This window comes from Procambarus clarkii, chromosome 36 (genome assembly GCF_040958095.1).
Source record: "Procambarus clarkii isolate CNS0578487 chromosome 36, FALCON_Pclarkii_2.0, whole genome shotgun sequence".
NCBI classification, from domain to species: Eukaryota; Metazoa; Arthropoda; class Malacostraca; order Decapoda; family Cambaridae; genus Procambarus; species Procambarus clarkii.
In genome coordinates, this window is record NC_091185.1 from 23145930 (window position 1) to 23290108 (window position 144179).

A 144179-nucleotide genomic window follows, 5' to 3' on the forward strand; every position below is an offset into this window, starting at 1 on the left:
AGAGCTAGTGCTGTGTCCATCTGGCTATTTCCAATTTTTCAGATTAGTTCAACATCATCAATCCTACCAAACCAGACCTAACCTAAACAATCCTAACACAGCATTAGGTAAATTCACCCAAATTATCCCAATTTGCGTCAATTCCGCTAAATTTATCCTTATTATATCAAACCAAACCCCCCCCCCATTCTACTAAATGTACCTATGCACATCACATCCAGAGCATGAGTCGACTGTCAGAGCTATTAGTGTATTTTTCCATCTTCCATTCAACCCTGGATTACAACTAATTTTGCTAATATAATATTACTAGAAGTGTGTTGTTACTATGTATTTCCTCATATTACCACAACTCAACCACCATGAACCACCATTTTGGATATGAACCTAACTGCCCTGTGCCTAGCCTGCACAGCCCTGTGCCTAGCCCTGTGCCTAGCCTGCACAGGGCATGGAGCTTTGTTGAATATTGTATCTATTTTCTTAGAAAAGTGAAGTTTTGGATATAAACCTAACCGCACTGTATTCACCTAGTTGTGTTTGCGGGGGTTGAGCTTTGCTCTTTCGGCCCGCCTCTCAACTGTCAATCAACTGTTTGCTAACTACTTTTTTCCCCACACCACACACACACACACACCCCGGGAAGCAGTCCGTAACAGCTGACTAACTCCTAGGTACCTATTTACTGCTAGGTAACAGGGGCATTCAGGGTGAAAGAAACTTTGCCCATTTGTTTCTGCCTCGTGCGGGAATCGAACCCGAGCCACAGAATTATGAGTCCTGCGTGATATCCACCAGGCTACGAGGCCCCTGTACTGTGCCTAACCTCCTTGGATCTGTGTTTGAAAATTGTATCCATACACATAGAAAAGTGATGTTTTAGGATATAAACCAACTACCATCGCCTGTTAAACTTGGATTTATGTTCAATATTGCAGCTATATTGTTGGGTAAGTGTTATGTTTTTACACATCAACTCAACAACTCTGCATCTAACCTCCCTTTATCTAACTTCAAATTTATTGTATTTATCGGAGGGAAGTGTTGTTTATGTATCAACCCAACCGCCCAGCACCTAACCTCCCTTTATCCATCTTCAAATTTATTTATGGTAAGAAAGTGGTTTTGTGTTTTTGGCTTCAACCCAACTGCCTTGGACCTAACCTCTGATACATGGATCTTGTTACAATATTGCATCATATTCTTAGTCACTTTTTTTCACATCAATACAACCATCCCCAACATAACCTCTATTACTTGGGTGTTAATAGAAAATGTGTTAATAATGGGAATTTTCTCTACATCAGTTTGACTTAACCATCCTTAACCTAACCTTATATACCTGGATCTAAACTCCATTTTACAACATATTTTTTTCGGAAAGGGCTATGATTCACTAATACTATACAATTACCATAACTCAATTTTCCTTATCATAACCGATAATTAGGGGTTTGGAACCCCCCTTACCTCGAAATTATACTATATATTTAAGGTAGGAATATATTTTCATATATTAACCAACATATTCATAATTCACCCCTATAATTTTTAATTAACCTTATAATATAATTTCGAGGCAAGGGGGGTTTAAGCCCCGTAGTTATGGGTTACGATAAGGAAAATTGGGTTATGGTAATTGTATAGTTTTAGTGAGTCATATCCCTTTAGAAAAAACATGTTGTAAAATGGAGTTTAGATCCAGGTAAATACGGTTAGGTTAAAGATTTTTAAGTCGAACTGATATACAGAAATTTCCCATTATTAACACATTTTCCATTAACACCCAAGTAATAGAGGTTAGGTTGGGGATGGTTGTATTGATGTGAAAAAAACGTGGCTAAGAATATGATGTAATATTGTACCAAGATCTATGTATCAGAGGTTAGGTCCAGGGCGGTTGGGTTGATGCCAAAAAAAAAAAAACTTTCTTCCCATAAATAAATTTGAAGATGGATAAAGAGAGGTTAGGTGCAGGGTCGTTGGGTTGATGCATTAACAACACTTCTCTCCCATAAATACAATAAATTTGAAGTTAGATAAAGGGAGGTTAGGTGCAGAGTGGTTGAGTTGATGTGTAAAAACATCAACACTTACCTAATAGTATAGCTGCAATATTGAACATAAAACCAAGTTTAATAGACAAAGGGGAGTTGAGTTCATATCCTAAAACATCACTTTTCTATGAATATGGATACAATTTTCAAACACAGATCCAAACAAGTTAGGCACAGTGCGGTTAGGTTCGTATCCAAAACTTTACTTTTCTAAGAATATAGATACAATATTCAACAAAGCTCCAAGACCTCTGCAGGTTAGGCATGGGGTAGTTAGGTTCATATCCAAAACATATCACTTCTCTGAGTATATGTTGTATCAGAGGTTAGGTTCAAGGTGGTTAAGTTGTGGTAATATAAGGAAAATACATAGTAACAACACACTTCTAATAATAATATATTTGCAAATTTAGTTGTAATCCAGGGTGGAATGGAAGAGGGAAGTAGACACTAATAGCTCTAATAGTCGACTTGTGCTCTGGATGTGATGTGCATAGGAACATTTAGTAGAATGGTGAGGGGGGTTTGGTTTGATGTAATTAGGATAAATTTAACGGAATTGACGCAAATTGGGATAATTTGGGTGAATTTACCTAATTCTGTGTTAGGATGAGGTTATCTTAAGATGATTTCGGGACTTCATCCCCGCGGCCCGATCCTCGACCAGGCTTTCCACCCCCCCCCCCCCCCCCCCCCAGGAAGCAGCCCGTAGCAGCTGTCTAACTCTCTCTTCCTCCACCGGGGATCGAACCCCAGAACCTCATGACATCGAATCCGAAGCGCTGTCTACCCAGCAGTCAGGCGCCCCAAATTAGGTTAGGTTAGGTCTGGTTTGGTAGGATTGATGATGGTAAACTAATCCGGAAATTGGAAATAGCTAGATGGACACAGCACTAGCTCTATGAAATGGTCTTCGGAATGGGGGATGTTGTGCAAAGACTACATGTTGGAAATTGGAACTTTAGAAGGAATAGGTGAAACTGGTAAAAATATGCTTCGACTTAGCTATGATACAATACATTTTGGGTATATTTGGTAGAAATTATCTTAAATTAAGTTAAATTTAGGTGGGACAGCATAAATTTCACCAACTTTTATTCATATATAGCATTGAATATGCTAGGTCAGGTTAGGTAAGGTTGTGAATGGAAGGATGGAATAGGTGAAAAACTTGGGTAAAATGGGCTTTGGCTTTGCTATGATACAAAACATTTTGAGTATATTTGTGGAAATTATCTTAAATTAAGTTAAATTTAGGTGAAACAGTATAAATTTCACCAACTTTTATTCAAATATAGCATTGAATATGCTAGGTCAGGTTAGGTAAGGTTGTGTATGATAGGATGAAATAAGGGAAAACTTGCGTAAAATGGGCTTTAGCTGTACTATGATACATAACATTTGGGTATATTTGGTGGGAATTTGCTTAAATTAGGTTGGAAGAGCATAAATTTCGCCCACTTTAATCAAATCTAGCTTTGGATATACTAGGTCTGGTTAGGTAAGGTGGTGTAGGGTAGGTTGGAATAGGTGAAAATGTGGGCATAAATGGACATTGACTGTGCTCTGTTACAAATTATTTGGGTATTATTGGTGGAAACTGAATTAAATTAGGTTGAATTTAGGCGGAATAGCTTAAATTTACTTTAAGCTATTTAAACTTTAATCAAATCTAGCTTCGGATCTGCTAGGTCAGGTTAGGTGAGGTTGTGTAGGGTAGGATATATCATATCTTAGGGGTAATGAACTAGCATGTTCATGATATATTGTAAATTTACCTATTTGGGGGGTTCGATCTATAGCTAACTTATATAACATATGGACAGAGGTGACATAGGGATGTATGTGAGAATATGGGATGCTTATATTTAGTTTGTTTTGCTTTTGCTAGGATGAATTTAGATAAATTTACTATAGAATAAGTATATTTTTGATGGATTTAGATGAATTCAGGTTCTAATCGGTTGCATTTTTGATAGGATATAGTAAATTTGCTTAAATTATCATAGAAATTACTGACTTCACCTAACCTCACCTGCCGTAACATAACTAAGACTAGAACAAACAAATCTGTTGGATGGTTTACCTAAATATATATAGGTGACATTATTGAAGAGGATCTAACAAGGGGGTATTATTAAGGCATTAAAAACAATGGACATATGTTCGATGAATAGTCTAGCACTGATAATGTCGAAACATTAAATGAAAATGTATGTGTTTTTATATTGAGCTCATAGGATGTCAGACGCATCATTCATTCATGCGAAATTCTGACTTTTAGGGGAGTTGGTCAAACTCAGCATATTATAATGTGTCCTAAACAAACCTCGAAAAATATCATGCAAATTGTGTATTGTTTGGCCTAGTTGGCTGTGATTGTACTTTTATAGATCGCTAAATTAATATTCTTGTGCAAGTTGTGTATTAATTTGTGTAGATTATGTATTTTGCATACCTTGTATGATGACTGCAATTATGTATTGATTATATTCCCACAAATTGTGTGTATTGTTTGTGCAAGTTGTGTATTAATTGTACATGTTTTGTATGTATATTTGTGGAATTGTGTAGTTGTGTATTTAATATATATGAACTAGTTATATATTGTTCATATTTGGACTAGTTGTGTATTGATTTTTTTTTGTTCAAGTTATTTATTAATTGTGTATATGTTGTAATAGTATTTGTGTATTTGTGCTGGTTGTGTATTTACACATTTGGGCTAGTTATGTATTGTACGTATTTGTGCTGAATGTGTATTTATGCAGGTGGTATAATAATTATGAAAAGATGTATAATAATTGTGCAAGTTGTGTATCAATTGCGCATGTTGTGTAATTGTTTATGGACGAATTGTGTATTTACACATATTGTGTATAGATTGTCTTTTTTCAAGTTATGTCATTATACAGCAAGTTTGCTTGTATTAATTGTGTAAAGATGTTTAATAATTACACAATTTGTGTAATAATTATCTATGTTTTATAATTGTTTTGTGAAAATAGCGCATTTATTCAAGTGGCATTTTTAATTTGCAGAAGTTGAACTGGTGCAACTGTATTTTTGTGCACAAATTGTGTATTTATGTAAGATCTGTATATGCAGTCTGGAAAAATAGATCCTTATGCACTAGTGTGAAAGTGTATTTTGGTTTACGAGACAAAGTGTGGGTATTTTTGTGAAAATTATGTTTATGGAATTGAGTAATTTTAGTGGAAGTTCTTTTTGCTTGTATGGAATATATGAAATTTGTTATAGTTATGCAAATACCATACTTTGTATAAATGTTGTTTTTTGAATGTATATGCAATATTTGTGTAAATGGCATATTTTTTGTGCAACTGACATATGTTGAATGTAAATGTCATATTTTGTCTATAAATGGCATATTTTGCGTGTAAACAATATATTTTGTATGTGAATAATATATTTTGTACATAAATGTCATATCTGGTGTGTGAATGTTGTATTTTCTGTGTAAATGGAAAATTTGTGTGGAATTGCTTTGTGCATAAATGCCATATTGAGTGTAAATGTGTATGTGTTTTATTCTGCATGTTTTTGATTTTGTGTACTTTTAATGTAAGTACGAGTGTTGCATTTTGTATGTATGATGTTAATTAATATATATTTTTGTGCTGCTTAACACAACCTTAATTTTTTATGAATAATCACAAATGTATTTATTTCAATAAGACATATACACCCTGGTTTATCCTTTTGAATAGTATGTAGGTGGGAATTTAATAATATTTTGGACTTGCTTGAATAATATGGTTACTTTGCTGATTGGTATGCATTAATATAAATTAACAGTACAAATAATTAAGATTACTCAGGGTGAATGGGCTGTGAGGTTACTGAAATCTTGTTCTTAATACATTTTAGGGGTTCATGTGGCATAAATTAAATCTGGTTAATGGGGCAGTGGTAGCAAAAGCAGGCTATTCTCTATGAATATATGGGTTGTGGAGCATGTATAGGTACGGTTTAGAAACTAGTTAGCTGATTTGTGTAGCAAGATTGGGATTTTCGAGGTTTAAGAATGATTAACCTATGAATATACTGGCTAGGATCCAACAGTGTTGCAAGATTGATGAATTTCAGTTCGACATTTGGACAGCTATTTGATAGATGTGAGGAGAGCTGAGCACATGTACTAGGACAGTTGACCTGCCAGATGTACGATTCTACATAAATTGCAGTACGACATTTGGGTCGCTATTTTTGTTTTTGATGAAGTTAGGTTAGGTGAGGGATGGATAATTTTGCCTTTTTTGGAATAATATCATTTAATAAATACTACATAGATAAGTAGCATGCTAGGGCCTCATTGTGCATCTTTGTGACGTCACACATAGTTGAAAGTCGGGTTGGTGTTTGGCCTTGACACCTATCTGCTAATGGAAGACCATATTTTATCCCTGTACTGGGGGGGGGGGCAGCTTTTGTGACGTTGCTAAAACAACAACAACAACAATGGGTCTTATTACTTTGATGCATTTTGGTTTATTAAAGGTTAGGTTAGGTTAGGGTTGTTTGATAGGGCTTATGAATTGAATATCCTAAAAATATGAGCAATGATACACTGAGCTAAGATATGGGCGATACAACGCATTATGGTGACGCATGTGATAGCACTTACAGGGAACAGTAGAGAAAGGAATGAGCTAATGAAAGGCTGGGTCCAGCCTTGAAACCGCTTGTAACGTCATGTTTAAAAGCAACGTACCCTATGGGTGGATCAAACCGCATTAGGGATTAGAATATCAGAATGAAGATAGCTGCAGAAGGTCTATTTTAAAACATACGAGGCGGCTTTTACTCATTATAGTTCATATATGGGGGGTTGTTTCATACGAATGGGCTATGGTGGATTTTCATCTTATTTGCCCCGTGCTCGATAAGAGTTCCTTGAAGAATTGAGAAAGCTTAAATTTCATTCTCTAGACAGGCGAAGAAGAATTGATAGATAGAGGTGTGAGTGAATGGACATGACAAAGGAGGATATTAATAGCCTATTAAAAGTATCAACACGAGACAGAACACGAAACAATGGGCATTAATTGGATAAGTTTTAAATTTAGGAAAAGACCTGGGTAAATACTGGTTTGGTAATAGGGATGAACGCTGAGATACATGTTAGTTCAAGCTCTGTGTTGCTTCCCATTATTTCATACGAATGGGAGATAATGGATTCCATTCATTCCCAAGCCCAATAAACAATCCTTGACCAAACACTATAAATATTCAGCTCCCAGATAAGTAATGGCAACAAATAGGTCCTTTTTAATATTAATGGTGTGTTATAATTATTATTATTATTGAAAGAGGATATTAATAGGGAATAGACCTACCTGTAGTTCATCTAATAGCGCTAGTTGATGTTTTGGTTAACATTGATTGGAAGTAAATTGGAGATCCTGCAAAAGGCCTTCTGGAATTTCATATCTTATGTTAAATATGCAATCTAAGCTAGAAAATTTTCTTTGAAAATGGGAAACAGCATGGAAATACATCAGCATTAAGGAAAAACAGCCATTATGTCTGAAAATGAATGCACCTGTGCCGGTCGCCGAGGTAACGGAAAACACCTGGGCCATAGACAGGCATTTTAATCCCCTTGAGCAAAATGGCAGGACTTAGAAGGATAGCAATCACTCGCCAGGGTAATGAAAAATACATGGGCCATAGACCGGCTTTTTAATCCCCCTAAACGAAATGTTAAGACCTGGAGACGAGCAATCACTAGCCGGAGTAATGAAAAATGCACGACTCGTAGACCGTGCGTCAAATGTTTCACCGGGGTAACAAAAAAGGCCCGTCTCGTAGACCGTGCATCAATGGCTCACCGAGTTAACGAAAAAGACACGACTCATAAACTGTGGCTCAGTGGCTCAACGGGGTAACGAAAAAGACATGACTCATAGACTATGCTCTGGAAAAAGCAAAACACACGGTCTATGAGACATATTCCCCTACTCAGGTGCCCGTAAACCAGGTGCCCGAATACCCGGTGCTCGTATTCCAGGTGTCCGTATACCCGGTGCCTGAATATCCGGTGCCCATGTATACCCAATGTCCGTATACCTGGTGCTCGAAAACCAGGTGTGCATACACCTGGTGCCCGAATACCCAGTGTCCGTATACCCAGTGTCCGTATACCCAGTATCATATACCTAGTGCTCGTATACTCGTTGTCCATATTCCCGGTGCAAAAATACCCGGTGCCCTTATTCTCGGTGTCCGTATTCCCAGTGCCCGAATGCCCGTATACCCAGTTTCCATATACCTGGTGCCCCAAATACCCGATGCCCGTATACCCAGTGTCAGTATACTCGGTGCCCATATATACCCGTTACCTGTATACCAGGTGCTTTCATACTCGGTGCCCATATACCCGGTGCCCGTATACCCGGTGCCCGAATACCCAGTGACCGTATTCAAAGCAAAACTCACAAACTCACAACACAACTCTCTTGTGTTGTCCCGTCCTGAGTACTGCTCAGAACTCACTTCCCCCCCTTTCAGAGCAGGAGAGATTGCTGAAATAGAGGGAATACAGAGAACATATACCGCACGCATAGAAGAGATAAAGCACCTAAATTATTCGGATCGTCTCAAAGCTCTTCAAATGTACTCAGTAGAAAGGAGACGAAAGAGATACCAAATAATATACACAAGGAAAATACTGTGGGGCCAGGTCCTAAATCAACACAGTAAAGTAACAAAGTACTGGAGTGAACGATATGGAAGAAAATGCATAATAGAACCAATAAAGAGCAGGGCGTTCCATAGGCACGATCACAGAACACTGTATACGCATCAGAGGTCCCCGGTTGTTCAACGTCCTACCAGCGACTATCAGAATTATTGCCGGAACAACCGTGGACATCTTCAAGAGAAAACTAGACTGTTTTTTCCAAGGAGTGCCGGACCAACTTGGCTGTGGCGGGTAAGTGGGCCTGCCGGCCGCTCCAAATAACAACCTGGTGCACCAAACTATCATAAGTCAAGCCTGGCTTTGGGCCGGGCTTGACTTATGCCCATTTACCCAGTGCCGGTATACCCGGCCCGTATACCTTGTGGCGGTATAACCATTGCCCATATACCTAGTGCCCTTATTCCTGGTGGAAGTATACCATGAGCTCGTATACCTAGTGGCTGTATACATGGTGCCCATTTATCCGGTTCTCGGATACCTGATGCCTGTATACCTGGTGCCCCGTATACCCGGTGCTAATTTACCCATTGCCCGTATACCTGGTGCCCATATATCTGGTTCTCGTATACCTGATGTCTGTAAACCTGGTAACTGTATACCCGGTGCTTGTATACCAGGTGCCCCTAATACCTTGTACCAATATACCTGGTGCCCATAAACCAGGTGCCAGAATACCTGGTGCCCAAATACCCGGTGCCAGTATACCCGGTGTTCATATACCTGGTGCCCATATACCCAGTACTTCAATACCTGGTGCCTGTATACCCAGAGCACGTATATCCTGTTGCCATATATATGCCCAGAACCGTATACCCGGTGCTTGAATACCCGGTGCTCATATACCCAGTGTCTGTATACCCAGTGGCGTGCCCGTATATCCAGTGCCTCTATACCTACTGCCCGTACACCTATTTTTTTTTTGTTGCAGAGTTATTCCTGCACGGGCTATAAGCTTCTGGCTGGCCCACTAAGTGTTGCTTGTTTGTTTTACTTGGTCGAAGTATGAGTATTTATGACTCGTATGGTCGCTTCAGTAAGATTTTGCCATATGTGTTTAACAACTTCTTGTGCTCTGTTGAATCTAAGTTGAAATCTTAATGGGTTTGTAACTCTGCACTGTGTTAGACAATGTTCCAGTGGTCTGTCGGGCATTTCTCCACAGCGCTGAAATTTCCTCTCATCTTCCGGAACCTGTAAGCCTATTTCCCATGCACATGGGTATCCAAGCCTGATGCGATGTAAGTGTACTTCTGTTTTCTACTGCTCCCTTTCATCAAACTAAATGGTTCGTAGTTGGTTGAATTCTTGTACGAACCCACAGATCCTGATGTTGCAACTGCTGTGTTGTGGTTATTGTATATCTTTTGCATTACTCTATTTCTAATTACATTCTTAATCTGTGATAGACTCTGTGGTATGTAAATGTCTACATTTCTTCTCTTAGTTGCAAGTTTTGCCACTTCGTCTGCAATGTCATTTCCTATTATTCCCACAATACTTGGCACCCAGTTGTTAAGTACCCGACGGCCTTGTTGTTTGAGTGTTTGCATTAATGATATGACATTTGTGATCAGATGGATGTTATAACATATGTGTTCTTGTTACAAGGTTTCAATGGCGGTTCTCGAATCTGTATGTATGATAACATGTTGTCGATGTTCAGCAAGAGCATGTTCCAAAGCCTTTTGAATGGCTAGCATCTCTGTTTGTAAAGTCGAACACCCGTTTGAGTCTCCAACTATTTACAGAGCACACCTAGTGCTCGCATACCCTTTGCCTGTATTCCCGATGCTTGTTTACCCAGTGTGTGTATACCCAGTGTGAGCATACTCAGTGCCTGTACACCCAGTGCCATTATACCCGGTGGCCATATATCCAATGCCCATATACCCAGTGCCCGTATACACGTACCCGTATATCCAGTGCCCCTAATACCCGGTGCCCATATGTCTGGTACTCGTATACCCGAGGCCCGCATTCCTAATGCCAGTATACCTGGTGCCTGCATATACCTAGGGCGCAAATACCCGGTGCTCGTATACCTGGTGCCCATATACCAAGTGCCCGTATACCCAGTGCCCGAATACCCGGTGCTCGTATACCCAGTGCCAGTATACCTGGTGCCCATATACCTGGTGCCCAAATACCTTGTGCCCCTATACCCCCCAAGGCCTCCTGGACCCGTCTATAAATGTCATGGTGTTCTGTCAATGACCTTGTGCGGTCTTGTCACAGTTCTTGATGAAGAAAAGTAATTTTTGAATATGGATCCAAAATCTTTATTTGGCTTAAAGAAGTTTTTGACTAAATTCACAATAAAAAAATGGTCTCAGCAAGGGATGTCAGTAGGTGAGGGAGTGTTGTGATCACAACAAGAGATGTCAGCAGGTGAGGGAGTGTTGTGATCACAACAAGAGATGTCAGCAGGTGAGGGACACTTGTGATCACAACAAGGGATGTCAGCAGATGAAGGAGTGTTGTGATCACAACAAGAGATGACAGCAGGTGAAGGAGTGTTGTGATCACAACACGGGATATCAGCAGGTGAGGGAGTGTTGTGATCACAACAAGAGATGATAGCAGGTGAAGGAATGTTGTGATCACAACACGGGATATCAGCAGGTGAAGGAGTGTTGTGATCACAACAAGAGATGATAGCAGGTGAAGGAATGTTGTGATCACAACACGGGATATCAGCAGGTGAAGGAGTGTTTTCATCACAACCAAGGATGTCAGCAGGGATGGCGGTTTTATGAACAATAACACTATAAATGGGCATTTTATGTGATGCGTTTTTGTATTGATATAATAAACGTTTTTTTGTGATCTATTAAATGAATGTAGACAATATGATTTTTTGTAATATATATGGATTATTGTCAAAGTTTTGTTTGTATTCAACCTTCTTGAATGTATAATGGAATAGTGGAATGCTGTTATACTGGTATGCTGTTATACTGGTATACTGTTATTTTGGTATACGGTTATGCTGGTAAACTGTTATACTGTTATACTAGTATACTGTTATTCTGGTTTACTGTTATACTGGTATACTGTCATACTGGTATATTGGTATACTTTTATACTGGTACAATGTTTTACTAGTACAATATTTTTCTGGTATGTTATACTAGTATAGTGTTATACTGGTATACTGTTATACTTGTATACAGTTATAATGGTATAATGTTATACTGTTACATATATATATATATATATATATATATATATATATATATATATATATATATATATATATATATATATATATATATATATATATATATATATATATATATATATATATATATATATATTTTAGGGGTACACCCCCACTGGTTTAATTAAAGGGACCCACATCCTCGAAGAAGAAAATAAATAGTGTTCAGAGAAGACCTTGTGGATTGTCACTGAATACTTTAATCTTTTCCTCTCCTACCACCAGTATTATTTTCTTTTTATTTGATTTTATTGCAATGCTACAGTTTACAGAAAACACACACTTATATAACAATGTACCAATCAGTGTTCGAAGACCTCGTCCAGTTCCTCGGGGGTCGGGTGCGTACCCAAGATACAGCACGCATTTCCCCTCTGAACAGCGACACTGAGGCGCTGGAACATAAAACTGGCCGCTCTTGGGTCTCTAGTCTTCCCAATGAGTTCCTCGCCCAGCTCCTTCAGGAACTTAAGTGCACATTTACCCCAGGCGCCCAGAGTCTCAGAGCCTATCGGCACGAACCTGTGATAACGTTCTAAGTCTTTGTACTTGTCTTGTAAGTCGTATATCACAAAGAAAAACAATGGAGACCCTTCAACAAAGAATAGGAAGTAAATATTTTAAAAACATAATTATTCAGGGGAGTCTCTCTCTCTCTCTCTCTTACAACTGAGCCAAGAAAAAATTAAATAAAGACAACAACTCATAACTTAACTAAATATTCTCTAGGATGCCTAAAATTGACCACATGTGTCTAATCTAGCTTTGTGGCTTGCATAATGTACCTACAGTATATAAAACTAAACTCTTATTCATTTTTTTTATTAAGTAAATATTATAATAATATTATTATTTAATACTTAAAAAAAAAAGAAATAGCGAGTATAGTTATATACTGGTTGAAATTTTATTTTCATATAATGTGTGTGTGTGTGTGTGTGGTTGTGCTTTGGGACGAATTAGCATAGGCTCTTTGGCCCCGTACAAATTCCTGAGCCTAATGGGTTCTATCATATATACATATGAAACGGTGTATGGAGTTTGCCTGCACCTCATCACTGCGTAAAATATTCTGTATGTTAGGTACTCTGACACTTTTCTTTCTACACTAAAGTTTTCTAAAGCCTCACCAAACATTGACCAACAAAACGATTCCTTTCAATCCTCAATAAGTATAGAAAAAAATATCAATTTTTAACAGATGGAACGTATTTGGCAGTGATGTTGTGGAAGCAGATTCCATACACAGTTTCAAATTTAGATATGATAGAGCCCAATAAGGCTCAAAAATTTGCACAGGGCTAAAAAGCCTAAGCTCAATCCTCCCCAAGCACAACTAGATGAGCACCCACATTTTTGCAAGCCACAAAGATACACTAGACACATATGGCCAGTTTTAGGCATTTTAAAAAATGTTAAGTTATGAGTTATTGTCATTATTATGTTTTTTCTTAACTCAGTTGTAAGAGAGAGAGAGAGAGAGAGAGAAAGAGAGAGAGATACCCCAGATAAGAGATTTCATAAAATTTGAGAGTTGAAAGGAATCGTTTTGTTGGTAAAGTTTGGTGAGGCTTTGGAAAACTTGAGTGTAGAAAGAAAAGTGCCAGAGTACATAACAGACGGAATAATTTATGCAGTGATGAGATTGAGGCAGAATCCATACGCAGTTTCAAATGTAGATATGATTGATTCCATTAGGCTCAGGAATTTGCACGGGGCCGAGGAGCCTATGCTAATTCGTCCCCAAGCACAACCACACACACACACACATATGAAAATAAAATTTCAACCAGTATATATTTAACTATTCTCTCTATTTTTTTGTAAGTATTAAATAATAATATTCTTATATTATTTACTTAATTAAAAAAAGAACGAATAAGAGTTTAGTTTTATATATACTGTATACAGTTTCGAAGGCCACAGAGCTAGATTAGACACGTGTCGCCCATTGAGTTGTTGTCATAATTAAATATTTTCTTGACTCAGTTGTAAGAGAGAGATATCCCAGATAAGAGATTTAGATGAGCCACAGAGACATTAGAAAGAACTTTTTCAGTGACAGAGTAGTTAGTAAATAGAATGCATTAGGCAGAGATGTGGTGGAGGCTGACTCCATACACAGTTTAAAATGTAGATATGATAGAGCCCAGCAGGCCCAGGAAACTGTATGCCAGTTGATTGAGAGTTGAGAGGCGAGACCAAAGAGCCAAGACTCAAACCCCGCAAGCACAAATAGGTGAGTACACACTCATTGGATGCAAATACAATTTCAACTAGTATACATAATGTAACTACACTCTCTATTTCTTTTTTTTAGTAATTATTAAATAATAATATTATTTTATAAAAAGAATAAGAGTTTAGTTTTATATGTACTGTATACAGTTATGCAGACCACAAAGCTAGATTAGACACGTGTGACTAATTTTCGGCATCCTACAGAATATTAAGTTAGGAGTTGTTGTCATTATTATATTTTTTCTTTACTCAGTTATAAGAGAGAAATACCCCTGATAAGAAATTTTATGAAATCTGAGGGTTGAAAGAAATTGTGTTGTTGGTGTTAGAGGAATGGTCGATACTTTTTCCAATACTCCTCTAAACTGAAGATATTATAAATTCTCCCCTTTACCACCTATTCCATAGACATTGATGAGCATGCTACAACTTTCTTCACTTTGTCTTCAATTATTCCTCTGAAGAATTTCTCATGATGGGTAGAATTTTTCATGATTATTTTAGTTGTTTTGGATGAAGAAACCATGACTATTGTCTTGTAGTTCCTGCCTCGTCTTGTATATTAACATCTATATCAAATGCCTTAAATATGTGTGGTGAAAATAAAATCTGGCTCTTCCCTTCTAGTAATTGATATGGTGAAATCTTCATATCATCCCATTCTATTACAATATTTGAAATTTGGTATATGAGTTTGATAAATGATGGGATCAATTGGGGTAGTGAATGACCAAAAATGGATGTCAGCATGGATGCTATACAAGTTTCCAAGGATGGCATTCTTCCATTTACTTTTACTGTATTAATTCTAAATACTAATGAAGAAGCTACACTCACTAATTGCTGAAATTTTACCTGGTCAATAGGAAAATAAGATCCATGTAAGTACCAAATTAAAATATATTGTAAATGAGGTAAAACAACCTTACGAGGTTGTTGTTTGCGTTTATGGATAGTATTAAATTTTACTGTTCATAATCAATATTAAAAGAATTTATTGGAATAACATATACTATAGTATTTTTTATTATATCTAAATTAGTAGACGAATTTAAAAGTCTATTGGAATAAACATAAATAGACATTTTTTTTAATACACTCATCACATAAGTGATGAGATTCGATTGACACATCTACAAGTCTTCTTAATGTCTAAAAATCAAGATAAAAAACCACATCTAGTATCGGGCCCCTGCGAAAGGGAGATGGAACTTTCACCGATGACAACAAAGAAATGAGCGAGCTACTGAGGACGCAGTACGACTCTGTTTTCAGTGAGCCATTAAACACACTAAAGATTGATAACCCAAATGAATTTTTCATGGATACGATACCAACATCAAATCATATATCAGACGTCACCCTATCCCGACTGGATTTTGAAGAAGCCATAAACAGTATGCCTATGCACTCTGCACAGGGCCCGGATTCTTGGAACTCCATATTCATAAAGAACTGTAAAAAACCACTATCGCAGGCCCTCCACATTCTGTGGAGACAAAGCCTAGATACTGGCGTTATTCCTGATATACTAAAAACAGCAGAGATAGCACCACTTCATAAAGGAGGAAATAAGGCAGAGGCAAAAAATTACAGACCGATAGCGCTAACATCGCACATCATAAAAATTTTTGAGAGAGTGCTAAGAAGTAAAATCACAAAATACATGGAATCACAGCAACTCCATAACCCCGGACAACATGGTTTCAGAACAGGGCGCTCTTGCCTGTCGCAGTTGCTGGACCACTATGATATGGCATTAGATGCTATGGAAGACAAACATAACGCGGATGTAATTTACACAGATTTCGCAAAAGCTTTTGATAAATGTGACCATGGTGTTATTGCACATAAAATGCGTTCAAAAGGAATTACCGGAAAAATAGGCAGATGGATCTACAATTTCCTGACCAACAGAACCCAATGTGTAATAGTCAACAAAATAAAATCCAGCCCATCAACCGTGAAGAGCTCAGTCCCCCAGGGTACTGTGCTTGCTCCAGTACTTTTTCTCATCCTCATTTCGGACATAGACAAGAACACAACCTATAGCACTGTATCATCCTTTGCAGATGACACTAGGATCTTCATGAGGGTAGGCAACATAGAGGACACGGCGAACCTCCAGTCAGATGTAGATCAGGTCTTTCTATGGGCTACAGAAAATAATATGGTGTTTAACGAAGATAAGTTCCAGCTCATGCGCTATGGAAAAAATGAAATATAAAAACGGAAACCACGTACAAAACTCAGGCAAATCATAACATAGAACGAAAAGGCAATGTAAAGGATCTGGGTGTACTCTTGTCGGAAGACCTTACCTTTAAAGAACACAATAAAGTAGCCGTCACAACTGCAAGAAAAATGACAGGTTGGATAACAAGAACTTTTCACACTAGAGATGCTATACCGATGATGATACTTTTCAAAACGCTTGTGCTCTATAGAGTGGAGTACTGCTGCACAATGACAGCACCTTTCAAAGCTGGAGAAATTACTGACCTGGAGAGCGTGCAGAGATCCTTTACTGCTAGAATCCACTCAGTAAAACATCTAAACTATTGGGACCGACTAAAGAGTCTAAAACTGTACTCCCTTGAGCGCAGGCGGGAGAGGTACATAATAATTTACACGTGGAAAATATTAGAGGGGCTGGTCCCAAACCTGCACACAGAAATAACATCACATGAGACCAGAAGACATGGCAGGATGTGCAGAATACCCCCGTTAAAAAACAGAGGTACAACTGGTACTCTGAGAGAGAACTCTATCAACATCAGAGGTCCGAGACTGTTCAACACGCTTCCACTACACATAAGGGGCATAACTGGCCGACCCCTCACAGTGTTCAAGAGAGAACTGGATAAGCACCTCCAAAGGATACCTGATCAACCAGGCTGTGACTCGTACGTCAGGCTGCAAGCAGCCGCGTCCAACAGCCTGGTTGATCAGTCCGGCAACCAGGAGGCCTGGTCGACGACCGGGCCGCGGGGACGCTAAGCCCCGGAAGCACCTCAAGGTAACCTAAAGGTATGTTAGAATTTGGAGGAGGTGTAGTGGTTTATTTGACTGATGACATTTGTAACAGCTTGCTACTTTCTTAGTTCTTTCTAGTTGACGCCATTTTTCTACTCTTTGGTATGTAGATAAAGTCGGGTAGATCGTGTTTAGAAAGCAAAGTGTCAGAGTAGTTAACAGATGGGATGCAATGTAGGCCGTGATATGGTGGAAGCATCACATCCATCCACAGTTTCAGATCTAATCCAACACAAAATAAAATTAGAAAAGGTTCAGAGGGATGCCACCAGGCATCCCTCTGAACCCCCAAACCTCATCCCATCCCCCGAGCTGAGGGGATGACCTATGAGGAGAAGTTATAAGTTGTTGTCATTATTATATTTTTTCTGGTCTCAGTTGTAAGAGAGAAATAACCCAGATAAAAAATTACATGAAATCTCAAGAGTTGAAAGGAATCCTGCTGTTGGTCAATGTTTGGTGAATCTTTGAAAAACTTGAGTGTAGAAGGAAAAGTGTCAGAGTACCTAACACATGGAATGTGATGACGTGGAGGCAGACTCCATAAGCCGTTTTAAATGTAGATATGATAGAGCCCAATTGGCACAGGAATCTGTACACCAGTTCATTGATAGTTAAGATGCTGGAGCTTATGAGCCTAAGCTCAGTCCCCTTCCCCAAGCACAACTAGATGAGTGTATATACACATATTGGATGCAAATAAAAATTCAACCAGTATATATGAAACTATATTCTCTATTTGTTTTCTTTTTTTAGAAAGTATTAAATAACAGTAATATTATTTTATTTACTTACTAAAACAAAAAAAGAAATAATAAGAGTTTAGTTTTATATTTACTGTATACAGTCAACCAGACCACAGAGTTAGATTAGACACGTTTGGAAAATTTTAAGCATCCTAAGGAATCATATTATATGATAAACTCCTTGAAAATTTCTTTAAAAACTTATAATGACAAAAAAAATCAGCTGTGTTATGCCAAAAATTACATGGCACGAGAACTTCAAGAAATTGATCTAATTTATTAGTTGCTGTCATTATTAATTTTTTTCTTGATTCAGTTGTAAGAGATAAATACATTAGAATAGAGATTTCATGAAATCTGAAGGCTGAAAGGAATCATGCTCTTTGTCAATGTTTGGTGAATCTTTGGAAAACTTGAGTGTAGAAAGAAAAGTGTCAAAGCTGCAAGTCCTAAATTAATATTCTCTAAGATGCCTTAAATTGTCCACACGTGTCTAATCAGACTTTGGGGCCTGGTTGACTGTATTACAGTATATATAAAACTAAACTCTTATTCTTTCTTTTTTATATAAAATAATAATAATAATATATACTTACTAAAAAAAGAAATTAATGAGTATAGTTTGATATATAATGGTTGATTTTTTTTATTATCCATTGTGTATGTGTGTGTGTGTGCACTCACATAGTTGAACTCACCTAGTTGTGCTTGGGGGGATTGAGCTTCGGCTCTTTAATCCCACCTCTCAACAGTCAATGAACTGGTGCGCAAATTCCTGAGCCTAATGGTCTATATCATATCTACATTGGGAACCGAGACATGATCACTTCTTTATAAAATTCTCTGGAAATAAAAAACTGGAAGGAACTAAAAATGTTCCTTGTTGTTACAAATTCCACCAGTCTAATAACCCATTACACCTCCAAATTCCAACATCATAGCAAATCGATAGACTCTTATTTTATTGCTTGAAATCTTTATATCTTTCATCTTGGCATCCATTTGTGGAAATTCCCTTAAACACTTGATTCTATCATTCATGAAACTCCTGTAACAAATTCCACATAATGGAAGAGAATGGGGGATAATATGGTGCTTTTACCATATCAGTTACTTGGAAGGAAACTAAAAGATATTTTCACCATATAAGTTATTTAAGTCGTCATGTTGTTCTGTATGGAACTACAAGACTATAGTCCTTTGGTACAACTTCTCAAATGAACTACATGGGTCTAATTTAACTTTCCGGTTTCTATATAAAAAATACAAAAAACATATATGTTCGGGAATAGAATATTCACATATTTTATACTTATTGTATTAGTTATTTTATGTCTGTTCATTACGATAACATCTATTATGAATATGTATAACAAAATACCATATATGGAATCATTTGCCGTTGGAATGACTGATGGTAAAATGAAATATGTTATGGGTTCACTACATGCCATAGCTGGTTCCCTTGCGGTAATTCTGGCAACTTTGGCAATTTTCACAACAATTAACACAAATAAAAGTATAAAAAGTGAAGAAAGAGAACAAGTGAATTTCGAAGCACCATAAAAAAGGTAGGAATTTTCCAAATATTAAATTAACTGGATGAGAATATATTTAATAATTGGGCTAATAAAAGACCATACTGTGTGAACAAGGTGCTTGGTTAAAAATATAATAATGAAAACAATTTTTAACCTAATATTCTCTAGAATGCCTAAAATTGTCCACACGTGTCTAATCTAGCTTTGCTGCCCAGTTGACTGTATACAGTATATATAAAGCTAAAATTCTTATTCTCTCTTTTTTTTAAGTAAATAAAATAATATTAATATTATATATTTACCAAAAAAAAAGAAATATAGTGTCTCACCTAGTTGTATTTGGGGGGGGGGGGGGATTGAGATTCGAGCTCTTTGGTCCCGCATCTGAACTATTAATGAACTGGTGTATAGATTCCTGAGTCAATTGGTTTCTATCATATCTACATTTGAAACTGCGTAAGGAGTCTGCCTCTTCATCATCTTTACCTAATGTATTCCATCTGTTAGGTACGCTGACACTTTTCTTTCAACACTTCAGTTTTCCGAAGATTCACCAAACATTGGCCAACAACACGATTCCTTTCCACCCTTAGATTTCAAGAAATCTTTTATCTGGTGAATTTTTTTCTTACAACTGAGTCAAGAAAAAAATAGTAATAACAACAACTCCCAACTTAAAATTATATTCTCTGGGATGCCTAAAATTTTCCACGCGTGTCTAATCAAGCTCTGCGGCCTGGGTGACTGTATACAGTATATATATATACTACACTCTTATTCTTTCTTTTTTTGCTTTAGTAAATAAAATAATATTACTGTTATTTAATACTTACTAAGAAAACAAAAACAAATTGAGATTATAGTTTCATATATACACACTGGTTAAATTTTTATTTTCGTCGAATGTGTGTGTGTGTGTGTGTACTCACCAGTTGTGCTTGGAGTGGAGGATTAAGCTTAGGTTCTTTGGTCCTGCCTCTTAACTGTCAATAAACTGGTGTGTAGATTCCTGAGCCCATTGGACTCTATCATATCTACATTTGAAACTGTGTAGGGAGTCTGCCTCCACTGCCCAATGCATTCCGTCTGTTAGGTACTTATCATTTATATTTTTTCTTGACTCAGTTGTAAGAGATAAATACCCCAAAAAAAAGATTTCATGAAATCTGAGGGTTGAAAGAAATCGTGTTGTTGGTTAATGTTTGGTGAATCTTTGTAAAACACTGCAATAGAAAATATATTTTCATTAAGATGAGACTTGGGGTAATAATGTACAATATAAAGAGAGCCGGGAGATTTTAGACTGGCCTCTTTATCATTAATATTGTTCGTTCTTTTTTTATTTACTAACTGATGAGGATCCCAATTACCCTGCAGAACTTTACATTTAAGCTGAGAAGATGGTATCACTAATATGGGTTCTAAGAGTAAAAAGAGAATTGAGGACCAATGATAAGCTACAACTAAGCCACTGTCAGGAAGTCTAAAGATATTAATCATGTGGGGTGAATTAATAACAGGTTGTATTTTAGGTTTGAGCATTGTAGTTGCAATCCAACCTGGATTGGTAATCATTCAGAAAAGGCAGAGACCGAAGTTGGAATAACCCAGTTGCACGGTAAATCAGGGGTGAAAAATGAAAATGACACTATACCTTTCTTTTGCTTCTCGATATCATAACCTAAGAGCAAGAGACCAGGTAGTTGACATAGTAGACTTCTTCCTCCATCATAATCATTATTATTAATGAGTGATTTATATATCTGTCTGCAGTATTTGAGGAAATTAGTAACTGAAAAAAAAATCTTGGTGTCGTGTAGTGGGAGGTGGTAATAATAATCATCCTTATTATTGTCCAGGGTATTATTACACCAAGACCAACTTTCATAGGAAAAAGGCATGTTAGTAAAAGCACATTCTTTTAAGTAATTTTCTTGTTTGACATTTAAACATTCCTTAAATTTTGAAGGATATATTTTTTGTAATAGTTTAGTGTAAAAACTGGGTCATTATCGAAGATCAAATAATGTTGCAGACCGACGAAAAAAAATAACGCAACCATAATTGTGGGTAATATAATTAAAAAAGGAAGGGGATGACCATTTTAATTTGCTACTGCATTATGGAAATGTGTGGGCAAGAATTTACATAGACATAACAAAATGTTAATAGTCAAATTCGCTTTTATTTCACCGGTATCAGTTGTAAATTGAACTTTTAATTTAGACGACTGCTTATTTTTTCTTAGTAAACCTGCTTTCACATATGAATTTACATCATATAAATTTATTGGTTGTGGTTTATTTTTATTATTATTATTATTTTCTATTATATATAAATTTGCATGTTTCACACTTGCCTCACTATACAATTTTTTAATTAAAATACTCACGCAAGCAGTAATATTTGTCATATCTTGATTAAAAGTTAAGGAATAGGATGGAGGAAAAATATAGAAGTTTGTATTAGTTATATTTATTAAATCAGGTATAGTTTGCCCAGATATATACTGCATATTAATGGTTTTTAAATATATATAATGGGAAAACAGCTTTTAATGAAACTGGGTTTTAGGCTATAAATCTCAAAAGGATAGAGTATCTTAGGCTAAAATCTAAAATTTACTGATATCACGTTCAACTTTTTTATGTGGAAGATTTTTCCATGTAATCTTAAAGTTGATTATATATTTACTTCCTCACATAATGTCAAAGTAAAAAAAATATATGTGTCGTCAACCCCTAGTAATTTTTCCTTAATTTTATATACAAATCGCTAGTTTTATATATATTTGTAATGTTTTATATACCACAGTATATAAAATCCCCGGACCTTTTATATCCCTGAGAAAATAAAATTAAAATGACCATATGGGAGGGCCAAAAAATTAGTGGAGTAAACCTTATCTAATATTGGGAGATGTTTATAGATAACAACTATTTCATCAGATAAAGAATCCTCAGAAAGATTGAGTAGAAGGTATTGTTCATAACACGGGACATGATCACTGCTTTATAAAATTATCAGATGGATTGAAACCCATCCTACTTTCTGGAAAGAACTAAAAATGTCGCATTCTACCAGTCTAATAAACCACGACACCTCCTCCAAATGCCAATATTAAGAAGATTCACTGGTGAATTGATTGACTCTTATTAAATTGCTTGGAAATGTGTATATATTACGGCCCTACTGGGACGCAACCGGGTTCTTCTCTGATGGTAGTAGAGTTTGGGAATCCGGCCCCAAGTTAGTAGAGGCTTTCAAGGGGTGTGTTCCATAATACAAGTAAAATTAAAGGGGGGAGGAATACAAATATTCCAATTTTCTGATATATTTTCCACCACCATATATATAAATAAATAACAGTCACACGCAGGGATTATTACTACACAAAAATATATACAGTTGCGTCTTCCTCCGAGGACACTGGATGCTCAACGGTGTTCACTCTAGGGTAGCCCTGGTTCCTTCTTCCGTGGCCCACGATGAATCCACGCTGACTACCCCGAATCTACCCTGACCACAGGCCAGCCAAATCACAATCCCACTGGGTGCTTTGTCGTGGAGGCCTTCTACCACAATCCAGCCTGTAGCTGGCAGGTACCGATCAGCTCCGCTGTATAGGCCACTCCACGACCGATACTTAGGGTTGCGAGCCCTAGCCAGGAACCTCGTGTGACTCGCTGGTCACTCTCCACATACAGCACCCCAGTGGATGGTCTCTTCCACCAGCGAACCCCGGATAAGGCGATTCCCGACACTGCCACGCCTCAGGCAGGCTATTACTCTCAACAGAGTTCGTCCAGGGGTGACTCACAGCTTCTTCAAAGCAGACTGATGAAGAGACCTTGGTTGCCTTGGGTAGACTGATCCATCGTCCAACACAGCAGTCCCAGGTCGACTCTGCAAGCAGACACGTCATCAGTACTGGGGATACTACCTGGGGCCACTAGGAAACATCACTTACTAGCTTAGACAGAAACGTCCACCTCTTCGCTCCATAGATGGCGTTCACTGTCCAAGCGCCACCTCACCAGAGGTCAGCAGCGGCTACATCACGAGCTGACTAGGACAGGAATCCAACACTTATTGCTGGCCTATCCTGTCACCACTAGATGGCGTCGTCCATTTGGAGTTGGTTTCGGGAGCGGACTCACAGATGGCGTTGTCGTCACTGCTCCATGCTCCGACGCTGGACTCGGGTCCGTAACAGTATATCTTCCACGTTGACATCCATTTGTGGAAATCCACTTACACAATTGATTCCATCGTTCATGAAACTCCTGTAACAAATTTCACATATTGTAAGAGAAGGGGGATAATATGAAGATTGTATCATATCAGTTACTTTTAAAATAAACTACATGTGTATAATTTAACTTTGCGGCTTGGTAAAACTAAACTCTCTGTTTCTTTTTATTTTAGTAAGTATATAATAATACTATTATTAATTATTACTATTATTATGTTTTATTATTATTATTATTACTATTATATACCTATTAAAAAATTGAGAGTCCAGTTATGTATATACTAGTTGAATCTTCATTTTCATTCAAGGTAAATTACACATGTATAATCTAATTATGCGGTCTGGTTGAGTGTATATTTTAAAGTAAACACTATTCTATTTTTATAATTATATTTATATTAATAATATAATTATTATATACTTACTAAAAAATGATAGAATTTGGTTTTATCTTATTAAATGTTTATAGTGTGTATACATAGGAAAGGTGACTTAGCAGGGTGTAGGTGGCATCAGCGTCATCAGAGATATAACTACTGATGACCTATAGGGTCAAGATTATGTATAAAGAGTCCAGGAACGTTTTGTTCCTTGAAGCTGAATCCAGTTTTTATTTTTTTGGTGGGGGTTCTCCTACTGTTTGTGATTCTCCTCCTCCTCCTCCTCCTACTGTTTATGGTTCTCCTCCTCGAATTGTTTGTGATTCTCCTCCTCCTCCAACTGTTTGTGATTCTCCTCCTCCTCCAACTGTTTGTGGTTCTCCTTCTCCTCCTCCTCCTTCTACTGTTTGTGAAGTTTTTACCTTTTTGGTCGGGGGTTCACCTCTTTCTTCTCCTCCTTGTCCTCCTACTGCTTAGGGTTCTCCTCCTGCAATTTCTAATTCTCCTCCTACTCCTTTACCTGCATCTTGTAATGCTCTTCCTCCTCCTTCTCCAGTGTCTTGTAATTCTACTCCTTCTGCATCTTGTAATTCTTCTTCTCCTCCTCCTTCTCCATAGTCTTGTAATTCTTCTGCTCCTCCTTCCCCTGCGTCTTGTAACTCTACTCCTTCTCCTGCGTTGTGTAATTCCCCTCCAACTCCTCCTGCGTCTTGTAATTCGTCTCCAACTCCTTCTCCTGCATCTTGTAATTCTCCTCCTCCTCCTTTTCCTACATCTTGAAATTCTTCTCCCACTCCTCCTATGTTTTGTAATTCTTCTCCGACTCCTCCTGCGTTTTGTAATTCTCCTCCTCCATGTGATTCTTTTGTTTGTTCTTCTTTCTCGACTTCCACATTAGTGTTAAATTTAATGCTAGCAAATGTGTCAGAGGAATTAATATTCTTAGCCAACATTTTACATTCCACCTCATTATTACTGTCTTGGAGTTCAAGTTTCATAACCACAAATGGGGGTAGTGAATTTTCTTTCATTGGGAAATTATCCATAAAAAATCCACAATGAAATATATCTTGACTTGCAGCATGGGTACATGATATTACCAATTGGTTCATGTAAAATCGTTTTCCTTCATTTTATAATTTTATACGTGATGCTTCTAAATTGTTCTTTAATTTGAAGTCTTCAATTTCATTTAGATCTGTATAAATATCAGGTATGAAATTTTGGAAATTCCATGGAAATATTAATATAATTGGATTTTTTGTATAATATCTCCTATCAATATTAGAATTTTTACATAGTTTTATGTACGTAATATGCAGGATAATCATTGATGTATTTGTGGATTTTATCATAATAACTAAGGAATTTATTAAAAGGTTGAATTAGTGTCTTGTCAGCTTCGGCAGTATTTTTAGGATTATACGAAATGGGTGGTTTGGGAACAATAAAGAGACCTTTATAAATTTTTATATCTTCGATAACTGGCGAGAATAATGATTCTACAAGTTTGGATTTCATTTTGGATTTTTGAAGTCTAGACGAATATGTTTGACAAACGAATTCTTTTGTTTCTTGGGCATATTCTTATGTTTCCTAAGGTAGTTCAGAGAAATCTGCTTGACAGATGGAGGATTGGAATATTTCTTGATGTAATTCATGAGATAGTTCGACGGATTCCATTTGACTGATGACGTGAGGAACGTCAGAGGACTCATTTTCACTTGTTTGTAATTCTCCTCCTTCATCTCCGACGTTTTGTAATTCTCCTCATACCCTTTCTCCTGCATCTGGTAATTCTCCTCTGTCTTGTAATTGTCCTCCTACCCCATCTCCAGTATCTTGTAATTGTCCTCCTACTCCTGCTGCGTCTTGTAATTCTCATCTTACTCCTTCTCCTGCGTCTTGTAATTCTCCTCCTACTCCTTCTCCTGCATCTTGTAATTGTCGTCCTCTGTGTGATTCTCGTGCTGTTTCTTCTTCCCTGATTTCCACATTAATGTTAAATTTAATGCTTGCAAATGTGTCTGAGGAATTATTTTTCTTAGCCAACATTTTACATTCCACCTCATTATTACCGTCTTGGAGTTCAAGTTTCATAATAACAAATGGGGGCGAGGAATTCTCTTTAATCAGAAACTGATTCATATAAAATCCCTGAAGATGTATATGATAACTTGTTGCATGGGTACATGAAATCCATAACTTGTTCATGTCAAATATTTTTCCTTGTTTATATAATTTTATAAAATTGTTGTTTAATTTGTTGTCTTGTATTTCACTTAGATCTGTATAAATGTCAGGTGTAAAATCAGAAATATTCCACGGAAATATTAAAATAATTGGATTTTTTGTATAATATCCCATATCAGAATTAAAAATTGTCCTAACTTTATTTATGTAAAATGAATCTTTTTTATGAAAATATTTGTGGGCTTCATTATAATTCGAAAGAAAGTCATTAGAGGGTTGTATTAATGTCTTGTCAGTTTCGGTGATATTTTTAGGATTATACGAAAATGGTGGTTTGGGAGTAATGAAGAGACCTTTATAAGTATTTTTATCTTCAATAAATGGGGTGAATAGTAATTTTAAAATGGATTGCTTGATGACGGATTGTAATGTTTGCTGGATTATGCATTGTAGTACCTCTTGAGGTACTTTAGAGGACTCTGTTTGACTGATGACTAACTGGAATGTTTGATCGATGATGGATTGTGATATTTCTTGTGGTACTACAAGTTCTTCATAGAGCTCTGCTTGATTGATGAGTGATTGACTGATGATGGATTGTAATGTCCCTCGAGAGAATTCAGAGAAACCTGTTTGATTGATGGGGGAATGTAATGTTTCTTGCGGTATTTCTAAAGAATCTGTTTGTAATGTTTCAAGAGGTACTTCAGAGGAAACTGTTTTTTCTTCTTCCTCGACCTCCACATTAATGTTAAATTTAATGCTAGTAAATGTATCTAATGAATTAACGTTCTTAGCCTCTATTTTGCATTCTACCTCATTATTACCTTCTTGAATTTCAAGTTTCATTACCACAAATGGCGGTAATGAATTGGATTCATCTTTCGTTGGCAAATCATATTTGTAAAATCCTTGAACAAATATATCCTGACTGGCCGCATGGGAACATGATATCCACAGTCTGTTCCATTAAATTGGCTACGTTCCACTTTGTGATTTTGTACGTACTGCTTCTATATGGTTCTTTAATTGGACATCTTCTATTTCATTTGAATCAGTATAAACATCAGGTAGTTGTTAAGAGACAGAAAAGATTATTGAAAATATCGAGAAGAATAACTATTTATGAGAATATTGAGGATGATACTGGTGGTATCATCCTCAATATGGGGTGGTGATGTTGGTAGCGATGGTAGTGGGTCAGAACGAATGGAAACGGGAATATACACCAACTGATCAAAGGGAAATCACCAGTTCCCTGCACGAGAACGACCAGGAGAACCAAACCCCAAGCGCATATGGTCTGATGTGACTCAGCGATACTTAGACAAGTTTTTTATGACTATGTCGACTTTGAAGGGAGGTCAAATAATAGAATCAAAGACAAATAAAAACAAGAGAAGTAAACAATTAAGAGTTAATCAGAAGCAAATTCCTTCAATATTATTATTATTCTTAACCCACCAGAATAAAAATCAAAAGTTTGGCTCCAAAAAGTTATAACCTATTTTTTATTAAACACTTTTTTTTCTTTTTTTTATTAATTTTTACAGTATACTATATTTTCGGTAATATATACCATGTCTTTTTCAAGAACAGTTTGAGGGTTATGAAGATATGAAATAAAATCAATGAATTGAGCAGCATTTTCCTGGTTAACCAGTTTTTCAAATTTCGAAGGTGTGGTAACATCACTGAAACCTAATATTTGATGAGCTCGGTATGGTGACTGACTTATTAATTGACGCATTTGTGATGCTGTCAGATATACTCGACCAATAAATATACGATTGAGTTGTAAATCTTCAGACCTAATCCACATCGTATGCACGCGATGAGTCACAATAACGTGGCTGAATTATGTTGACCAGACCACACACTAGAAGTTGAAGGGACGACGACGTTTCGGTCCGTCCTGGACCATTCTCAAGTCCCTGACTTGAGAATGGTCCAGGACGGACCGAAACGTCGTCGTCCCTTCAACTTCTAGTGTGTGGTCTGGTCAACTCCACATCGTATAATCCAAATTAGGGGTTACCATATTACCTAGGGCAAAACTAGCCGAAGCCTGACCAATATCACCTAGTTTCTGCTGAAATTCGTGATAATATCTATTAATACTTGTATCACCCATAAGGTAGTGTCCTAATATATATTGAGAGGAACATGATAAGCACTGTTTATTATATTTTTCAATAATAGCAATATTACTACCTAATTTAGATTTGAATTCTTTTATATATATATATATGATAAACTTATACAATATGAATCATATACCAGCAGAAACTCATGCAGGTCCTTGTTTCCTGTTCCATAATTTTTTGGATTGTACAAGTCTAGGAAATGCGTATTGACATTTTGCCGTTTCTGTTCCTCGAGTAATTTTAAAATATCCGTAGTTGTAGCTATCCATCAGATTTATTATTATTATTATTATTGAAAAATATTAAAATTTTACCTCCGTCTCCACTGCTGGTGTCATCTAAGTCTCTCGTTCGACATTGGGGGACCTCCAAAATTTATAAGAATTTCACAACAAGATGAAGATATTTTCTATTTCCAAGAAAATGAGTTGAACATGAAAGAATGTATTTATAAATACAATAAAATTTAAAGTAGCTAAAAATAATTAAAAAAAGTAACAATGCATAATAATACATTTGACACTAACAAGTTAAAAAAAAAAGAAAAACAAGAGGACGCATATCGTGTAAACACAGATGGTCATATGGAAAACGAAAAAAACAACCTTAATAAAGATGTTTATATTGATGATTATGATTTAGAGGAAAGAACACGCTTAGCTAGAGTAAAAAGACGTTTACAGTATATTGAAGAGTGTCTAGGTAAAAGTAACATTATCAAAGCTGAGCCAATCACAGCTCTAATATATTCCCATGAAAGTGCCCAATTTATTATAAATAAAGTTTATCATAACTGGATTAGGTTTATGGGACATGTGGCTCAGCAACTTACATCTAGAACCATTGAAAATTTATTTGGAGTTGCTGATCAATTTTTGTTTTATTTTTGGTTTGAAAATAAAAAAAAATCAAGATCACCCCCAGTAAATTATCTCTTTGTCGCTTTTGAGGAGAGTAGAATGGAAGTAAATACTGAAATTTTGAATTTGGCATTAGAGAGTAATCGATATCAAAGTGGAAAACTCCTCCATCCTCAAGATTGTGAGTATATTAATCTTTACTTTGAACATATTTCTAATAATGTGTATATTGTTTATTCATTAAATGAATTACAAAGCATTTATAAAACAATTATAGGTGATGACAAAAATTCATTAAACTAGAATAATGACCGGCCTCTGGTAAGTGGCTTAAATGCCTACGTCTGGTTATGCCTGGAGCAGATAAACGATATAAAGTGTTAGGTTCATATCGTATATTATATAACACATTTGTAAATGTGTCTAATGGAGAAATGTTCAACACTAGTCTACAAGGAATGAGAATGTCAGCTCTTAATATCTGTGTTATTATCGTCCATGCTATGATTCATTTAAAATGCTTACTCAAGAAAAATATACTGGCCACCGAGAAAATGCGACACTCTAACAAACATTTAATTGAGGAAGTAATAAAACATATACTATCAACATTATTTGGTCATCCGATGTTACCTATTGTTATCTTGTTAGACAATTAAGTAAATAAATTATTTAAAATAAAAAAATAAATTTAAACATATTAAAATACAATGTCGTGGAATATGAGTACAAATCAACTTTTGTCATATTTTCCTTCTAATATAACTACTACTAATGATGCTTTTAATGATACTACTACTACTACTAAACAACGACGATAATAATAGTAATAATTATTTTACTAGTAAAAAGAGCTTAGATACTGAAGATTTTTCTCAAGATATGTTTTTTTTTTTTAAATATGTACGATATCTTAATGAGGAAAAGAGGGCACCTGTTCTTTTCATTTTTGATTTTGATAATTCATTAGCTGTATATGATGAACAACAACATTTGCAATTGAATTTGTCAGATAGTTTTCCTTCAGTGTACACACGCCCATTCTTATATGAAATGTTAGATTATATGAAAGCCACCAACAAACATAACATTCTTATTTTATGGTCGGCAGGTAAACGATCATATATCCAAAATGTTTTAACACTATTGAAGATGTGTCAATATTTTACTCATATTCTAACGTATTATGACTGTGTAATACAAATATTTTGTCAATAAATACCCTAAATATTCAGATATGAGAGCAATACTGATAGATAATTGGGGTGTTTATAATGCTTTAGGAAGAAAAAAAAATAGTTATGAGACAGAGACAAATGATGATGATGGAACAGTCCAACAGCAATATAGTCGCCTGATATCTATCAAACCTTATACAATACGTGATGTGGTGAAAGAATTTGGAGCATTCAATATACCCCCTCATCAAATAAAAAATATAGATACTTTTATTCTCTCTAAAGGTTTAAATGGAAAAATAGCTGATAATAGTAGTAGCAAAAGAACAGAACCCACGCCTCTGGGAAAGTTAGCCCAGTGTCTGTCTTATGGTGACAGCTCTCTTATCCTTAATGTGTTTCTGTGAAAAAGAAATCTTTGGGACAGTAACATCGATTATCGAAAACAAAGAAAAGATACAATATGACTACTTTGTCATTTCATGTGAAAACGATCAGTTACTATTAATAAATTAATAAGAAGCAGAAAATTCTCATGTAAACAGTAGACAATGTCGTCCTCTCACATGGGTATAAATTTCATCACTATGAGAATAAAATTATCTGTATTTTGATATTATGTCTTCATATTTCTATAATACTTATTAACAACTTTCATCCTCTTCACTTTCGTCCATTGGTATATTATGTATGAGTTGTTCTATCAACTCAAGCTGATTATATAACATTAATTCTTTTTCGCGCATAGTGTCGATATTTGAAAAGTTAACTCTTTCCCATAATTCATTTTAACTTTCCTTAGTTTTTCTATAAATTTCTTCAATGTTGTTTTTAAAGACCTCTTGAAAATTTTTAAGTTGCCGTTGAAAATGTTCATGTAACTGTTGCATACAAAATTTATTATTATTATCTATTTGGGTCAAATTAGTTTGAAAGGTATTTTGAATTTCATATATTTTAGAATTAGCGATAGTGTTCATATTTACACAACTTTTAATGAGTTCATTCATGCGTTTACATAACAGATAAGAAAGGTAAATCACTTGGGCAAAGATTGAATTCGGTGTATGAAGATGACTACGTTCAAGGGCAGATAGAAACCGTTCAAAAAATTTATATACACTAAAAATTCTGTTCATGAGATTGGGTCCATCCATATTTTCGTTTTCAAATTCCTTGATCACACAAAATATAAGGTTAGTTAAAAAATCATTAATGAGGGATGAACCAACTATTCGGTCGATATTATTGGTATTTTTAAAGAATTATTTTAATTCTTGAATATTTTCCTTCGGTTCAAATTGTTTTATCTCTCTTTTCCCATCTTCTTGTATTGCTAAGTTAAATATGGTGTAACATATTATCAGAGGAAATGGGTTTAGAGTCTCTGAACTATTTTCATAGTGAAATTTTATTTTGGTGTGTGTAAAGAGTGTCTTTAGAATAGATTTTTCAATATCTAAATAGATTTGGAAAGGTTTTTTATACTGTTTATTTTTTAAGGCACTGCTAAGATTATTAACATCATTGGGGGATGTTGTAGTCATTTTTTGTTTTAATTTATTATAATTTAAACCATTTCTGCCAAATAATTATTGATAGATGATATAGTATTTTGGTTAATATTCCCTAGGGAATTTTCAACAATAAAGTTTGTGCTGGTACCTCGAGTTATTATATTTGGTAAATATGTAATTGTATTCTTTAAACAAACATTTCATTACAACATCTGTTTTCAAGAATAACGAATCCTATTTGAGGCGTATAAACAACGTTAGGAAGGGTGGTTTCTAACATTCTTATACTTTTCCTATTGGAATCATCGGTGGGAATATCAATATATGAACTTTTTCAGGTTTCATATTTATATAGAATATTTTACTAGGATAAATGTCCATTGCAATATCGAGAATGGAAAAATTATTAACGTTGTTTATCACATCCATATTTAGATCGTTATTAAATGTAGTAAAATACTGTTTCAAATTATCAATATTTTAAGTTAAACGGGTTTGATACGTTTTGACCATGGGTTTCTCGGTTGCAATATGAGTCAGATAAGAAAATTATCTTTAAAATCACCGAGGTAGTCAAAGAGAGCAATAGCCATAGCTAAATAGTCATGGATCCTTTGTGTTAATAAAAGATCATAACACAACAATCGATTATTCCTCAATTGTAAGAGATGCTGGGATTGAACTAGCTGATCATTCTCAATGCTCATAATATTGTTATTAACAAAAGTTACAAAAACGCAATGAGGATGATGACAGCGATTGATGTGATATATATAATAATAATATTATTATTAAATATATTATCATATTATTAATATTAATAATATTATCATATAAATGATAATATATAATAATATTATAAATATAATAATATTATCATATTATATACATATATATAATTAACAAAAATATAATATAGTTTAGATTTAAATATACACTTAACCAGACTGCAGAGTTAGATTAGACATGTGTAATACACCTTGAATGAAAATAAAGCTTCAACCAGTATATATAAAACAGAACTCTATTTCTTTTGTATAGCATGTATATAACAATAATAATAAAAATATTACATTATTATTATTATATATATATATATATATATATATATATATATATATATATATATATATATATTTATATATATATATATATATATATATATATATATATATATATATATATATATATATATATATATATATATATATATATATATATTAGTATATTTTGGTATCAGTGTTTCCTGTAGACATATATTATTAAATAGGACCGAAAAAGTAAGATTAATAATTCTAACACGAATTTTCTCTATCTTTCGTACATTTCTTTTCACTGTTGGTGGTAATTCAAAAATCAATTCTCCAAAATTCATTTTTATTTCTAGTCTGACGCGACACTTGAGCGCGTTTCGTAAAACTTATTACATTTTCAAAGACTTTAGTTTACACATACACAACTGAATAGAACTTACACATCTCCGATTTGTTTATATCTACAATTGAGTGAGGTGGATGGGGTGAGGTGGCATTAATAGGGTATTAATTTCATCAACACAAGACAGAACACAAAACAATGGGTATTGAATGGAAGTGATTGTAGAAAGCCTATTGGTCCATATTTCTTGATGCTTCTATATTGGAGCGGAGTCTTGAGGTGGGTAGAATATAGTTGTGCATTAATTGGCTGTTGATTGCTGGTGTTGACTTTTTAATGTGTTGTGCCTCACAAACGTCAAGCCGCCTGCTATCGCTGTATCTATCGATGATTTCTGTGTTGTTTACTAGGATTTCTCTGGCGATTGTTTGGTTGTGGGAAGAGATTATATGTTCCTTAATGGAGCCCTGTTGCTTATGCATCGTTAAACGCCTAGAAAGAGATGTTGTTGTCTTGCCTATATACTGGGTTTTTTGGAGCTTACAGTCCCCAAGAAGGCATTTGAAGGCATAGACGACGTTGGTCTCTTTTAAAGCGTTCTGCTTTGTGTCTGGAGAGTTTCTCATGAGTAGGCTGGCCGTTTTTCTGGTTTTATAGTAAATCGTAAGTTGTATCCTCTGATTTTTGTCTGTAGGGATAACGTTTCTATTAACAATATCTTTCAGGACCCTTTCCTCCGTTTTATGAGCTGTGGAAAAGAAGTTTCTGTAAAATAGTCTAATAGGGGGTATAGGTGTTGTGTTGGTTGTCTCTTCAGAGGTTGCATGGCGTTTCACTTTCCTTCTTATGATATCTTCAACGAAACCATTGGAGAAGCCGTTGTTGACTAGGACCTGCCTTACCCTACAGAGTTCTTCGTCGACTTGCTTCCATTCTGAGCTGTGGCTGAGAGCATGGTCGACATATGTGTTAACAACACTCCTCTTGTACCTATCTGGGCAGTCGCTTTTGGCATTTAGGCACATTCCTATGTTCGTTTCCTTAGTGTAGACTGCAGTGTGGAAACCTCCGCTCTTTTCCATGACTGTTACATCTAGAAAGGGCAGCTTCCCATCCTTTTCCATCTCGTAAGTGAAACGCAGCATGGAACTCTCATCAAATGCCTCCTTCAACTCCTGCAGATGTCTGACATCAGGTACCTGTGTAAAAATGTCGTCAACATACCTGCAGTATATGGCCGGTTTCATGTTCATGTCGACTAAGACTTTTTGCTCGATGGTACCCATGTAGAAGTTTGCAAACAGGACACCTAGGGGAGAACCCATGGCGACCCCATCTACTTGCTTATACATGTGCCCATCCGGGCTCAAGAAGGGTGCCTCTTTAATACAAGCTTGGAGTAGTTTCCTTAGAATAGTTTCTGGTATGTCAAGAGGAGTACAGGCTGGATCACGATACACTCTGTCGGCTATCATCCCGATTGTCTCGTCCACAGGTACGTTGGTGAACAGTGATTCTACGTCCAACGAGGCTCTTATCCCTGTGGCCCGTGTGCCCCGCAGTAAGTCAACAAATTCCTTTGGAGACTTTAGGCTGAAGGCGCAAGGGACATAAGGAGTCAGCAGGCGGTTGAGTCGCCTCGCCAGTCTGTACGTGGGTGTGGGTATCTGGCTAATGATTGGCCGAAGTAGGTTTCCAGGCTTGTGTGTCTTGACATTTCCATACGACACACAAGCCTGGAAACCCAGAGAGAGAAACGGACAGAGAGAAGGATCTAGGAGGTAATATCACACCAACCTGAAGCCCACTTCAAAAGAATAACATCTGCGGCATATGCGAGGCTGGCTAACATCAGAACTGTCATCAGGAACCTGTGTAAGGAATCATTCAGAACCTTGTATACCACGTATGTAAGACCAATGCTGGAGTATGCGGCCCAAGCATGGAGTCCTTACCTTATCAAGCACAAGGCAAAGCTTGAAAAAGTTCAGAGATATGCCACTAGGCTAGTCCCAGAACTAAGAAGCATGAGTTACGAAGAACGTCTGCGAGGAATGCACCTCACAACACTAGAAGATAGAAGAGTAAGGGGAGACATGATCACTACCTACAAAATTCTCAGAGGAATTGACGGGGTAGTTAAAGATAAATTGTTTAACACGGGTGTTACACGAACAAGGGTACACAGGTGGAAACAGAGTACCCAAATGTGCCACAGGGACGTTAGAAAGAACTTTTTCAGTGTCAGAGTAGTTCACAGATGGAATGCATTAGGCAGTGATGTGGTGGAGGCTGACTCCATACACAGTTTCAAATGTAGATATGATAAAGCCCAATAGGCTCAGGAATCTGTACATCAGTTGATTGACAGTTGAAAGACTGGACCAAAGAGCCAGAGCTCAACCCCCGCAAGCACAATTAGGTGAGCACACACACACACACACACACACACACACCTATAGGGGCCTCGTAGCCTGGTGGATATCGCGCAGGACTCGTAATTCTGTGGCGCGGGTTCGATTCCCGCACGAGGCAGAAACAAATGAGCAAAGTTTCTTTCACCCTAAGTGCCCCTGTTACCTAGCAGTAAATAGGTACCTGGGAGTTAGTCAGCTGTCACGGGCTGCTTCCTGGGGTGTGTGTGTGTGGTGTGGGGAAAAAAAAGAAAAAAAAGTAGTTAGTAAACAGTTGATTGACAGTTGAGAGGCGGGCCGAAAGAGCAAAGCTCAATCCCCGCAAAAACACAACTAGTAAACACACACACACACACACACGATGTGGAAGTGATGTGGTGGAGGCTGACTCCATACACAGTTTCAAGTGTAGATATGATAGAGCCCAATAGGCTCAGGAATCTGTACACCTGTTGATTGACGGTTGAGAGGCGGGACCAAAGAGCCAGAGCTCAACTCCCGCAAGCACAACTAGGTGAGTACACACACAAGGGGGGCTGGTGGCTTAGAGGACAGTGCTCTAGACTCGTGAAACTAGGGACCAGGGTTCGATCCCTGGCACCACTGGAAAAACAAATGGGAAGAGTTTCCTTCTCCCTGACGCTCCTGTTACCTAGCAGTAAATTGGTACCTGGGAATTAGACATCTGCTCAGAGCTGCTTCCTGGGGGTATATGTGTGTTAAAAAATAAGTAAATAAATAAATATGTAAATAATATTAATAATTTTTTTTTAGTAGTTAGTATCAATTGATTGATTGACAGTTGAGAGGCGGACCGAGAGAGCAAAGCACAACCCCGACAAGCACAGCTAAGTGAATACACAGAACAGACAGAATGTGACAGTGTATGATTGAAACAATATGACAGTTAACAATCTAATCGAGAGGGCAACCTCTACTGCCTGTTGAAGTCGATTCCATCTGATCATCATGGGAGACTTCAAATTGGGAGAACAAGGAACCGCATGGAGGAGAGGAAACATGGAGAGCTAAACTATTGGAGGTGGCAACAAAAAACATTTTAAGCCAACATGTCAGGGAACCCTACAAGAATGAGGGAAAACGATGAACCAGAGAGACTCGAACTATTCTTCACTCTGAATGACTCCGACATACGGGAAATTGGTTTCGAGGCCCAAGTAGGAATGAGCGATCACAGCATACTGATGTTTGAGTATCTGGTCGAAGAAGGCTTAGTGTACTCAAGGAAGGGACCTGAAAACAAAAGGCTGGCATTCCGTATGGGATTTGGAGATAAGAAATTCATAACAGATATAAAATGGGAAACGGAGCTCAGGGGAAAGACGGTCTAAGACATGATATAATACATCACGAAGAAGTGTAAGGAGGCAGCAGATAAGTTCATCCTGGTCGAAAAAGAAAAAAAGGAATCCTGATGTGGATCCCATGGTTTAATCAGAGATGTAAGCTAGGAACGCAATTAAATAAAACGGCGCGGAGAAACTATAAAAATAACAGGACACTTGAGAGCAGAGAAGGATACCAGAATGCCAGGAATGAATACGTCAGAGTGAAAAGAGAGCCAGAAGGGCAATACGAAAACGACATAGTAAGCAAGGCAAAGGCTCAACTTAAATAGCTGCACAGCCACATCAGTAGAAAAACAACAGTGAAGGAACAGGTAATGAAGCTGAGGATAGGGCGCCTGACAGCTGAGTGGACAGCACTATGGATACATAGTCCTGAGGTTCAGGGTTCGATCCCCGGTGGAGGAAGAGACAAATGGGTAAAATGTTTCTTTCACCCTGATGCCCCTATTACCTGGCAGTAAATAGATACCTGGGAGTTAGACAGCTGTTACTGTCTGTTTCCTGGGAGGGTGTAACAAAAAGAAGGCCTGGTCGAGGACCGGGCTGCGGGGACACTAAGCCTCAAAATCATCTCAAGATAAGGGCAGACAGATTCTCTACAAACCACAAGACAGTGTGCGAGGAACTCAATAAGAAAATCCAGTAGGACTTCACATTAGAGCAAGGAGAAATTCCAGGTATAAGAGAAGGAATGGTTAACCAGGCACCACTAGACGAGTTTGGGAATACCAGTGAGTATGTAAAGAAGCTTTTGCTAGAGTTGGATGTGACAAAGTCTACAGGCCCAGATGGAATATCGTCTTGGATACTAAAGGAAGGAGCAGAAACACTGTGCCTGCCACTCTCCATGGGGGTATAACAAATCACTGGTAACAGGTGAACTGCCAAAAATTTGGAAGACAGTAAATGTAGTCCCAATATACAAGAAAGGGGATAGACAGGAGGCACTGAATTATAGGCCAGTGTCCCATAACTTGCATACCATGCAAGTTGATTGGAGAAGATTGTGCAGAAAAGCTAGTGGAACATCTGGAGCAAAGGAACGTTGTGACACAACATCAACATGGTTTCAGGGATGGCAAGTCATGCTTCACAAGTTTAATTGAATTCTATGATCAGGCAACAAAACTCAGGCAAGAAAGAGAGGGGGTGGGCAGACTGCAAATTTTTGGAATGACAGGAAAGCCTTTGACACAGTACCACACAAGACACTATTGCAAAAGCTGGAGATGCAGGCAGGAATAAAAGGGAAGGTACTCCCTTGGATAAGGGAGTACCTAAGTAAGAGAAATCAGCGAGACACTGTGAGAGGTGAGGCCTCAGATTGGCTAGGCGTCACCAGTGGAGTCCCACAGGGTTCAGTCCTTGGACTTATATTATTTCTGATATATGTAAATGATATCCCAAAGGGTAAAGAATCCTCCCTCTCATTGTTTGCTGATGATGCAAAAATTATGAGGAGGATTAAGATGGAGGAAGATAGTATGAGGCTACAAGATGACCTTGACAAACTGAAAGAATGGTCCAACAAATGGCTACTAAAGTTCAATACTGAATAAACGTAAGGTAATGAAACTAGGCAGGGGAAATAGGAGACCAGACACAGGATACCGAATGGGAGAAATCCTTAATGAAACTGACAGAAAGAGAAAGATCTAGGAGTTGATATCTTATCAACTCCAACTCCTCCAACCTCATCTCCTGAAGCCAAAATAAAAAAAAATAACTTCTGCGGCGTATGCGAGGCTGGCTAACATCAGAACTGCCTTTGGAAACTTTTGCAAGGAATTATTCAGAACCTTGTATAGCACAATTGTAAGACCAGTCTTGGCGTATGCGGCCCCAGCATGGAGACCGTACCTTGTCAAGCACAAAACGAGGCTAGAAAAAGTTCAGAGGTATTCCACTTGGCTAGTTCCAAAACTATGAGGCATAAGTAACGAGGAAAAGCACATCGCGACACTGGAAGACAGAGGAGTAAAGGGAGACATGGTCACTACCTACAAAATTCTCAGAGAAATTGACAAGTTAGATAAAGATAAACTGTTTAACACGGGTGGTATGTATCAAGGGGACACAGGTGGAAATTGAGTGCCCAAATGAGCCACAGGGACGTAAGAAAGAACTTTCTCAGTGTCAGTGTAGTAAACAAATGGAATGCATCAGGCAGTGATGTTGTGGAGGTAGACTCCATTCACAGTTTCAAATGCAGCTATGATAGAGCCCAGTAGACTCAGAAATCTGTACATCAGTTGATTGACAGTTGAGAGGCGGGACTAAAGAGCCAGAGGTCAACCCCCGCAAGCACAACTAGGTGAGTACAGCTGGCCAGTGTATTCGAATTCAACAAGAACTTTGCAACTAACTGTAAATCAGAAAAGTGAAATCCGTGGATCAGTGTAAGTTCTCTAATGTCGATACAACTTCAGCATGACTTGATGAATACATAAGAAGGTCAGGTCGGGGTCAATTCGAAGGTCAGCCGGCAAATTCAACGATCAATTGCTCAGAGTTCTGTAAATGTTCTACAATCAGGTTCTGACTAGGGACTGGAGTATGTGGGGTTGTGTTCTCATATGTTTTGACTGTTACATTAACAAAACATTGCATAATATTGCATAAATTATAATCAATATTCAATTATTATAATTTATGTGTGTGTGTGTGTGTGTGTGTGTGTGTGTGTGTGTGTGTGTGTGTGTGTGTGTGTGTGTGTGTGTGTTCACCTAGTTGTGCTTGTGGGGGTTGAGCTCTGCTCTTTCGGTCCGCCTCTCAACTGTCAATGAACTGTTTCTACTACTACAATTTTTTTTTCACATCACACACATACCCCAGGAAGCAGCCCGTGACAGCTGACTAACTCCCAGGTATCTATTTACTGCTAGGTAACAGGGGCATAGGGTGAAAGAAACTGCCCTGTTTCTCGCCGGCGTCCGGGATCGAACCCGGGACCACAGGATCACATGTGCAGTGTGCTGTCCGCTCGGCCGGCCGGCCCGACCCTGTGTGTGTGTGCGTGTGTGTACTCACCTATTTGTGCTTGCGGGGGTTGAGCTCTGGCTCCTTGGTCCCGCCTCTCATCTGTCAATCAACTGGTGTACAGGTTCCTGAGCCTATTGGGCCCCTATCATATCTACACTAGAAACTGTGTATGGAGTCAGCCTCCACCACATCATTGCCTAATGCATTCCATTTGTCAACAACTCTGACACTTAAAAAATTATTTTTAATATCTCTGTGGCTCATTTGGGCACTCAGTTTCCACCTGTGTCCCCTATTGCGTGTGCCCCTTGTGTTAAATAGCCCGTCTTTATCTACCCTGTCAATTCCTCTGAGAATCTTGTATGTGATGGTCATATCCCCACTAACTCTTCCATCTTCTAGCGACGTGAGGTTTAATTCCCGTAGTCTCTCCTCGTAGCTCATACCTCTCAGCCCGGGTACTAGTCTGGTGGCAAACCTTTGAACTTTTTCCAGTTTGTTCTTATGCTTGGCTACATTTGGACTCCATGTTGGGGCTGCATACTCCAGGATTGGTCTGACATAGGTGGTATACAAAGTTCTGAATGATTCCTTGCACAAGTGTCTAAATGCCGTTCTTATGTTAGTAACCTGGCATATGCTGCTGATGTTGTCCTCTTGATATGGGCTTCAGGGGACAGGTCTGGTGTGATATCAACCCTCAGGTCTTTCTCTCTCTCTGACTCGTGTAGAATTTCATCTCCCAAATGATGCCTTGTAACTGGCCTCCTGCTTCCTACACCTATCTTCATTACATTACATTTGCTTGGGTTAAACTCTAACAACCATTTGTTCGACCATTTCTTTAGTTTGTCTAGGTCTTCTTGAAGCCTCAAGCAGTCCTCCTCTGTCATAATCTTTCTCATAATTTTGGCATCGTCAGCAAACATTGAGAGGAATGAGTCTATACACTCCGGGAGATCGTTCACGTATATCAGAAGCATAATAAGACCGAGTACAGAGCCCTGTGGGACTCCACTGGTGACTTCACGCCAATCTGAGGTCTCACCCATCACTGTAACCCTTTGCTTCCTATTGTTTAGGAACTCCCTTATCCACTGGAGCACTTTACCAGTTACTCCTGCCTGTCTCTCCAGCTTATGTGCCAGCCTCTTGTGGGGGACTGTATCAAAGGCTTTCCGACAGTCCAAAAAAAATGCAGTCTGCCCAGCCTTCTCTTTCTTGCTCTTTCTTTATCATCTGATCGTAGAATTCTATTAAGCCAGGAAGGCAAGATTTACCCTCCCTGAACCCATGTTGGCGATTTGTCATGAAGTCCCTTCTCTCCAGATGTGTTACTAGATTTTTTCTCACTATTTTCTCCATCACATTGCATGGTATACAAGTTAAAGACACTGGCCTGTAGTTCAGTGCCTTTTGTCTGTCACAATTTTAGTATATTGGGACCACATTAGCCACCTACCATATTTCTGGTAGGTCTCCCGTCTCCAGTGACCTACTATACACTATGGAGAGTGGCAAGCAGAGTGCCTCTGCACACTCTTTCAATACCAATGGTGAGATCCCGTCTGGATTAACAGCCTTTCTCACATCCAGATCCAACAGGTGTCTCTTGACCTCATCTCTCGTAATTTCGAACCCTTACAAGGCCGCCTGGTTTACTGCCCCCTCTCCTAGCGCCCTAGAGCTCTCCTAGCCCCTCTCCTGGGCCCTGTGTGTGTGTGTACTCACCTAGTTGTACTCACCTAGTTGTGCTTGCGGGGTTGAGCTTTGGCTCTCTGGTCCCGCCTCTCAACCGTCAATCAACAGGTGTACAGGTTCCTGAGCCTATTGGGCTCTATCATATCTGCACTTGAAACTGTGTATGGAGTCAGCCTCCACCACATCACTTCCTAATGCATTCCATTTGTCAACCACTCTGACACCAAAAAAGTTCTTTTTAATATCTCTGTGGCTCATTTGGGCACTCAGTTTCCACCTGTGTCCCCTAGTGCGTGTGCCCCTTGTGTTAAATAGCCTGTCTCTATCAACCCTGTCGATTCCTTGAGAATCTTGAATGTGGTGATCATGTGTGTGTGTGTGTGTGTGTGTGTGTGTGTGTGTGTGTGTGTGTGTGTGTGTGTGTGTGTGTGTGTGTGTGTGTGTGTGTGTGTGTGTGTGTGCTGTGAACTATTGCGTTTAATACAACCAGCCCAGCAATATACATTGCCACAGATATAATGCAGAAACACACACTATAAAGCACAGTATATATATTGTTGACTTTTAGAATCGCCAGGGGAAGGAAACGGGGAAGGAAAACCCTGATGATTTCAAACCTCCGCTGCCTTGCGGCCATACCCCTCTTTTGGGAAAGGCTTCAGGAGTTAACCTCGAGGAAAAATCCCCTAAGGCAGTTGGAGCCTCTAAGGCAGTTCATCGTTGACTTTGACCTCGTTCTGGGAGCTCTTGCGACAGTGCTGGAACTATGTGTATTGGTGTCGCCTTTCCATTGGATAATTTCAGCAACGTGGAGATGGGGGACCTGCTGCATGGGTAACAGCTTCTCCTCCATATTGACCTACCCAGGCTTTGCGCCCTGGAAACCAGAGCGGAACTCCATAGTCTCCGGAGGCTGAAGGATACCTACTATATTGCTGGCTTTTAAATGAATCGTATGATTGAGTAATATTTTTTTTTAACTAAGACTAGTGCTCATAAGGGCTGTCAGTTTATGTACCTAGTGAAACTGCAAGCAAAAGCTGTTATCCTTTCTCAGCTCATCTGATGCCTGCTATTAGAGATTAATTAATTTCATAAGAATTTACTTAAAAACAGTAACACGATGAACTATCATATAAGGAACAAGGTGAAACTGCAAACAAGAGCTGTAATTCTACCTCTACTCAGTTGAAACCCACTTCTAGAGACCCATTTATGTCATGAGGATCAATAGGAAGATGAGCCTTCGTGCATGGCTCTTCTCTTTGTCCAAACGTCTGATGAATGAGGGGGCAGGCGATTCAATTTCCAGAGATTTCCACTGGTAGCCATTTTAGGTAAAAACTTACAGCAATCCCTCTCTCAAACCATATTTACCTGAATTTACTGAGGTCCACTATCTCCCTAGTGTCCTCGACGAGGATAGGAAGCCAGCGGCTTCTCGAAGGTCGAAAATCTCGAAATTTTCAGGAAAATCATTTGCACTAATGATTTGGAATTTTGAAATTCAACAGTGTTTTGACATTGACACTTTGGCTGGTAGGCAGTTCCATGGGTTTATAACTCTATGGGTGAAAAAGTATCTCCTGTTTTCCGCCCTGCATTTTGGCTTGTTAAGCTTGAAATCGTTGCTCCTTGTTTGTGTTACATCTGATCTTTTAAAGAATTGGTCTGGATTAATATCCTCTCAATTGTTCAGTATTTTTAAAGTTTTGATGAGAATAGCCCTGTAATGCCTGATTTGCAATGTTGTCAGTGCAGTTGTATTGACCGTAGGTGATGGGAGAGCCTGTATAGACAATTTGGCCTCCACCCTTCAGAAAGAACAATTTGCCATACTTCACTCAGACTTTACCTGAATTTACCTGAGAGCCACTAACACTAGTGGCCTCAACGAAGACAGGAAGCCGGCAGTTTCTTGAAGGTTCCCCCGCCTCCATTTGCCTTGATGATCTTTTCCAGTTGGACTTAAACATTTAACAGAGTTTTGGCATTTAACAGAGTGCACCAGAATTTTATTATGTTAAACCTTTACCTTCTTTTCCATAAAGTTAAAAGTACTCTTGATTATTCCAAGGGTTTGGTTAGCTCTTCTGACTATTGCTTCTAACCGTTTTGCAACTTTTATTGAGTGCTGGATTTTGACTTCAAGGTCCTTTTCTTCATCAATCTGATGTAATGTTATGCTGTTAATTTGGTAGATGTCGCGTGGATTGTAATGCCCCATATTCAGAGTCTTGCATTTCTCGATATTAAAAAGAATTTCCCCTGCCTTCTGACCACTTGTGGAGTTATGTAGATCTCTTAGTAAGGCTTCAATATCATTATCATTTCCCACTTTACCATAAATCTTTATGTCATCTGCAATTTTATGATGTGGTTTGTAATATTCTCTTCTATGTATATGACTCACCATTGATGCATATGACAAAAAGGATATGCCCCAAAATGGACCGCTGTAGCATCCCACTTACCACATTCCTCCATTCAGATTCGTTCCCATTTAGCACGACCCTTTGTTACAGTATCGACACCGTTGCTGGAGTAGGGAGTGGCGATTTCGGTGCCATCTATGGACCTGCATTCAAACTCCCAGGTATTAGGTGCGACGCCGTCAGTTGGCGGTGGTTTGGCGTCGGTGAAAGTCTTCTGTTTCACACCTCACTTAGGAGGTGAAAACAATGATGATGACCCTTGGTGGGTGGCATAACGATATCAATATCAACTATGTTGGTGAATGCAATTACAATTTCAGTTCCCCCAATGGAAGGGTGTCTTCCTAAGGTCACCGGTCACCAAGTATACTGTCTTTCTAACTAATGACATTTTATGTTCAAAGAGGTGACATAAGAAGGCGATTGCGCTGAGGAGGGCAGTTCACCTTGGGCATTCCAGAACTCTTGACTTGGTCCTGTGAGAGAACAAAGTGGCTGCCGTCAGTAGTAGCAGTGTGTTAGGTGCTAGATTTATGTAGTGTTGTATGGACCGATGTACCAAGGAATTGGCCAAGAAGAATTACAAGATGACAGTAGTGTGACTGTTGAGAAATGCTGCTATTGTGTTGCTAGAGACTTCTGCCAGGGGTGTTAGCTACCACTGTACATGATTATTTGAGACCACTGTCAGCTTGTGGTTGATGCCCTCTTCCTGTGTATTTTTGGAGAGCGGATGTGGGGTATTGGGACATCGTGACTATATGGTGTGTGTATACTGGCCCCATGTTGAGGAAGGTGAACTCGCCAGAGATTACCTTTGAGGGTGGACTTGGCGGGATTTGATGAACACTGCAGATCTATTGAGTGTTCTCAGTGAAAGCAACATAGTGTAAATATGTGTAGTTAAAATTGAAGGTGATATTATATTGGAGAAGGTGTAATTGCATATTGTTTATCCCCCTTTTATTCCTTGCACTGTTACTTACTACCGCCAATCCTTGAGAACTTACTATCGACTTGGGGTAGGATCAAGAAGAAGAGGTTATAAGACACGTAAACAGAAAGAACCCGGTTAATAGCCCAAGCTAGCCGTAACACCCTTTGTTTTCTTTCTTCCAACTATTGTTTTATCCATTCTAGTATTCTAACATTTACTCCATGGTCCTGTAATTTCCTTCCCAGTCTTTGATGTGGTACCTTATCAAAGTCTTTAGCAAAATCCATGTATACATCCACCGGAAGGCCTTTGTCTGAGTAGCTGGTTACAGTTTCCAAAAATGTGAGCAGGTTTGTAAGGCAGGATCTATTTTCAACAAACCCATGTTGTGTCGATTGTACAAGATTGTTCACAGAAAGATGGTGAATGATTCCCTCCCCGAGGATTCACTCCCTGAGCTTGCAGAAGAGGGATGTCAAGATCATCGGCCGGTAGTTTTCTGCTGAGCTCTTTCTGCCTTTTTTTAAAATAGGGGTAACATTTGCATATTTCTAATTTAGAGGGGTCCTTTGGTCCAGAAATTTTATGAAAAGTAGTTTCAGCAGTAGGCATAGTTCTTCTGCCAGTTCCATTATGATTTTGGATTGGAAGCCATCCACATCTGGAACTTTTGAGACATTTAGTTTGTAGGTGTTCTTCCTAATTATTTCGCATGTTATGGGTATATCCCTAAATTCATTCTCCCCCCCCCCCCCGTTCAAACATTTGTGTGGGTGATGGGATGTCATCTAATCTTTCTAGTGTGAACTCTGACGTAAAATATTCACTAAAATTGTTTGCTGCCCTTTTGTTGTCCATTATTACTTGGTTAGTTTCATTTAATTAGAGTCGTACCAAGTCCTTTGTTTTGGTTTTACCTCTTTTATAGGCATAGAACTAATTTGGATCTTTATGTTTTGGACAAATTTTCTTTCATAGTTTTTTTAGCTGATCTGATTTTCTGGGAGGCCGAGTTTAGTTCCCTTTTGTATATCTCATAATCGATTATGTCCTTCTTGGATTTATACGTTCTCCAGAGGCTCCGCTTAGTTACCAATACTTGCTTTTCTACCTGTGTCATCCATCTTGTTCCCTTTAGTCTTTTTCTTCTTTTCGGCACATATTTTTGAAAGAGTTCTGAGATGACTTTCTTGATATTTTGCCATGATGCTTACATGCATTGTTCGTCTTTCAGCTCCCTCCAGGATGGTTTGCGGTTCCTCTCTCATTCCTTGATAGTCTCCTACTAGAAATTCCTCATCTTTGAAATTTATATGGGTTTCCTTTATGTGTCCATGGCAATATTTACATGGACAGTCTCAGAAAGCAGCCAGGCAGCGGCGGAGAATGATTATCAGGAAGTGTTAACTAGGGGACAGATGAAGCGGAGAGGACAGGATCTGGGGCACAGTGTAAACACAGTGAGACAAACGTTAGTCTCACTAACGTTTCAGTTAGTGAGACTAACGGAAACAACAAGAGAATGAAGAACAACGCTGAGAATGATCAAACGAGTGTCAACGAAAAGAAAGCATACTCGGGAGACTTGCCCAAGAAAGTGATGGTCAGTGGAGATGGAGCTTCTCTTCCCTACCTCTTTCACACTGACCTTCCACCAGAAACTGCTGTGGACAGTCAACCTAGGAGCACCGAAGTTCGAGCCACTACTGAAGGAAGGTGTGAACAGACCTTACTTAACGGCAGGTTCAATGGAGGCTGTTTGTTATGTTTCTGACTCATCAAGGAAATCGTGGAATTATCATGAAAACACAAAAGGAGACTAAGAAACTGACGAAGGTAATTACATACAAATATGTAGACGAGGAGTCACAATAACGTAGCTGAAATATGTTGACCAAACCACACACAAGAAAGTTAAGGGACGACGACGTTCCGGTCCGTCCTGGACCATTCTCAAATCGATTCTCAGACAATTAACTTGAGAATGGTCCAGGACGGACCGAAACGTCGTCGTGCCTTCACTTTCTACTGTTTGGTTTGGTCAACATATTTACAAATACCTTCAAATACTAGACCCCGAATTCGTACTCGATGACAAACAATTTGTTTGGGCCAAACGTCACCTTAGTACAGCTGAAGTTATTAATCAGGTGGTGGCTTTGGAGAGGTGTGAAGTTCCCGAAAAAGTGTTCATCACAAGGGCTGGCTACAGGCATGTGGCAAAGTTTATGGAAGAGCCCATAAGAACCCATAATATATCAGGTAAAAACACCCATTTCACTTATGGTAAAAAGAGAAATGCTTGGAGTGACTCTGAACACATGCGGCTCAGGCTAGGGTACAAATATTGCTGAGAATATTGAATAGGTGTTAATGAGAATGAACCCAAATGTCAACTATGTGGTATGGTACGGTATCACACCGTAGTCCATTATGTTCTTGATTGCCTGTAGATTATTGTATATAGAAACAGAAATAAGGACTGTTCCTGAACAACAGCCTGGATGTGTGACAACAGAAAGATTGATGATATTCTGGAGAGATATAAGAACTTTGCACCATGATTGTATCTTTGTTGAAATGTCTGAATGTCTATTGAAAATTGTCTGTGTGCCTAGTCATTAAAGTATTTGGGTGTACATCTGGTAACATACTGCATGTGTAAAGGAAGAAATGTATATGTTTATCACTTAGAATGTTTGATAATATGCTTATTGTTTGCGATGTGATGTGATTCTCTCTCTCTCTCTCTCTCTCTCTCTCTCTCTCTCTCTCTCTCTCTCTCTCTCTCTCTCTCTCTCTCTCTCTCTCTCTCTCTCTCTCTCTCTCTCTCTCTCTCTCTTTATCTCTCTCTCTCTCTCTCTCTCTCTCTTTATCTCTCTATCTCTCTGCCTCTCTCTCTCTCTCTCTCTCTCTCCTCTCTCTCTCTTTATCTCTCTATCTCTCTCTCTCTCTCTCTCTCTCTCTCTCTCTCTCTCTCCTCTCTCTCTCTTTATCTCTCTATCTCTCTATCTCTCTGCCTCTCTCTCTCTCTCTCTCTCTCTCTCTCTCTCTCTCTCTCTCTCTCTCTCTCTCTCTCTCTCTCTCTCTCTCTCTCTCTCTCTCTCTCTCTATATATATATATATATATATATATATATATATATATATATATATATATATATATATATATATATATATATATATATATATATATATATCTATATATATATATATATATATATATATATGTATATATATATATATATATATATATATATTATATATATATATATATATATATATATATATATATATATATATATATATATATGTATATATATATATATATATATATATATATATATATGTATATATATATATATATATATATATATATATATATTATATATATATATATATATATATATATATATATATATATATATATATATATATATATATATGACCGAAAAAGTAAGATTAATAATTCTAACACGAATTTTCTCAATATTTCTTATGTTTCTTTTCACTGTCGATGGTAACTGGAAAATCAATTCTCCAAAATTAATTTTTATTTCTAATCAGATGCGACACTTGAACGCGTTTCGTAATAACTTATTACATTTTCAAAGACTTTAGTTTACACACACACAACTATAACCTGCAAACACTAAACAGAGTTCTACTATGCTATCATTTAAACAGCATTCATCTTATACACCCGCATTTGGGTGAGGTGATATGTTACAACAGTTTTGGATAAGGTGAACAAAACTTTCAACACAAGACAGAACACGAAACAATGGGTATAAATTGGGTAAATTAAAGGGAAGAATGGAAGTAACTGCAAAGGGCCTATTGGCCCATATTTCTTGATGCTTCTATATTGGTGTGGAGTCTTGAAGTGGGTAGAATATATTTGTGCATTAATTGACTGCTGATTGCGGGTGTTGACTTCTTGATGTGTAGTGCCTTGCAGATGTCAAGCCGCCTGCTATCGCTGTATCTATCGATGATTTCTATGTTGTTTGTTAAGACTTCTCTGGTGATGGTCTGGTTGTGGGAAGAGATTATATGTTCGTTAATGGAGCCCTGTTGCTTATGCATCGTTAATCGCCTGGAAAGACATGTTGTTGTCTTGCCTATATACTGAGTTCTTTGAGGCTTACAGTCCCCAAGTGGGCATTAGACGGCATAGACGACGTTGGTCTCTTTTAAAGCGTTCTGCTTTGTGTCTGGAGAGTTTCTCATGAGTAGGTTGGCCGTTTTTTTGGTTTTATAGTAAATCGTCAATTGTATCATCTGATTTTTGTCTGTAGGGATAACGTTCCTAAAGTCCCGATCGGGCTTCTCAGAATTAAACTCTAATTCGCTCCCGTGTCTCTGAGGATACTTACTTCCGTTTTAGGTTGGCCTTGTATGCTAACCCAACATTTACTAATGAACAGGCTATACCTCTCGTTCGTCAAGTTCACTTTCTGCAGTTTGTCCTTTATTAAATTCGCACGTGAGTTTCGGGGGTCATACATTGTCAGCGTCACAACTCTCTTATCCTTTCTACAATCTTTCATCAGGTGACCATATACGTTACATTTATAGCATCTTTTGGGGAAAAGTTCCTTCTATATCCCCCTGAGTGGTTTTGTCTCTGTCTACTCGTGCTCGTGGTTTTCTGCACAGGTGCACTACCTGCACTTTGCGGTGTCTGGCTGGACTCCTGATTTCTTCGTACATTCTTAGTTCCCCGCTTGCCTCCAGTAGGCGGAATCAACAACTTTTTTTCACTGGGTTTAGGGCTAGACTGCTGATTTACCTGCCTCCCAGAATTTTTCTCACGCCACACTCCAGTAGGTCTGCCATAATTTCGTGTCTCACATCGCTCTTCACTCTGCTTTCACTCAAGCTCCAATAGGCTTCCGTAATCATATCTGCTGCATCTCTCCCATTCTTCACTCCAGCTTCTTGAATCTTAAAATTCGTCTCAGGGGACATTATTTCTAGGAATTTCTCCATTACCATCAACTGTTTCAAACCATTATACGATTATTCACGCACAGCTTCTATCCATCTCTGGAAACGCCTTTCCAGGTCCCTCAATGTCTCGGCGAACGTACTGGCAGGGGCCTTAGTCATTTCTCGGAAGCGCTTTCTATATGCTTCATGGGTTAACTGAAACTAACGCAATATGCTGTTCTTCACACTCCAGTAGTTCTGGCATTCCTCCAAAGACAACTGTGTATATGTCCCTCTGGCAGCAAAGATCAGTTGTAAGTCTACCAATTAAGCCCACTCTTACTGTGGCCACTGTTTGATGTTGGGTACCTTCCCAAGTGCTCAAAGAAGCTCTCGGACTTCTCTGGCACAAACAATGGAATGTCTTTTTCCCTTACTCTATTATCTGGTGGATGTGACACCTGTGTGGTGCTCTCAGGCAACCCACGCTCAATCCTATGCTCTGCCAAATCTCTATTTGCTTCTATCTCCATTTGTTTTGTTTTCTCTCTTTCTCACTCCACTTTGATTTTATCTTTTTTCTTCTCTTGTTCTAACTCCAGTTCCCGTATTCTGGCTTTCTCTTTTTCTTTCCCTTGTCCCAACTCCAATTCTCGTATTCTGGTTTTCTCATTTTCTTTTTCAACTTCTTGTTTAGGTTTCTTTTTTTCTTCTTCATTTTTCATCTGCAGGTTTTGCTTCAACTTCTCCAGTTGGAACTGCCTCTCTTTTTCCTCACGTTCACCTTGCATCTGGAGTTCTAGCTGGAACCTTTCCAAGTTCCTGTTCTGGCTTCGTCTGCTACGGCAGCTACTCCTACTTGATTCTTTTGACCTCACTTCATCCTGTCCATCATCCTCCTTTCCACCTTCAGCTCCTTACTCGGCTCCTTGTTCTGCCACTTCATTCCTCTCTCTCAACTGCCCAAGGATCTCCTCCTTCATTCCGGCCACTTCATTCCTCTCTCTCAACTGCCCAAGGATCTCCTCCTTCATTCCGGCCACTTTGGATGACTTCACCTTGACACCATATTTCTCTGCAATTTGCATTAACTTCTCTTTAGTGCACCCTTCTAAATTTTCAGGTTGCCTGACTCTACAAGTATTTGCACCATATTCATCTTGTTCCTGAGTCTTCCCGAGAGAGAGAGAGAGATAATCTTTCTGCGGTTATGTGCTACCTACAGCTGTTATGGGTGTGTCAGTTCACTCTCCTGGACAGTATATGTGTGGGTCAATTCATTTCCGGACAGGCTGCCAATTCCATCGAAGGAGGGGGGGGGGGAGATTTTCTATAATGAAACTGGTTATTGAACCAACCTGATACTAGTTTACCGTTGACCAGAGACCCCAACCACTCCCTGACAGAAAATATGACCAACCACGACAGCCACACTACTGCTGCCGTCAGTCGACCAGCAATGGACACTGGAGTGCTTGCAATTAGTTGGGTACTATTAGTATAATTAGTATTAGACGCTTACCCTGGTAAGCGTCTTGTTCTTGGAGAGGGGTTCAACGTCACCTTTACTCAAGTGTGCAACTCACACTGTCTCGTTGACATCAGTACACTCCTCCTCTCAAGCCGCCGTGACTCCCTGCATGCTCCATTTTGAAGGATGAATAATATTACAATGCAACCCACCTAACCTGCAACCAACTGATAACACTCCAATATTTCTTTAAGTCTTCATCCTTTAACCGTATTGGGCTGCTGCTCAATCTTCAGCTTACAACCTGCCACCCCCTTCTCTGTTCTGGGCTGAAAAACGTGGTACAAAAATATTCATATATCTCCTTCTGTAAAAAGATATCAATCTCATACCTTACACTGCGCCTGTAATGTCGAAACGCAGTCAAACTCTCACATAAATATCAGTGTGTCCATATGATTCTCTGTTCTATTCCTCGAGGCCTACTTTACTATAAACAACTAGCTGGGTCCTTAGAATTCAGGTAAGGTACTCTTGCAGTTCCTCCAATCTGCTGCATCTAAAGTTCTCCTCGAATGTCAGGGAAGTCCTCCTCGAATGTCATCTCAACGTCTAGATTAGACGTTGAGATGTAAGTCTCGTTCTAATCACACACTCAGGCCTTGACAAAGTACTCATGTAAGTGCAAAACACTTGGTGAAAATTCCTTATATGAATTTCACATATACACAAGTGTGGTATTTTATCCATTAATATTATTATTATTATTATTATTATTATTATTATTATTATTATTATTATTATTATTATTATTATTATTATTATTATTATCATTTTTATCATTATTGTTATTATTATTATTATTATTATTATTATTATTATTATTATTATTATTATTATTATTATTATTATTATTATTATTATTATTATTGTTGTTATTATTATTATTATTGTCATTATTATTATTATTATCATTATTATTATTATACTTGACCATCCATATGTGACAAGGCCTGGTCACGATTGTAGTAAATATTTTTACAACCCTTAGCGTTGTTTACCTTATCTTGGATTTCTGGTGTTCAAATTTTTCATATGTTTAGTACGTACTGTTTGTGTATGATTTCATTATAAGGGTATGTCGTGACTGTGTATGCCAGTGTCCTATTGTGGTTCTGGCATTATAAATGATTTTGCATGTAGTATATATGTCAAACGACACAAAATCCAACTTGGCAACTTTGACTAGTGATAAAAGTTGATGAGCCAGAGGAAGAGCATCAGTGATCACCCAGACAGTCGACGGATGAGACCTTAAGAAGAGCATCAGTGATCACCCAGACAGTCGACGGATGAGACCTTAAGAAGAGCATCAGTGATCACCCAGACAGTCGACGGATGAGACCTTAAGAAGAGCATCAGTGATCACCCAGACAGTCGACGGATGAGACCTTAAGAAGAGCATCAGTGATCACCCAGACAGTCGACGGATGAGACCTTAAGAAGAGCATCAGTGATCACCCAGACAGTCGACGGATGAGACCTTAAGAAGAGCATCAGTGATCACCCAGACAGTCGACGGATGAGACCTTAAGAAGAGCATCAGTGATCACCCAGACAGTCGACGGATGAGACCTTAAGAAGAGCATCAGTGATCACCCAGACAGGCGACGGATGAGACCTTAAGAAGAGCATCAGTGATCACCCAGACAGGCGACGGATGAGACCTTAAGAAGAGCATCAGTGATCACCCAGACAGTCGACGGATGAGACCTTAAGAAGAGCATCAGTGATCACCCAGACAGGCGACGGATGAGACCTTAAGAAGAGCATCAGTGATCACCCAGACAGTCGACGGATGAGACCTTAAGAAGAGCATCAGTGATCACCCAGACAGGCGACGGATGACACCTTAAGAAGAGCATCAGTGATCACCCAGACAGTCGACGGATGAGACCTTAAGAAGAGCTCAGTGGTGATTAGAGTGTTGCCGTCAGAGGTGGCTAGTTTATTGTACACTTCATACTTGAAAATCCAAGGAGCAGTAGTATTGTGCACCTAATATTTAATTACCCAGTTAGCAGTAGTATTTTGAACATCTAATACTTAATTATCCAATGAGTAATATTATATTGTGCACCTAATACCTAATTATCTAAATAGCAATAGTATATTGTGCACCCAGTACTTAATTATCCAATGAGCGGTAGTTTATTGTGCATCCAATACTTAATTATTCAATGAGTGGTAGTTTATTGTGCGTCCAATACTTAATTATCCAACGAGCGGTAGTTTATTGGGCATTCAATACTTAATTATCCAATGAACAGTAGTTTATTGTGCACCCCATACTTATCAAATGAACTGTAGTTTATTGTGCATCCAATACTCAATTATCAAATGAGCGGTAGTTTATTGTGCACCCCATACTTAATTAACCAAGGAATAGTAGTTTATAATGCATCCCGTACTTAATTATCCAATGAGCGGAAGCGTATTGGGTACGCAATACTTATGCTGCAACACCTCCTCCTAATACAGAGTCGCATTTTGACGTATACTCTACCTAAGGCAAAATGTCGTCGTCCTAGAAAATGGTAGCGGCTCGAGAAGTTGACATACTGTCTCGTTTCTGTTTTGGGTTCTCTGGTAGGTTAGGAGAGAGCACTTTAATGCGACAAAGTTTTGACGTTAGGAAACCTTAGAAGGACAGACTGCATCCTGTTTGCGGTAGCCAGTTTATTGTGCGCCTCATACTTCAGAGAGTTATAGCACAAAAAGGATTACGAAGGGTGAATATTTAGCATAAGCTTTTTCAATTACGCTGTCAAAATTATATTTACATATAATAATATAATACATCTTGAAAAATCTTATTATGAGCTCTAGTAGTAAGGTCGGTAGAACGAGTATCTGATGGTCCAAGTGAATGAAATAACACCTCTTTCACTGCAACTGTTATGTATAACTATAAAATTACTCACTGGAGGTAAGTTATTTTGGAAATAACATAAATTTTAAGACTGGATATCACAAAGTAATATAAGTATTAGTATTTAGGATATAAGGTTGATGAGCTATATTCTGAAAAATCTTTATTCCTGCATCACATATATTATGAAGTCTTTTCTCTGTTTTATTTCATCGTTGTTAACTGTTCGTCAGGATATAATATATCAAATTCAAAGGCTCAAAATAAACTTGTGGCTCATTTGACTTATATAACTATATTAATAGATATTTTTAACCTCGCAAATTATGCTTTAAAGATCTAAACTTTGAATTTATAAGAACAATATTGTGTCAGCGAAATACGAGGCATTTATATATAATATACCACTGTGCATTGTATTTCAGATAGACAATGATGGAGGCGAGCTGGTGGTTGTTTGTATTGGTTGTGGTGAGAAGTGCTGACTCCCAGGGCAGCTGGGGCACCCGAGGTAGCTGGGGTCGTCCTGATGAAGGTGTCCCCAACGAGGTCTCACAGCCTCCACCTGTCCGACCACGGGAAGAGAGTAAACGTTTTGTTCCCAGCACCCAGAAACCAGTCGAGGTTTCAGTACTTGGTCTTCAGAATGTCTCTGCCATCGGGCCACAAAATGAACCCATTGTTACTAGTTCTAAGAAAAGGATAATGTTCCAAAATAAGACTTCAAAAGGACTCTCAGCCTTGCACATTGGAATCTTTGTGAGCGGTATTATCAAATCAGAAGACGACCATGTTACATACCGGACGAGCCTTGGAGGTCCCTGCGGCAATAGTCCAGTAGTGGAGGAGACTCTGGAGTCCTTAGGACAGCTGGTGATGAAGATAGTGGAGCAGGAGATGATGGAGTGTGACCTTGTGTTGGTCTACGAGCATCACTATCACTCCATCTTCCATCACATTGTCCATCTTCCTGTTGTCTTGCAGGTGAGCGGAATTCATGTAAATTACTTTGTCACTTGGTAATAATAGTACATCCACTTAAACTAGTGGCAACAGTGACGGTCCCGCTTCTTGCAGAGTCTGGGTTTGATCCTAGATGGTCCAAATACGGCAGCTCCTACTCTGTTCTCATGTCCCTTTCAAGTCTCATATAGTCTTACTGGCTCTGCACATGCTCCTAATAATGATCTTATTTTGATAATAATAATAATAATAATTTATTAGTAATATTAATGCAACCAACCTCCTCTGGTTCTGAGGACTAACCTTCAGAAAGACAGTATTCCTCTTTCCACCGAACTTTGATAAATGCACAAAGTGCTCTTCTGTTTATGCAATTTCATTTTCGATACCAGACACCTTGAAGAGGCATATTTGGCGCCGTTGAGGCAAAAATATTTTTATTTTATTAAAATCGGACAAGCCTTTCCTTTAAGGTTTGTGTTACAGGTGTGGGAGGTGAGGCGTCCAGATGACCTGCAGCAGGTGTTGTGGTCGTCGTCAAGATGTAGAGGCTATCTCCTCCTTCTCCAACACCTCGACAATTTCACCAACATTCACCTCGACGCCTGGGACTACCAGGGAAGGTACAGGATTACCTAAACCACTTGCACCTTCTTCACCACCTTCACTAACCACAAAATACGCCACCCACCAACACCAGGTAAACTATCTAAATTACAATCTACATGAAGAGTACGACCATTTAGGCCACATCCACGACTAACTGAACTACCCAAATAAACTGGTCGACCAGCATTAGTCACAAACCATCATCAGTTTGACCTTCACTACAGATACGTGGTGTTGGCGGCCTCGGAGAGCGACCTGGATCACCTCATGTTGTCAACCAAGGTCAGGAACACCGAGCACGTACTGGCCCTCGTCCAGGTGGGTGGATGCATTTACTATTTGTATTTACCATTTGTGCCTGTAGGATCCAGCTATTAGCTCTTGACCTCACCTTTCTAGCTAAATTGTCGGTTGTTTACTGTACTGACTTTCACCCACTACATCCTACAACTATATTTGTTACATACGTACATGTTAATAAATACATAACGCTGGCAATTCTTACTTTCCTTCCCAATCCCCCAACCCCCCCGACCCTTCTTTGCCTCCACAGTTAGGGTCGCCTGGTGAGTGGGCTTTGTTTGGGGGCAAGGTGTACGGGGGTGTGGGTGTACGACGTCTCACCACCTGGAAGGGGGGAAACTCCAGCAGCCACTTACACAATCTTTACCCACCTCCCCAGACTCATCTGCATGGCCTCCTCCTCCAGGTGAGACAGAGTAACACCAAGCTAATACCAACAATATTATACCGTAATGGTAACATATAAGTATATAAGGACTAATATAAGAGAGTAGCAACAAATTATTGGCAGTATTAATCTAATATAAAATGTTGGAGAATCTGGGTGTAATACATTGTGTGTTAGGGGAAAATGGGTATACTACACTGTACTTACTTAGTTGTACTCACTTTGTTCTGCTTGCAGTGGTTGAGCTTCGGCTCTTTGGTCCCGCCTCTCAAGTGTTAATCAACTGGAGTACAGATTCCTGAGCCAATTAGGTTCTGTCACATCTACATTTGAAAGTGTGTTTAAAATCGGCCTCCACCACATAACTGCCTAATGCATTCCATCTGTTAACTATTCTGACACTGAAAAAGCTCTTTCTAACGTCCCTGTGGCTCATTTGAGTACTAAGTTTCCACCTGTGTCCACTTGTTCGCGTACCACCTGTGCAAAATATAGTATCTTTATCCAGTCGATTCCTCTTAGAAAGTTATAGGTTGTGATCATATCTCCTGTAACTATTCTGTCTTCCAGTTTCGTGAGGGTTAGTTCCAGTAATCTTTCATCGTAGATGATACCCCTCAGCTCGGGGACAGCCTGGTGGTATACCTATAAACCTTTTCCATCTTAATTTGTGTTTGACTAGATATACTCCAGTATTGGTCTGACATATGAGGTATACAAGATTCTGAATTATTTCTTACACAAGTTTAAGGTTCTGAATTAGTTCTGAATGATTTCTTACACAAGTTTCTGAAAGCTGTTCTTATGTTTGGCCAGCCTTGCATATACCGCTGATGTTACCCTTTTGATGTGGGATTCAAGCGATAGATCTGGTGTGATATAAACCCCACATCTTCTTTATCTCTTCCTCATTCCTGAAGGATACTTCTTTCAGCTAGTACTTTGTTTTTGGCCTTTTGCTCCCAACCTCTATTTTCATCACTTTTCACTTGTTCGAGTTAAACTCTAGTAGCCATTTGTTGGACCTTTCCTTCAGTTAGTCCAGGTCATCTTGTAGCCTCTTGCTGTCCTCCTCTGTCATAATCCTTCTCATAATTTAAGCATCATCATCAAACTTTGAGAAGAATGAGTCTATACCTTCTGGAAGATCATTCACATATATAAGAAACAAGATAGGATCGAGTAAAGAAGCCTGTGGGGCTCCTCTAGGACCAGCACTCCATTCTGAGGTTTCATCCCTCACAGTAACTCTCAGCTTCCTGCTCTTTAGGTACTCCCTTATCCATTGGAACACCTTACCAGTTTTTCCAGTCTGTTTCTCTAACTTATGCAACAGTCTCCCATGGGGAACTTTGTCAAAAGATTTCTGACAGTCCAAGAAAATGCAGTCTGCTCACCCTTCTCTTTCTTGCTTAATGATTGTTGCTTGGTCATAGAATTCATTTAAATCTGTGAGACGTGATTTACCATCCCTGAACCCATGCTGGTGGTGTGTTACAAAGTACCTTCTCTCCAGATGTGTTACCTGCCTTTTCCTCACAATCTTCTTCATCAGCTTGCATGGTATACGAAATAAGGACACCGGTCTATAGTTTATGGACTGCTGCCTATCATTCTTTTTGTTTATTGGGACTACGTTAACTGTCTTCCAACATTATGGTAGGTATCTTGTTCTCAGTGACTTGTTATACACAATAAAGAGTGGCATGCGAAGTGCTTCTGCCCCTCGTTTAGCATCAAAGGGGAGATTTCATCAGGTCCAACAGGCTTAGTCATGTCTAAAACTAGCAGATACCTCCTAACCTCATCTCTGGTAATTTCAATATCTTGCAAGGCTGCTTGGTTTATCGCCACCCTTCTTAGTTCAGGGACTTCTCCTTGCTCTATTGAGAAGAACTCCAGAAATATCTTGTTGAGTTCTTCACAAAATCTTTATCCTTCTCTGTGTACCTATCTACTCCCTTTTTCAGCATCATCACCCGTTCTTTCACTGTTGGCTTCCTCCTGAAGTGGCTGTATGGCAGTTTTGGTTGGGTCTTTACTTTATTTGCTGTCATTTTCAAACTGCCTCTGCCTCTCTCTTCACACTGAGGTACCCATTTCTGGTCCTCCGGTATCTCTCTCTCTACTCTCTGGTATTCTGTTATTTATGTAGTTCCTCCATGCCCCTGTACTTAACTGCCTAGCATCCTTATATGCCAGATTGAACCACTGATCCCTCTTTTGCTTTCGATTTTTCCTTCTGGGCCGCGATAACCTGTCTTTTGTCTCCTGACACTTCTGGGTGATGTAGTCCATCATTCCTTGTACAGACAATTCTCTGAGCTCTGTCTCCTATGGTATTTCTGTGTTGGAGAGACTGGGTGTACTACACTGTGTTGAGGAGACTGGGTGTACTACTTTGTGTTGGGGAGTCTGGGTGTACTACACTGTGTTGGGAGTCTGGGTGTACTACACTGTGCTGGGAGTCTGGGTGTACTACACTGTGCTGGGAGTCTGGGTGTTCTACATAGTGTTGGGAGTCTGGGTATACTGCACTGTACTCACCTATATGTGCTTGCAGGATCGAGCATTGACTCTTGGATCCCGCCTTTCGAGCATCGGTTGTTTACAGCAATGACTCCTGTCCCATTTCCCTATCATACCTGGTTTTAAAATTATGAATAGTATTTGCTTCCACAACCTGTTCCTGAAGTGCATTCCATTTCCCCACTACTCTCACGCTAAAAGAAAACTTCCTTACATCTCTGTGACTCATCTGAGTTTCAAGCTTCCATCCATGTCCTCTCGTTCTGTTACTATTCCGTGTGAACATTTCGTCTATGTCCACTCTGTCAATTCCTCTGAGTATCTTATACGTTCCTATCATGTCCCCCCTCTCCCTTCTTCTTTCTAGTGTCGTAAGGCACAGTTCCCTCAGGCGCTCTTCATACCCCATCCCTCGTAGCTCTGGGACGAGTCTCGTTGCAAACCTCTGAACCTTTTCCAGTTTCATTATATGCTTCTGTGTACATTATACATTCTGTGTACACAGTACATTATACTGTGTTCGGGAGTCTGGGTGTACTACACTGTGTTGTTGGGAGACTGGGTGTACTACACTTCGTTGGGGAGTCTGGATGTACTAGACTGTGTTAGCAAGTCTGGGTGTACTACACTGTGTGGGAGAGACTCGGTGTACTACACTGTGTTGGGAGTCTGGGTATACTGGGTGTTCAATGATGTGTTTAGCAGACTGGGTGTACTACACTTTGTTGGGAGTCTGGGTGTACTACACTTTGTTGGGAGTCTGGGTGTACTACACTCTGTTGGGAGTCTGGGTGTACTACACTCTGTTGGGGAGTCTGGGTGTACTACACTCTGTTGGGAGTCTGGGTGTACTACACTGTGTTGGGAGTCTGGGTGTACTACACTCTGTTGGGAGTCTGGGTGTACTACACTCTGTTGGGAGTCTGGGTGTACTATACTCTGTTGGGAGTCTGGGTGTACTACACTCTGTTGGGAGTCTGTGTGTACTATACTCTGTTGGGGAGTCTGGGTGTACTACACTCTGTTGGGAGTCTGGGTGTACTACACTGTGTTGGGAGTCTGGGTGTACTACACTCTGTTGGGAGTCTGTGTGTACTATACTCTGTTGGGGAGTCTGGGTGTACTACACTCTGTTGGGAGTCTGGGTGTACTACACTCTGTTGGGAGTCTGGGTGTACTATACTCTGTTGGGAGTCTGGGTGTACTACACTCTGTTGGGAGTCTGGGTGTACTATACTCTGTTGGGGAGTCTGGGTGTATGCTTGCAACACTGTGTTGGGAGTCTGGGTGTACTATACTCTGTTGGGAGTCTGTGTGTACTATACTCTGTTGGGGAGTCTGGGTGTACTATACTCTGTTGGGAGTCTGTGTGTACTATACTCTGTTGGGGAGTCTGGGTGTACTACACTCTGTTGGGAGTCTGGGTGTACTATACTCTGTTGGGAGTCTGTGTGTACTATACTCTGTTGGGGAGTCTGGGTGTACTACACTGTGTTGGGAGTCTGGGTGTATGCTTGCAACACTGTGTTGGGAGTCTGGGTGTACTATACTCTGTTGGGAGTCTGGGTGTACTATACTCTGTTGGGAGTCTGTGTGTACTATACTCTGTTGGGGAGTCTGGGTGTACTACACTCTGTTGGGAGTCTGGGTGTATGCTTGCAACACTGTGTTGGGAGTCTGGGTGTACTACAGTGTTGGAAGTCTGGGTGTACTACGCTGTGATTGGGAGAGTGGGTGTACAACACTGTGTTGGGAGTCTGGGTGTACAACACTGTGTTGGGAGTCTGGGTGTACTACAGTGTTGGGAGTCTGGGTGTACTACACCGTATTGGGAGTCTGGGTGTACTACAGTGTTGGGAGTCTGGGTGTACTACACCGTATTGGGAGTCTGGGTGTACTATAGTTTTGGGAGTCTGGGTGTACTACACTGTGTTGGGGAGTCTGGATGTACTACAGTGTTGGGACGCTGTGATTGAGAGAGTGGGTGTACAACACTGTACTCACCTAGTTGTGCTTGCGTGGTTTGAGCTTCAGTTCTTTGGTCCTTGCCAATCTGAGGTCTCATCCCCTACAGTGATATTCGAATGAATGCTTTAGCTGCTAAAGAAAACAGATTTGTAATTAAATTCCTATGGATACCATCACATGTTGGCATCTCAAGGCATGACACTGTTGATATGCTTGCAAAGACAGCTTGCAGAAAACCAGTAGTAGAAATTGATATGGGTGTTTCACTAGCAGTGACAAAGAGAATACTTAAACAAATATCTAATGAAGATCTCACCGACCTAACAAATTCACAAAGACCTGAAAGTTGTAGCATTAAATATTATGATTGATATCGTGAGGAGACATTCACATATGGGACTAATAGAGCAAGAACCCGGCAATGTGTTGTCATAGTTGCCAGAATACGCCTGGGATATAGACGTATCTGACAGCTTTCTCAAAACCCAAATGTCGAGTACACAATGTGTCAACTTTGTGAAAGAGAAAACATGCACTCTCTTGAACATTATATTGTAGAATGTCCCATATTGTCTGACTTTCGTCCTCCTGGGCTGAGGTATGCTGAACTCTGTAACTACTATGTGAGTACTGGAACCCTTGATGATATATAGGACTTGTACCCTAGATTAACCATGTAATGTAACTTTATAACATGAGCTTGTAAAAGCATCTTAATCATCTTCAGTGGTTAAGTTCTTAATTGCACACTAGTTTCTCTTGTCAGCTATCTCACCCTGTCAGAGTAAAAGAGACAAATATATGTGTATGAATGTGTATATATATATGTATGTATGTATGTATGTATGTATGTATGTATGTATGTATGTATGTATGTATGTATGTATGTATGTATGTATGTATGTATGTGTGTACGTATGTGTATAAAGTATAAAGCTGATCAGAATTAAATTTCACCATTATAAATTCACATTAATGCATTCATAAATCTGTGTATCTATGTATTTACGTATGTAGCTTAGCCTAACATTTTAAAAGCACTACGATCATCTTCTGTGGTTGTTCAATAAATCTCTTAACTGTATGTTTGACAAATCTTTCACCCTGTCCATGGAGGACAGAAGAAAATGTATATATGCTAGTTAGCATTGTAAATGTGTGGCCACGTCTGTGGTAGAAAATAATAATAATAAAATAAATACCCCTTACAGTAACTCTCTGCTTCCTATTGCGAAGGTATTCAAATATCGACTTGAGCACATAACCAGTTACTTCGGTCTGTTTCTCCAACTTATACACCAGCCTTTTATGGGGTACTGTGTCAAAAGCTTTCTGACACTTCAAGAAAATGCACTCTACCCAACCTTTTCTTTCTTGCTTAATCTTTGTCACCTTATTGTAGAACTCTATTTAACTAATGACACAAGATTTATTATCCCTGAACCCATGTTGATGGGTTGTCATGAAGTCCCTTCTCTCCAGATGAGCTACTTGGTTTTCCTCACGATCTTCTCCGTTACCTTGCATGGTATACAAATTAAGGACACTGGCCTGTAGTTCAGTGCCTCTTTTCTGTCACCCTGTTTGTATACTGGGTGTTTGTATACTGTTTGTATAATGTATACTATACATTAGCCGTCTTCCAAATTTCTTGTAAGTATCCCGTCTCCAGTGACCTACTGTACACCATGGAGAGTGACAAGCAAAGTACTTCTGCACACTCTTTCAGTATCCACTGTGAGATTCCGTCCGGACCAACAGCCTTTCTCACGTCCAGATCCAACAGATGCCTCTTAACCTCATCTCTGGGAAATTTCGTACCCTTCCAAGGCCACCTGGATTACTGCTACCTCTCAAAGCTCAGTGACTTCACTTCCTTCTATTGTGAAGACATGGAATTTTTTGATGAGTTCTTTACACACCTCTGTGTAGCTGTCCTCACCTGTTCCAAGTTTCATCACCTGTTCTTTCACTGTTGTTTTCCTCCTGATGTGACAGTGGGGCAGTTTTGTTTCGGTCTTGGCTTAATTTGTTTTTTTCATTTTCATACTGTCTCTCTGCTTCTCTTCTCACACCGAATTATTCATTCCTGGCTCTTTGGTATCTCTCTCAGCTTTCTGGTGTTCTGTTATTTCGGAACTTCCTCCAATGCTCTTTTGTTCCTTTCCTTTGTTTCCATACATGCCCTATTAAACCACGGATTCTTCTTTTGCTTCTTAGTTTTTCTCTTTTGGGCCTGGATAAACCTGTTTACCGCCTCCTGACACTTTTGGGTGACATAGTCCATCATGTCTTGTACAGTCTTCGTATCTGAGTTCTGTGTTCCATGGAATTTCTCTTAGGAATTTTCTCATCTCCTCATAATTTACCTTGTGATACATAAGCCCCTTGTTTTCCAGTTCTTTTTTGGGAAGATTACTCCTAGATTACCAGGTACTCTAATATCAGTAAAACTGTGAACACTCATTCCCAAGTGGGCTTCCAACTTAACTTCCCTTATATCCGACTTATTCAGGGTGAATTTCAGATCAAGCATTGCTGGTTCGTCTTCTCCTCTCATTCTTGTCGGTCCCTTGACATGTTGGCTTAGAAAGTTTCTTGTTGCCACGTCCAGCAGCTTAGCCCTCCATATGTCTGGTCCTCCATGTGGATCTTTGTTCTGCCAATCTATCTTCCTGTGGTTGAAGTCTCCCATTATTAGCAGTCTGGACCCGTTCCTGCTAGCGATAGAAGCTGCTCTCTCTATTATACTATTGGTAGCCATGTTATTTCTGTTATATTCCTGTCTGGGTCTTCTGTCATTTGGTGGGGGTTATATATGACTACAACTATAAATTTTGTCCCCCCAATTGTTATGTTACCTGTTATGTAGTCACTGAAACCTTCACAGCCCTGGATAACCTCTAGACTATTCTTATCAGCAGAGCTAATCCACTTCCACCTCATCCTTACCTCTCTTTCTTAACTGCAATTATTCCTGTAGAAACACTGCATTTGTTATGGTTTTCGTTAGCTTTGTTCTTGTGAGTGCTAATTTATTTGTGATCCCATCTATATTTGTGTACATTGTCTTGAAGCTTACTTTCTCCTGTCCATTAATGTTTCCTTTTCTTAATGGTCTTTCTGTTGATGGATGAAATCGTTCCAAAGGTGTGGAGACTTGTGAGTTGGTTAACAGGGTCTCAGAGGAATCTGGGGTGAGGGGTTGGTTTTCATGGGGAGGGGGGGACAGAGAGGGCATGGGGTAAGGAGGGATGGTGTACAGGGAGAATATTGGATGAGGTGTAAGGGGGGGGGGGCAAGGAGGGTATTGGGTCAAGGGTAGGGGTCAGAGGGGGGTATGGGGCTGGAGAGGAGTGGTAAAGGGAGGGTTGGAGAGGAGGTGTAAAGGGAGGGTTGGAGAGGAAGGGTAAAGTGGCCCTTGGTGAGGGCCAAGGGGGGGGGGGCAATTGGGTATGGGGTGATGGGTATCTGGGGTAGAGTTTTTTAAAACTGAACTTACACTTTACATATCTTCTAACGAGCAGAGACGCCTCCCACTACCCTGATAATAAAATACTAACCACGGCAACTACTACTTACTGCTGCTGTCGTTTATCAACCAGTAATGGACACTGGAGTACATATTGAAGGATCACCCTGAAATTGTCCTATCATGAAGAGAGGTTCAATGTCACCTTTACTTGGGGAAACGGCTCCTATTTGGCCTACTTGTCATGAAACACTCTTGTCGAGCCGCCATCACTCACCCACACTCTCCTTGTTTTGGGATGATCTTCTAATTCCCCTTCATGATATTACTGTCCGATCTCATCCAATTTGCTGCTGTATCTTTCTTTTCCAGGAAATCCTCACAGGATAAGAGCAAAAATAAGTTGTCTAAAGACATTTATTCCATAAAAGTTCACTGAACGAATATATATAATATTACAGTACTTAGGATTCTACAAACTAGCAATCCCTTATATAATATCAGTTCTTCACCAAATAAACTGCACTAGGCTGCTGTTCAATTTTCGCCCTCAGCCTTTTGCCTTCTCATTGCTTATGACTGGGTAACTTGCATATAAAATATCTCCAACAAGAAAAATAATCATCTCTCACCTTACATTGCATCACTTATGCCATATGTATTCAAGCACTTCTTCAAACATATCATGATGTCCATTCAGTTCTCTGTTCTACGTCCTGAGGCCCACCACTAAGAACATCTGTCTCTGGGTACTCAAAATCAGGTGAGTACTCTCCTGCAGTCGCTTCAATATTTGGTGCTACTTGAAGACCCACTCAATGCCTGTGAAGTTCTATATGACTTCACCAGAAAACGTGTAGCACAACTACACTCGAAGTTCCACTCTACCACTGAAGTTCCACTCTATACTTTAAGTTCAACTCCACACTTGAAGTTCTCTACAACTTGAAGTTATCCACACTTTAAGTTCGACTCCCACATAATCTTCACCTGGCACGAAGCTTCTCGGCAAAATTCTCCCCACACAAACCTGTAATTCCATTACCATACAATATTAATTTATTCTCTTATCAAAACATAAATAACAAATATACATGTAAACATTAAACCTCTCCAGCCGACGTCCCACTCCTGGGTGGTCTTACAGAGATGGGTACTCCCCCAAGCTGGATGAGTCCACACAGAAATCCTCCTCCGAGGGGAAGGGGTGCCAGAGCTCCTCTTACCTCAGTCGCTCACTGACCTCAGGCAAGCAAGCATGTGTTGCTTGCAAGTATGTGACTTGAGTATACAGAGTCACCTGGCAGGTTTCACACAGAAACACCTGCTCAATTTCATCCACTCAAAAGATATCTTACAGTAGGTCCACACAGGTCACGACCACCTTAATAGGCTTTAGGCCGCCTCTATTATCGTTAACAATCACTGTGAAACGTTGCACGTCACCCTCAGCAGATTCCTCAGCACGTTGTACATGTAGCCTCTAATTCAAGCACTTAACCGAGAACTATAATCTTCCTTCTCAGGAGGGCTCCAATGTATGTCTATCCTCGACGACTCTCGCATCTCAAGTGCTCCTTTACAACCTCCATAATGTCGACATCTTACTTTGTTTTCACAAGATGCTTGTTCTCTGCTTTCATTCTCTTCTAGTTTTAATTGACTGATGTTTGCTTAGTTACTTCCTTCCCCTGACTCCTACCTCCAGTAAGGTTGGTGGATTAACTTTTGCAAGGCACCTACCTCATGAGGATACTAGGTTTCATAACAGGGGGGAAGGAGGAAGGGGGGACAGGAAGGGTATGGGGTGAGGGTGAAGGAATGGCTGAATGAGCTTTGAATTGAGACAAGAAAGGTTCTGGGTATGGGGGATTTGAATGGGGAGGAGGGGGGAGTTGTCCTCTCTTATGAGGTTACTGGGGTGGTGGTTTGGAGTACCCAATTCCGTTCCGGGAATGTTGTGTTAGGGGTTGTGGATTCCCGTTTCTCTCCTTTCTCCCTGTGCTTCTTCCTTGCGTCTGCTGCCATTGCTCTCTCTTCCATCGTCATGTCACTCTGGAGGAATACTTTCTTGCACCCTCTCACATTATCTGTTGGCTCCTTCTTGGTAGAATTTCCTCCTTCGTGATCTCATTTGTAAAACACCTTGTCCTTGTTTGTCCTTGTTGTACCAGCCAAGACTGAAAATGTTTTTACTATGTCCAACCTCTTCCATCTGTTATCCTTTTAGGATCTCTGTCACTGCCACATTGTCCTTATGTTTCCGTTCTGTCTTATTGGAGCCTTCTTGTTCTTTAATGCCTACTGCTACCACTGAACATTTTCTCTCAGAAGCTAACTAGTGCATCTTGCTGCTTCCTGTCAGGTAGCTCCTTTCATTGCTATTTCCTTCACTGTGGACATTGCTTCTGAACTCTTTCTAAGCATTTCTGCAAATGTTGCATGTACAGTGGCAGTCCATTCCATTGATACATTTCCATCTTCTCTTCGTAAGATTATCTGATGCTGAGCAAGAGCGTGTGTGGTTGCGAGTGCACATGTGTTTATATTGGTGAGAGTGCATGCATTTAGTTTAAAAAGATTGATGCATGAGTGTTCTCTTCCTATTTGGATGTGTGGGTGTACTCGTTATTGTGTGCGTGTTTGTTCTCGTCCCTGTTTGCGTAAGAGAGAGAGAGAAGGGAGTGTAGAAATGTAGGGTGAGGAGTGTGGAGGTCTAAGGGATTAACAGGGTGGCCACCAGTGCCCAAATAAGGTCATGAGTCTTTGTTCTTGCCACTTGTCCCATTTAAGATTACTATGCTATTATTGAATGAAATGCAAAGTAGTGACTACGATATGATATTATGTAAACCATGCACAATGTTGAAGACTTCAGAGAGGCATTTACCAGACCACCCTCTTTACACACACAGAGCTAGGCAAGTTTCACAGCGGGGCACTCCTCATCCTCCTGCTTCCAGCATATATTGCACCAGTGTTGCCACTCCAAATTGTTTAATAATGCATCTGATCCTTATTTCTGTTCTATTAAACCTCACTATTCACTGTATCACTGTTCCCTAGAGTCCAAGTATAACGAGACATAAATGTAAACAAAGGCCTCGAGTCACTATGCTTCCACGTGGTCAGGTTTAGTTGGTTATTTTCTATTTAACACAAGGTTCTACTGTCAGTCACTGTATATTTTCTTTGCTAAGTGTGGTTATACGCTTTGTGATAACTGTGATCTGAGTTCCATCAGTATAACCTTACTATGCCCTAGTATATCTTTTTTACAACACTGTGTTGGCGAGGCTGGGCGTACTACACTGTGCTAGTGAGGTTATGTACAACACTATATTGGCCAGGCTAGGTGTACTACACTGTGTTAGCGAGGCTGGGCGTACTACACTGTGTGGGCGAGGCTTGGTGTACTACACTGTGCTAGTGAGGTTATGTACAACACTATATTGGCGAGGCTAGGTGTACTACACTGTGTTGGCGAGGCTGGGCGTACTACACTGTGCTAGTGAGGTTATGTACAACACTATATTGGCGAGGCTAGGTGTACTACACTGTGTTGGCGAGGCTGGGTATACTACACTGTGTGGGCGAGGCTTGGTGTACTACACTGTGCTAGTGAGGTTATGTACAACACTATATTGGCGAGGCTAGGTGTACTACACTGTGTTGGCGAGGCTGGGTGTACAACACTGTGTTGGCGAGGCTGGGCGTACAACACTGTGTTGGCGAGGCTGGGCGTACAACACTGTGTTGGCGAGGCTGGGCGTACAACACTGTGTTGGTGAGGCTGGGTGTACAACACTGTGTTGGCGAGGCTGGGTGTACTACACTGTGTTGGCGAGGCTGGGCGTACTACACTGTGCTAGTGAGGTTATGTACAACACTATATTGGCGAGGCTAGGTGTACTACACTGTGTTGGCGAGGCTGGGCGTACTACACTGTGTTGGCGAGGCTGGGCGTACTACACTGTGTTGGCGAGGCTGGGCGTACTACACTGTGTGGGCGAGGCTGGGCGTACTACACTGTGTGGGCGAGGCTGGGCGTACTACACTGTGCTAGTGAGGTTATGTACAACACTATATTGGCGAGGCTAGGTGTACTACACTGTGTTGGCGAGGCTGGGTATACTACAATGTGTTGGCGAGGCTGGGCGTACTACACTGTGCTAGTGAGGTTGTGTACAACACTATATTAGCGAGGCTGGGTTTACTACACTGTCTTGGTGAGGCTGGGTGTAAACACTGTGTTGGCGAGGCTGAGTGTACTACACTGTGTTGGCGAGGCTGGGTGTACAACACTGTGTTGGCGAGGATGGGTATACAACAGTGTTAGCGAGGTTGGGTGTACTACACTGTGTTGGCGAGGCTGGTGTACTACACTGTGTTGACGAGGATGGGTATACAACAGTGTTAGCGAGGTTGGGTGTATTACACTGTGTTGGCGAGGCTGGTGTAATACACTGTGTTGACGAGGATGGGTATACAACAGTGTTAGCGAGGTTGGGTGTACTACACTGTGTTGGTGAGGCTGGGTGTACAACACTGTGTTGGTGAGGCTGGGTGTACAACACTGTGTTGGTGAGGCTGGGTGTACTACACTGTGTTGACGAGGCTGGGTGTACTACACTGTGTTGACGAGGCTGGGTGTACTACACTGTGTTGACGAGGCTGGGTGTACTACACTGTGTTGGTGAGGCTGGGTGTACAACACTGTGTTGGCGAGGTTGGGTGTACTACATTGTGTTGGGGAGGCTGGATGAACTACACTGTATTGGTGAGGCTGGGTGTACAACACTGTGTTGGTGAGGCTGGGTGTACAACACTGTGTTGGTGAGGCTGGGTGTACAACACTGTATTGGCGAGGCTGGGTGTACAACACTGTGTTGGTGAGGCTGGGTGTACTACACTGTGTTGACGAGGCTGGTGTACTACACTGTGTTCACGAGGCTGGGTGTACAACACTGTGTTGGTGAGGCTGGGTGTACAACACTGTGTTGGTGAGGCTGGGTGTACAACACTGTGTTGGCGAGGTTGGGTGTACTACACTGTGTTGGGGAGCTGGGTGAACTATACTGTGTTTGAGAGGTTGGGTGTACTACACTGTGTTGGGGAGCTGGGTGAACTATACTGTGTGTGAGAGGTTGGGTGTACTACACTGTGTTGGGGAGCTGGGTGAACTATACTGTGTTTGAGAGGTTGGGTGTACTACACTGTGTTGGGGAGCTGGGTGAACTATACTGTGTTTGAGAGGTTGGGTGTACTACACTGTGTTGGTGAACTGGGTGAACTATACTGTGTTTGAGAGGTTGGGTGTACTACACTGTGTTGGTGAGCTGGGTGAACTATACTGTGTTTGAGAGGTTGGGTGTACTACACTGTGTTGGCGAGGTAAGGTGTTCTACACTGTGTTGGGTTTATTCAATTAACAAGCTACTTGGGGTGTTGCCTCGTCTTAGATATTATGTAACATAGGGTCCCGGTAGGATTGTCAAACTCGTTCTCGACTCACAATCGATAATTCTGGGTTTGTATCCCGGGTGGGACAGAAGTGGTTGAGTGCCTTTCCAATCATTTAATGCATCTGTTCACCTACCAGTAAGTAGGTACTCAGGAGTTAGTCAACTTGTTGAAGTCTTTCATCCTGGTCGGGGTCAGTAATTCGACCTTGGGGCGGAACCTTGATATAAGCCTAACATTTAAACACACTCTGGCTGCCAATTCCCTGACACAATTAATTATTATTATTATTATTATTATTATTATTATTATTATTATTATTATTATTATTATTATTATTATTATTATTATTATTAGTATTATGTATAGATAATCTTTGGTCAAGAATACCAATACTGAGTTATGCAGTTTAATATTAGCATTACTAACACTAATGGTGTATTATCTCTACTAATAAGAAAGAACGTCTGTCTCTATTTTACTATGTGTATGTTCAAAAGAGGCTAGATGCTTGGAACTAGGCTCACCCATTTTTGCCTATGGGAGTGTCAAAGGTCAATTGGGTGTCAGTTCCATTGCCACTCCTTAAGAAATAGCGGAATATGTAGCGACTCCTGCAATTTTCATGAAGGCAAAAATCTGAGATTTGTTTACTAGATTTTTAGAGTATTCATGTCTTCGTAATATTAAATTTTATAAGAATAAGAGAAAGAGAGAAGAAAGGGAATGAGAAAACGTTGGCAAAAGATGGAGGGGGGTGAAAGAGGGGGGGGGGGGGAAACGGAGGGGGTGAAGGGGGGCAGTTGGGAGAGAGGATGTAGACGGGAAGAGAAGAGAGCGTGAGTAAATTGTCCTAAAAGTTAAATACCAACAAGTCAATAAGTTGATGTATGCAAGAAGTGTTGAAGGGAGGGAGGGAGTCGCCCTAACCTGTCCTCCCACCCCGCAGGTCGCAACCTTTAAGTGGGAACCCAATGTGTTCTACCAGCGTGGAGAGGCTGGGAGGCCCGACACCCCTTACGGCGTAGATATTGACGTTGTACACTCCTTGGCGCGTTTCTATAACTTCTCTGTCACGTATGTGCAACCTGCACAAGGTCAGTGATCACTTCTTGGAGCCTAGAGATGTTGACGTCTATTGGTGTCTTTTTTTATCTAAATATTCAACTATATAAAGCTGTCTCTCTGCATCTCTCGGGATTTACAATCAGTTTTGTTTTGTACGTTTTTCCAAACTTTTGTTTCATATTCGAAAGGTTTTCACTGTAATTTGTATATAATATTGTTTATTAGTTCACTGCTACTACTATAATTAACTATATTATCATGAGATTTGTTTATTGTTAGTACTGCTCCTAATCATTTGGGCAGGATTGCCATTATTTGTGTTGATGTTGTCTTGTGTGAGGGCAGGAGAACTGTGGGGAGAGGAGGGCGAAGGTGGGCTCTGGAGCGGACTGGTGGGCCTGCTGCAGCGAGGACAGGCCCAGGTGGGCGTCGCAAGCATCTATGTCTCCGCCGCCCGCGCCTCCGTCATCGACTTCACTCAATACTATGACTCAAGGGTGGCTGTTGACAGTATTTCTGTACCTTCTGGTGTTAGTGTACCCTCAGGTGCTAGTGTACCCTCAAGAGTTAGTGTTCCCTCAGGTGTTAGTGCCCAGCAAACAATTTTAGGTACAACAACATACCTTGAAAGTTTTTGAGAGCTGTGGCAACGTTTGATTTCGCATATTAGCTACGTTATTGTGTGGTGCCATAAATAGGTTGCCACAATTTACTGCACCATGTTGGCTAAACAAAATGTAAGACTTTGTGGAAACCTTAAACGTTGCATAAAAGTAGTTTATATATATATATATATATATATATATATATATATATATATATATATATATATATATATATATATATATATATATATGTCGTACCTAGTAGCCAGAACGCACTTCTCAGCCTACTATGCAAGGCCCGATTTGCCTAATAAGCCAAGTTTTCATGAAATAATTGTTTTTCGACTACCTAACCTACCTAACCTAACCTAACCTAACTTTTTTGGCTACCCAACCTAACCTAACCTATAAAGATAGGTTAGGTAGGGTTGGTTAGGTTCGGTCATATATCTACGTTAATTTTAACTTCAATAAAAAAAATGGACCTCATACATAATGAAATGGGTAGCTTTTTCATTTCATAAGAAAAAAAATAGAGAAAATATATTAATTCAGGAAAACTTGGCTTATTAGGCAAATCGGGTCTTGCATAATAGGCTGAGAAGTGCGTTCTGGCTACTAGGTACGACATATATATATATATATATATATATATATATATATATATATATATATATATATATATATATATATATATATAAATATATATATATATATATATATATATATATATATATATATATATATATATATATATATATATATATATATATATATATATATATATATATATATATATATTATTAAATATGACCGAAAAAGTAAGATTAATAATTCTAACACGAATTTTCTCAATCTTTCGTACATTTCTTTTCACTGTTGGAGGTAATTCAAAAATCAATTCTCCAAAATTCATTTTTATTTCTAGTCTGACGCGACACTTGAGCGCGTTTCGTAAAACTTATTACATTTTCAAAGACTTTATTTAACACATACACAACTGAATAGAACTTACACATCTCCGATTTTGTTTATATCTACATTTGAGTGAGGTGGATGGGGTGAGGTGGTATTTAATAAGGTATTAATTTCATCAACACAAGCCAGAACATGAAACAATGGGTATTGAATAGAAGTGATTGTAGAAAGCCTATTGGTCCATATTTCTTGATGCTTCTATATTGGAGCGGAGTCTTGAGGTGGGTAGAATATAGTTGTGCATTAATTGGCTGTTGATTGCTGGTGTTGACTTCTTGATGTGTAATGCCTCGCAAACGTCAAGCAGCCTGCTATCGCTGTATCTATCGATGATTTCTGTGTTGTTTACTAGGATTTCTCTGGCGATGGTTTGGTTGTGGGAAGAGATTATATGTTCCTTAATGGAGCCCTGTTGCTTATGCGTCGTTAAATGCCTAGAAAGAGATGTTGTTGTCTTGCCTATATACTGGGTTTTTTGGAGCTTACAGTCCCCAAGAGGGCATTTGAAGGCATAGACGACGTTAGTCTCTTTTAAAGCGTTCTGTTTTGTGTCTGGAGAGTTTCTCATGAGTAGGCTGGCCGTTTTTCTGGTTTTATAGTAAATCGTCAGTTGTATCCTCTGATTTTTGTCTATAGGGATAACGTTTCTATTAACAATATCTTTCAAGGCGACTTGTCACCTCTCCTGACAACTATCTCCTTGTTCTCACGAAGGCTTTTAGCTGCCGCTTTGAGCTCGGGGGACAGTATGGTGCTTCTGTAATTGCCTCGATTCTTTCCTCCTTCTGCAATAAGTTCTGCTTGTAAGGTATCTTTGGTAGTGACCTTCTTTTGTGTCTCGAGGTCGAATATGTTGTCCAACAGAATTTCCAACTCTACTTTCCGGGCCATCTCACTCGGTCTGGACATAACGTGACAGTTTATGCCCAGATTTCGTCGAAGACATCATAAGAAGGAAAGTGAAACGCCATGCAACCTCTGAAGAGACAACCAACACAACACCTATACCCCCTATTAGACTATTTTACAGGAACTTCTTTTCCACAGCTCATAAAACGGAGGAAAGGGTCCTGAAAGATATTGTTAATAGAAACGTTATCCCTACAGACAAAAATCAGAGGATAGAACTGACGATTTACTATAAAACCAGAAAAACCTTCCAGCCTACTCATGAGAAACTCTCCAGACTCAAAACAGAACGCTTTCAAAGAGACTAACGTCGTCTATGCCTTCAAATGCCCTCTTGGGGACTGTAAGCTCCAAAAAACCCAGTATATAGGCAAGACAACAACATCTCTTTCTAGGCGTTTAACGATGCATAAGCAACAGGGCTCCATTAAGGAACATATAATCTCTTCCCACAACCAAACCATCGCCAGAGAAATCCTAGTAAACAACACAGAAATCATCGATAGATACAGCGATAGCAGGCGGCTTGACGTTTGCGAGGCATTACACATCAAGAAGTCAACACCAGCAATCAACAGCCAATTAATGCACAACTATATTCTATCCACCTCAAGACTCCTCTCCAATATAGAAGCATCAAGAAATATGGACCAATAGGCTTTCTACAATCACTTCTATTCAATACCCATTGTTTCATGTTCTGGCTTGTGTTGATGAAATTAATACTTTATTAAATACCACCTCACCCCATCCACCTCACTCAAATGTAGATATAAACAAAATCGGAGATGTTTAAGTTTTATTCAGTTGTGTATGTGTTAACTAAAGTCTTTGAAAATGTAATAAGTTTTACGAAACGCGCTCAAATGTCGCGTCAGACTAGAAATAAAAATGAATTTTGGAGAATTGATTTTTGAATTACCTCCAACAGTGAAAATAAATCGTACGAAAGATTGAGAAAATTCGTGTTAGAATTATTAATCTTACTTTTTCGGTCATATTTAATAATATATGTCTACAGGAAAGACTGCTACCAAAATATATATATATATATATATATATATATATATATATATATATATATATATATATATATATATATATATATATATTAGTTTATTATTTTTACTGCCTTTCCCTCCCCTCCTCTACAATTACTACTGCTTCTCAGTCCCCTCGTCTACTATTTCTACTGCCTCTCACTCCCCTCCTCCATTTTTACTGCCTCTCCCTCTCCTACTCCACCATTACTACTTCCTCTCCCTCCTTTCCTCCACTATTAATACTGCCTCTCCCTTTCCTCCACCGTTATTACTGCCACTCCCTTTCCTCCACCGTTATTACTCGCCTCTCCCGCTTGTCTTCCACCTTTACTACTGCCTCTCCCTCCCCTCCTTTATTAATACTGTCTCTCACTCCCCTCCTCTATTATTACTACTGCCTCTCCCTCCTGTCCTCTACTATTATTACTGCCTCTCCCTCTCCTCCACCACAATTATTACTGGCTCTCACTCCTCTCCTCCATTATTATTACTTCACTCCCTCTCCTCCTCCACCACAACTACTGCCTCTCCCTCCCCACCACCATTATTATTACTGGCTCTCCCTCCCCTCCTCCAACACATCTACTACCTGTCCCTCCCCTCCTCCACCACATCTACTACCTCTCGAGCCCCTCCTCCACCACATCTACTGCCTCTCCCTCCCCTCCTTCACTATTACTACTGCCTTTCCCTCCCTTACTCCACCTTTACTAATGCCTCTCTCTCTTCTCCTCCACCATTATTACTGCATCTCCCTCCCCTCCTTGACCATTACTACTGCCTCTACTTTCCCCTTCACTATAAATACTGCCTCTCCCTCCCCTCCTCCACTATTATTTTTGCCTCTCCCTTCTCTCGTTACCTATACTACTGCCTCTCCCTCCCCCTCCTCCACCACCTCTACTGCACCTACGCATTCAAGACATTAACCTTCAGTGGGTTACACAATATCAATATCTCGGAGTGTGGATAGATTCTAAAATGACATTCAACAAGCAAATCCAATATCTAAAGAAGAAAGCAAAATCACTACTAAATATATTGAGAGCAATCACAGGGCCCCGATTAGGAGCGGGACTCAAAGTGTTAGGAATGTTTTACATACATGCCGTTCGTTCCCTAGTTGATTATGCAGCGCCTGCCTTACTCACTCTTTCTCCTGGTCAGTGGGCAAACGTTGAGGTTATTCAAAACGATGCATTGTGAATCATAACAGGAGCTCCCAGATGGACTAAAATACTGAACCTAAGACTAGAAACCAAGCTAACGTCGATTGAAATAAGGGTAAAAGGGATCGCTGCATGCTGACCAAGATATTGACTAGACCTAGAATCAGTTCACTTAAAGATATAATCACTGGAGCACTAACTCTGGACAGAAGAGCCTCCAATGGCAACAGGTGGACCCATTGTGCGATAAACACCATCAATACATTCGATATAACAAACACAGTCACTGAGAAGGGTGTCGACGAAATACATGCAGACTTTGTTATGCAAGCCCCTTGGGAATCTCCGCCAGCAGACTTTAAGATTATGGTTATTGAAGGAAAAAATAACCAGACAAATCCTCATCTGCTACGTAACATTGCACAGATGCATATAGTAGCAAACATGGCATCCGACAGCTTCACTTGCTTCACAGATGGATCAGTAAACCAGCAGGGACAAGAAACCGGAGCTGCAGTTAAAGCAGGAAACTCTGTAAATAGCTGGAGGCTCTCAAATGGGTGTTCGACTTTACAAACAGAGATGCTAGCCATTCAAAAGGCTTTGGAACATGCTCTTGCTCAACACCGACAACATGTTATCGTACATACAGATTCGAGAACCGCCATTGAAACCTTGCAACAAGAACACATATGTGATAACATACATCTGATCACAAATGTCATATCAATAATGCAAACACTCAAACGACAAGGCCGTCGGGTACTTATCAACTAGGTGCCAAGTCATGTGGGAATAGGAGGAAATGACATTGCAGACGAAGCTGCACAACTTGCAACTAAGAGAAGAAATGTAGACATTTACATACCACTGAGTCTATCACAGATTAAGAAAGTAATTAGAAACAGAGCAATGCAAAAGATGTACAGTGACCACAACACAGCAGTTGCAACATCAGGATCTGCGGGTTGATACAAGAATTCAACCAACTACGAACCACTTAGTTTGATGAAAGGGAGCAGTAGAGCAACAGAAGTGCACTTACATCGCATCAGGCTTGGACACCCATGTGCATGGGAAATAGGCTTACAGGTTCCGGAAGATGAGAGGAAATGTCAACACTGTGGAGAAATGCCCGACAGACCACTAGAACATTATATAACACAGTGCACAGTTACAAACCCATTAAGATTTCAACTTAGATTCAACAGAGCAGAAGAAGTTGTTAAACACATATTACAAAATCTTACTAGAGCGACCATACGAGTCATAAATACTCATACTCCGCCCAAGTAAAACAGAAACAAGCAACACTTAGTGGGCCAGCCAGAGGCTTAGGGCCCGCGCAGGAATATCCCTGACAAAAAAATAAAAAAACAAAAACTCTACTGCCTCTCCCTCCTCTCCTCCACTATTACTACTGTCTCTCTCCCCTCCTCCACCATTACTACCTCTCCCTCCCCTCCTCCACCACAACTACTGCTTCTCCCTCCCCTCCTCCACTATTACTACGGCCTCTCCCTCCCCTGCTCCTCCTTTACTACTGCCTCTCCCTCCCATCCTCCACAACAACTACTGCCTCTCCCTCCACTCCTCCATCATTACTAATGCCTCTCCCTCCCCTCCTCCATTATTACTACGGCCTCTCCCTCCCCTCCTCCACCATTACTACTGCCTCTCTCGCCCATCTGCTACAACAACTACTGCCTCTCCCTCCACTCCTCCATCATTACTAATGCCTCTCCCTCCCCTCCTCCATTATTACTGTTGCCTCTCCCTCCCCTCCTCCACCATTACTACTGCCTCTCTCGCCCATCTGCTACAAAAACTACTGCCTCTCCCTCCACTCCTCCATCATTACTAATGCCTCTCCCTCCCCTCCTCCACCATTACTACTGCCTCCCCCTCCAATCCTCCACCATTACTACTGCCTCTCCCTCCCCTCTTCCTTCTTTTCTACTGCCTCTCCCTCCCCTCCTCCACCATTACTTCTGCCTCTCCCTCCACTCCTACACCATTAATACTGCCTCTGCCTCCCCTCTTTCTCCTTTCCTACTGCCTCTCCTCCTCTCCTCTACCATTACTATTTCTTCTCCCTCCCCTCCTCCACCATTGCTACTGCCTCTCCCTCCCCTCCTCCACCATTACTACTGCCTCTCCCTCCCCTCCTCCACCATTACTACTGCCTCACCCTTCCCTCCTCCACCACAACTATTAACGCTCTCTTCCACTTCTCCTACACCACCACAACTACTACCTCTCCCTCGGGTCCTCCTTCTCCATAACTACTGCCTCTTCCTCCCCTCCTCCTCCTCCACCACTACTGCCTTTCCATCCCCTCGTCCTCCTTCACTACAACTACTGCCTCTCCCTCCCCTACCTCCTCCATCACTACAACTGCTTCTTCCTCCCCTCCACCTCCTCCACCACTACAACTACTTCTCCCTCCCTCTCCTCTTCCTCCACTAATACTACTGCCTCTCCCTTCCCTCCTCCACTAATACTACTGCCTCTCCCTCCCCTCCTCCTCCTATACCACTGCCTCTCCCTCCCTTTCTCCACTATTACTACTGCCTCTCCTTCCCCTCCTCCACCATTACTACTGCCTCTCATTCCCCTCCACCATTACTACTGCCTCTCCCTTCGATCCTCTACAAGAACTACTGCCTCTCCCTCCACTCCTCCTACAATAATTCGACTATCTCTCCCTCCAATAAAGCAATAAAAATTATTGAAAGTTTCTTGGTCTATACATAGAAAAGAGACTAAACTTCGGCACCCACATACAGCACATAGCCCCCCAATTTAAAAAAAAACAGTCGGTATACTCACAAAAATGAGATCAGTGTATCCCACTCTGTTCCCCTCTCATTGAATTAATCTCTAATCTATTCCCTATCTTACATAGGATATCTGTGAATGGGTGCAACCACTGCAAATTACATCAATCCCATCATCACCCAGTAAAAATATGCTATCAGAACTAAAAGAAACTCTATCTTCAGACAACACACAACCCCTCACAGTTTAAATCCCTTTTAAAATATAAGTTAAACACAGTTTAAATCCATAAACATGCTAAACATACTCTCACTCCACACATTCTCTTGTGCTATTTGTATATGTGTGTGCTTCTACACAATCTAGTTTCTAATTGCTAATCCTGATCTCAAACTCTTCCTTCATAAGTGTAATAGAACTCATGAGCAACACACCAAAAATAAATATCTCTTTGATATCCCCAGAGTCAAACTAATTATATGCAAACACTCCATGAAAAAAATATGACCCAGTATATAGAACTCAGTCCCTACTGAATTATAAAATTGTCCGACCTAAGTCTTACTCAAAAGTAAAAATAGAAAGTACCTAATTTTATCGGTATGGTTTCCTACCGTGTGCTTCAATCCCACACTGTATCTTGTGCTATCCACTTTCCCAATATTAGTTCTTAAGACATGCAACTTCACCAGTAAAATATTTCCATCAATTTATATGTTGTTATTATATTAAGCAAAAATTTTGCTACTATGCACCTTTTAATAAACTTATCTGTTAGATTAAGATCCTGCACCGAAACGCTATGCGTGTTAGTGGCGTTGGCACTAACAACGCATAATGTAATGCAAGAACACGAATGTTCATATGTAAGAACATGTAATGCAAGAAAATGTAATATAAGAAAATGTAATGTTAGAACATCAGTGTAAGAACACCAGTGTTATGTCCTCTCACAAACCCAATGTACCTTCTTGTATTTAAATAAATAAATAAATAAATAAATATAAAAATAAATAAATAAATAACCACTTCTCTAGGCGGTCAGATGTAACATATACAAGAGGCATCAGCTTCAAATTAAATGTTCTTCACTACAGAAGTAAAAAAATTGACTCTCCACAGTTCAATTTACAATATTATTTGGCCTGATGTATGTTGCTGAAGAATGCGTTTCTGACAGTAATGGTTACATGAAGACACTGTTCTGTTGTTACAGATGAGTTGCTTTATGGCGCGAGTAGAGCAGCCACTCCCCCGGTGGCAGGCGCTGGCATATCCCTTCAGCGCCCACGCCTGGAGTACCATCGTCGCCGGCTTCCTCCTGCTGGGTCCCGTACTCTGCCTCCTCGCCCGAGCAAGCAGATACCGGTTGGTGTACTGAAGTACCTACTGTTATGACCCAGCTTAACCAGTTCAGACTGGATACGCTGAAGTCATACCTTTAGGTGTCGAAGTACCTCTCTTACAATGTAATTCATTCGTAGTCGTTGTTATAACATTATATTCACATGTAATCTAGTTTATTGTACGATGTTTTGCGACATTATTATTATTATATTTCTTAATGTGTTGTGTGTGAGTGTGTGAGCTTTGTAGTCGCTAGTTTCGTCAGGCGGCCACTGCTACTGTGACCAAGTAGCAGTGGCAGCTACTTGGTGACAGTAGCCACCCCCAACTCCCTTCCCCTGCCTGTGTTTGTTGGTCACTACAACCAACCCGGTGCGGTTGGTAAACTTCTTATTTGTTGTTTATACATTTTTGTATGAAGCTAATTTCGTGTAATTGAACATCTGCGTATGTTCCAAAGGTGTATATATACGTAAGAGTATTTTTTGTTTTCTGTACTGTAGAAGTTGGCATCTGTCAATCCCCTGGGGTTATGGAGTTGAGCCCTGTGTTTCTAGTTGTTGTAGTCTAGTTGGATCTGAGGCCTGCTATAGCTGTGAAGGGTAACCCGATAATGATAGTTCCGACCGCAGAGAGCGCAGATAAAAGCCGAAGCGGGTGCGTCTTACAGTTGTCGAGACCTCCTCTGAAGTCTATTATCCTCCGCCTGCCTCTTCAGTTCACCCTCGAATTGCTAGAGTTCCTTCGGCACTTTGCATCTGCAGGCAGATCTGTCCGCAGCTGCTGCCTCCCATGTGTTGATGTCGATGTTCATCTGCTCGAAGTTGCGTTTACATGAGTTTTTGAAACGCAGCTGGGGGTCTTCCGGTGGGTCTCTTTTCTGATATCAGTTCTCCATACAAGAGGTCCTTCGATTTGCAGCCGTCTTCCATGCGTGTGACATGTCCCAGCCATCGCATGCATCTCTACTTCAGGAGATTGATCATTCACGAGATTCCTGTTCTCTCGAGTACTGTGTTGTTGGTGACGAGATCTTTCCACAAGATGTCAAGGATGCATCTCAGGTTCTGCATGTGAATGGTATTGAACCATCTCTCCTGGCGAGAGCATAGTGTCCAGGATTCCGAGCCGTAGAGAAGTATACTTACCACACACATGCCATGTAGACTTGTGCCTTGGTGTGTACTGTCAGTTTGATATTTTTCCAAACAGGCTTTGTGAGCCTAGCCAGTGTTATTGTGGCCTTCCCGATACGCCTGTTGAGCTCAGTATCCAGGGAAAGGGTGTCTGAGATTGTGGAACCCAGGTACACAACCTCGCGGACCGCCTCCAGCACATAGTCTGCAATGTTTATACAGGGTAGCTCATTGACGTCTTGTCTCATCACCTGTGTCTTCTTCACGCAGATTGTTAGGCCGAATGCGGAACAGGCTGCGACAAAGCGGATAAGCTGCTGCTGCAGGCCTTCTGCTGTGTGTGTTTGTGTGGTGATTGCTGCAGCGTCGGCGAAGAGGAACTCCTTGAGGATTCACATCTGTACTTTCGTCTTTGCTTGGAATCTGGATAGATTATGCAGCTTTCCATCAGATCTTGTACGAAGATGGATGCCCTCTGTGGTTGTTCCAAAGGCATGCTTGACGAGGATCGTGAAAAAAAATTCCGAACAGGGTTGGAGCAAGAACGCACCCCTGTTCATCACCACTATTGATGTTGAATGATGACGAAGTTGAGCCGTCGTACACGACTGTTCCCTTCATGTCCTTGTGGAACGATTGTATCATGCTAAGAAGCGGTGGGTGGGCAGCCAATTCTGGCCAAGATCATGAAGAGTCCGTCCCTGCTCACGAAGTCGAAGGCCTTTGTAAGGTCAATGAAGGCGATGTACAGGGCTTTTCTCTGCCTTTTGCACTCTTCTTGAAGCTGTCTCAAGGAGAATACCATGTCAATGGTCGACCTCTCTGCTCGTAAAACGCACTGACCTGTGACTCAGGGTACACTCTTTCAGCAAGAATATGAAGCCTGACCAAGACAACCCTAGCGAAGAGTTTGCCGATGACGCTGAGGAGGGAGATGTCGCGATAGTTGTTGACATCGCTTCTGTCACCTTTATTTTTGTAGTGAGTGATGATGTTTGCATCTCTCATGTTCGCTGTTACATGGGTACCATCGAACAAAAGGTCTTAGTCGACATGAATTTGAAACCGGCCATATACTGCAGGAATGTTGACGACATTTTTACACACGTACCTGACGTCAGACATCTGCAGGAGCTGAAGGAGACATTTGAGCGGAATTCTGTGTTGCATTTCACTTACGAGATGGAGAAGGATGGGAAGCTGCCCTTTCTAGATGTAACAGTCATGGAAAGGAGCGGAGGTTTCCACACTGCAGTCTACACTAAGGAAACAAACATAGGAATGTCCCTCAATGCCAAGAGTGACTGCCCAGACAGGTACAAGAGGAGTGCTGTTAACGCTTATGTCGACCGTGCTCTCAGCCACAGCTCAGGATGGAAGCAAGTCGATGAAGAACTCTGTAGGGTAAGGCAGGTCCTAGTCAACAACGGCTTTTCCAATTATTTCGTTGAAGACATCATAAGAAGGAAGTTGAAACGCCATGCAACATCTGAAGAGACAACTAACACAACACCTGCATCCCCTATTAGACTATTTTACAGGAACTTCTTTTCCACAGCTCATAAAACGGAGGAAAGGGTCCTGAAAGATATTGTTAATAGAAACGTTATCCTACAGACAAAAATCAGAAGATACAATTGACGATTGACTATAAAACCAAGAAAACGGCCAACCTACTCATGAGAAACTCTCCAGACACAAAGCAGAACGCTTTAAAAGAGACCAATGTCGTCTATGCCTTCAAATGCCCACTTGGGGACTGCAAGCCTCAAAGAACTCAGTATATAGGCAAGACAACAATATCTCTTTCCAGGCGATTAACGATGCATAAGCAACAGGGCTCCATTAAGGAACATATAATCTCTTCCCACAACCAGACCATCACCAAAGAAGTCTTAACAAAAAACACGGAAATCATCGATAGATACAGCGATAGCAGGCGGCTTGATATCTGCGAGGCAATACACATTACGAAGTCAACACCAGCAATCAACAGCCAATTATTGCACAACTATATTCTACCTACTTCATGACTCCACACCAATATAGAAGCATCAAGAAATAAGGGCCAATATATATATATATATATATATATATATATATATATATATATATATATATATATATATATATATATATATATATATATATATATATATAAATATATATAAATATATATATATATATATATATATATATATAATATATATAAATATATATATACATATATATATATATATATATATATATATATATATATATATATATATATATATATATATAAATATATATATACATATATATATATATATATATATATATATATATATATATATATATATATATATATATATATATATATATATATATATATTATACTTCTTAAGTTAAGAAACCAGTGGATTACTAGTGTCGATCAGAGTTTCTAGTGTTTTCAGTGGATTCAAATGTGTAATTGTTTGGTGAGGCGACTTATATTAGTATTAGAGCTGTTTTGGGACATTGTCATTTTCTGGTGTTTGTACGAACTTTAAATCTAGAGTGGAGGTTCAGGACTTAGCTAAATTTCATGATTTTCATGAAACGCTGAGGCCCACCCACTACCCCGGGTGGGCCTCAGCGTTTCACGGGAGAGTGCAACTCTCCCGTGAACAATGTTCAACTTTGGCAACAATGTTCAACTTTGTTGCCTCAGTTCTGGTCCTAGGGCTTTCATTTTGTATCAATGTATTTGCAATGAAATTCCCTACAAGAGCATATGCATATAATATCCAACACCGCGGCCAATTTGCCGCCGCCGCCGCAATGATGCGTCGTTACCAGAAATGCGTCTACTAAAAAAACGACGCAATGCTGCGTCGTTACCAAGCAGAAGTGATTTATTAACTTTTGAAAGGCGATTCCTGACTGCCAGATTTATGAGACAGAGTGAACTCTACTTGTGAAGAGGAGTAATTGACTTAGCCATATGTTCATCAATGTTGACTGGAACGTAAATTGATGAGTTTTTGAACTTTGTTGTCAGTCTTTGCTGGCTCTGAGTTTCTAGAAGAGTTTTATTAACTTCTAGAAACTTTTTCTAGAAGTCTTTTTCTTTGAGCATTACTATGGAGCATGACACGACACCTACTTTATCTGCCATCTGTTGCTACTGGTCCCCATGTTGTTCCCATTCATTCCCCTATTGTTGCGTCTCTTCCTTGTGTTGTTACTTCTCACTGCTCAAGTATTTATTTATTGTTGTTGATCCTGTTTCTTCCAGTGATGTTTATATTTCTCTTGATATTTGTGTTGAACCTTGCGGTTAGTATTCCTCTTTGTTAACCTGAACAACTTTCACACGAGATTCTCTGACATCTGCTGCAGGTCACTGGGAAGGGAATTGCCTCGTCTGCAGCAGCTGGAGTACTCCTGGATGTATACCTTCGGCAGTCATCTACAGAATTTTCTGCCTCTCATGCCCCGCACGACACCAACTCAGCTCATGGTGGGGTTCCTAGGGCTGTACGCCTTGATCCTCGACCTCGCCTACTCCACCAGCCTAACTGCCTATCTTGTCGCCAGCAAACCTCCAGCATCCATGGACTTGATCAAGGAGTTAAAGGAGTCTGGGGTAGAAATAGCCGGCTTGGGTTACTTCTATAAGAATGCTCTGGCTGCTGCCATCGACCCTGACCTACAGGTGTGTATTTATTGGATAGTGATTCTAATGAATATACGCATATATATATATATATATATATATATATATATATATATATATATATATATATATATGTATATATATATATATATATATATATATATATATATATATATATATATATATATATATATATATTGTCGGGGTGTCTCTCTCTCTAGCCAGTCACCACCAAGTATTAGTAGTGATAAACGTTACTTACGGTAGCCACACGGGTCTGCACTCGATCCTCACAGTGCCACTGTTCACCAGGAGAGTCTCTCAGTCTGTCTCCGGCTGGCCTCGTAGCCTAAAGACGAGTGACGAGTGAGAACACGAACACTTCACTTGATCATGTGCCCGCCCCGACAGAGGGCTCTACCGCTCACTATAGGTCGCCAACTGGTGTTTACCGTGTCCAGTAACACCTCAGTGGAATAGTAGTAATATAGTAGTGGCCCCAGGGAATACTAATCAATTTGGTAACAGGTAAGTATATGTTTAAATCACTCACTCTTAGATAGTCTCAATAGCAACAAGGTAAAGGAGGGTTGATACAAACACGGCGGTGGTTTTGTAGTTTACTTAAAAGATCAAAGAATCATAACTCTGCATCAACAACATGGCAAAGGAATAAATGAGCAGCCTTCTCTCTGCCTCTTCACAATTCTGGAACACTCTGGGAATGGCAACACTCCCAGTTGACGTGCGTTCCCACGCTCCACATGCAGTGTTATCGAACGTTTGGCAACTCGCGAGATGCCACGCCCACTCACACTCCTCACTATACTCACAATATTGGCGTGAGGCGCCAATTATTCCCTCGTATTCACACTATATCACAACACTGGCATAATCACAGTTAACCACTAAACATATGAATATACTATGTAATAACTCCAGTATATATAGTTCACTTTATCAATATATATAATAACGAGGTAACTCTAGGCACACAGCCTTTCACTATTAAATTGTATATTTATATATATATATCCTCTGGCACGAACTTATAATATAAATGACATGTAAATATAAATGTCCTCGTCACAGTAATCTTTTCATCATACCACAGGTGCAATCACACACCATATATATATCTCGTGAGAGCTCAATAGCATCTCCCTTCACAACTGTGTCTTACTAGAAACATAGACATTGGTGGGCCCTGCTCACGACATAGAAAATACTCTGGCTAATCGCTAACTAAAGGGGAATGGGAGGGAAAACTGAATTACCTACTTCCATCATAAATGATGTGGACTCGTCCTCTGTTGAGGGTTGAATTGAAGCTCCTGGTCCAGGAGCTCTTCCCAGGACCTCAACCAACACCCAAAATCGCGTCTTCTCCGTACTGCTTCTCTCTGCTGGCTCCGTGCTCCTCTACAACCTCTTGAAGGGTTGGAGTGGATCTCCTGGCCATCGCTTCCTCCTCACAACTACGTCTGCAGTCCTTACTCCCGGATGCAGTCGTTTGTATTCCCAGCTAGTTTGTTCTTCTCCTTCCTCACGGTGAACTGGCCCAGCCGCTACATCATCATCCGACTGGTGAAACTGTACAGTCGTCCCTGACGTCACTGCCCAGGCTTCACTCTTGCTAAGCACCTGTCACTGGAGCACTTGTTGCTTGTTTCCCGTCAATTCCTTCTTCTGTCCACCTCACGGAGTTCAGGAAGACATCACAGGATGCTCGCAGACCACTGGTGATGCGTATATTCACTGGAGAGGGGCGAATGCTGTCAGACTGACAGGACCCCCTTATCGCCCGTCCGCCCTTGACGACGTGTCGTATCTAACTCCTGGCGCCACGGGTCACACGGCCTGGACCTGCCTCCACTCGTGACGTCACACTTGCCAGTGGCATTTCTCATTGGCTCCCTGTACCACGTCACCGTTCTTGGCCAATCTGGTGCCACTGACGTCATAACATTTTGGCGCGAAAACGTCTGAGTCGGCGCCATCTTGGCGTCCAAAAGGGCCTAAGCCACTGGCCAAAACGCTCTTCTTTAGTTAATTTCTCTCCTATGCGAGAACACTTCATGCCCCCACATATGTCAAATTGTTCTCTGGAAGGCAGAGAACGTTCGGGTAAAGTAGATATGACTCTTACAGCTGGCGTGGGAGAAATATAAGGGGGAGAACACCATCACATACTCCTCCCCTTAAAATAAAAGTCATATCGGTTTAGTGTACTCGGGAAAGAGCATCCGCTACCACGTTGTCCTTCCCTCTGATGTGCTTAATTTCTAACCAGTATTCTTGTAGTAGTAATGCCCACCTTGTCAGCCTCTGGTTGGAGTTTCTCATCTTGTACAAGAAAGTCAGAGGGTTGTGATCTGTAAAATCGAGAACAGGCCTCGCCCCTCCTCCCACGTACACGTCGAAGTGCTTTAGGGCCATTACTAAAGTTAAAGCCTCCTTTTCGACGGTATTTCACGAATTTCTTGGAGTAAAATGCGACAGGCCTATGTACCTCGCTCCTTTCCTGGGCCAACCTGGCTTCTATCCCTATATAACTGGCATCTACGTACAGAATGATCCTGGCTGTAAAATCTGGGGATATCAACACTGGGGCCTCTGTCAACAGGTTCTTCGTCTTCTCGAAAGATTCCTGGCAGGCCTCTCCTCACTTCCATCGTGTATTTTTAGAGAGTAATTCTGTCAGAGGATGCGCTATCGTGGAAAATTTCTTACAGAAACCACGATAGTATCCAATCATCCCAAGATACCTCAGCAATTCCATCTGTGTCCTAGGTATTGGGTACTCTCTAATAGCTGATACCTTGTGGTCCACAAGGGTAACTTCTCCTTGACCGATGACGAAACCCAGGTATTCTAGATGGGCCTTCCCAAACTCACTCTTGGCTAGGTTCATGGTCAGGTTAGCATCTTCCAGCCTCCTGAACAGCTCCCTGAGGAGTCGCTCTAGGTGTGCCTCCCAATCGTCGGAGTACACTACTATATCGTCAATGTATACAGTGCAGCCTTCGGCTCCTCTCAGCAACTCGTTCATCATCCGTTGAAAACAACCCCCGCTGTTCTTCATCCCGAAGGGCAACACTTTATACTGTTACAGTCCATCTGGTGTCACAAAAGCTGATATCTTCCTAGCCTCGGGAGTTAACGAGATTTGGTAATACCCCTTGGGCAGGTCGACCTTGGACACATATCTGGCACTACCCACCTGATCGATGCAATCACTTACCCTGGGCATGGGGTGGGAATCTGCCACAGTGATGGAGTTCACCTTCCTGTAGTCCGTGCAAATGCGGTATGTACCGTCACTTTTCTTAACCAGCAAACACGGGGAACTCCACTCGCTGTTGCTAGGCTCGGCAAGGTCATTCTCAAGAAGGTACTATACCTCCTTCCTCATCAATTCTCGCTTCTCAGGGCTGACCCTATAAGCACTCTGTTTAATGGGCCTGGCGTCCCTCACCTATACCTCGTGCGTCACACTCTTGTAGCGTCGGGGCACGTCGGTAAAAAGAGATGCATTCTCTCTCAACAGGTCCGTCAGATCCGCTCTCTGTCTTCCTTCCAGGTGTTGAAGCTTGACTCCGATATTCTCCAAACTCTACGCATTGGAGAGATGGGTGCTGTCCACCCTGGACCATTTTCCTTCCTCTGCTGGAATCTCTTGATTCACCTGCACGCATAAGACCACATTCTGCTGTAGTTCTCGTGGCATTGTTCCGTCCTGCACGGCGGCTCCTCCTTCTTCAGGGAAGAAAGGCTTCAGACGGTCAATATGACACACCTGTATCTTGAGGGGTCTGTCCGGCTTGCTGAGTGCGAGCTGGAAGCCAAGCTGAAGCGGCAAGAGATTGAAGCCAACCGAGAGGTTAAGCTGAAGCGGGCTGAACTAGGGCTAGCCCCACCAGCACCCCCACAGCAGGAGGACCGCCGGGTACGAGAGCACAATTTACCGATCTTTGTGCCTAATGAAGCTGAGGCCTTCTTTGATCATTTCGAGAGGGTAGCTACCTTGAAGAAGTGGCCAAGAGCAGAGTGGGCAGAGCTGGTCCAGAGTAGGTTCACAGGTGAAGCTTGCGAGGCTTACAACATGCTTGACCTCGAGAAATGCACCAGTTATGATGCAGTGAAGAGAGCAGTGCTTCACTCGTTTAAGCTGACTCCAGAGTGTTACCGGAAAAGGTTCCGGGAATGTACCCGTTCGCCAGGTAAATCTTACGCAGAGATGGCGAGGGACATGGAAAGAAGATTTCTGAAGTGGTTGAAAGCTGAAGGAGCTATGTCAGCAGAGGACATCAAACAGCTAATGGTCATGGAAAAATTTATGTCCGTGCTCTCTCCTGAGATCAGGATTAGAGTCAAGGAGGCGGACATAAAAGACCTGAGGGCTGCTGCTGACAGAGCCAACATGTTGGAGGAAGCCTTGTGACCACGCAGAGAGGGACCGCACAGGCCTCCGGCGTACTCTGGCTATGGGATTGGTTTTAGGAAGACGGACGGATGGAGGACAGGAACAAGTTCTCCGAAGTCCCACCTCTCGAGTGGAGACGGTAGGGGACTGAAAAGTTCTGTGGAATCAGTCAAGAAGCCCCTAGCTGAGAGTGCCGGATCTGTTGTTGAGCCGAGGGACGCTACGAGGGAGACGACGGAAGGCGCGAGGAAGACTCACGGAGCGACGGTCTCTGGAGGCGTTGCCAAGGTGAGCAATGGTGGAAGGTCACCGCCAAGAAGAGTCCGCTGCTACAACTGTAGAGGATATGGACATTTCGCGCGGGATTGCAAACGCCCTAAGCAGCGTGGGAACGTTGCTTTCGTTAGGATGGAGGACCAAGTGCCCGAGAACGTGCGGGGTGAGTCTGTACAAAGTGTGGAGAAGAAAATTCACCCGTTCGTGTGTGAGGGGACGGTAAGGGCGGGGGAGGCAGACCCCGTTCCTGTGAAGATATTGAGGGACACCAGAGCTGATTTTACCCTGGTGAGTGGAACCCTGTTCCCCGAGGGTTATGAGAATACCAGTGTGGAGATGGCTGTTGTGACCACTGTGGGAGGCCCAGTCAGGATGCCCCTACACAAGGTAACATTGGATTCTGATTATGGCTGTCAGACCCTAGTGGTAGGGGTCTGCGCCTCAATGCCCAAGATGGAGGAGCAAGTCATCCTTGGGAATAACGCCTGTGGAGGATGTGTCCTACCTAACCTCGGGAAGGGCGAGGAGTGCTTGGAGCACTACAGAGAGAAAGGCGGAGTATTAGACGCCTGTGGGAACGGGAAGGGAATCACCGAGGTGGAGTTCCCTGTATGCGCTGTGATCCCAAGGCGGTGCAACGAGCACGGAGTGGATCTGATGGGGCTGAAGAAGAGATGTATGACAGCCTGGGGGTCGATCACCTCTTCGCGGAACTCGGAGAACAGGTGGAGGGCGATGGTAACCCGGATAGTGAGCTACAAGTGACCCTCGCCAGTTCTTTTGGGATGGACCGCGCTCGTCTGGGGGTGTTACAGCAGGTGGAGTTCCCAGAGTTGATTCGGGAGGCCAAAGGAGGACGTGCTGGTCCTGAGAGTGCCACACATTTTTATCTGCAACATGGGATGCTGATGAGACAATGGAGCCCAGAGAGGAATCACTAGGTATGGACAATCACATGCATAGTAAGCCGAAAAGTGAATTCTGGCTACTAGATAGGTCATATACATACATATATATATATATATATATATATATATATATATATATATATATATATATATATATATATATATATATATATATATATATATATATATATATATATATATATATATATGTCGTACCTAATAGCCAGAACGCACTTCTCAGCCTACTATTCAATGCCCGGTTTGCCTAATAAGCCAAGTTTTCATGAATTAATGTTTTTTCGTCTACCTAACCTACCTAACCTAACCTAACCTAGCTTTTTTTGGCTACCTAACCTAACCTTACCTATAAATATAGGTTAGGTTAGGTTAGGTAGGGTTGGTTAGGTTCAGTCATATATCTACGTTAATTTTAACTCCAATAAAAAAAAATTGACCTCATACATAGAGAAAAGGGTTGCTTTATCATTTCATAAGAAAAAAATTATAGTAAATATATTAATTCAGGAAAACTTGGCTTATTAGGCAAATCGGGCCTTGAATAGTAGGCTGAGAAGTGAGTTCTGGCTACTAGGTACGACATATATATATATATATATATATATATATATATATATATATATATATATATATATATATATATATATATATATATATATATATGTCGTACCTAGTAGCCAGAACGCACTTCTCAGCCTACTATGCAAGGCCCGATTTGCCTAATAAACCAAGTTTTCACGAATTAATTGTTTTTCGACTACCTAACCTAACCTAACCTATAAAGATAGGTTAGGTTAGGTTAGGTAGGGTTGGTTAGGTTCGGTCATATATCTACGTTAATTTTAACTCCAATAAAAAAAATTGACCTCATACATAATGAGATGGGTAGCTTTATCATTTCATAAGAAAAAAATTAGAGAAAATGTATTAATTCAGGAAAACCTGGCTTATTAGGTAAATCGGGCCTTGCATAGTAGGCTGAGAAGTGCGTTTTGATTGTTGTTAATGTCAAGTTCATGTCGACTAAGACTTTTTGCTCGATGGTACCCATTTAGAAGTTTGCAAACAGGACACCTAGGGGAGAACCCATGGCGACCCCATCTACTTGCTTTTACGTTTCCATCCGGGCTCAAGAAGGGTAACATCGAGCAAAAAGTCTTAGTCGACATGAACTTGAAACCAGCCATATACTGTAGGTATGTTGACGACATTTTTACACAGGTACCTGATGTCAGACATCTGCAGGAGCTGAAGGAGGCATTTGAGCTGAATTCTGTGTTGCGTTTCACTTACGAGATGGAAAAGGATGGGAAGCTGCCCTTTCTAGGTGTAACAGTCATGGAAAGGAGCGGAGGTTTCCACACTGCAGTCTACACTAAGGAAACAAACATTGGAATGTGCCTCAATGCCAACAGTGACTGCCCGGACAGGTACAAGAGGAGTGTTGTTAACGCTTATGTCGACCGTGCCCTCAGCCACAGCTCAGAATGGAAGCAAGTCGACGAAGAACTCTGTAGGGTAAGGCAGGTCCTAGTCAACAACGGCTTCTCCAATGGTTTCGTGGAAGACATCATAAGAAGGAAAGTGAAACGCCATGCAACCTCTGAAGAGACAACTAACACAACACCTATACCCCCTATTAGACTATTTTACAGGAACTTCTTTTCCACAGCCCATAAAACGGAGGAAAGGGTCCTGAAAGATATTGTCAGTAGAAACGTTATCCCTACAGACAAAAATCAGAAGATACAACTGACGATTTACTATAAAACCAAAAGAAAACGGCCAACCTACTCATGAGAAACTCTCCAGACACAAAGCAGAACGCTTTAAAAGAGACCAACGTCGTCTATGCCTTCAAATGCCCTCTTGGGGACTGTAAGCCTACAAAAAAAACAGTATATAGGCAAGACAACAACATCTCTTTCCAGGCGTTTAACGATGCATAAGCAACAGGGCTCCATTAAGGAACATATAATCACTTCCCACAAACAAACCATCACCAGAGAAATCTTAGCAAACAACACAGAAATCATCGATAGATACAGCGATAGCAGGCGGCTTGACGTCTGCGAGGCACTACACATCAAAGAGTCAACACCAGCAATCAACAGCCAATTAATGCACAACTATATTCTACCCACTTCAAGACTCCGCTCCAATATAGAAGCATCAAGAAATATGGACCAATAGACTTTCTACAATTACTTCCATTCAATACCTATATATATATATATATATATATATATATATATATATATATATATATATATATATATATATATATATATATATATATATATATATACATATATATATATATATATATATATATATATATATATATATATATATATATATATATATATATATATACATATATATATATATATATATATATATATATATATATATATATATATATATATATATGCGAACAAGCCTGAATGGTCCCCAGGACAATATGCAACTGAAAACTCACACCCCAGAAGTGACTCGAACCCATACTCCCAGGAGCAACGCAACTGGTATGTACAAGATGCCTTAATCCACTTGACCATCACGACCGGTCATGATGGTCAAGTGGATTAAGGCGTCTTGTACATACCAGTTGCGTTGCTCCTGGGAGTATGGGTTCGAGTCACTTCTGGGGTGTGAGTTTTCAGTTATATATATATATATATATATATATATATATATATATATATATATATATATATATATATATATATATATATATATATATATACATATATATATATATGTATGTATATATATATATGTATATATATATATATATATATATATATATATATATATATATATATATATATATATATGTATATATATATATGTATATATATATATATATATATATATATATAATTTATATATATATATATATATAAATTATACAAATAAGTGTAATACACTCTATAGTAAAAATATATATATATATATATATATATATATATATATATATATATATATATATATATATATATATATATATATATATATATATATATATATCATAAATACAGCTTCAAGACTTCGACGAAACACAATTAAAAACGAAAAAAATCTGAACTCTATTGTTCAATAACTCATTTTTATGAATACAGTATACTATTTTCCTTTAAAATGTGATGTGCCATATTCATATACTCATCCATGAATTAAAGTACATTATAGATTCTCTGCAGCAAGAATTAGGTCCAATGATTTAAATAGTAGCAACTCTTAGGTAGCTATTGTTACCGCATATATGAACCTTACAGTGAATTATTCGTTAATGATGCCAACTGCTGGTAGCCTTTGTAGAACAGAAATAACACATTTCCGTTCCTTTCCACAAGTGTATGTGACTACTGCTATGATGTAGTGTGGCGGTCCTCTGCTTGCAGAGCCTGACGAAGACCTACCATGCTCACCAGACCGTGGAGACCATCTTCCCACGGGTGCTGCAGGGCCGCTCTGTCTTCCTCCAGAACCAAGCTTCTATTGAGTTCATCACTTTGACCAGATTCACTAGGAGAGGCATCTCCAGTATGCGCATTATGAAGGTGGGTCTTGGCTGCAGACTGTTTAGTATGTGCTGTTGCCCGTGTCAGTCGTGACTGCACTCCAGCTGGTAGGTCCTGTTAGTATTGCTTATGTCCGTAATCTAATATTCCCTGAGACATATTTTGACACAGAGTTCTTGGCTAATACATGATAATCAGTGTTTTTTGAACTGGTGTCACCAGGAATGTTTTGCACCATATGGCATCGCCTTAGCCGTACAGCGCCACTCACCTCTTAGGTGGAGGTTCGACAGAGTCATCGGGTGGCTGCAGCAGAGCGGACTCATCAGGCACTTCTTCCTTACCTCCCTTAGGCTAGCAGCTTCGACTGTGGTAGGTCATCTTTCCTGCCTATGTTGGTAGTCTGCTGAGGTACATGTTTCCTCTTACACTGACTTCAAATAAACAAATTTTTAGTACGTTATATGACTGTACAATGTAGGTCTTATTTCATCAGGTAAAGCGGCAGATTCTGCATAGGTCCATCATTTTTATCTCTATACTTGGAAAGATGTTCTTCACCTGTATTATTTTGGCAGCGTTTCCTTGAATAAGTTTTTTCTTACTATGTAATGGCTGTTTATATTGCTGACTTGAGCAGCATTAAATGTAACTTTACCTCAAATGTCTGTCTTTCCCTCTACTCTGAGAATGTAGAAAGTAAGTTATTTTCTCGTCAGTCATAAACAACTTTCGAGTTAAGTTTTTACACTGGATGCATATGAATACCTACCTTGTCAGGTCTTTTAGACTGTTCTTCACCTCCTCAGTCTATTCATAATTGTAACCATCTGCATAAGCTGTTACGGATAAAGTTTCTGATTCCGATATACTAGCAGTAATTACTGTATCAAAACATTTGCTCACCTCTGTATTGATAGTGTACTTAAATTTATCTCTCTTTTCAAACAAATATTATATGCCTAATTTTAACTAATGTCGCTGCTGGAAAATACATGTGTAAATTGATTTATTCTTCGTCTAGTAAAAATGTTAAAATGTAAAAACTTAGAAAGAGTACTAGAAGTGATTGTTGCTGCTGGAATCTCAGCCAGAAATCCATGCGTGTTTTTTTAATTACTTCTGACTTGTAAACTCTATTATATAACATAATTATTATTTACAGATATTAACAATAATAAGGTCTACGATCAAGAAATTTGGGCAATTGGGTGTTGAAATAATGTGTTTACTTCTGAAAACATATTTTTATATTTGTATTTCCTTCTGACAACATTTGTTTAAATGATAACCACAAGACGTGTCCTAATGCTGATGGTAAACGTGGGTCCTGACTGACTACATTACCAAAAAACAAAATGGAACAGCCTGTCTGTCGCTGATAAGTGCACTGCAGGGTTTCCTAATAGTATATTGTATTTAACTTCTGGCTTCGTCCTAACACCCTTCAGGAGTACAGCAAGACGGTGGAAGACGGGCCAGCAGGCGAGGAGCTCCATGGAGAGGCTGAGGGCGGTGTCCTCCCACTCACCACAGAACACCTTCAGGGAATATTCTTCATCATCGTCCTTGGCTGGCTCCTCTCTCTCTTCGTCTTTTTCGTGGAGAATAAACTTTGTGTTAGAACATGTGTCAAGGAGGGAGGCCAGAAGGACCAACGGGTACAGGAACACGACACGAAACACCACGGTTGAGATATGGGAGTAAGAGTGATGTTGGTACAGTGTGAGAGTCTGGGAATGAAAGTAATGTTGGTGTAATAGTGTGAGAATCTGGGAGTGACAGTGATATTGGTACAATAGTGTGACAGTCTAGGAGTGAGAACGATGTTGGTACAGTGTGATAGTCTGGGAGTGAAAGTAATGTTGGTACAATAGTATTCGAGTCTGGGAGTGAGAGTGATGTTGGTACAATAGTGTGAGAGTCTGCGAGTGAGAGTGATGTTGGTACAATAGTGTTAGAGTCTGGGAGTGAAAGTAATGTTGGTACAATAGTGTGAGAATCTGGGAGTGACAGTGATATTTGTACAATAGTGTGAGTGTCTGGGAGGGAGATGGATGTTTGAATAATAATGTGAAAGTCTGAGAGTGAAGGTAATGTTGATAAATAGTGTAAGAGTCTGAGCGAGAGTGATGTTTGAACAACAGACAGGGAGTGACGTTGGTAGAACAGAGAGTGATGTTGGTACAATAGTGTGACAGTCTGGGAGAGCAAGTGATGTTGGTACAATAGCATCTATTGTATATATATATATATATATATATATATATATATATATATATATATATATATATATATATATATATATATATATATATATATATATATATATATATATATATATATATATATATATATATATATATATATATATATATATATATATATATATATATATATATATATGCAATTGACGATCACAAAACACTGATCATTTTATGCGGACAATCCACAGAGAAATATGAAATGAGGTGAACGTTTCGGCTTTGTTAAAGCCTTTGTCAACACCAGACTGACTAAGGAGAAGGGAAGGGGGAGGATATATAGGCCGACAACTGACCCAACCCATCCCTAAGGCGACGTTTTATAATCACGTCCCTAAGGCGAAACCAAAAATTATTAACTCATTGGTGGTTCCTTATGCGAGTGGACTTGAAAAATTGTCTCTGATTTTTAAGAAACTTAATATAAATTTGGTGTTCAATAATAGTACGATCAAATCCAATTTAATAAAAAACTCCCCTGATACAGCAGGTTGTGTGTATTCGATTCCCTGCAATGATTGTGATTCTGTGTACCTTGGACAAACAGGAAAGTCCTTACAATTGCGGTTGTCACAACATGCTTATAGTATTAGAACTGCCCAAACGTCTAATGTATTGTATCTACATACGAGTTTATGCGATCACAATATTAACTGGAATGGGGCAAAAAGCATTACCAATTGTGGGGATTTCGTGGAACGGAATTTGATTGAGTCTGCGCTAATCAGTCAGTGTCCAAATCTTCTTAATGTTAGTACTGGTATGTATAAACTTGATCCATTTTTTAGTTATAATATTGCACAACAGTTTAAGAAACAACTCTGATAGAGAGGCTTACAATGTCTCATTATAATTGTATATTCATATATTGTGTGTTCATGAGGCTTTTCTTTAATCTTTCATCCTTATTCTCTGACCGCTTAATCCTCTTTGACCATTCTAAGCTAAGCTATACCTGTTTTTGGTTTATTCCTTCCCTAGGGATGGGTTGGGTCAGGTGTCGGCCTATATATCCTCCCCCTTCCCTTCTCCTTAGTCAGTCTGGTGTTGACAAAGGCTTTAACAAAGCCGAAACGTTCACCTCATTTCTTATTTCTCTGTGGATTGTCCGCATATATATATATATATATATATATATATATATATATATATATATATATATATATATATATATATATGTATATATATATATATATATATATATATATGTCGTACCTAGTAGCCAGAACTCACTTTTTGGCCTACTATTCAAGGCCCGATTTGCCTAATAAGCCAAGTTTTCCTGAATTAATATATTTTTTCTAATTTTTTTCTTATGAAATGATAAAGCTACCCATTTCATTATGTATGAGGTCAATTTTTTTTTTATTGGAGTTAAAATTAACGTAGATATATGACCGAACCTAACCAACCCTACCTAACCTAACCTAACCTATCTTTATAGGTTAGGTTTGGTTAGGTAGCCGACAAAGTTAGGTTAGGTTAGGTTAGGTAGGTTAGGTAGTCGAAAAACAATTAATTCATGAAAACTTGGCTTACTAGGCAAATTTGGCCTTGCATAGTAGGCTGAGAAGTGAGTTCTGGCTACTAGGTACGACATATATATATACATATATATATGTCGTACCTAATAGCCAGAACGCACTTCTCTGCCTACTATGCAAGGCCCGATTTGCCTAATAAGCCAAGTTTTCATGAATTAATTGTTTTTCGACTACCTAACCTACCTAACCAAACCTAACCTAACTTTTTCGGCTACCTAACCTAACCTAAAAAGATAGGTTAGGTGGTCGAAAAACAATTAATTCATGAAAACTTGGCTTATTAGGCAAATCGGGCCTTGCATAGTAGGCCGAGAAGTGCGTTCTGGCTACTAGGTACGACATATATATATATATATATATATATATATATATATATATATATATATATATATATATATATATATATATATATATATATATATATATATATAGTCTGTGCATTAAGCATTTGGCACTGAGTTTTCCCATATAACAGGAACCGATGAAAGAGCATCAGAGGTCCCACACTATCTCATCGCCTGGGAGAGGATTGGAGTTCTGGTTGGTTAAATACCCCAGAATTCCTACCTCTCTTTATGGCTTTGAAGTATGGTGTAGTGGATACAGCATGCAACTGCCACCTTGTTGGCCAGTGTTCGAGTCCCCTGGTGGGTTGAGTGTCTGAAAAGATATATATATATATATATATATATATATATATATATATATATATATATATATATATATATATATATATATATATATATATATATATATATTATTAAATATGACCGAAAGAGTAAGATTAATAATTCTAACACGAATTTTCTCGATCTTTCGTACATTTCTTTTCACTGTTGGTGGTAATTCAAAAATCAATTCTCCAAAATTCATTTTTATTTCTAGTCTGATGCGACACTTGAGGGCGTTTCATAAAACTTATTACATTTTCAAAGACTTTAGAAATAAAAACTAGAAATAAAAATGAATTTTGGAGAATTGGTTTTTGAATTACCACCAACAGTGAAAAGAAATGTACGAAAGATCGAGAAAAATCGTGTTAGAATTATTAATCTTACTTTTTCGGTCATATTTAATAATATATGTCTATAGGAAAGACTGCTACCAAAATATACTAATATATATATATATATATATATATATATATATATATATATATATATATATATATATATATATATATATATATATATATATATATATATATTTAAATAACTGTCGTATCACAAAGCCTAGTATGTTATTACTGTGGTTGCAGTAAGTGGATATTGCTGTCGGAAGATCCTAGCAGGCAATTTTTCTTTTTATTCTCTCTTTGATTTTTTAGTTAACTTCAATATTATTTTGGTTCTTAGTTAATTCAACTAGCTCTTCAAAGGTCACAGATTCAAAGACTTCAATTCCCAACAGCAGCGCTATCTTCAGCAAGATCCACTGAAGTTGCGGATGCTAATGTGATCAATAGCTCCAGCAGAGAATTTCCCATAGAACTTCTTTGCTCCCAGTTGCTTCAGGTCAGATATGACAAATGGTCATAGGTGGAGAACGTTGTTACGAGACAATCGGTCTCGTTTCTGCGCCACCTCAGCTTTAGCACCCAACAGCTGGCACTCTATAGCCGAGCGCAAGCCGCACGGTCCAGCACCAATTATCAACACCTTACTGTGGGTGCATGCCTTGCCATGGTTATAGCACTTGGGACTAGCTGGAGTCTGGCCCTAGCTTCGGTGCGGGGCAGACGTGTTGAATCGGCGCTCCAGCAGTTTGGTGTTGTTTGCCCGTTTCGGCCGGTTGGGGGCGGGTGTGTACCTGCTCGCCTGTGCTGACGTGGCGTTACGATGGGGGTCCCTCTACCCCCAGTCGTCCGGGCTCAGTCTGTGGGACTAGAGTTCTCTGTGCGGGCTGGTTACCCGGAGATTGCCCTGGCTTGTGAACTGCTCTCTGTCCCTGTGTTTGCGATTTATGGGGTCGAGTTGGTAACGGCCCGTAGGGCCATTGTGAAGTTTGCAGAGGAGGCGGCGTATCGCGATTTTCTCCGGCGATACGAGGGGCGGACACTGCCCCTGCCGGATGGTGCGGGCACTGTCACCCTCTCGGATAGAAGTGGTGCACTTATTTACATCAGTGTGCATGGGGCTCCCTTGGAGTTTCCAGAGGCACTGCTACGGCGGTATTTCGGGCGGTTTGGCGCAGTTGTTAGTGTGAGAGTGAACGTGGTGTCTTCTAGTCCTCTTAAGGGTGTGAGGTCTAACATTCGCACCCTGGGCATGAGACTCCGGGCGGATATTCCGTCCTCTGTGCGCCTTATGGGGTACAACGTTCGGGTGTTTTACGCCCGTCAGCCGCGGACGTGTTATCGTTGTGGTCTTTTGGGCCATCAGGCTGCTGACTGTTCTGCGCCTCCTGTTGCACCAGTGAACCTCTTCAGTGAGGAGGATTTTCCGCCCCTTCCTGTGGGGGATGATTCGGTGGGTATGGACGTCTCTTCGGCTGAGGAGGTGCCCTCTGTAGCAGCTGTTGCTCCGCCTGTTGCGCCCCCTGTTGTTGCCGCATCTCTTCCAGAGGTTGGGTCCTCGCCTAGTGCTCCAGCTGGTGTCCCTGCGCCTCTTCCGCCTGCCGTTTGCTCAGACCCCTCGTCTTCCAGTTCTTCCTCTGCTGTGTCTGTCCCGGTCCCTGCACCCTCGCCGTCTGTCCCGGCTGTGCTGGGAGATGAGGTGGATCCGGAATTCCCTCCTGTGCCTGGCCTGGTGCCCCGTGTGGTTGAGGAGGCTGCCGTGCTGCGGCGTGCGTCGGTTCGCTCGGTTGGTGCTGCGCGGGTCGCTGAGTCTGCCTCCAGGTCTGATGATGTGCGGCCCGAGCCTAAGCGTTCCCGGCGTTCTTCTGTGTGGGCTGATGTTGGCGAATTCGACGAGTGTCGTACTTCCGTTGACGGTGGCGTGGCTCCGGATGTGGTGCACACTACGGTGGTGGCGGAGGTACACTTGCCTGAGGATGCCGGTGCCGGCGTTTCGGCCTCCACTTCTGGTCCGGTGTCCGAGGGTCCTGCTTCAGGTGCGTTGCCTGCGTCGGATGGCTCCGGTTCTTCGTGGGCGGTGGTTCCCCCCTGCTGTAGTTGGTGGTGAGCGGGGTGGTCTGGTGGTGATGTTGAGAAAGGATGCTCGCTCTGGATGTTCTGTGGCCCCTTCCTCGTTACCCGTTTCCTCGGCAGCGGTCTTGCCGCCTCTTCCGTTTCCTGCAGTCCCTTCCGTGTCTCCTGCAGTATCCGTGGAAGTGCTATCGTCTCAGCGTCCGACACCTGCTCCGATAGCGAAGGCGTGGCAGGCTCGGCGACCCTCGTCCGCTTCTCTGGTGTCATCTGCTTCCTCGAAGGGCGTGGTTGGCGCTCCCCAGCCTCGTTATGCGACTTGCGTCAGTGACCTTAGGCATTGGCCGATGCCGCCAGATATAGATGTTCCTGAGTTTATGATACCCGCTCGAGCGCGGGGGATCAAAAACCCTACCGACCTTGACGATCTCGTCTGGGAAGCTTACAAGTCGAAATATCCTTGTGAGCTGTTCCCGGAGAAGTACGTTTCTTCCGATGTTCCTCGCAAGTGATTTCTATGTATTTTGTGTTGCCTGGTTGTGGGGTGTGTATGTGAGTGGGTGGGGTGGGTATTGTTTCCCGGTTCCTGCGTGCTCCGGTTTGTTTTGTGGGTTTTTTTGTATGGCTCGTGGGGGGGTGTGCGGTTCCTATGCGTTTGTGTGTTTGGTTATGGATGTCGTGTGCACTTGTTTGTCATATTGTGTGCCCTTCAGGCTGTTGGCGTGTGCTCTTTGTTATGTTTTGCCTTCCGTTTGTTATGGCGGATCTGTTTTCTTTATTGTTATTGTCCTTATTCTTGTATGTTTCTCGCCTCTCTGTATGTATTTGAGGTGTTAGCAGGCTTGTTTTGTGTGCATTTTGTCCTGGGGTTTTCCCTTATGTTTGTATTACACTGTGTTACTAATTGTGTATTGTTTGTATATGCATTTTTTTTGTGGTCAGCCCTTCTGGCTGGTCTTCTATTGATTTGTTCCTTTGTCCTTGTACATATGTGTGCTTTGTACTTTTGTTCTATGTTATATTTGTTCTGTTTTTCTTGTACATTATACGCATGCTTGCATGTAAAAATAAAAAAAAAAAAAAAATAAAAAACTTGGGACTAGCTCGCTTGTCAAACTTACTCCACAGAGCTTGAGCTTTCCATGACCGATGTTTGGACTTTAATTTAGGATTAAAACTTTTAAAATTAGTAGGTTTGAACCTGAGAACATCACATAATTGACGGTAGTGGTAGAGGACCTATTTTGAAAGTGCTGGCAGCATACAGCTGATCAAAGATATCAACAGCTGCGGATCTGTCTGGTGATGGAACACCCGGCTTGTTGTGGTGGTGGTGGAAGTAGTACATCCTGGCCCTGGAGTGTGCTGATAGCTGGCAGATGAGAGTGTAGATAGCGGTGGAGAGTAGCTTCGGGAATGTGTGCGTTGGTTAGCCCCGGTCCGTCAGGCACACCATTCTGCACATTCAACTGTAGGTGTGGCCTAATTAGGCTGGCTATTAATCTTCCTTCAGATTAGGGTGTGGCTATGTGCTTCAGGGTGCCACGTAATGGCGTCTATCTGGTCGCACTTGTTCAGCTAGGGTAGTAGGGTAGTGCACAGTTATGTTGGTGGGCTACCTGCAGCCTTTCAGTAACTTCACCTCAAAGCCTTCCTGCCGAATGTTTATTATTAGTGGTTGCACATTAACATATAAGGTACAGGTATGGCATGGAATAAGAAGCATGTATAATGCTGAGTACGTACGTGGTGTGAGCTTTAAGCTCTCAGTATAACCGGTTAACTAACTGATATTACCGAGTGTACACCATTAATAAAAGAATATAAGGTAGTCGGATACTAAAGGGCTCCTATTGTTGAAGTGTTGGCATGGCAAGTTCACATAGAATATAGTAAGGTGTCTATCGTGCGTGAAGCATGTCGCAATTCTCGTGGAGCTCTTGCTTCTTGTGTTATGATTCAGTGTACGTAACGCCTGCCTCCCTCCTCAGAGCTTGGTTCCAACATTATTTGTTGGTTCTATTTATTTCAAGGAATAGAGAGTCAAACTAATTTTATGGTGTATTTAATTATATTCAGTCCTAGTGAATACTATTTTATCAAGTATAAACACTAGACTGAAGTTTATAAAGAGATGAGAGTTTTAATATACTACATGTTGATGACGTCACGGAATCTCCCATTCTCTGATAAGGGTAACTGATGTTATTATGTGTGTGTCGGATTTCCGACAATTGCAACCGGGTTGCAAAGTGTGGGGCCGTGTTGTAAATGGTAATTAGAGCACCATGTGTTCTTCCAACTGAGTAATAGTGTTGGGCTGTGTTCTAATATAGTGAAATTAGAGTACCGTTTGTGTGTGCTATTGCAAAGGGGTTGTAACTGTTGGGCCGTGATTGTTGCTAGAGTTGATCAATCACCGTGTGTGTTATTGCAGTCAGTAAATTGTATGGGTCGTGTTCTAGTGGGTTAGAGCACCGAGAGTGTTTTACTGGCGTTTTGCAGTAATTGTAATTGCAACTGGATTGTATCGTAAATCACCATTGGCTGTGCTATATTATTGTCATCGGTGAACTCATCATTGAGACGAGTAGTTGATGTTATATTTCCTGTGTATTTGGTGGTCTTTGGAAGTCCAGTATCCAGTGAGGTGATTATGAGTCAATTAATGTAACGTAACCAAGGGAACACCCATTACGCATAGAGAAATTGTTCAAAGCCAATTTAAGTTACATAAGATACGTCTGGGTTAATTATTTTCCAAGGAACAGCTGTTTTGGTCGGTCAGGGAGCCTAGCCAAGCCAGACAAGATTTGTAGGAATTCCGGGAGGGCTGAATCTTGCATTTTACTACTGTCTGTTGCAAATTATGTCAGTTGGACAAGTAATTAACGGGTTCCTGGAAGTCAAGGTAATTAACTCCGATCACGGTTGATCGACTTACACGAAGGCTCCATTGTTTCATTAACCTATCGTCGGTTATAAATATCTGTCAGTGTAAAGGTAATTGACTGACTCTTGGGAGAGTAACGTCATTGTAAAGTAACGTAGACGTGTTGATTAATTATCGGTTCGTGGGATCGTGAACTAGTCCCCTAAATTCGTTAGGGGTATGGAAGGCCCCAGACGAAGTTTATACCAATGATGTTATAATTGCTGAGCCAGTGTCAAAGGTGATATATTTGTGGATTATTAATTATTGATCTTTGGGATAGTAATTAATTGCTCGAGGAGAGTCAAGGGTGATTGCCGTTCTCTTAGCACTTTGGACACTGAGACTGTAGTATACTATCGAAGGGGGATAGTGACCGATAACGTAACTTGTACTGGGATAAATCAGCTGTCTGGAGTACAGGGATTAATGGGGATAACTCACTGAATGCTCGACGGGTAGAGTGTTTGTGTAATTCCGAGCTACTAATGACAGTTGTACAGTTTGATTTGTCTGTGAGAGACAAGATTAAGTTAACGTGAGTGTTACTTTGATATTAACGTAAATCAATTAGTTATTGATCGTCCGAGAGACGGAGTGTTAACATAAGAATTTAATTGTGGAGAGTGTCTGGAGTGGCCAATAGCCCCATTAGTCATTGTCATGTCATTGATAGGCTATTAGTTTGATTGCATTGCAACCGCCATTGCAGGGGAGGGCTGCAAGAAGCGTAGAGTGCTGATAGGAGGTTACTGGGGGCATGTCTCCTAACCTACCTTGTTGCAGAGTGATTATACTGAGTAGTGAGACTTAGTATGTCTTGCTTGCTTGATTGATTTCTCTGTGATCACTCAGTATGTTCAAGTTAATTCATTATGAAGCACTCTGGTGACTGGTGTCTGTCAGTGAAGGTGTCACAGGAAGGATTTCGAGCGCGCAACGTCATTGATGTTTCTTTCGTTGTTGTAGTAGTTACTACTTTATTGAATAAACGGTGTTGTTATGTAGAACACTGTCTTTTCGTACACCCCACACATTTTATTGATTTACATATGTTCTGGTACTATTGTTATTCATTTGAGACTGCTTTTGAGAATTAGAGCTGAATTCATAGCACCACACAACAAAAGTAAATGTTGTGAGAGCCCATAACCTTCTTGTTTGATTCGCTACAGTGATATGCGAAGGTCAATGGCCAAAGTGAAGGGGATTTCAAACTTTTGAGGTCTCGGCGTTTGCTCGCGCCTAGTGAATTGTTCTTATATGGTCTCAGAGTGAGGAATGAGCTGCTTACTACACTTAGCGTGTTAGTTAAGCAAGTCCTTCCTCAGGAGACCCATCTTGTCTTTCAGTTAAAGTTGACGGATGTAATATTAGAATATCACGACAGGAATATGGCTAAAGAAATTAATGTATTTTCTCAATTCCAAAATAAATTCCAAATCAACTTTGTCACAGGAACTACTGATCCTCCCCAGGATGCAACTCCACAACAGTTGACTAACTCGCAGGTACCTATTTACTGCTTGGGTAACATGGCATTGAAATGATGAAAACAAACTGCTACTATCATTGTAACGACTACTGAACATGAACAACTCGCTGTAGTGGCTACTATAACTTGTAACCCTTTAAGCTGTAATTATTTACGTTGATATAACCCCAAAGAACTGGAAGAGTCCACCTTCACCCCTGCAAGCACCACTAAGCGAGTACAACTAGGTGAGTACAAAAACACACACACACACAGTGTGTGTGCGTGGCTCACGAGGGTCGAAAAAGTCAAATAGGATCACAACAATGTTGCCCTCCCGTCCCCCCACTTTCCAACCTATCCATCCTCTCTCTAGTACACCAGCTTCGTCCTCCCCCCAACACCCAAATTCCTCCCACACTGTGCGACACCCACCCCAACCCCCTGCTGTTTCTCTCTCTCTCTCTCTCTCTCTCTCTCTCTCTCTCTCTCTCTCTCTCTCTCTCTCTCTCTCTCTCTCTCTCTCTCTCTCTCTCTCTCTCTCTCTCTCTCTCTCTCTCCCCTTTCATCCTCCTCCTTACCCCCTCCCCTCCACCCACACACACACACAATAAACACACATGACAAAAAACACACAAACATGCATGTCCGCATATACACCCTACCACAAACCCCACCTCTCTCTCACTCCCTCCCCACTTCCTCTCCTTCACTCTCTCCCTCCATCTCTCTCTCTCTCACGCCATCCCTTTACCGGTTAACACCCCCCTCCCCCGCACCACTCCCTTCTTGCAAGAAACACACACACACATAGGGGGTCCAACCCGTCCTCTTAAAAATAACGTCACTTTTCGCTCGTATGCGCACTTCGGCCAAATTTGGACGTAATTTGAAATGAAATCGACTCACAAAAGTAGCGCACTGTTCCGTTTTCTATTTGAATCGTCTGGCTTACTCGGCAAGCTTGAAGAGGAAACTTTTCATTAACGTTTTTCATAACGCTTTGAAACTTTATGATAATTTCCTGCCCACCTAACCTATCAGAGAACCCTTAACTTACTGTTGTTGAAAAAAAAAAACGAAATTTATTTTCATTTTTTTTCATTTTCAAATTACGTCCATATTCGGCCATACAACCAAACGGCCAAAAGTGACGTTCTTTTTAAGAGGACAGGTTGGTACGACATCAATGCCAAGGACAAGCACGTGAGCCACTGCTTGGTCAGAGTGTACACAACTAGATGTGATAATGATGATCATAACAAATAGTGAATAGGATAGTGAAGAAGTGATTCTAAACGTATAGAATTAGAACTATATCGGTGCTAAAGGGAACAAGAAGCAGATTACTGGTGATATATAGGAACAAGTTGGAGGGACGAATGCTTGGCAGCGGCATGGATGGAGACCAGCAGGCCTACGAGGAGTAAACACGACTGTCAGCAGTACCTGTTTGTGCTGTGGGACGTTTTGAATTGGCGGTAAGTTAAGGCCTCTCAAAAAATAGTCAATCAACGGTGTACAGTGTTTTTGCATTAGTCTTTAGTTAGTTGCATTAGTTAGTTAGTCTTAGATATAAGTTAGCAAACAGAAACGAACCTCAATGGAAATATATGGCTCATGTGGGGACTAGTTTGTTGACACCAAGGTGTGAAAGATATATTGCGCCCTACACTGAGGCAACTCCCCCCCCCCCCACTTCTCTCATTCCCACCCCATCCCACCATAGCACCAACAGTACACCACACAGCCTCCCAACCATAGGGCCCTCCCATAACCCTCCCACTCTAATCTGCCCCACACACCCTCACCATCCCTCCCTCTCTCCCACTTCCCCCTATAAACACACACAGACACACACCTCTCTCTCTCTCTCTCTCTCTCTCTCTCTCTCTCTCTCTCTCTCTCTCTCTCTCTCTCTCTCTCTCTCTCTCTCTCTCTCTCTCTCTCTCTTTCTCTCCCTTCACTCTCCCCCATTCTCTCTCCCCCCTTTCTCTCTACCTCTCCCTTTTTCTCCCTCTCTCTCTCCCTCTCTTTCTCTCTCTCCCATCTCTCTCTCCCCCCTTTCTCTCCCCCCTCTCTCTCTCTCTCTCTCTCTCTCTCTCTCTCTCTCTCTCTCTCTCTCTCTCTCTCTCTCTCTCTCTTACATAGGAAAAATATAGCAGGAACACAAACTCGGGGTGACAAACGCAGGAGGACAACCACGGCAGGAACAAGCTTGGATTAAGGGGAGGGTCAGGAATCTTGGTTTAGGGATTCAATCAAACACATATAGAGTGAATACAGGGAAGGACGGAGGGTTATGATGGAGACAGTATCCAGCCTGCAGGATGAGCTGAAGGCAGCAAAGGATGAAATAAAAATTCAGAAAGAAAATCATTCCCATCACCAGTCGCAAACCATCCTGCAGAGTGATAGTAATTTTCCTGTTGAGGGGAATCTTACAACATAACCCTCATTTCCAGAGTTGCATAAAAAGAACCTTGAAGCTAGGTCTGCAGTAAGGGAAGTTGCCATGGAAGTGGCTTCTTCTCAGGAAGCAGCTAGATGTACTAGCCGGCTGATAGAGAGAAAAAGAGCAGTAGTAGTAGCAGACATTAAGGGGACCAGCCCAAAGGAGTGGGGAGACAAGGACAAAAACATAGTTACCGAGATCCTTAAAGAAGAAAGGATGGAGGGAATTAGCCAAAATGTTGAAAAGGTTTTCTGGCTTGGAAAGTACAACAAGGACAGAGACCGAATGATAAAGGTGGTATTCATGAACGAGAACACGAAAGAAGAACTGTTAGCGAGGAAGAGCGTTCTAGCAAATGTACAGAAGTTCAAAAAGTATTCCTATAGAGGGATATGGCAAGGGAAGAGAGAAGGCGGGCAGCAGATGTGAGGAAGGAGCGCAGGGAGAGAGAGAAAGGAATCAGAGAATCACAACCCTGGACCCTACAATCCCAGAGGGGAATGGGGAACCCTCTTCAAACAGTGCAACAGCCACAGGGAGTGGAGCACCACCCCCACATTCTATCTTGAGATCTTGAGATGATTTCGGGGCTTTTTAGTGTCCCCGCGGCCCGGTCCTCGACCAAGCCTCCACCCCCAGGAAGCAGCCCGTGACAGCTGACTAACACCCAGGTACCTATTTTACTGCTAGGTAACAGGGGTATAGGGTGAAAGAAACTCTGCCCATTGTTTCTCGCCGGCGCCTGGGATCGAACCCAGGACCACAGGATCACAAATCCCGCGTGCTGTCCGCTCGGCCGACCGGCTTCCCCCTTCTACCCAATAGATGCCCTACCTGCCCCATCCCCCTGACAGCCCCCTAACTAACTACCCACCTTGGGCACCCTCCCCCCACCCATTCACCTCTCTCCCCAGGACCTTCCTTCTCCCCCATTCCCGAAGCTCTCCCTTCTCCCACATGCCCTCCCGTCTCACCCACCCCCAAGCCCTCCGTTCTCCCCCACCTCCCTAAGCCCCGCCCACTCTCCCCCACCCCTTGTAAGCCTTCCCCTCTCCACCACTCCCCTAAACCCTCCCTTCTTCCTCACCCATCTCAGCCTTCCCTCTCCCCCTACACCCACTAAGCCCTCCCCCCTTTTCTGCCTCCCTTCTTTCCCATCCCCCTAAGCCTCTTCTCCTTCCATGCCCCATCCCCAAGCTTCCCCATCTCCCACACCCCCCTACCCTCCCCCCCTAGCCCCCCAACCCTCCCCCTCTCACTCCCCCTCTCCCTCACCCTCCTTCCCTCCCCCTCTCCCCACCCCCCCATTACCCTTCCTCCTCCTCCACCAGTCTCCCCGTAACAGATCCTCCCAGCCCCCGCTCACCCCACAGGTCTTTCCCGGAGGAGAAGCAGAAGAGAGTCAGTTTCTGGGTAATGTACTCGAACATAGATGGGATCACAAGCAAGGCAAGTGAACTAAGGGAAAGAGCACAAGAAGTGAACCCAGATGTAATCGGACTCACTGAAACAAAACTCTCAGGAATCATAACGAATGCCGTGTTTCCCCAGGAGTACACAGTAATAAGGAAAGAGTGGGAAAGTAAGGGAGGAGGCTGAGAGGTCCTACGAATGAGAGAGGAATAGAGTTTCAAGAAGATGCCTATCCCGGCCTGTGAGGGTTTCAGAGACTACATAGCAGACACCATGACAATGGGAGGACCAAGAATAGTAGTAGCATTGATATATATAACCCTCCACCAAATGACAGAAGACCCAGTCAAGAGTATGACAACAACATGGCAGTTAACACTATAATTGAGAGGGCAGCCTCTGCTGCCTGTAGAAATAGATCCCACCTGCTCATCATGAGGGACTTCAATCATGGAAGGATTGACTGGGAGAACAAGGAACCTCATAGAGGCAAGGATATGTGGAGGGCCAAACTATTGGAGGTAGTGACTAAAAACTTTTTAAACCAGCATGTCAGAGATGAGAGGAAATGACGAACTAGCGAGACTCGACCTAGTCTTCTCTCTGAACGACTCCGACATAAGAGAAATCGGTTTTGAGACCCCAGTAGGAATGAGCGACCACAGTATACTGCCGTTTGAGTACCTGATTGAAGAAGGGTTATTGAACTCGAGGAGGGGTACTTAAAACAAAAGGCTGGCATTCCGAAAGGTAAACTATGAGGAAATAAGAATATTCCTAACAAATATAGCATGGGAACCAGAGCTCATGGGAAAGACAGCCCAAGACATGATGGACTACATCACGCAGAAGTGCAAAGAAGCAGCAAACAACTTTGTCCAGGTCCAAAAGGAAAACAGTGAAATGAAGATGAGAAATCCATGGTTTAATCAGAGATGTAGGCAAGTTAAGCAGCAAAGTAAAAGAGTGTGGAGAAACTATAGGAATAACAGGACATTTGTGAGCAGAGAAAGATACCAGAGTGCCAGGAATGAGTATGTCAGGATGAGAAGAGAGGCAGAAGGGCATTATGAAAATGAAAGACAATACGAAAATGACATCGCAAGCAAAGCAAAGACTGCATAAATTGCTGCACAGCCACATCAGGAGAAAAACAACAGTAAAGGAACAGGTTATGAAATTAAGGATAGGGGCAGAAGGATTCATTACAAACGACAAGGGAGTGTGTGAGGAACTGAATAATTGTGAAGTGAAGTGTGTGAATAAAACTGAATAACCCTGTGAGGCAAATATTGCCTCACAGGGTTACTTGAATTCTACGCCCTGGCAACAAAAATCAAGCAAGAAAGAGAAGGGTGGGCAGACTGCATATTTTTGGATTGCCAGAAAGCCTTTGGTACAGTACCACACAAGAGGCTAACCAGCAAACAATTTCAAGTTCCACAACGTTCCTGGAAAGTTTTTGAAAGGATTGGAAACGTTTGTTTTCACGAATTAGATACGTTATTTTGTGTGGAATTAAATAGGTTTCCAAAACTTTTAACCAAAACCTAAGTACCTAACCCTAATTTGAAACGTTGTGACCCCTTTTCTACCTAATTTAAAACTTTGTGACCCCCTTTTACAAAGTGTTTCAAGTTAAAATGCTTAAATATAAATACAATAGGAAGTGTAAAAATATATTTCTACATTTGGTAAAATAAAGCATCATAATAAAGGTAGGTTCATCATTTTTATTCATTTATCATTTGTAGTAGTGTAGCGTAGTGGCCTGGTGTAGTGGCGTGGTGTAGTAGCGTCGTGTAGTGGCGTGGGGTAGTGGCCGGGTGTAGTAGCCTGGTGTAGTAGCCTGGACCTAGATTCAGGAAGCTCTATGTATTTCTTCGTAAGTGGGTTTGCTATGAAGGTTCCTAAGTGTGCCCTAAGAAGATGCTTAGGTGCAATTCAATAACGTCCACTTAGGAAGAAATTTGTTGGTTCACCTGCGTGCCGATAGAGGTCACTACTGTGTTTCGTTTGGCCAATCAGAGAGCAGCAACATTCTTCGTATTGAAGATTTAGCACTGGCTTATCGGAGCTCTACTGCCTCCTATTTACGTCGAATTTTCATATAAAATTATTATATTTCGAAGTAAAACAATGTTTTTTCAAGTTCTACAGCCAGCACGGACATTGTAGTAAACAAATATGTTACATTTGTTGTTTACCTACGTAATTCTAAGAGATACTGTGTAGCTGTCCTTATTGCTCGGAAGATGCACTGACAATTATTGTATATATATACTGAATTTACCTAAGGGCCACTAACTATCTAGTGGCCTCGAAGAGGACAGAAAGCCGGCGGCTTGTTAAAGGGCCCGCCAATTGTCTTAATGATATTTTTTAGCTGGAATTTGGCATTTACGGCTTCAGCGGGTAGGCGGTTTCATGGGTTTATAGCCCTCTTGGTGGAAAAAAACATCTGTTTTCAGTCCTACTTGAGAGAACATACTCTCCAACACTATATCTGTGTTTGCCCTGTTATCAGTGACTTCATACTAAATGGTATGAGGTATTTTGAGCTCTGTAATTACTTCATACACTCAGGAATATTGGAAGATATTCTTGTGCTGCACCCAGATTTTGCCAGTGGAGGCTAATAGATCAGCATTAAGTATTTTGTGCTCTCCTAACTCCATGTATGACTGGCCATCCTGTGAGGTGAGGATGTTGGATGAGCTTGTAGCTGGTTTTTGATCTACACTGTGTGGTCCTTTATACAGAATAGGGAAGCAGCACATTGCTGTGTATACCTAAACATGTTTAAAAATACATTGTTTGAGAGGAGTCTTGTAGAAACTGGTAAGAGTAATTATAATATAATGTTTCCATGATTCCGTGCTTACCTCTTGTGAAAATCGCGAAGTGTTGTTTAGTCAGAGTTGATTTGTTTTTTGTATTGAGGCTGGTATTTTCTAAATTGATTCCATGTACAGTATGTCCAACCATCCTGTGACATGGGAGTATTAGATAAACTTATAGCTAGTTTTTTTATCTACACTGTGTAATATTCCATATAGAATAGGGTAGCAGCACATTGCTGTGTATACCTAATCTTCTTAATAAAAAAAATCAGTAATAAAGATTTTAAATTATAGTTTGTATTATTACAAATACAGTACTGTATTATCCTTATTAAATCATGTTGACCATGGATCATTAAGATCTCATGTTGATATGTAATAGTCATATTTCTTTTGAACTGCTAATCATTCATTAAATTGTGCATTATGTCTCAATTTTTCACTTCCTTGGATATACTGTACAGTACAAAAAGATAGGATAAAAATAAACCAGTAATATTTCTTTCATTATATTTTTCATTTAAATAACTGCATCAATATTTTTACAGCTGACAGGATTTGTTTTACCATACAGGTGCATTATTTGTTAAAAAAAAATTGGTTTATTGTTACACACAATGGTGCTACATAGCCTTCCCAGCTTGGTGCCTTCTTTTAATACTTACTGATTAAAACATAAGTAATAAATACATTTTATTCAGGAAAAGTACATACAGTTGATTTACAAACATAATGTTGGATTTATAGACAGAGCTAGTACATACAATACCTAAAGCCACTAATACTCATAGCATTTCGGGCAAAGTGTGGGGGAAAAAACACAGACTAAAACTTAATAGTAATCGGGATTAGGTATAAATTGTGTTGAAAGAAGGAATAAAAAATATAAAAAGGGGGGTTAACATAGCATAAATCAGCAATTGCACATGTTGGTGAGCAGCGTTGTTTAAAAAATAGCAAGACATGGGTTGACATTTAGGAGGTAAGTTATGTTACATGGCGTTAATTAGGCAGTACTTGGTTTAACTCTTAAACTGGTTGAGAGAGGTACAGCCTTTGACATGATTCGGGAGGTCATTCCACATTCTGGGTCCCTTGATTTGTAGGGCACTTCTAGTTTGGTTACACACAGCCAAATTGTGTAACAGGAAGAGGTCTTGGACACAAATTTGTTCCATGCTAAATGTAGAGGAATCAGCTGAGTATTCCTCAAATAAAATAATTTGCCTCAGCTTATAAGGGAAATAAAATAAGCATTTCTCAAATAAGTAGCTGCCTCACTTCAAGCCTTACTGCTACATAACCTTCCCGGCATGGTGCCTTCTTTTGATAATTACTTGTTCCACACCCAAATTGTATAACAGGAAGAGGTCTTGGACCCCTACTTCCCTTTTTTTTTTTTTTAATAGTCTATATAGTCATAATTATAGCTTTAAGTATTCAATGAATAAAGTTTTTGACATTTTTACCCTTCTCCTTACCTAACATCATTTGTGCAGCATATTTTTATTTTATGTCTCACCCAGATTTAATTTCAAAATAAAACCAAACTAAATAAATTAGAAATGGGTATGTATAGCAAAGGTACACCCTTACTACTAGGTGAACAGGAGCATTTGGTGATAGTAAATGATCCCATCAGGCAGGGTTCATCACCTTCTCTCATATTTCATGTTCACCAGTGTTTATTTACTTAATAACTACGGGTATAATATATTGCTATTATAAAACTAATTCTACTATCATAAAAGACATATTTACTTTAAGTTTCAAGCAGAAAATGCATGTATAACTAACACGAAGGACTCCTCTTCACTAGATTCAATTTTTATAATCTTGTGTTTATGCTCTAAAATCTTAAAATCTATCCCAGTGTTATGTGGTAGAGAAAAATTGAGTTATATCCAGTTAAAGTAAAACTACGAGTGGTCGAAACCACACTTAGATCCCGGAATGAACTTACGCAAGGTTTTTCCACTTAGTGTAGCTACCTGAATACCCCCGTAGCCGCCACGAAGGCGCTAAGAAGGAAAACATTTGAAGCTAAGAAGAAAAACCTTTGTAAGTACCTTCCTGAATCCGGCCCCTGGTGTAGTGGTGTGGTGTAGTGGCTTGGTGTAGTAGTGTGGTGTAGTAGCCTGGTGTAGTGGCCTGGTGTAGTAGTGTGGTGTAGAAGCCTGGTGTAGTAGTGTGGTGTAGTAGCCTGGTGTAATGGCCTGGTGTAGTGGTGTGGTGTAGTAGCCTGGTGTATTGGCATGGTATAGTGGCCTGGTATAGTGGTATTGTGTAGAAGACTGGTATAGTGGCTTGGTATAGTACCCTGGTATAGTGGTGTGGTATAGTACCCTGGTGAAGTGGCGTGGTGTAGTATCCTGGTATAGTGGTATGGTGTAGCCTGGTATAGCAGTGTGGTGTAGTAGCCTGATATAGTGGCATGGTGTAGTAGCCTGGTATAGTGGTAGGGTGTAGCACCCTGGTATAGTGGCATGGTGTAATAGCCTGGTATAGTTATGTGGTGTAGTAGCTTGGTATAGTGGCGTGGTATAGTAGCCTGGTATAGTAGTGTGGTGTAGTAGACTAGTATAGTGGTGTGGTGTAGTAGCCTGGTACAGTGGTTTGTAGTAGCCTGGTATAGCGGTGTGGTGTAGCAGCCTGGTACAGTGGTTTGGTGTAGTACCCTGGTGTAGTGGCATTGTGTAGTAGCCTGGTATAGTGGTGTGGTGTAGTAGCCTGGTGTAGTGTTGTGGTGTAGTAGCCTAGTATAGTAGTGTGGTGTAGTAGCCTGGTACAGTGGTCTGGTGTAGTAGCCTGGTATAGTGGTGTGTAGTAGCCTGGTATAATGGCGTGGTGTAGTAGCCTGGTGTAGTGGTGTAGTGTAGTACCCTGGTGTAGTGGCGTGGTGTAGTAGCCTGGTATAGTGGTGTGGTGTAGTAGCCTGGTATAGTGGTGTGGTGTTGTATTCTGGAGTTGTGGCAGGGTGTAGGTGCCTGATATAGTGGTGTGGTGTAGTAGCCTGGTATAGTGGTGTGGTGTAGTAGCCTGGTATAGTGGTGTGGTGTTGTACCCTGGTGTAGTGGCATGGTTTAGTAGCCTGGTGTAGTGGTGTGGTGTAGTAGCCAGGTGTAGTGGTGTGGTGTAGTAGCCTGGTGTAGTAGCCTGGTATAGTGGTGTGGTGTAGTAGCCTGGTATAGTGGTGTTGTGTAGTAGCCTGGTGTAGTGGCATGATGTAGTAGCCTGGTATAGTGGTGTTGTGTAGTAGCCTGGTATAGTGGTGTGGTGTAGTACCCTGGTATAGTGGTGTTGTGTAGTAGCCTGGTGTAGTGGCATGGTGTAGTAGCCTGGTATAGTGGTCTGGTGTAGTAGCCTGGTGTAGTGGTGTGGTGTAATACCCTGGTGTAGGGGTGTGGTGTAGTAAGCCTGGTATAGTGGTGTGGTGTAGTACCCTGGAATAGTGGTCTGGTGTAGTAGCCTGGTGTAGTGGTGTGGTGTAATACCCTGGTGTAGTGGTGTGGTGTAGTAGCGTGGTATACTGGCGAGGTGTAGTACCCTGGTGTAGCGGTGTGGTGTAGTACTTTGGTATAGTGGTGTGGAGTAGTACCGTGGTGTAGTGGTGTGTGGTGTAGTAGCCTGGTGTAGTGTAGTAGCCTGGTATAGTGGTGTGGTGTAGTAGCCTGGTGTAGTGGTGTGGTGTAGTAGCCTGGTATAGTGGTGTGGTGTTGTACCCTGGTGTAGTGATATAGTGTAGTACCCTGGTGTAGTTGTGTGGTGTAGTAGCCTGGTATAGTGGTGTGGTGTAGTACCCTGGTGTAGTGGTGTGGTGTAGTAGCCTGGTATAGTGGTGTGGTGTAGTAGCCTGGTGTAGTGTAGTACCCTGGTGTAGTGGCGTGGTGTAGTAGCCTGGTATAGTGGTGTGGTGTAGTAGCCTGGTGTAGTGTAGTAGGCTGGTGTAGTGTAGTACCCTGGTGTAGTGGTGTGGTGTAGTACCCTGGTGTAGTGGCATGAATGAGCAGCGACCACGTGTTCACAGGACAAGGCCAACAGGCAGACTATGGCCTCTGGGGATAGTGGCGGTGTTGGAAATCTCAAACTATTCCTCAACATTATAGCATCTGAATTCAGAAATATTTCCATCATTTTTTTTAGTTTTTAAACCCGTAATAATATTAATGCATAGACATGTCATATTTCCTTGCTGCATATTTACCACATTTTTTTATATTTACAACATTTCGTTTCCTCCTTTTTACCCCTCCCTGCCCCACTCAAATGCTCAATCCCCCCCTTCCTGGGGGTCTTCCTAAGAAGACCGGGACAAGCTGCAGGAATGGTCAAAGAAGTGGTTTTAGAGACTAACCCGAGCAAATGTAATATAATGAAGATAGATGTAGGGAGCAGGAGACCAGATACAATGTATCATTTGGGAGATGAAATACTTCAAGAGTCAAAGAGAGAGAAAGACCTGGGGGTTGATATCACACCCAGACCTGTCCCCTGAAGCCCATATCAGGAGGATAACATCAGCTGCATATGCCCGTTTGGCCAACATATGAACGACCTTTAGAAACTTGTGTAAGGAATCATTCAGAACTGTGGGAAAAACCTGCTGGGATTGATATAAGAGGAGACTACCAGGGACTTGTACTGAACTAAATTAAACAATTACTGTTTGCAAATTAATTCAACTAAAATCTCTAGCTAGGGTTGTAAATCCTAGCTCCTCTTTTCCTAATGAGAGATTGTGGGCTGTAAGGGACAGGTGGGGTGAATGAATTAGTTGATAGAAGTTCCAGTCCACCTGTAGACAGGGATTCTCACATCAGCTTGTATTTTATACAAGGATAAGATTTGATAAATTCAGTTATATGACTGAACACTGGCTCTGTTTAAATCAGAGATTTAAACATACATAGTCTAGCCTAGCACCATAACTATCAACAGCCAATATATTCTTATACTATAAACAACAATTTAAATTGTAAAAGTATAATAAATGACTTTAAATGTAGTTTAAGTACTGTTAATTAAGTACTAGAAATTATATTCAATTAAATGAACTTATATGATAACTTAAAAAATAACTAAGCAAGCAATTGTTAACTTAATTTATATATTCAAGTATATATGCAATGTATTTATATTCAATTTATGATTAGGTACAGTCAGCTTGACTGAACCTTTTCCAACACCATGGACACTTACGAAGTTTTATTTACTTATTGCAGCTGAATCTTTTTTTATGACACAATGGACACTCATGAGGTCTAGTGCTTGGATAAAGATTCACTGCTACACTACAATTTTAATAAACTTACTGAGAAATGAGGTGTTGCCTCGCTTTATAACCGACAGACAGATTTATAGAATATTAAAGTCACACAAGCATACAATTGGCCAACTATATACCCAAATAACCTTCAATATACTTCTCTGAATGCCTGAGTGCCTGTCTGACAGGTGTGCCAGACTGATTAACTCTTGTTGCGAGTATAGGCACGATATTTTATATGACAGCTTTGCTATAGATTGTTGTTGTAGCGTTGCTACGTGGATTTTTCTTTAATTGCGTTGCAGAAGATGAGGGTTGATGGTGAAGGTGGAGCCAAGTCACTGTGTGCTCCACTCTACACTTATAGATATAAATGTTCTAGGGATATTCTTTGTAGATATATTGTCCAGGTACTCCCCCAGTTCTAGAGAGTATTCACTGGTGATAAAGATAATTACATAAGACGTCCTAAGCTAAATAATGTTCGCTAAGGATCCGTCACTGTTCACTCAGTTGTAAACAAACGCGAGGTGTCTTGGTGGGCGCTTCTTGTTCCCAAGATGCCTCTCCCTCTTCCTTAAGAGGTAGCTTTCAATGAATATTGATTGATTATTTTTACAGTCTAGACTTATGATTGAGATAAGATGTGATTATAATATAATTAGATATAGGATTTAAAGATTATAAGTAGTACTTGATAGTACCACTGATTCTTATTAAGGATTCGATTTTTAATCTCTACCGGAAGCGATTAATGTTCCAATAGTTTTTTAATTAACAAATTTTTCTAGAAGCTTCTGGATCCTTGAGAGATCATGCACAAAGTCATGTAGGCATCAATAGGGCCCTATGGCGTACATGATCATAGTGGCATTGTCATCTAGGATCACGCTGTATAATGAATCTATAATGATTCTAATATGATTTTGATATGATTGTGATATGATTTTGATATGATATAGATATAATATAGAAATAATATAGAAATTATACATTTCTTAGATGATTATTAGATATAGTGGGCAAAAATTTCCCACATCTTTCAGAGGGAGAGAACTGGCACAAGAGTCCAATACTAAGGACAATAGTAACCATATGTATTTATTTACTCTCCATTGGATTGATAATACAAGTGCAAATTTTGCTTGCACTTTTGTGGTGCTGTCCATTGTGGACGATTGTGTCTGTTAGGAGTCTGTGGGTCAGGTGGAATTAGAGTGTCTTGAGGTCTCTCAGGATCTAACTGCAGCTGGCTCAATGATTCCATGTGGATGAGTTTATCCAATGTCTTCAGGGAAGATGTTCCTTTAGACAGGATTTTGATTATTCTCAAAATCCCCTGGCTATCTGGATGGACTGAGACAACTTTACCTAATGGCTAGTCAGTCCTAGGGCCATCACTGTCTACCAAGACAATATCGCCAGGTTGGAGATTTGATATATTATGTGGAACATTGGCCCAATAGTGATGTTCTCGTAGAGATGTAAGATATTATTTTGTCCAAACATCATTCCATTTTTGGATTATGCTGGACAGATGCTTATACCCCTGAACCAACTCGCTCTGACCCACATATGAGGGATCTCTGATCTCATCATCCACTAGAGATGGTACTGGAGTCAGAAGTCTTCCATACATTAGGTGGGCAGGACTTAATGGCTCATGTTGAGTAGGATCATCAGACAAGTAAGTCAACAGCCGGTTATTCACCCTTGATTCTATTTCCGTAATTACTGTCTGGAGTTCCTGAAGATTGATTTTCTGACGGTGTAGAGATTTTCTCAAGGATCTTTTGACAGTTCCTATTAACCGTTCATAAAATCCTCCGTGCCATGGGGCTCACGGACGGATAAATTTCCATCTGCAATGACGCTGTTCCAGTGTGGAAGTAACTGCAGGATGGGAACAGATATCCCGTAGACATGCTTCTCCAGCTACCAAGTTTGCTCCGTTATCTGAAATCATCAGCTTAGGGCATGATCGGCTGCTGCGAATCTGCGGAAAGCTTGAATAAATGATTGAGCATTTATGTTTAAGTCTCCCTCCACAACACAGAATGTTGTGATTTTCTTGGTCTATCCACAGATCGAGATTGGGTTTTAACTTATGCGGAAGATTTTCATAATTATTCCCATAAGTTTCTCTCTGGGCTTGTCTTACCCAATAGATAAGTGCATCTGGAAAAGTGTATTTTATACATTTTTCCTGAGATAATGAAACATGTTCTGTGTTACATTGATTAATTTGATGAGCGAGGAGTAACGAGTACAATCCAAGACTGATATTTGAGCTTGCTGCCTGGTGGTAGTTATGGTTTGTGTCGTAATGACGTGTGGCTTTTGTTCAGGCCAACTACCATTCACTAACCACCGAGGCCCATGAAACTAAATATCTGCTTTTGCAAACTGTTTAAATGTCATACCTCTTGATAAGAGATCAGCTGGATTATCTTTTGTTGGTACATGCAACAATTGAAAGCCTGCGGAAATTTCTTTAATTTCCGAGACACGATTTTTTACATATGGAGTCGGACAGTTGTCATTTCGTACCGATTGTAAGACAGCTTCATTATCAGACCATATAATGACATCTTTGAAGTTCATGGTAGACAAGACTTGTTTGATATGCATTGCTAAGCGTGTGCCAGTTAGCAATGCTGTTAGTTCCATCTGAGGAAAAGTCCTCTTTTTTAATGGAGTGACTCTGGCCTTAGAGGTGATAAGATATGATTGATTAGAAGTCACTAAGTATGCACAAGCTCCAAAAGCTTTGGCTGACGAGTCTGCGAATACGTGTAGTGATACTTCATCATTTTCCTTGACTATGTGTCTCGGAAAGATTATCCTTTCGACTAAAGTTTATTCTTGAGCCACTTCCATCCAAGCTTTTTGTAACTGGATTGGTAGTGGATCATCCCAACCAACTTTAGTCTTCCAAGCTTCTTGCACCAATAAACGCCACTTGATAGTCAAAGGATTTAGTAGACCAAGTGGGTCGAATACTTTGCTAACTTGTGAAAGCAAATCCCTTTTTGTAGCAATGCAATAATTTACTGGCACAGAATTGATCGAGATCGTGTCCGAGATTAAATCCCACTCCATACCTAACACCTTTTGTGATTCTGGTATGTGATATTGAAGGTAATCTCTTGCTATTTGATTATTCAATTTTGCATTAGTAGAGGCCCAAGATCGTAGTGGCATGGCACCTTGTAGCTCCTTGTTGGCCTCCTGATATAATTGTAACAGTTCAGTAGTACTGTTAACTGTCCCTTGAAAATTATCTACATATAGATTTTGACTGATTTCAGCCTTATAGGGACTTGATGATTTCTTCCGATGAGTATCTAGAGTTGCTTGCAATAGAAATGAACTGCTTGTCGCGCCAAAAAGAACGGATGAGAATCTGAAAGTCACTATAGGAGTATTGATATCTTCTGGGTTCTCTACCCATAGAAACTTAGTGAAGTCTCTATCTTCTTCCTGCAAGCCGACTCTTAAAAAGGCCTTACTAATATCTGCTGAATACGCATATTTGTTAAGTCTAAACTTCAACAGTGTGTCATACAATTTCTGAGTTAGACTTGGACCTGTTTGCAAACAATCATTTAGACTGGTTCCTTGGGGTCCAGATTTAGAGCTACAATTAAAAACTATCCGTAAAGGAGTCGTTTTGGATTCTCTCATTACAGCCATGTGGGGTAAAAAATGGCCTGTTTGCTTATTGTTGTGTTTCATGACTTCGATGAATTTATTCTTTAATTGCTGAGCTATAATCTCATGATAGAGTATTTAATGCTCAGGCCTTTTTCTTAGCTTTGCTAATTGAAATTTAAATTGACTGTAAGCCATGTGATAATTGGTAGGTAAGGTTTTATGGTTGATTTTCCATGGTAGCCTTACCCAGTACTGTCCATCATGGTACTGTACAATACAATACAGTACAATTTTATTTAGGTAAGGTATTTACATACAATAAATATTTACAAGGATTGTGTAACTTATAGGTATAGCTAGTACATACAATGCCTAAAGCCACTATTACGCAAAGCGTTTCGGGCATGATAAACTTAAATGACAAGCTTAATACTAATTGAGCATAATGAGTAGAATGAAAACAAGAAATGAAAACATAGATGAAAAAGCAGCACAAATACAATTATGTCGACAAACAGCGCTCTTTAAAGAAAAAAACAGACATTGGTTGACAATAGAAGGGTAAGGTAGGTTACAGGGAATTTATTAGGTATAGCTTCGCTTTTAACTTAAACTGGTTGAGAGAGGTACAGTCTTTAACATGGTTGGGAAGGTCGTTCCACATTCTGGGCCCCTTGATTTGTAGAGCATTTCTAGTTTGATTAAGTCGTACTCTAGGAATATCAAAACTGTATTTATTTCTGGTGTGATGCTCATGGGTTCTGATACAACCTTCTATGAAGCTTTTGAGATCAGGATTGGCATTATAGTTTAGCGTTTTATATATGTATAATACACATGAGAGAATGTGCAGTGACTTAATGTCTAACATATTCAGAGATTTAAGTAGGGGTACCGAGTGATGTCTGGGGCCAGAATTGGATATTGTCCTAATAGCAGCTTTGTGTTGAGTAATTAGAGGACGTAAGTGATTTTGGGTAGTAGAGCCCCAAGCACAAATACCATAGTTGAGATATGGATAGATAAGGGAGTAATAGAGAGTCACCAGGGCAGGGCGTGGTACATAATATCTGATCTTAGAAAGAATGCCCACAGTTTTTGAAACTTTTTTTGATATGTTTAGAATGTGTCCCTGGAAATTAAGCTTGTGGTCAATGAGAATGCCAAGGAATTTGCCATCTAATTTGTTACAAATTTGGGTATTGTTTATTTTGAGATTTATTTGATTAGAGGATTTATTGCCAAACAGAATATAAAAGGTTTTGTCAATGTTAAGGGTGAGTTTGTTGGCAGTTAGCCACAGATGGACTTTATTTAGCTCAGTATTTACTGTGGCATTTAGAGCAAGGGGATCAGGACTGGAGTAAATGAAGGTTGTGTCGTCAGCAAATAGAATTGGTTTGAGGTGTTGGGAGGCATTTGGAAGGTCATTAATGTAGATGAGAAAGAGGAGAGGGCCAAGTATGCTGCCCTGGGGAACACCAATGTTGATGGGTAGGGTGGGAGAAATTGAGAAATTGTTTACAGTTTCTAAGTACTGATTGTATGCACAGACATCATCAGGACTTGGTTGTTCAGGAATTATTCCTATGGCACCAAGTTCCCACAATTGATGTACAGATTGCAATCCATCATCAATCATGTGGGGGATTTTAAGTGGGGACTGTTCTTTGCCTAGTCACGCCACGATTACAGTTTCTATATGATGTGATTTTTCAGGAGTTGAAGGTTCAAGATCTAGTATAGGTCCTGTCATCAATATGTCAATATGCCTCCTGCTGATTTGAGTATATACCCATACATTCCTCTGATCCCAGAATGAATCGATGATAGTAGTCAGCTCCAGTCAGGATTCCGATATCCCCTATGTAGTCAGAATCGAGCAGAGGATCTGCTAATTGGATTCCTTTTTCTTTTAGGAATTTAATTGTGGCTGCCAGACCAGTCACTTCCATTTCAGTAGGAATTTTATCAACTACTATGGCTTCTACTGTCCTTTGGGATGTACCTAGACAGACATTGAGTTTTACTACTGGAAAGGTTCTACGACCTGAATTGGTAAAAAACCCTGATATGGATGTAGATACTTGCTTTGAAGATTTAAGTTGTAAATCTTCTGCCATTTTTTTTTTACTGATAAAGGTTTTCTGTGACCCTTGATCAAAAAACCCTCTAGTTTGAATACAAATTCCTTGATTGCATAGTTCTAGCTGTGCAGTAGGCAATATGGCTGTTGTAACAATTTCTGTATCTAAGGCATTGACACTACTCATTACTGTACAGAATTGTACGGCTGTTGTGGTATTATCATCTTTTGACTTTGCCTGAGATGCAGGTTGATTATTGGATGTCTGTGATCTGGATTGAGTGTTGATACCACCACAGAGTGCTGTGTGATGTACACTTTATGACAATATTGGCAGTTCTGCAACTAAGTGTTACACTCACTTGTATTGTGCTTCCATAGACAACGTATGCACCTGTTCAGAGATTTCAGTCGATTGATTCGACTGGCACAGCCTTCATAAACTGTGCATTGATAAATGTTATGTGCTTCTTGACAGAATAAACATTTTGGGGCACTTGCAGCTCCTTTTGTCTTATCTGTCTTGGGAGCTTGATTTCCTACAGTTCTGTTAACTGTGGGGATATAGCATATGAGCCAACATTACTCTGTTTCCACTTTGCAGAAGAGGAGTTTTGTTGCCTTGATTTTTGACTGCCAGTTTGGACATTTTTGCTTTTGTCCGTGGATTCACCTTTGGAGATTTTTCTTGTGATATGATATTGTTACAAATATGTAACACTTGTAGGTAAGTAATTACATGCAAGTAGGTCATACAAACATGTAACACTTGTACTCCTCCAAGGATTTCCTTAAAGGATGAATTGTATCTGTAATAATGTGTATCTACATTATTCATGATGTGATGAAGCATTTTGCTTTTTATTTTTTTTTCGGCTTTGCCTTTTCTATTAAGTAAGTCTCTTTGAGATGCTTCCTTGATTAACTTCAGATTTTCTGAGGCTGCTTTCACTCCAGTGAAAGCATGAGATTAGGTGATCAAGACTATATTCTTGGATTAAGATAGTATCTTAGATGGATGATAATACAGTGGTACCTCGCATAATGATTGCCCCAAAAGACGAATATTTTGGGTAACGAACGTCCCGATCGGTGTCAAATCGTCCCGTATGACGAATGCTGGTTTGAGTAACGTCAACACAACATGGTGGGGTCGCGCTGCTTTTTTTCTTTTTTTTTTTTTTGAGATATATACAAGAGTTGTTACATTCTTGTACAGCCACTAGTACGCGTAGCGTTTCGGGCAGGTCCCTGAAATACGATCCCCTGCCGCGAAGAATCGTTTTTTCATCCAAGTACACATTTTACTGTTGCGTTAAACAGAGGCTACAGTTAAGGAATTGCGCCCAGTAAATCCTCCCCGGCCAGGATACGAACCCATGACATAGCGCTCGCGGAACGCCAGGCGAGTGTCTTACCACTACACCACGGAGACTGTAACTGTAACTGTAGGAATGTGCTTCTTGCACATTCTTAGACGCCTCCGACAAGACAATGCACATAAATTATGTTGTTCTTGTTTAAAGATGCTAATGATGCTGGGATATAAATGGGTGACTGCTGAGATGTTGCAAAGCATTGACGTATTTGTAGGAAAAAAGAAATGAAATGTCTGTTATACAACAAATGTCAAAAAGGTTCGTTTGGTGTTCGGCAGGTAGGCTGCTCCATTATAACAATCTTTCTTTGTTTCAAATGTGTTCCATTTGTTTTTTATTTGTCATTTATGTCTCAATAATGGAGAAGCCTACCTTACATACACTGAATAAACCATTATGACATTTTCCTTTCATCAAATGTGTTCAATATATATTTTTCATTTGTCTTATAGCAAAAGGTTCGTTCGGTGATCGGCAGGTAGGCTGTTCCATGTTTCTTACATACAAAAAACGTAAATAATAAAAAAATGAAGAATTTTGAAAACCAGTACAAATGTCAAAAAGGTTCGTTCGGTGGTCTACAGGTCGGCTGCTCCATGTTTCTTAAAAAAAAAAAAATAAAATAAAAGAACTGTTGAAACAATTTGAAAAATGGACAAATGTCATAAAGGTTCGTTCAGTGTTTGTCGGGTAATCTGCTCCATTATTGATTCAGATTCAGATGTTTATTCAGGTAAGGTATATACATACAAGTGATGTTACATTAATGGATTGATATATAGATAGAGCTAGTACATACACTGCCTAAAGCCACTATTACGCAATGCGTTTCGGGCAAGAAAAACATTAATATCTAGAACTTAATACTAATTGAGCATAAAGAATAAAAAGTGTTGAGAACAAATACAAATAAAGATAAAAAAAAGGGGGAACATGACTGAAAAAGCAGCACAAATACAATAGGTTGACAAACAGTGTTGATTAAAAAAAAAAAAAAAGAAAATAACAGACATGGGTTGACAATAGAGGAGTGAGGTAGATTACAGGGAATTTATTAGGTAGTGTTTAGTTTTTTCTTAAACTGGTTGAGAGAGGTACAGTCTTTAACATGGTTGGGAAGGTCATTCCACATTCTGGGCCCCTTGATTTGCAGAGCATTTCTAGTTTGATTAAGACGTACTCTAGGAATATCAAAACTGTATTTATTTCTGGTGTGGTGCTCATGGGTTCTGTTACAACCTTCTATGAAGCTTTTAAGATCAGGATTGGCATTATAGTTTAGCGTTTTATATATGTATAATACACATGAGAGAATGTGCAGTGACTTAATATCTAACATATTCAGAGATTTGAGTAGGGGTACCGAGTGATGTCTGGGGCCAGAGTTGGATATTGTTCTAATAGCAGCTTTGTGTTGGGTAATTAGAGGACGCAAGTGATTTTGGGTAGTAGAACCCCAAGCACAAATACCATAGTTGAGATAAGGATAGATAAGGGAGTAATAGAGAGTCACCAGGGCAGGGCGTGGTACATAATATCTGATCTTAGAAAGAATGCCCACAGTTTTTGAAACTTTTTTTGATATATTTAGAATGTGTCCCTGGAAATTCAGCTTGTGGTCAATGAGAATGCCAAGGAATTTGCCATCTAATTTGCTACAAATTTGGGTATTGTTTATTTTGAGATTTATATGACTAGAGGATTTATTGCCAAACAGAATATAGAAAGTTTTGTCAATGTTAAGGGTGAGTTTGTTGGCAGTTAGCCAAAGATGGACTTTATTTAGCTCAGTATTTACTGTGGCATTTAGAGCAAGAGGGTCAGGACTGGAGTAAATGAAGGTTGTGTCGTCAGCAAATAGAATTGGTTTGAGGTGTTGGGAGGCATTTGGAAGGTCATTAATGTAGATGAGAAAGAGGAGAGGGCCAAGTATGCTGCCCTGAGGAACACCAATGTTGATGGGTAGGGTGGGAGAAATTGTATTATTCACAGAAACATATTGGAGCCTGTCAGTAAGGTAGGACTCGAGGTATTGTAGGGAGTGTCCTCTGACTCCATAATGATGTAATTTAAGAAGAAGGTTATGGTGGTTGACAGTATCAAAAGCTTTACGCAGGTCCACAAATAACCCAACAGGGAACTCCTTTTTATCAAGAGCTGTATGAATCGAGTTAAGCATACTAATAAGTGCATCGTTAGTGCTTTTTTTGGGTCTGAAGCCATATTGGCAAGGGCTAAGTATATTGAGTTTGGCTAGATATGAGTAAAGCTGCTTATATATAAGTTTTTCAAAAATTTTTGACAAGTTTGGCAGGATTGATATAGGTCTATAGTTGTTAACATCTGTGGGGTCACCACATTTGTGGACAGGCGTTACTCTCGCTTTTTTTAGAATATCTGGAAAGGTTTGGAGTTCAAGTGACTTGTTGAAGAGCAAAGCAATAGCAGGGGCTAAAGATCTGGAGGCTTTTTTGTAAATTAAAGTTGGTATCTCCTCAAGGGCACCAGACTTGGTTTTAAGGGAGAGACGTAAGTGAGACGTAAGTGAAAAATACAAAACAAATGGAACACATTTGAAACAAAGAAAGATTGTTATAATGGAGCAGCCTACCCAACAAACACTGAACGAACCTTTTGCTATAACGAATATGAAAGACAAGGGCTGCTGGTTGGGTTAGTAGTGCGTGAGCAACCATTTGTGGCACACGTGCCTCTGGCTCTCAAACACCTGTCCCACACGGTGTTGAAAGACTGCTCAGTCGGTGCAATTCAGACCCTATTGTTTGAAGAACATAAGGGTCATAACATTGGTGAAGCTAGGCGCAATAAGGGCTTAACACAACGGTCGGATGCCAGTGATACAGCACCTATGAGGATGATACAGCGAGCGTATCCAGGTGTAGCTCTGAGCCCCACCCTTGCCATCTCTAATGTATATAGATGATACATAGATGAATCGTTTTCTGCGTTCAGTGATGATGCATCTGATACAAGTAGCATAGATGAACAGTGTTAGCGGCTTCCATGGTGGTGGTGTTCATTGATATTTTCAAGAATACCTGAATCTCTTCCTGACTGATGGACACTCTTTGAGGCTAGCTGAATCTCTTCCTGACTGATGGACACTCTTTGAGGCTAGCTGAATCTCTTCCTGTGTGGGACCTTACAAAGCGATCTTTTCAAGACTACCTTACAAATTGAGCTTTTCCTATAATCGTTTCAATACTACTTTATGCTTTACAAGCTTGGCTACATACCACCTACAAGTACTAAAGCCAAGGGTGCACGCGAGTTCGTTATTTGCAAGCATACAGAACGATGAAACAGGAAACGAAAATCTATCTGTAGCTGGTGCAAGGAGAGCAAAGTCGCGCTGTGTACCATAGACTACTTCGTTGACTATTACGCACCTCCAAAGTACTGAGTGTGTAATACAGTGTGTTACTGTGTAAATAGTATGTGAAACTGTACATATTGTAATTTTAGTGAATTTTTACCACGTAATATTGTGACAATAAACATTTATTGTGGACACATGTATCACAGTTTCATGGAAAATTATGAACATTCTACTGTATACATATTGTAAAGGTCACAAATATGCATCATATACGATAAAAGAAACAAATAAAACCGCATTGGAAATGCATAGAAAAAATATTTGAAAATATATTTGTGGCAACACGTGGTGCTTGAATGGCCTGCGCGACCGTGTCTGGGAGCTTCACACACGGGCGACCAGCCCCTGATGACGTCACAGCGCACCTTGTCCACGCCCTCACAGCCAAAGTAAGTGGAGTTTGGTAATTATTTTTACATAGACATGTTCAGGGATGGTAATTTATCATTTTACAAAGAAAAATTATATTTTTGGGAACATTTGATGTCATGCACACTGGGGAAATTTCACAATAAACACAGTGCATCACACTGGTTACATGGGGGACACTCGTTTTGCATGATGTCCGCTTCACATGACGAACATGGAACGGATTAAATTCGTTATGCGAGGTACCACTATACTTGTATTGACATTGGCAATGGGCTGTTAGCCTTTCAGATTGTAGATTAGTGATGAGGGGCTGTTTAGCCATTCAGATTGTGATGTGAGATTAAGATTGGTCTTAATCCCCAATGGTAGACTATTGCAAAAATTGTAGCCAAGTGATGATGACATTTGTCTATCACCTGATTTAAATGGTCTGTAGGCAGTAGCTTCAAGTTATTTTTTAGACACTTTGTGTCCATTTCTTTTCTATTTCTGTAGCAGGTGAAATACTGTTAGCCATTTTGACTTTTTCCGAGTTTCAGAGATTCTGAGATATTTTCTTTTTTCTTATAAATATGTTTAATGTTAATGTATTTTGATAAATGAGCTTTCCTGTCTACTTAGGCAGTGATTCCAAAGATCGTCGTTCATTTCCTCCCTGGAATCTGGATGTAGCAGGTGTTCAATTATCAAAAGTACTGTAATAATTTGGTTTGTGACCCGAATGCACGAATGTGCCAAGTTGGTAAATCCTGTAATAATTTTTTAAAAATAGTATATGGCACTATTTTTGCAAAAGCTATTACAAGATCTGTTACCCTAATAATTGTTTGATAAATTACAGTAGAATGCCTACTGGTTTTACCTGTAATAGGGTTGATTCAGTTGATTATGGTTAGATTGTAATGAAATGCTCTTACAGTGATGATAACACTTTTTTAAAGAATATTATGTAATGAGCAGCTCTGAAAATCAGTTGATTAGAGATAATGCTAGATAATATACTTAACTATGTAAGTTACCACAAGTGAGGTAGATTATGGTATTTATGAATAGGATGCAGTTGTGTCTTTGACACTGATAATCTTGAGTACTGTGGTTTCTTAACACAACAGTATTAGTATGCTATGAATGCTTACTAGTTAATGGATATGGTGGCTTTAGCCACTGGAAACAATTTGTTTACTTAGATATATAGCTATGATAAATATTGGCTGATAGCTAGGTTAGGCTAGAATATGTAAAAATTATTCCAATGCAAAATCAAGAAGTTTCTTATGTATTTGCTATTGAAATATAATCTAGTTTCTAGACTATGTAGGTTTAAAAGACCATAAATATCTAGGTTCAAAGGACCAAAATATCTGGTTCGAAGGACCAAATATGTGAGAAAAACCTGCTGGGATTGATATAAGAGGAGACTACCAGGAACTTGTACTGAACTAAATTAAACAATTACTGTCTGCAAATTAATTCAACTAAAATCTCTAGCTAGGGTTGTAAATCCTAGCTCCTCTTTTCCTAATGACAGATTGTGGGCTATAAGGGACAGGTGGGGTGAATGAATTAGTTGATAGAAGTTCCAGTCCACCTGTAGACAGGGATTCTCCCATCAGCTTGTATTTTATACAAGGATAAGATTTGATAAATTCAGTTATATGATTGAACACTGGCTCTGTTTAAATCAGGGATTTAAACATACATAGTCTAGCCTAGCACCATAACTATCAACAGCCAATATATTCTTATACTATAAACAACAATTTAAATTGTAAAAGTATAATAAATGACTTTAAATGTAGTCTAAGTACTGTTAATTAAGTACTAGAAATTATATTCAATTAAATGAACTTATATGATAACTTAAAAAATAACTAAGCGAGCAATTGTTAACTTAATTTATATATTCAAGTATATATGCAATGTATTTATATTCAATTTATGATTAGGTACAGTCAGCTTGACTGAATCTCTTCCAACACCATGGACACTTATGAAGTTTTATTTACTTATTGCAGCTGAATCTTTTTTTATGACACAATGGACACTCATGAGGTCTAGTGCTTGGATAAAAATTCACTGTTACACTACAATTTTAATAAACTTACTGAGATATGAGGCGTTGCCTCGCTTTATAACCGACAGACAGAGTTATAGAATATAAAAGTCACACAAGCATACAATTGGCCAACTATATACCCAAATAACCTTCAATATACTTCTCTGGATGCCTGAGTGCCTGTCTGACAGGTGTGCCAGACTGATTAACTCTCTTGTTGCGAGTATAGGCACGATATTTTATATGACAGCTTTGCTGTAGATTGTTGTTGTAGTGTTGCTACGTGGATTTTTCTATAACTGAGTTGCAGAAGATGAGGGTTGATGGTGAAGGTGGAGCCAAGTCACTGTGTGCTCCACTCTACACTTATGGATATAAATGTTCTAGGAATATTCTTTGTAGATATATTGTCCAGGTACTCCCCCAGTTCTAGAGAGTATTCACTGGTGATAAAGATAATTAGATAAGACGTCCTGAGCTAAATAATGTTCGCTAAGGATCCGTCACTGTTCACTCAGTTGTAAACAAACACGAAGTGCCGCAAGGTGTCTTGGTGGGCACTTCTTGTTCCCAAGATGCTCCTCCCTCTCCCTTAAGAGGTAGCTTTCAATGAATATTGATTGAATATTTTTACATTCTAGACTTATGATTGAGATAAGATGTGATTATAATATAATTAGATATAGGATTTAAAGACTATAAGTAGTACTTGATAGTACCACTGATTCTTATTAAGGATTCGATTTTTAATCTCTACAGGAAGCGATTAATGTTCCAATAGTTTTTTAATTAACAAATCCATCTAGAAGCTTCTGGATCCTTGAGAGATCATGCATGAAGTCACGTAGGCATCAATAGGGCCCTATGGTGTACGTGATCATAGTGGCATTGTCATCTAGGATCAAGCTGTATAATGAATCTATAATGATTCTAATATGATTTTGATATGATATAGATATGATATAGAAATAATATAGAAATTATACATTTCTTAGATGATTATTAGATATAGTGGGTAAAAATTTCCCACAAGAACTTTGTATACCTCATATGTCAGACTAATCCTGGAGTATGCAGCACCAACATGGAGTCCATATGTAGTCAAGCATAAGACTAAGCTGGAAAAGGTTCAAAGGTTTGCCACCAAACTAGTACCCGAACTGAGGGGAATGAGCTACGAGGAGAGACTAAGAAACTTAAACCTCACGTCATTGGGAGACTGAAGAGATAAGGGGGACATGATTGTGGGAAAACTTGACTCATGTAAATCATTTAAATTGATACTATTTCGATAGCTTACGAAGGACCAACACTTTTTAAGAAAACGTGGAAAACAGGGTAGAGCAAGTGGTTTGATATTTTACTACAGGAACTAGTGTCCTATGGATGTTTTAATTAATATTACATTGAATATTAAATGGGACTGTATATTATGAATCAAATCTTTTCACACAAAATAAGGGGTTACATGCAAAAAAGATTAATATATCCCAAGCATGACTCTGGCACTGGTTCTTCGCCAGATTAAGTAATATGTAAGTAAATTAAATTGATTATATAAACATAATTAGAGGGAAATGTACCTCAAAATACTACAATAATATAGCCATGTAAATGGTCAAATAAATGGGTTAGTTTAATTGATCTCATTAGGAGATCATTAAAGTATCTACATTGGTTATTTCTCTACAATAACAATTAACAGCTTAGCTGTGAAATTAAGAGAGATGAAATCGGTTGCCACACTCCACTGACGGCGTAATGCGTTGGATAAATTGTTGCACGTGAAGGAGGGGAAGCCTATCACTTCACTTGACATGGACCCGGGACCTGTAAGGCAATTACATTGTAGAAATCTTCTACTTAAGTAACTACAAGTACATCCTAGATTGCGGAATTCTTCCTATAGGACATGACTATCACTGCAGAAATCTTCTGCAGTTATAAATGCAATTTATACTCCAATAAAATTACGGAATATGACTAGAGAATGAACGTACTGGATTTTGATGGTAATTTCTCAGCCTAAGGACAACTACTAAGTGTAATATGTGTGCGCACAGTAAAACAAATAGAATACTTAGTTGCCAAGCCAAGCGTCCGTTGATTAAGGAATGATTCCAGATCTCTCGTCCTCAGCTGCCGTGATAAGACGTCAATTGTGGGTTGGAGTAATGATTAGTTCCTTGGACACTGCCGTGATGTGCCAAGATAACGTGGCACCCCTCTCGTGGTTGTAGGAGCGAAATTTAAAGACACTTTACAAGATTGAGACGTTGCTCTCTGTTGCATGTTGCTAATGGCGTCCGAGTCGCGTGGTGGCTAGCGACGCTCTCTAGTAGGAATGGCGTCTCCTTCTTCCCTGGCTGCGATACGCATGCACAGAACGCTTCAAAGTATTCTCGAGCATAAATTACTTTAACTTACTTATAATTAATCAGGTAAATAAAGACTTGTGACAGATATTTATGTCACTGATATTTATACTAAGGCGCAATATAATTTTTGCATAGTGCAAATCAGCTTATTAAGACTGCACAAAATAAATGAAAGGAATATTATATAAATTGCTTTATGCTGCAATATTTTCCACATGTAGATGTTAATACACCTAAATGAACGAGTTCATTAAGCAGTAATATGCAGTATAAATAAAACAAATAAATAAACGATTATCCTTAGTAAAGGGAAGTAATTAACTAAACTCTGTTTAGATGCAACTATATGTGGAGAGATTCATGTTTTAGCCTGTCCATACCTCCCAGCGTCACTCGAACTAGGAAGAATCTGGCAAATATTGCTTCATAATAGAAACATGAATTGAATTAGTTCTACAAATTAGTAGTTTTAGTAATTACTACGGTTAATACAATGATTATCTTGAGATTATCTTGAGATGATTTCGGGGCTTTAGTGTCCCCGTGGCCCAGTCCTCGACCAGGCCTCCACCCCCAGGAAGCAGCCCGTGACAGCTGACTAACACCCAGGTACCTATTTTACTGCTAGGTAACAGAGGCATAGGGTGAAAGAAACTCTGCCCATTGTTTCTCGCCGGCGCCCGGTATCGAACCCGGGACCACAGGATCACAAGACCAATGTGCTGTCCGCTCGGTCGACCGGTGATGATGAATTATAATACAAAAAATGATGTATTAGTGTTGGAAAATTTCCAACAATGATCACTACATACAAGATTCTCAAAGGAATTGATATGGTAGATAAAGATAGACTATTTAACACCAGGAGCACACGCACTATGGGACACACGTGGAAACAGAGTGCCCAAATGAGCCACTGAGACATTAGAAAGATTTTTTCTGTGTCAGAGTAGTAGACAAATGGAATGCATTAGGAAGTGATGTTGTGGAGGCTGACTCCATACACAGTTTCAAGTGTAGATATGATAGAGCCCAGTAGGCTCAGGAACCTGTACACCAGTTGATTGACTGTTGAGAGGCGGGACCAAAGAGCCAGAGCTAAGCCCCCGCAAATAAGTGAGTACAAATATATGAGTACACACACACACACACTTCTCGTGTGTGTATCTTGTTCTTATGTGTGTCTTGTTCTGACGTGTCTTGGTCCCGCCTCTCAACTGTCAATCAACTGATGTGCAGATTTCTGAGCCTACTGGGCTCAATCATATCTACATTTGAAACTGAGAAAAAGTATGAAAATATTAGAGCTAATAAAGCTAAGACCAAACCAAAACTACAACACAGTCATATTAGGAGGAAAACAAGAGTGAAGAAACAGGTGACGAAGCTTAGAATGGGTGAGGACAGGTACACAGAGAATAACAAAGAGGTGTGTGAGGAACTCAACAAGAGGGATTCCAGGAGGTCTTCACAATAGAACAAGGAGAGGTCACTGTGCTAGGAGTGGTGGCAGTAAACCAGGCGGCCTTGGAAGGGTTCGAAATTACAAGAGATGAGGTCAAGAGGCACCTGTTGGATCTGGACGTGAGAAAGGCTGTTGGCCCTGACGGAATCTTACCATATGTGTATTGAAAGAGTGTGCGGGAGCGTTTTGCTTTCCACTCTCCATAGTGTATAGTAGGTCACTGGAAACGGGAGACCTACCAGAAATATGGAAGACTGCTAATGTAGCCCCAATATACTAAACGGGTGACAGACAAGAGGCACTGAACTACAGACTAGTGTCCTTAACTTGTAAACCATGCAAGATGATGGAGAAGATCGTGAGAAAAAACCTAGTAACACATCTGGAGAGAAGAGATTTCGTGACAACCCATCAACATGGGTTCAGGGAGGGTAAATCTTGACATACAGCATTAATAGAATTCTATGATCAGGTGACAAAGATTAAGCAAGAAAGAAAAGGAGAGGCAGACTGCATTTTTGGGGGATTGTCGCTAAGCCTTGATACAGTACCCCATAAAAGGATAATACATAAGCTAGAGCTACCCATGATAAAGCTGCCCATTTCATTATGTATGAGGTCATTTTTTTTATTGGAGTTAAAAATAATGTAGATATATGACCGAACCTAACGAACCCTACCTAACCTAACCTAACCTATCTTTATAGATTAGGTTAGGTTAGGTAGCTGAAAAAGTTAGGTTAGGTAGTCGAAAAAACATTAATTCATTAAAACTTGGCTTATTAGGCAAATCGGGCCTTGCATAGTAGGCTGAGAAGTGCATTCTGGCTACTAGGTACTACACACACACACACACACACACACACATATATATATATATATATATATATATATATATATATATATATATATATATATATATATATATATATATATATATATATATATATATATGTTGTACCTAGTAGCCATAATGCAGTTCTTGGCCTACTATGCAAGGCCCGATTTGCCTAATAAGCCAAGTTTTCTGGAATTTCAATATTTTTCATTTTTTTTCTTATGAAATGATAAAGCTATTAATTTCATTATGTATGAGCTATTTTTTTTAATTTGAGTTAAAACTAACGTAGATAGGCACTAGGTTGTTCAATATTTAGGTAGTTCAATATTTAGTACAACACTAAGCTATGGTAATATCAATGGGAGTAAGTTGATCATTATTTTGCTCAACACTAGTCAATGTTAATATAAATGGGACTAGGTTGATCAATATTTAGTTTAACACAAGTCAATAGTAGCATCCTACTCTAAAGCGAGTAGGCATTTAGCTACTAGAATATTGTGCAGTCCAGACAAAGAGCAATATATTTCAATTGGGTTTATAGTTTATATGTTAAATAATTCTCTACTCAGAGAAATTAGGTACAAATTGGTGATGGTAACTTCTCATTAACCTATGGTGTTATTTCAGTAGTATTAATTATCTTATTAGTGACCTTTGATGAAATTAAACACCATAAATTTAATGTAGATAAACTCCCTGAAAACGTAGCCACTTTATTTTTTTAATTAATACATTAGGTACATCTGCATTTGTGCAACTACCCTAGACTATGTGAAAGGGAAAACAGTGTAAAAAAGCTAACTACATGATGCTAAAAAATTCCCTTCACACAGAATGGTTAGTCATACAGAGGCAAATGATAAGCAGTCTGCACTGACAGACTCTGGGGGCATTATGAGGATATCATCAACACAAGAGTGAATAAGGCAGCAGTGATACTAAAAGTCCCCATCTCGCAGGATGGTTAGTCATACAGGGTCATATGTATAGTAGCTTGCAATGGCAAATTTTCGGTGCAATATGAGGATATCTTCAAGAACACGAGATTGAATAAAGTAATTGCAAAGCTCCAGGTACCTCATGCCAACTGGTCTGAAAGATCTAATAACTAGGCATTCGCTGACGTTGTGTGGAAGATCATGCCGCAGTTCCTGCTCACAGAGTTTGCACCTGGAGTGCTCAGGATTGGGAGATCCGTCACCTGTTGCCACCTGCTACAAGTAACGGTAACCCAACCTGATTCTGGCAACCACTGTGTCGCGCAGTCTGGTAGACGTTTTGTGCTGCCCATATATATAGGAATTTGGTTGGATTCTGTTTTTGCGGTAAACTCTGCGGATATATCGCTCCACGAAACTGCTAAGAGGCTGGCTGGCAAAATGTGTGTAAAATATTATTCATTTATTGAAATAGGTTATTTAATTTGATAATAGTCTAGCTCTCTAAACTATCCCAGTTCGAAGAACTATAAAATATGAGGGGAAATCTACCGGTGATTGATTTAATTATTAATGCAGGAGATTGTATTAATTTGTATTTATTACTTCTGAGTGGATTGTATTTCATAGTTTATTGTCACCCGTAAACTTCCCCTCACACATTTGGGGGGGGGCCTATTTTAAACCTAATATAATTAAACGGTTGATTCAATTATTAATGGGTTATAGATGACACTACTATTCGAATGAAATGTATATATCCTCAACTGTTTTGTAGTGTGCGAGCTGGGCCTCCAACTTCGGACTTGATCTGCCACTTGTAGTCCATCCTGGACATGTATTAGTGGCGACCGTGAGTCATGGGATGATACCGTTCAACTGATGTCTGGTGTGCTCACAATATATCTGGGAAAACGATACAACATAAGCTCTACCAAGAACAGATAGATTTCCAATGTAGCACTTAAGTGTGGGTTAGTTAGAGACACATACCTTTGTGGATTGGTGTTGTCTTTTGCTATAACGATTAATCCTAGACAAAAATAATTAGGCAATAAATCTGAGCTAATAGACTAATCGAACTGTGGCATAGTTCTAGTTGTGACTATATAGTGACTATATTGACTATATTCCTTTGTTGTAAGACACACTGCTTTCTAGAACTTACAGGAGGAAATCTGCATTGTGGGAGGCCCACTTGTGAGCTCCAGTTTACCACCACTCTTAATGGCGCCTCCTTCTCTGCCTCACCAGAGGCTTGTTTACATTTTGAGATTTTGAAGGAGGAATGAGTTTAAAGTGATATCTTTATTTACTATATATTTAATTTAGTAGATTTATTTTATTGCATTGCCAGCACTAAGCCAGGTCGATTTTATATTAAATTACTCAAAACGTTTGCTAACGAAGGGTAGTCGATCCTGGGTACTTAACTCTGATTTCTATAACTTTTCTATGGCTGTTACATTGAAGTTTAATATTTGATGTGGAAATTTCTGACAGATGAAACAGTAAGGCGAGGTTTGGTCAGTGTAGTGATGGAACAGTAAGGTGAGGTTAGGTCAGTGTAGTAATTGAACAGTAAGGTGAGGATAAGTCAATGTAATGATGGAACAGGAAGGTGAGGTTAGGTCAGTGTAGTGATAGACAAGTGAGGTCAGTTTAGGTCAGTGAAGTGATGGAACAGTAAGGCCAGAATAGGTCATTGTAGTGATGGAACAGTAAGGTGAGGTTAAATACCTTAGTTACCTTATGGGGCATTACTTTCAAATTTGCCCAAAATATGCAATAAATGAACACTGGTTCGATTTCAATCAAAGTTTTTTGACGAGTTGTACATGAAAAGAGTTTCATCTCTTTTCATGTACAAGTCTCAGCATCGTAGCATAAGTAGGAAGGGAGAAAAAAATATTGAAGTGTCAAAATTATTCCAAAATGGTCAAAAACGATTATCAAACACAAGTGTCAACTGAAATCATATCTATGACTCTCAGCTATCACAATAGCATATATTAAAAAAATATTACAATTAGCGTTATTAGAAAAAAATTAAGTTAAAAAAAATTGGTTTTTTTTTCAATTTTGTTTTGTTTTGATTTTTATAGGACGATTTGCATGAAACTTTTACACCTGACTGCACATAAGCCTATCTGTAAGAGTGCCATTTTTTTAGAAAACTGGTTGATGTCAACCTCAGCCACAGATGGTAGCACTTTAGACTCTATTATTTTCGTATTTATTTTCAATGTTTTCAACTAACATTAACGTTTGAATAACTCTTTCACTTTTTATTCAATTTACATGAAACTTACACCTTATATGTAAAGTGTATGTCTCTAAACTCGTAACTTCTATTTTTTTCCTAAGTTCATTTATTGATTTTATAATAGCAATAAACATTACATATTTGCATAATTTTTTGGTGGGAACTTTGAATATTTGTATTAGGAAAACTAAAGATGTTTTGGAAACTCCATAAGTTCGAACCTTTATTATATGCTAGTGTGTCAGAAAAGTGTCATTGAATGATTATACCTGAAAGGTGTGTTTTTTTATTCACACTTGAAAATGTGTAAAATTCGTTGAAAAAAATAATATCCTACGAATAATAATAATAAATAATCTTTAAAACAACATTCTGTGGACTATAATAAACTTAAAAATGTTTCCTAAGACTGAACTTAATTAATTATAAATACAATAAAATAAATTCCTCCTTAAAATTTTTGATAAAAGACATAATGGAAATGTTCAAGCAAAGAGTCTCTGGATAGGAAGGAAGGAGGGAGTCCATATTGAATACCAGAGCTGTTTGATGTGTTGGTTGTTATCCCGAGCATTGTGAAACACAAATTGACCTCATGGAGTTGTGTAGCCTAAATCAACACCATCAGTTTTTGGAAGTCATAATTATCCATTCAAAATTTTGTGTTAGAACTCCTCCTTTATTATGTACTATACTGTACTGTATGACATAAGGGTGATGCATTTAATATCCCATTTCACTCCAATGGTATTTAAACTACATGGACATATAATTGTAAAATTATTGTGGTAGATATTAAAGTGTAACTTGTTGGCAGGTGAATGAGACGAGTGGAGGTCAATATTGTGGGGCGTCATAGAGACTAGCCACGTGAAATATTCCTGTCCAATCCTGTACACCAACGACGCCATGACCATGTGACTGAAACGAATCCAACCTAGCACCAACTAGGACTTCTACCACTAATAGAGCTAGGCTGTGCCCTCCTCTACCTTCCCTCTCTTTCCTTATTATTGTGTACTCGTGGGGAAACACGGCATTTGTTATGATTCCTGAGAGCTTTGTTTCAGTGAGTCCAACTACATCTGGGTTCACTTCTTGTGTTCTTTGCCTTAGTTCACTTCCCTTGCTTGTGATCCCATCTATGTTTAAGTACATTACCCTGAAACTGACTCTCTTCTGCTTCTCCTCTGGGGGGACCTGTGTGATGTGCGGTGAGCGGGAGCTGGGAGGATCTAGCACGGGGAGACTGGTGGAGGTGGAAGGGCTTGGGGGGTGGGAGAGAGGGGGAGGGTAGGAAGGTGGGTGAGAGGGGGAGAGTTGGGGGTGTGGGAGACAGGAAGGCTTGGGGGGGGGGGCATGGGGGTAGGAGAGGCTTGAGGGGATGGGGGAGAAGGGGGCAGAAAAGGGGGAGGGCGTGGGAGGAAAGGGAAGGCCGAGATGGCTGAGGAAGAGGGGAAGGTTTAGGGGAATGGTGAAGAGGGGAAGGCTTAGGTAGGGTGGGGGAAAGTGGGGGGCTTAGGGGGTAGGGAAGAATGGAGGGCTTGAGGGTGAGAGAGGCGGGAGGGCATGTGGTAGAAGGGAGGGCTTGGGGGATGGGGGAGAAGGAAGGTCGTGGGGAAAGGGGTGAGTGGGATGAGGGGGAGGGTGCCCTAGGTGGGTGCTTAGTGGGGGGCTGTCAGGGGATTGGGCAGGTAGGGTGTCTGTTGGGTAGAATGTGGGTGTGGTGCTGCACTCCCTGCGGCTGTTGCACTGTTTGAGGAGGGTTCCCCACTCCCCTCTGGGATTGTAGGGTTCGGGGTTGTGGTTCTCTGATTCCTTCCTCTCTCCCTGCACTCCTTCCTCATGCCTGCTGCCCGCCTTCTCTCTTCTCTTGTCATATCCCTCTGCAGGAATATTTTTTGAACTTCTGTACATTTGTTAGACCGCTCTTCCTTGCTAACAGTTCCTTTTTTGCGTTCTCGCTCATGAATACCACCTTTATCATTCGGTCTCTGTCCTTGTTGTACTTTCCAAGCCTGAAAACCTTTTCAACATTTTGGTCAGTTCCCTCCATCCTTACCTCTTTAAAGATCTCGGTAACTATGTTTTTGCCCTTGTCACTCCGCTTCTTTGGGCTGGCCCCTGTTTGCTCTTTAATGCCTGCTACTACTACTGCTCTTTTTCTTTCTATCAGCAGGCTAGTACATCTAGCTGCTTCCTGAGAGGAAGCAATTTTCATTGCAACTTCCTTTACTGCAGACCTTGCTTCAAGGTTCTTTTTAAGCAACTCTGCAAGTGAGGGTTGTATTGTAAGATTCCCCTCAGCAGGAAAATTACCATCACCCTGCTGGATGGTCTGCTTCTGGTGTTGGGTAGGATTTTCTTTCAAGCTTTTCATTTCTTCCTTTGCTGCCTTCAGCTCATCCTGCAGGTTGGATACTGTCTCCTTCATAAGCCTCAGTCCTTCCCTGAATTCCCTCAACATGTGTTCGATTATATCCCTAAAACAAGATTTCTGTCCCTCCCCTTCCTCCGAGCTTGTTCCTGACGTGGTTGTCCTCTTGCGTTTGTCACCTCGAGTATGTGTGTTGGTCACCTCGAGTGTACTCACCTATTTGTGCTTGCGGGAGTTGAGCTTTGACTCTTTGGTCCCGCCTCTCAACTGTCAATCAACTGGTGTACAGATTCCTGAGCCTACTGGGCTCTATCATATCAACATTTGAAACTGTGTATGGAGTCAGCCTCCACCACATCACTGACTAATGCATTCCATCCGTTAACTACTCTGACACTGAAAAAGTTCCTTCTAATGTCCCTGTGGCTCATGTGGGTACTCAGTTTCCACTTGTGTCCCCCAGTTCGCATTCCACCAGTGTTGAATAGTTTGTTCTCTTTTACCCGGTCGATTCCCCTGAGGATTTTGTAGGTTGTGATCATGTCTTCCCTTACTCTTCTGTCTTCCAGTGTCGTAAGGTGCATTTACCGCAGCCTTTCCTCATAACTCATGCCTCTTAGTTCTGGAACTAATCTAGTGGCATACCTTTGGACTTTTTCCAGCTTCGTCTTGTGCTTGACAAGGTGCGGGCTCCATGCTGGGCCGCATACCCCAGGATTGGTCTTACATATGTGGTGTACAAGATTCTGAATGATTCCTTACACAGGTTCCTGAATGCTGTTCTGATGTTAGCCAGCCTCGCATATGCCAAAGCCATTATTCTTTTTATGTGGGCTTCAGGAGACAGGTTTGGTGTTATATCAAATCCTAGATCTTTCTCTCTGTCCGTTTCATAAGTACTTCATCTCCTATTCTGTATCCTGTGTCTGGCCTCCAGGTTTCTACTGCCTAGTTTCATTTCTTTGCATTTAATCGGGTTGAACTTCAACAGCCATTTGTTGGACCAATCACTCAGTCTGTCTAGGTCATCTTGTAGCCTCCTACTATCATCCTCAGTTTCAATCTTCCTCATAATTTTTGCATCATCGACAAACATTGAGAGAAACGATTCTATACCTTCTGGGAGATCATTTACATATATCAGAAACAGTATAGGTCCAAGGACTGACCCCCTATGGGACTCCACTCGCAATGTCTCACCAATCTGAGACCTTAACCCTCACACTGACTCGTTGTCTCCTGTTGCTTAGGTATTCCTTTATCCAATGGTGTACCTTCCCTTTCACTCCAGCCTGCATCTCCATCTTTTTCACTAGCCTCTTGGGTGGCACTGTATCAAAGGCTTTCTGACAATCCAAAAATATGCAGTCTGCCCACCCTTCTCTTTCTTGCCTTATTTTTGTTGCCTGGTCGTAGAATTCAAGTAACCCTGTGAGGCAGGACCTGCCTCTGTGTATGTGTGTGTGTGTGTGTGTGTGTGTGTGTCTGTCTGTCTGTGTGTGTATGTGTGTGTGTGTGTGTGTGTGTGTGTGTGTTTGTGTGCTTGTGTATGGGTTTGCTTATGCGTGTGCGTGTCACGAGGGAACCCTATGTGTCACACTTCTACCTGGAATGAGCCACTTTGAGAGTCTAAATATATATGATAAACTGAACAAGATTTCTCTTAAAATTGACCTCACTGTACATCAGTTAATTGACCGGAGCAGGCAGTACTCACCGGCCAAAACCGTCCTGCTCACACAACCAGGTGAGTTTATAATGATGTCCTTTTGTCATGGGCCTCGGTGGATTCGTCGTCTCTCCACGTGGTGTGGAGTCCCACTCTTCCACTGTGTGTGTGTGTGTACTCACCTATATGTACTCACCTATATGTGCTTGCAGGATCGAGCATTGACTCTTGGATCCCGCCTTTCTAGCTATCGGTTGTTTACAGCAATGACTCCTGTCCCATTTCCCTATCATACCTAGTTTTAAAAGTATGAATAGTATTTGCTTCCACAACCTGTTCCCCAAGTGCATTCCATTTTTCTACTACTCTCACGCTAAAAGAAAACATCCTAACATCTCTGTGACTCATCTGAGTTTCCAGTTTCCACCCATGTCCCCTCGTTCTGTTATTATTACGTGTGAACATTTCATCTATTTCCACTTTGTCAATTCCCCTGAGTATTTTATATGTCCCTATCATATCTCCTCTCTCCCTTCTTTTCTCTAGTGTCGTAAGGTTCAGTTCCTTCAGCCGCTCTTCATATCCCATCCCTCGTAGCTCTGGGACAAGCCTCGTCGCAAACCTCTGAACCTTCTCCAGTTTCTTTATGTGTTTCTTCAGGTGGGGGCTCCATGATGGCGCGGCATACTCTAAGACGGGTCTCACGTAGGCAGTGTAAAGCGCCCTAAAAGCTTCCTCATTTAGGTTTCTGAATGAAGTTCTAATTTTCGCCAGTGTAGAGTACGCTGCTGTCGTTATCCTATTTATATGTGCCTCAGGAGTTAGATTAGGTGTCACATCCACTCCCAGGTCTCTTTCTCGAATCGTTACAGGTAGGCTGTTCCCCTTCATTGTGTACTGTCCCTTTGGTCTCCTGTCACCTGATCCCATTTCCATAACTTTACATTTACTGGTGTTAAACTCCAGTAGCCATTTCCCTGACCATCTCTGCAGCCTGTTTAAGTCCTCTTGGAGGATCCTACAATCCTCGTCTGTCACAACTCTTCTCATTAATTTTGCGTCATCTGCAAACATCTGTGTGTGTGTGTGTGTGTGTGTGTGTGTGTGTGTGTGTGTGTGTGTGTGTGTGTGTGTGTGTGTGTGTGTGTGTGTGTGTGTGTGTGTGTGTATGTGTGTGTGTGTGTGTGTGTGCTTGTGTGTGTATACTCACATAATTGTACTCACCTAATTGTGCTTGCGGGGGTTGAGTTCTGGCTCTTTGGTCCCGTCTCAACAGTCAATCAACAGGTGTACAGGTTCCTGAGCCTATTGGGCTCTATCATATCTACACTTGAAACTGTGTATGGAGTCAGCCTCTACCACATCACTTCCTAATCCACCACATCACTTCCTAATCCACCATTGTGAGATTTTTTTTCTTTGACAATTATCAAAAGAATTTAGTCCTATTAAGTCCTGCCTAAGGGCAGAGTTTCTTTCACCCTATGCCCCTGTTACCTAGCAGTAAAATAGGTACCTGGGTGTTAGTCAGCTGTCACGGGCTGCTTCCTGGGGGTGGAGAGGCCTGGTCGAGGACCGGGCCGCGGGGACACTAAAAAGCCCCGAAATCATCTCAAGATAACCTCAAGATATTGTTGTTACATTAATCATGACTACCACGCAAGAGAGGCAGACCTTAAACAGCAAGAGCTGCCAGTGGCAGATATTTAATCTTAAAGCCTAAGATCATAGGACCGCGGGAGCAAACCGCCAGGCGAAACCACACGGGTAACACGGTCTCTTAGGTCGCTGGCTCCTCTTAGTTAACAAACTAATAAAGGGTAGTCGACGGATTC

At 40.3% G+C, this 144179-nt stretch overlaps 2 protein-coding genes across 2 annotated transcripts; one reads left to right on the forward strand and one right to left on the reverse strand.

The window, feature by feature from the left end:
• Window positions 1-24676: 24676 nt before the first annotated feature.
• Window positions 24677-25234, reverse strand: LOC123756222 (aegyptin-like). The gene has a single exon (XM_045739303.2). The coding sequence runs from the start codon at window positions 25232-25234 to the stop codon at window positions 24677-24679; it is 558 nt and encodes a 185-aa protein (XP_045595259.2).
• A 29850-nt stretch (window positions 25235-55084) lies between these two features.
• Window positions 55085-95875, forward strand: LOC123756221 (glutamate receptor ionotropic, delta-2-like). Its single transcript, XM_045739302.2, has 12 exons — window positions 55085-55636; window positions 56102-56238; window positions 56449-56542; window positions 56778-56933; window positions 71297-71444; window positions 71761-71912; window positions 80117-80268; window positions 82035-82043; window positions 84762-85065; window positions 94062-94220; window positions 94404-94553; window positions 95633-95875. Exons 1-12 carry the CDS (start codon window positions 55085-55087, stop codon window positions 95873-95875), a joined length of 2256 nt encoding a protein of 751 aa, XP_045595258.2.
• The last annotated feature ends 48304 nt before the right edge of the window (window positions 95876-144179 follow it).

What these genes read in the sequence shown, in the direction of transcription:
- LOC123756221 (XM_045739302.2), top strand. Translation starts at nt 55,085, where the DNA reads ATGATGGAGGCGAGCTGGTGGTTGTTTGTATTGGTTGTGGTGAGAAGT. An exon ending in ACGTACTGGCCCTCGTCCAG is followed by an intron (nt 56,543 to 56,777) that starts GTGGGTGGATGC and finishes TTGCCTCCACAG; the next exon opens with TTAGGGTCGCCTGGTGAGTG. An exon ending in GGCTAGCAGCTTCGACTGTG is followed by an intron (nt 94,554 to 95,632) that starts GTAGGTCATCTT and finishes AACACCCTTCAG; the next exon opens with GAGTACAGCAAGACGGTGGA.
- LOC123756222 (XM_045739303.2), bottom strand. Translation starts at nt 25,234, where the DNA reads ATGAAAGAAAATTCACTACCCCCATTTGTGGTTATGAAACTTGAACTC.